At 38.1% G+C, this 144179-nt stretch overlaps 3 protein-coding genes across 12 annotated transcripts in view; 1 reads left to right on the top strand and 2 right to left on the bottom strand.

The window, feature by feature from the left end:
• Positions 1 to 16596, bottom strand: part of IQSEC1 (IQ motif and Sec7 domain ArfGEF 1) — a 247199-nt gene extending 230603 nt beyond the window's left edge. For 3 of the 6 annotated variants that reach the window (XM_015874690.3, XM_085516923.1, XM_085516914.1), the window contains exon 1: positions 15897 to 16466. In XM_015874690.3, the coding sequence (XP_015730176.2) occupies positions 15897 to 16162 (266 nt within the window). In that variant the 5' untranslated portion in view covers positions 16163 to 16466. Of the gene's footprint in view, positions 1 to 15896 lie in introns of all 6 variants that reach the window. The other 3 variants (XM_032447347.2, XM_085516928.1, XM_085516915.1) reach the window with 2 other exon arrangements.
• Positions 16597 to 52338: 35742 nt separating this feature from the next.
• On the bottom strand, positions 52339 to 104366 carry NUP210 (nucleoporin 210). Of its 5 annotated transcripts, none has more exons than XM_015874797.3 (40): positions 104147 to 104366; positions 99324 to 99460; positions 98614 to 98745; positions 96705 to 96801; positions 94642 to 94792; positions 91934 to 92066; positions 90929 to 91087; positions 90409 to 90477; positions 90011 to 90117; positions 88946 to 89086; positions 87605 to 87742; positions 86088 to 86243; positions 83481 to 83679; positions 82149 to 82294; positions 80928 to 81149; positions 79483 to 79656; positions 78284 to 78476; positions 77882 to 77988; positions 76656 to 76760; positions 76410 to 76511; positions 73082 to 73210; positions 72238 to 72365; positions 71438 to 71573; positions 71042 to 71104; positions 70504 to 70683; positions 69904 to 69984; positions 69437 to 69568; positions 69084 to 69242; positions 68137 to 68228; positions 66693 to 66867; positions 62816 to 62991; positions 61240 to 61457; positions 60625 to 60761; positions 59863 to 59986; positions 58737 to 58883; positions 56913 to 57163; positions 56139 to 56358; positions 55525 to 55620; positions 55314 to 55397; positions 52339 to 54273 (listed from the first exon to the last, which is right to left on the bottom strand). In XM_015874797.3, the coding sequence occupies exons 1-40, from the start codon at positions 104305 to 104307 to the stop codon at positions 54173 to 54175; spliced, it is 5658 nt and encodes a 1885-aa protein (XP_015730283.2). In that variant the 5' UTR covers positions 104308 to 104366; the 3' UTR covers positions 52339 to 54172. The 5 variants fall into 5 exon arrangements, with proteins under 5 accessions (XP_015730283.2, XP_085372664.1, XP_085372666.1 ...); XM_085516537.1 differs by having other exon boundaries at positions 54135 to 54273; positions 55284 to 55397; XM_085516536.1 differs by lacking the exon at positions 52339 to 54273 and adding an exon at positions 54947 to 55099.
• A 13722-nt stretch (positions 104367 to 118088) lies between these two features.
• On the top strand, positions 118089 to 137371 carry HDAC11 (histone deacetylase 11). Its single transcript, XM_015874798.2, has 10 exons — positions 118089 to 118181; positions 118828 to 118976; positions 121953 to 122053; positions 124311 to 124427; positions 127162 to 127204; positions 128218 to 128294; positions 129629 to 129691; positions 131779 to 131875; positions 132878 to 133056; positions 135461 to 137371. Coding segments are annotated over exons 1-10 (1071 nt in total). The 5' UTR covers positions 118089 to 118179; the 3' UTR covers positions 135704 to 137371.
• Positions 137372 to 144179: the final 6808 nt, after the last annotated feature.

Here is a 144179-nt window from a genome sequence, read left to right as displayed (position 1 = left end):
TTCATAGGTTGATTCTTCTGGAAGGATTTTCTTTTTTCTCTTAAGATCTTTTTTCATTAATGCCAAAGATCCAACACCAGATGGTTTCAAAAAAAGACACTAACATCATATCTAGGCATTCTGTGCATACCCTTACAAAGTTTGAATTCTGTGAACACTTGACAGATAAATGGCACTTCTCCATCTGAAGCTGCATCAAAACCCTACTAGCTCTATTTACATGCATTCATGATTAATTCCATTACCACCTGAAACTTCAATCTCCAACACACACACTGGAAAACAGGTGCAAAAAGTACACAGCATAGCAAGCACTAAGTCAGAATGTTGGTTGTTTTATTTAAATTATTTCAATTCAAAAAAGTCCAAATAACAGCAAACTTCTTACTATACCTTTTTCTACTACAGCACTACCAGTGTAATTGCGAACTTAAGTTTATCATGTGCTTCAAATGTCCCGTTGTGACAGAATACTTCTGAACTGGGACACAGCTTCATGGCTATCTACAACATTATGCAGCTTCAACTCAGATCAGCCCAACTGTCATATTTCTTGATTTGAATCTGGAAAATCTGATTCTAAGAATATACAGTAGATCATTAGTGTAGCTGAAGCCAGTTTATAGAAAAGTGAAATCACTCTCAAAAAGTGAAAGGGCTGCCTTCATCTCCTTCAGCTTGTAGGGAGTGAGGTGTAAAAGTTTTGGACAGTCCAAAACCAAAAGAAAATCCAACTTATGAAAAAGCATCTGACTAAGATACAAAGAATATTTCAAGCACTAGGGCAAACTGAATCCAGATGTAGCAGTGATGAACAAAACAGGGTACAGCAGAATGCTTACTCAAACACACTGCAGATAGTACATTAAAAGATCTTTTAAAATGAAAATATAGATCTCAACATTAAATCTCACAACGTCTTTTTTACTACCTCCACTTAGAAGCTACGCCATTTCAATTTTATTTGTAAGCCTCTAAAAATATATTTTGAGGGAGGGAAAATTGCTGTTTTTTCAAATGGCAGACGGGAAAAGTCAGTCTCTCTCCACTCCCTATAGTTACTATACTTAGCAACAGCTACATGATCACTGCTGATCAAGTCGGTGTTTTGCAGTGCATGAAGGCAGGATGGAAATAACATTTTTTTCTTCTGTATAGTGAGAAACATCAGATTTAAAATAACGATAAATTTTAAGCTCATTTTAAGAGGTAACAGAAAGACAGACTAATTTCTCCACATTTTCGTCACCCAGCAGTTTCATTCAATGAGCCTCTTCCTGAGCAAGCAGATAAGTTATATTAAGTGCAAAGAGTGGTAAGATGGGAAAAAGAAATGCTCTTTGAAAACAGAGAGGGGGCAGAGGTATTATGAGAGAATGAGGTCTTACTTTTTCATCAGCTTCATTTAGTATTTTGAATACGCAACAGCCACAGAATATTTTCATTGGGTGGAGAAGGACAACAGGAAATCAGTGGCTGTCTTACCATGTTTGCTTGGGTAAGGCAGAATAAAGCATATTGTGTAAATTCCACTGGAACTAGACAGAAAAGGTTTTGTTCGGTTGTTGGATTTGGAGTCTTTTAGTTGTTTTTGTGGTTTTTTGTGATTTTTTTAAAAAATTTATTTATTGATTGAGAAAGTAAGTAGAATTGTTCTAAAGAATAATTAACTTGATTTATGGTTCACTGTTTTTATGCAGGGAAATATCAAATTTTTCATGCTATCAAGGGCAAATTAGTAAATACGACTACATTTTTCAGTCTACATTCTTACTGCAATGACATTTTAATTCAGTTCAAAGTCACCATTATGAAGAATTACGTTGTCAAAATTGCAGAAGATAACCACTTCAAGTGAGAGCTCTTTTCTCAAAGCTACTAAAAGAGCAAACCCAAAAGCAACTACTGTACAATGAAATAATTGTTAATAATTCTGTACTGCGTAATTACCTTTTGATGTTCATAATCCGTTTTACCAATAGAAAAATCTTCAACACTTTGATGCCTGCCAGTGGTCACATCCAGATAAAAATACCTGCAGCTCTCTGGGTTGTGCAACATCAAAGGATTGGATACATGCATTAAGTTTAAACTAAACAGCTGATATCCACACAAAGAAAATCAGAAACAAGTTTGTACAAAATTGCATGCAAGGCCAAGATAACAGAGGGACCCCAGATATAAACTCCTGGGAATTTAGGAAAGCTACAGAAATTCAGAAAGTTACTATTGAGGAGGGAAGCTGCTGTGCTTTTAGAAGGGCTAAATAGAGTAAGCACAGTAGCAAGCTCCTTAGAAGCACTGCTTTCTAATGACAATGCAGCATGAAAAATAAGCTTTCCTCTTTTCTAATGAGGAATTATGCTTCAAAAAAACACAAGGATTTAAAAGAAATAGCCTTCAACTTCCAAATGAGACAGAGGTTGGCCAATAGAAAGCAAAACAAGATAATGATGTCACTTGTTGTCTAAATATAGCAGTCTCAGGAGGGATAATAACATAAACTGATAAATAATTAAGTCTCCTACCTGCTCAGTGTGTGGAGCTGGTATTTTCAAACACTTTTTTTTATAAATGCTGAGGAAAATCAGAAAAGTCTGCTGTCACTATGTATAAATATGCCAAGAATGTTCAACTACTGCATAAATAAGTGTCTAACCCCTCCTCTTATTTTGACAGATAAACACATGGCAGGGTATATGCAAGACAAAAGGCAGCTTGTTCGCCTACTCCATCCTATTTCAGTAAAGATAATTGCAGAACTTCATTAGTGCTTAAGTGTTTATTAGAACTACACTGAACTTACAGAATACTTTCCTCACTGATACACTAAAGACCAGCCTTGGAAAGATCAAACAACAAATACCAGAACTGGTATTTGCTAATCTAAACACGCTAAATCCTAGCATGTTATCAGAACATGCTAGCATAGAAAGAGGGAAAATTTTTCTTCCTTACAGTCACCAAAACAACACACACCAAATCTTTATGTATAAGATATCAAACCTTGCATGAGGGTATTTTATTCCTCATATGGATACCTGAAACATCAGACAATGGCAGTGCTAGGTATGTTGATAAAACATCTCTAGTAGAAGGCCTGATTGATACTTAGCTTCCTGTCACTAGGACACAAGTAGCATAAGAACAGCACAAGTATTTCAAGTGTCTCTGTAGTTAGTCCTCTTTAGTTGGCAAGCTTACATAAGTCAAAAAGAGCTATGTATTTTAGTAAAGTCAGTAAAACTCTTCAATACTATATCTACTTTGGTAGTCTTGTAGCAGGATTGGAATTCCTTGCAAGGTACAACTAAGTGATTCTTTCAGATCTGATTCTCCTGTATTTAACCTTCTGATCTACCTCATGTCTTCTCAGGAAACCAGCTAGACAGGTTACATAAGCATGTAACAAGAAGAAGTCATCCTGCTACCATGATTCCCAGTTTGTTAAAACTATCTGGTTTTTCATACACACTTGTCTTGACTAGTAAGTAGTATTTCCAACATTAAAATATATATATATATATTTTACAAAATATTTTAGCCCAATTCATTCAGCTGTGTCTAGAAAATAACAATAGAATTTATCAACTAGAAAAGAACATTTTCAATTTAAGTGAAAAATTATCACATAGGGTGTCTTAAACCCCAAAGCTGTAGCTAACGTGCACAGCTATTCTTCATTATATTTTCTCAAGTGTACTGGGAGAAGGAGCAACAGTACCTCTGCACATTATGTCTAAACAAGCAAGTAGGAAATTAGTCAAGAGAGGAGAGAACCAGTTATCTGCTTTGACAGCATCACAAGCTTCATAATCCTCAAGGCATTATGGTTTATTTTGGCTATTATCACCACATCCCAGCCATTAGTACTTATTATAACTTAGCTTTCTATGCCAAAGAAGTGAGACTTCTAGCTAGAAATCAAAAGTTTTTCTATGTCCCCCTACATTGTCCTTACTTTTTAGAAGCAGAACCAGCCTGCCCACGGGGAAAAAAAAAATAAAAAAAATTTAATTGGTGATGATAGCATACTATAAGGACATAAATTATTAACATAGATGTCTTGAATGAAACCCATTGCTTAGAAGAAAAGCAGATCCATAATAATTAAGGGATCACTACTAGCAATGATTTATACCTAAATGAGAATTTTATTCAGTTATTTCTCCAACAATAGAAATAACTGTCCAACTAAGCACAAGAAGTAAAAGAAAAATCCTGTACTTAGCTGAGCAGGTGGCAAATCTGAGACATCACATTGGCATTTCAGCTACCACAGAGCATGATAACTTACAAATTGCCTACATGTCTCTAAACGGCCTTTTTAGCTCCTTTCATAAAAGAATTTTGAAAGGAAACTCTCAAGCTTTCACATTTTGCACTGGCAACCAAATCTAACAAAAGAGAAATGAGCTGTTTCATAAAGTTTCCTGGAGTCTGAACCAAACAATGAACTCAGCCACCCAGATGTACATTTCTGGAGTCTAGGTTCAAAAAGTATTTAATATTAACATAGCTACAGTTTAAACTCAGAGGAAACAGATAAGGAGAGAAGACACTCCATTAGGTTAGGTAACTCCTCTGTCCTCTCCACAATCCAGGTTAGCCACCAGAATTATAAAGCATATCAGACCTGTTTTACTTAAGATTTCATACTAAAACAGCAAGCTGTTGAACAGACTCTTTCACACAACGTATCCATTCAGCCAGGATACAAAGTTTTACTCCACCACAACATATGGAGATGGACCAAATCAAAAATCAGAACAAGCTATGAAATTAAATAAAGATTCAGTGACCTCTGGGAATATCAGTTACCTTCGTAAAGTTAATTAAATGCGTCAGTAAGAATATTTAAATATCAAGGTTCATTGCGTAGCTTATCGCAAGTGAAGTATATCTTCAATTAAATAACATTTTCCAAGGGGAAACCTTCATCTAGCCTAAAGAGGCTTAATTTCCTTCACTCACAGCAAGATGACTCATGAAAGAGCTAAAAGTCGTGTCATGCCATATTCTCAATAAAAGCATTTCTAAGGACTCCATTAAAAAAAGAACAAATTCCTTTTAAAGTATGTTTACACAGCAGAAAATTGCTTGAAACAAAAACAGTCTTGAAAGCAAAAATACAACTCCAAAAGACATACTTGTCAGTTAGCAGACAAACCAGTTTGGTACCTGATCTACTAGCACCATTTCCCTTACTCTAAGTAAAATGCTTGAACTCTTTCCTACCAGTTTCTAATAACGCACCTACTTAGACACACTCCGCTCATAGAGGTAAATAAAGTCAAAGTAGCAATAATGTTTTTCATGAACAAATAAACACAAATGTCAAAAGTTTATTCCAGCAAACTCTGGTGATATATCACATGCAGCAAAGGGACGCAACTATACTGCTTTCTACTAAGATACAACCACGCATATAGAGGTATTCATCAAGGAGCAGCTCAGAAGACTACACAGAGAAAAACATCTTACCTTTTTGAATGGTTGATGAAGTCTCCAGCTCTCCTAATAGAAACCACACTCCCTCATCTGCTAACCGTTAAGCAAGAGTGAGGAGGGGTGGGCCCAGAGTCCACATTTTCTAGTCTCCTGGGAGCACTGCTTGCATCTGTGCACCCTGGGTTAGCCACACCTTCTCACCTGGTACTCAGTCACTGGTTCAGTCCATGACCTAGCAACCCCCATGTAACACAACAAGTAAAACTCAGTTCTGGAGTTCTCAGTTCTCTTCCAGGGAGAAAATTTTACTTGACTGTTACATGTTAAAAAAGGTGTTGGTTTTTTGTTTTTTGTTTTCTTTGCTTTCACAGGGGGAAAAGCAGGCAGGCGTCTCTCAGTCCTTTGATTAGGGGCAGTTCTTATCTGGTATGTTTAGATAAATGTAAGACATGGGATGGCTGAGGAAATGCTGGCCCTGACCAGCACATAAAACCTTCTGAGATGAAAGCCTGATACCTATCTTTAAGCAAAAATATCAGCAGCACTTGATCAGTGATAAGTTCTGAGACAGGCCAATTTATACCATTTTAAAGGAATTGACACTTTATTGAAATAGAGAATGTGGAAAAGAAGATATGAAATTTATTCTCCTTTTATGTTATAAGACTTCTTTATTTTCTTTAAGATTTGAGATCTGACTGAAGATACTTCTGCCATTTAGCCTCTTATACAGTCTGCTGCTCAGACCACACTTCAATACAAGGAATTCAACTCAAAAAAATGTTTTCAAGCACATTTGTACTGCCATTTGACTTGATGTATATAATGTTTCAACTCTCAGAGGACAACGTTTCTGCCTTAGGTACAATTAGAGGTTGAAGTGGGACCTCATTAGAGAATACAACATAACTAAGAATTGTTCCATGTTAACATGAGATTTCACATACTGCTTAATACAACACAGATGACTGTACTGTTTGAACACTTGTGTGCAACTGAACTCTGTTCCACTACAACCATCCCCTTTAATCATACCATTGTGAAGATATTTCAGCACAGAACTTGCCTTTTGGAGAACTAAAGTTGCCTTTACTGAATAATAGAAAATCTACATTTAAATCCACCTGTCCCTTTCATTAAGCAGCAGTGACCAGAAAAACTAGAGGATGTCACGTAAGCAATCAGGGAAAACAGCTTAGTTAGTTTGCAAGTATTTCAAATTAGAATATGCAACTGGGTGCATACTGATTCAATACCAGCAGCCAGTAAGTTGGCTAGGCATTCATTTACCATGCAGCATCACCTCAGGAGAAGTAGTTAATGCTTGTTAGAAATATTGTAAAACTTCATCCACCTATTAAAAATAGTATTGCAAATTCTAAACAGAGGTTGACAATATCAAACCATGAAATTTCAGACTCCAAAAATGATTGTTTCAAATGGTAGTGCAAAAACCTAAGTACAGAGTTCAGAAAGTGAGTCAAATCTCACCTTGTTCAATACAATTTCAACATCAATTTCATAATGCATAGACCTTATGTTTCTAAAATTTACAACTAAATTTTAGATATGACCAATAAAACATTATGTTAATGCTGTTAAGTAGGTCTTCCAGGCCAGTACCCTCCATAATTTAGACTGTGTCTCTTTCAGAATGATTATATTGTACTATATAATATAACCAACTTAGTTGTCAGCTAAAGTCCTCTTCTAGCAGAAATCAGTTTTTCAGAGGTGGGCATGACTAGTTCCCTCAGCCTGGGAAAAGAGCTCATTATTTGGTAAGCTCAGGTTTGTAATGGAGCTTGCAGTTTATACACCATACAGCTGTATGTTTCAATACCCCCAAAATTCAAAGCTTCAAACCAAAGTAGTACACACAATCTGCACTTTTTTTTCATCTAATTGAAATCTAGCAAAGTTAAGGTTCAGACAAACCTTAACTCCAAAGTATACCTTAAATTTTTGGAAAAGGACAGGAGCATGGCATCCCACCTTCCTTTCTCCATTGCATTTGTCCAATTATTCAGAATAAAGAACTCTTTGCAGATCTGAACTACAGGTGCTGTCTGGGTCTTTTTTATGTAGCACTACAGTATGTGTGTGTTTCAATCATACTTGTCAGGAAAACATGGCTGCAAATGTTATTGTCATTCAAATAACGCATTAGATTTTAATGAATTGCTGTAGACAGCTATTCAACAGCAGTATTTTTCTTATCCAGCATAGCAGTGAGAACAGCCCAGATTTCTCAGAGCAGTCACTAATATCTGTCGATATGATCATAACAGCACTTTAAAGGTTTGCCTCTGCACTTCAAGACACTAGAATAAAAGACCTGAGAAATTGTTTGTCACATTTGTAAGGCTTTCCAGCAGAGATGCAAAAGTAGTAGAGATGCTACCATTCAAAAGAAGATTCTACACTACACACTTGCATATCCATACATATCCATACATATCCATACATACACTTCCAAAACTAGTGAACATTGAACTATTACCAAGAGCCCAGCAGAGGGAGCACAAGTCACTGAGACTCCGAAATGCTGGGTATTTTAGGATCGGGAGAGGTGTTAGTCCATCCAGAACTGTACAACTTGGGAAACAACTAGAAGAGATGCATTTATAGAATTTGCCATTTGAAGAACTGAGTATTGGGATTCAACATTCTACTGTGAAAACTGTTATATTTTACAGCATTTACCCTGTTTAAGCATTCAGCTACTTTACAGCAGTAGTTTTCCACTACTCTAACTATACAAACAACAATTAAAACCAAATAAGTCAACATCTGGCCATTGAGGAACACGAGATTAAAACAATAATAATGATAATAATAATTTATGCCATAATTTTACACCTAAATCTGAACAAATTATTAAGAGATGACTCTAACGTTGGCATCTTCATTTGTGTAATAACAATCATTATCTGTGCTAAGTTTTGCTAAGGGCAAACAACAGGAAATAAAGAAATACGTATTTTCTCACTTCTGTCCTTAATCACAACACCGTGGTAATGACTGTGAAAAGGCAACAAATTCTTATCTAGATTTCTAGCTTGCACAAACCAACAGTTCTACAACTGCCTGTAATGCAGTAAACTACAACAAATGAGAAATTTCAAAGAAATACTGTTAGAAATCTGCAGAGGAACCCCATAGCAAGAGTTGGTGGTGTAAGCAAGCAGCCCACATCACCTAAAACCTGGCCAGAATGTTTATCAGACACTATTCCTTCAAACCATGCTGCCCTGTTTTATCAAAGCCTGTTCAGACTGTTCAAATATCTAATTCAACAATTCTGCAGAGAAAAATAGTACAATTAGGCAAGGATGCGGGCAGAATGAAATGATGACAACCTCATTCACAGCCTCACTGAGCTAAGATGAAAGAAATAAGCATTGGCAAAAACAGCCTGAAAGTACCCACAGACTGCAAAACATACGCAGAAAAAAAGATAGAATTAACACAGCAGAGAAGGTATGAGTAGGAGTGATAGGATCAAACTAGAATAATGCAAGTGTGGGCTGCACATCAGGAAGTACTTCAGGTCCACGAAATCCACTTACCTAAGCAGCTTCCCATACACCCTCATTGAGTAGCATGAGATGACCTCCTTGCCACCTGCATGTGGAGGACAGGAGCCCTCAGACAAACAGGGTACAAACACAAACAGTTCTCTTGGTATAGGCTGCCTAGTTCATAAACAACTCTTTCCACACCAGGGACTGGAATCCTAGTTGAGCCATAAACTCAGGGGAACTTCAGCGTGTTGCAGTGTTTTGAAGTTCTGCACAATTGTGCTGTTCGGGTGCCCACAAAATTAAATAGTGTCAGAACTGGAAGTGTGGAGGAAGCAGCTACGATGGCTATTCCCAAACGCTCTCATGCTCTTTAAAGAAGTCCTGAAGGAACACACATACTTCTGTAACCATTCTAGGCAGAAACTGTGTAGAGAGGACATGGTCTGACATACAACATTGAATCTTGCACAGCGGTTTCAGTTCAGTACATTGACCTGCACATAAGACCCAGCTCATTTCATTTTTAGACCCAGTAAAACTAAGTTTTTTGAGATGCTATTTTCAAGAAGCATCTAATAATTCACTCCCCCAATCAGCGTGCTGCAAGAAAATACCTTGAAATACCTTGTTCTTTCCTCATAGCTTCTACAATCTGCCAGTGAAAAGCTCTTGCTACAGATACTCCTTTGAGCATTATATATTTTGCTTCAAACAAGCTGCAACTCACACTCTTGCAGAAGACACCTTCCCAGAGGTTTTATGGAGATTTATCTTCCTATGCAAATAACCAGGCCAACAAGACTGCAAAACAGATTCTAAAATGGGTAAGTCAGTCCTTCACATTCTCCCACAAGTGTATTATTTTAAGTGGAAAAGGACGAAGTTTAACATCCCTCACTCAGCAGGAAGTTAAGTTCTTCACAGAAAAGCACTGTTCCTGCTCCCCCATCCTTTGCGTTCTTATGTAACTGCTCAGTGCTTAATCTCCCTAATATCTTTTAAAATATTAAAATCTACTTTGCTGATGAGTAAGAATTACTACACTGGAGATCGAGGTATTTTTTAGGATTCATCCAAAAGCCATTGCCTGCCATTGTAGGATAACAATGCACAGCTCTCAGCTCACCAGCTTTTCAGAAGTTAAAGTAATTCAAGTAATAGGGCCCTTAAGTGCCTCTCTTATACACTTATTGTACCGAGCCATTTTTTGGTAGGAACTAGAAGACCAAGTATTGGGTCTTCCACCTCATGCCTCACTTTAGAAATCCAGAGTAATCAGTATGGTGCTGGTATACATAGTTAGTTGTACATGTACACACAGATACATACGCATGTTTGTATGGCTTGTTTTGGAATCATGAATTCTGGAAGAGTGCGAAGAGCCTCTTGATTTTATTTTATTGTACTTTACCTGCAGTAGTTACAGCAGCTCTCCTTTGCTTGCTGAAAACATAGGATCCATGACCATGCCCAAATATTTTCCACAAATACACATTCAGAAAAGCATTTCTAATTCCTTGGCAATGAATTCTTATAGGAAGAATATCAAAGCTTTAACCAGCATGAAACAAGTTGAAGTTCCAAATACAAGAATACTGAAATTAGAAAGCTCACAAGATGCGTGTCAGCAGGAAAGGAGGGTTCATTAGAAAATATTTTCAGATTCACTGGGAATGGCTTGTTTAGGTCTGATCTGCTTTAAGCAAGACAATTTGCTTCAACTTTTGAAACCATATTTAAACTCAGGACTCAGTAGGTTGTGTTACCTTCTGCTGCCTTTGTCAAAGTAGAATTTGCTCTGTCAATACAGCAGGCATTTCTGCTGTTTTCTCCACACACCATATTTTCACTCTCTCCTCTGATTTCCTAGAATTTTCTTGATACCAGCACACTGTTTTGTCATCACTGTTATTTTTGCTCCCATCCCCCCCCCCACTTTTAACTTGTTTTATTATTCATATGGTACAACACATCTGCAGACAATTTTTTTTTATTGTTCTCACCATTTAGCAGATGTTAAGTAAAAGAATTGGATGATTTTTCTGCAGAAGCAAAATAATTTAGTTGAGTTATGTTAGCAAGTTCTTGTCTTATTACACACCTTCACAGTATCGATTTCCCACTGTCTGCCAGAACAACAAATGCCTGTTTTAAGATATGCTCACTCATCTGCTGGGTACAAATAGCACTGAAGTTGAAACACGTGCTTCAGGAGAAAAGTCACTGCCTTCAGCATCAAAGCCTTATTCTCATAACTTAGTGGTCTGTTCAGTTATATACCAAAGATAAAATGAACAAAATGGTTTTTGATTATTTGAAAGTGTAAGTTTAAGTTCTGCCCAGCCCATCTTACAGCATCCCTGTCTGACATAAGGAGTGATAAAGAATATATAGCATTTAGTCACAGTGAAGTGTTTGTTTTGGATACAGACTGTGCTTTCCACTTAAAAGTAAGATAATTTCATGAGCAAAATAAGCTGAACAGGTAGAAGTGAGATTTCTAGTAATAATTTGCACCTCTACTGTAGGCTTCTTTCAGTGAGACTATCAGTCACAGATCACACTTCCCTCAGCTGATTGAAAAAGAGCTGAACAAAAGTATCTCGTGTACATTTCCTTCTGACAAGAAGGCAGAGAAAGCAAGATCTTGCCCAAACATGAGCACACTTTAACAGATGTCAGATACTTCTACTTTAATTAAGGCAAACAAAAATGAGCTTCCATCCAAAAGCAGCACAAATCCTGAAACATGATTTACGTCATATGAACAGTCTGTCTCAGCAGAGAACATCTCTGGAGGCAAAAAAGTCAGGCTGGTCTCTACACTAATGCAATCTTTGGCTTCCTGCTGAGACTGTGTGCAGGGGTAGCACTCACTGCCAACAGCGACATGCAAAGTCACAAGCTCATTTTATGTAAGCCACAAAGCAGCCTTCACAAAGCGCCACAAAGACAGTGCCACTCACTGTGCACACCTCAGCTCAGACTGAGAGCATCTTCTAAATGCTGGATGCTCTTAATGCTCTGGATTGTGACTATTTCTCCCCAGAGAACAAAGCCAGTTTAAAATTCATTTAAAAATAAATCAGTCAGGACAGGTACAGAATTTAGACTGAGCTGCAAATAACACAACTCTGAGATTGTTCCGCCTTAACAAACAATTCCTCCTATATCTTCTCCCCAAACAAAGAGAGATTTCTCACGGTAAAAGGCAGGAAAGAATTTTAGCAAAAACATCACTCCCCAAGCTGGTAACACGCTGCCTGGTTTGCCCATATTTACATTAGGAGGTGCTTTACTAAAGTTGGTGGATTGAACATTTCTTCCTTACACTGAGTATCTGAATTTTAGAGGATTTTGGTGTTTTATCAAGTATTAAGTGAAATGAACTAATTGCAAGTTAGGCTTATGCAATTTAATTAGTTAAGTATCTACTGTTATATTTAACATGCTGATTCACTACATTTAACAAAGCTTTGCAATCAACTAATTATCCTCAATTATACTTGTAGATTTTAAGGTTGCTTCACACGCAGCAAATTAGCACAAAATTAAGTGAAACACCACCCAAACATTTTTTGGTGCACTGTCCTCCTTACAAGACAGCGAGTGCACCTGCCAACCCACCCCACGCATTTGCCTTCTGCAGCCAGCAACCCACACAACAGAAACATCCTTTCTACCCTGGCTCTTTTTTGGAGGTACAACTGACTATTTTTACTTTCTTTTTTGGACTTTTTTTCCTTGCAGAAATCTATTACTGTTCTCAGTAACAGAACACAAGAATTACTCCTCCATAAGATCAAGGTAAAAAGTTTCTACAAATGTGCCAACTTCTCCAAATTATTTAATCGGCCTTCAGCTCTATTCTTCCTACTGATAAAAATGGGAAGTTTCAGGGCTTGTGAAACATTTCTGTGCTGTTGCAAGTAAGCTGCCATTTGGTAATATGAAGGTCCTGTTTTGACACTGCAGTGTCAGTGAGCAACACCTGCTTTACACAAGTTGAACCCTGCAGACAGGAGTTGAAATGCTTTAGGAAAAACCACTTAAGCCCTAAGGTACAAATTCTATAGATGACTTCCCAGAAGTGTGGATTTCTTTCTAAAAGTACTGATTTTGTGGAGCATTTGGCAAAGAGAATCACAATTTCCTTTACAAAGGGTTCTAGTCGCTCTTGTTTTGAAGCACTGATCACTGACACCACCAGTGCACAAAGCTACCCGGCTGCATTGGGGATGAAGTTGAGTCTGTACATGAGGTAATGAGGAGGACACACAACCTCACATACTGCCTCCCTCCTGACACCACAGATATCCAAAGCAAGCATTATCCACATCTGATACTGAACAGTTACAGAACTTCTGCAAAGAAGGGTTCATTATTCCCCAATTAAACGTATGCAAGGAGCACACAACATTCAACTCTGAAAAAACTGAGATTTTTCCTCCTTGAATGGGAAGCTACAGACTGCCATAACCCTCAGGTTATGTTTTCAGAAAGCAAAAGTAACCACAGGACTGGAAGAAGGCCTTAAAACAGGGACACATTCTATCTTCTGAGTTGGAGATTTCCTTCAGTTTCTGCATCTAGACATTAAACTGACCTGAAGCTGGTTGTTGCACCTGCTCCCAGGTAACTGGAGCCACAGCAGCTACTGCCACAGCTCCAACCTACACAGCTGGGGAGCCCACAGCTGTGATCCCCTGATACAGCGATGATGCATGGTGAGCTGGAGAAGGGGCCAGGCTTGTTCCATATGAAATAAAGAGGTAAGATGACAAATCAGGGGGAAGAAGGGACAGGACTTTTTATGTGACAGAGGCACTGAAAATCTGACTCTCCTGGATGTACACATAGGCCAAAGAGCCCAGGACCAGACACAGTGGGCTGTCTCCCAGCTTCCCCACTAAGCCCCGCAGGGTATGCCTCACAGCAATACATCTCTGCCATAAATATCCCAGATTAATTCTGATCCCAGCATCAAATCCACTTAAGAGACTTAAAAGCCTCCAAGTCCTCAGAGCTGCCTGCCCAAAAAGGGCTCTGCAAATGAGTCTTGGGCTGGTGGAGATGAGATGTTATCAAACAAGGCAAGCCATTTGTACAATTTTAGTAATGTCGTTTGCGAGAGACAAATGGGACCAGATAGCTGAGTTGACATCTTGTACTAACTGCACGGCCACAGGAAATCCTCGATACTGGGAATGAGTTCATGGGGTAGGATTTGTGTAAATACTGTCTGTACGTTTCCATGAATTTATGTTCTGTAAATTTGTACTCCATATGTATTTCCTGGAAATAGCTCTTCCTGCTTATAATGAGGACTGGTTGTTAAACGACAGCGTATGCTCTCTAGCGCGTTTAAGGAGCTATTTGCTTAGCTTGCCTGGGGACAACTCTACAAAAAAGAAGTCTGAAAAGACCACTCCAGCACCGCTAGAACGATCCGCGCTGGGAGCACAGACAGCAGGAAGGGAGCTGGGGGTGGAGTTGCTTCCCTCCCTCTCTATCACGCCCAGGGGGTGAAAGGCATTTGGGAACAGGATCACGCTGAGGGGGCAGTGGGTGACCAGCGACCCTTTCCCCACTTCCTTCCACTCCCCCAGCAGTACAATAAGAAAACATGAGTTCAGGGCACTCGATTTCGGGATTCTACGCAGCGACACTTCCTCCCAAATCAAAACAGGCACACGCGAAGCAAGCAAACCACACACGGGTTTGGGGCAGCTCCTGGACTCTCCGAGAGGCACCTCGGAGAGGCGCTGCGGGACGGCTCAGGCACAACCCCGGCCTGTACCCAAGAGCTTATTTGTAAACACGGGGAACTCGAGTGTACCAGAGCACAAGTAGCTCTTTGTGCTGTATCAGAGCAGTGAAGTGGGCTTTTAATATGATGCATGCTTTTCCCACTCAATTCAAGTAAAACTAAGTCTTAAATTACTTTTCCATCAGTAGAAACGAGGCGAGTAAACGCTGCGACTTCGGCTATTGCTATTCTCGAATTCCTGTTACTTAAGAATCGTGCATAATTAAGCAGCTTTCTGCGCACTATAAAGGAGCCACGATTAATTACAGATTAATGAGTCCGCAAGTAGACGCAAAGGTTTGGAGCAAACGTGTCTCTGAAAGCGGCGAGCCCGCGTTTGGATGAGTCAGTTCACGCTGTGGCGAGCTGCCAGGGTCTGCTGACCCCTTCTCTGGGTCACTTTCGTTAGCGGCGAGAGCGCGGCCGCTGCGCGCTGCCCGGAGCGCTGGGAGGCGCGGCGGCTCCGTGGCCGGCAGGCAGGGAGCTGGCACCGCCCGCACGGGGAGCGCGGGCGGCTCCGGGGGCTCCAGCCCGTAACCCTGGGGGGGCAGCGGCTTCCCGAGGGGCCGCGATGAGGGAACGGCAGGGAACAGGCCCTAGGGAGAAGGGCAGGCTCGTCCCGTTTCTCCCAGCGCCCCGTTAGCGCTGCGAAGGTGCAGTGCCCAGGGGCATCCCTAGAAGCGCGCGGGGCTGCCGGAGCCCCGGCAGCGGAGATAGCCGTAGAGAAAGCTACAGGCGTAGGAGGCAGAGAAACCAGCCTGGGGGAGCCCCAGGAATGCTAACGCAGCTTAGACCCTGGGGAGAAGCTCTCCTCGGAATCCCGATCGGAGCGCCAGTGAAGCGCAGGCATCCAGATGGGAGAGGAGTCGGGGGACCGGGCTGAGGCCGCCCCTGCCTGGCGAGGACCCCCTCCTTCGCGGCGAGCTGCCCGCTGAGCCGAGCCGCCCAGGGCTCCCTCCTAGGCGCACGCTGTAGGGGAGCTGCGCTCTTCTCAGAGCTTGTACGCGGGATGGCCTTAGGAAACCGAAGGCAGGAGACGAACGAGAAGGAAAGCCCCACCAGAGAAACACCCTCCTCGAAAAGGGCACGCAAACCCGGGAGCCGCTTACTTTTCGTGCTTTGCGTTTTCCTGGATGGCGCTCAGCACCCCCGGGTACGCGGGGGGGACGCCCTGCTGGAGCCTGCATGTGGCCAGGTGCCGGTGATGCTCATCCTGGAGACAGGCATTTTCATGGTACAACTTGGCCACTTGCTGCTCTAGCTCGTCTATCCTCCGCTTCTGCTTCTCCAGCAGCTCCTGCTGCGTCTCAATAATCTTGTTCAGCTCCTTCAGGTACTCCGCCGCCTTGCTAGGGTTCTCCGCCGGGCTCTCCATGGCCTCCCCACACCTCTCACCCTCGGAGAAGCAGGTGGGGGGCGCAGGTACCGACCAGCCCGCTCCGCCGGGAACTTAAGCGAGAGGGAAGAAATAAATAACCCGCCGGAAACCAGCCCCCCTGCCAGCTCTGCTCTTCCCCTCCTAGAGCAGTCGCTGCCCAGGCGAGCGTAGGAGCGGCGCGCAGCGGCTCCTAGTCCGAGCCGCCATTGCTGGTGTTCGGCTTTCCGCTACCGAGCGAGGGCAGAGCCGGCGGGGATCGCGGACACCGAGCTGCCGGCGAGAGCCACCGCCGGAGATGCGCGGAGCCCCGCCGCCGCCGCGCTGATGCTGGCGCACGGGCGCTGTCCCGCCCCGCCGGAGCCGCAGCCGGGTCAGCCCGTCGCCTGGCAGCGCCCGCGCCCCCGCGGAGCTCGCAGCCGGGCATGGGAGCCCGCTCGGCGCTGCAGCTCCCCGCCGGCTCCGGTCGCTTTCGAGCCGAAACCCACCGCCCACCCGCGGGGGCCGCCGCTGTCGGGGATGCGCTTTAAGTAGCCGAGCTGCCTCCTGCGGGGGACCGGCGGCTGAGCGACTCCGCGGAGGGGCGCATCCCTGGGCGGCCCGCTGCGCTGGGCGCCGCCACCCGTCCCCGCGTTGTTGGAGCCGATGCCGGAGATCGGTAGGGGAGCGCTCCAGGAACGGTGCGGGCGCAGCCCCACGGGCAGGGGAGCCTTTAGCCCCTTCCACCCTGCTCTACGGGCTCGCTTTGCCTCCTGGGCTCGGGAAGAAGCGCGCTGTGTGGGGGGGCAGGTGGGGTAGGGCGGCCGTGCGGGCAATCCGCTGTGCGAGACCTGATGTAAGAGCAAAGATTTTCCCTGGCACAACTGGGAAACGGCAATGTGTTGCGGAAGTGGCATCGGGGTGTCGACTCCCTCTGAGCCAGGAGCTCTCCAGAACTACGTACGGAGCCACACTCGTGCTAATTGCTGCGCAGCGGAGACTGCTGCCGCTCCGTCAGCAGCCCTGACATCTGAGACCTCTGTCGGTGAGATGCTGCTTCCCGTTAAGGTTGCATCAGGCCAAGAAAAGTTGCTGAGATTGGGGTCCTATATCATCCACACACGTACAGATGGGAACACTTAAGAAAACAGGGAATAGGAAAGGGAAACAGAAGGAGATACTGCAGGAAGAAGATAAGGAGGTGAATAAGTGCTTTTCTCCCCCCTTCCTCTCCTTATCTCCTTAATATTTTTCTTGTTTTCTCTTTTCTCCACCTTTAAAGTTTTCAGGCTTTCCATTAGTATGATTTCCTCACAGCAGTTGTTGCTGCTGTCACAAATGCACTGATACTCTCTTGGAAAGTCAGTCCCTCCCAGCATAGCCAGGATGTGTTGCTCTGGGAGCTGGTGCAGGAGGCTGAAGGAGCGGGGGAACCACAGCAGCCTACTGGGAGGTTGGAGACTGGGCTCTCCCCATCCCTCCTTGGAGGGAGGAGCTGAAGTTCTTGGAATGGAATTCTAGAAGAAGATATTTGTCACAGTCCCTACCCCCACAGCTTGTTGAAGAGGAGAGGATAAGCCCAGGGTTGAGGAGATGCATGCAGCCATTTCCATGTGTGTTCTGCTCTTACAGTAGAAAGAAGTTTTCCTCGGAACTGTTACTTTTGTTCTGGCCATACACGCAACCAAGGCCTGCTGTCTCTATCAACGTGACTGAAGCACAAAGGGCTAATTACACTCCTGCTGGGGACTGCAAATTCACAGAGAAGTCTTTAGCTACTCTTTTAAGAGGCCAAGCTTCTTTTTGATCAATCAAATCAGAATTTTTCATTAGAATTGTTGAATATAGGAGTAATTACTTCTTCAGAATGTAACTGAAGAATGGCCTGCTCTTTCTGGAAGGAAAAGCTTATTATGACATCTTACTGAGGCACCCTGCATCATTTTCTTTGTGCAAACCAGGATGCTTGTCAGATGTAAATAAGAAGAGCAAGGGAACTTATTTTTATATGCAAAATAAAATGCAAAGTAAGACACTCAAAACTGATTAATGTACACAAAAAGCTTAGAAAGCATTTCACAAAAAGGAATGCTGAAGTGAGCAGCAGTAGGTACAACTAGCTTCTCTTTGAAGGACATCTTGGGTAGATAAGCCTGAGTTCGTGGGAATCATGGAACACTGCTGAAGAGGCATGAGCTGGTTCAAGTTATTGCTTTCCTTCTTTTACAGATTTAAAGTAAATACCTCAGTTCCCACATGGCATAATTGTATCTTGTTCAGCGGCTTATAGTGTTGCTAGATGAGCTAACTGAGAAATAATACAAGGGGTGCTCTTAAAGCAATGCCTGCTTTGTTATTTTAGCCCACGATGTCTGAGGTGGATGTTGGTGGCATGGCAGTACAGGTTAAACCTTCCCACCAGCATTCCATCGCATTTTGTTGCCATGTGACAGATGGCAGCAGAGAGCAGTCTGACAAAATGTCATCTGACGTGGAAGTGCCTATGAAGCAAAGAGGCGCAACTGAATCTCACTGTGTGAGAAAAGATGCACCCACGGTCATTCATCAATGTTTCCTAAACATTTATAGGGACCGAACAGCAGATGTTGGCACAGTGAGATGGTAGCTGGTAGATTTCAGCAGTGATCACAGTAGGTTGCCTCTGCTGGTGCAGATATTTGCAAACATTGCATTCAGGCTCTTGGTCATCACTGGCAAAGACGTAGAGCTTATGGTGATGACTATGTTGAAAAACAGTGGTTTTTACCCAATAATCTGCTCTATCAAATAGCATTATGGTACTATTGTCTCTGTGAGCCTCCAAACACATACATGTTTCATCACACTTAATAAATGAGCAAGAAGATTGTAAACTTAGAAAACAGGAGTATTCATAAAATCAATGATATGTTCAATTTCTATCTGTGAGACAGATTAAAAAAACAGATTTAACTTGTTCAGATTTACTCAGAAAACTGATACCAAGCCAATACCATACTTTTTTCAGTAGGATATTATCAAAATAGTGTTTTATTAATTGCTAACACCTTATATTAGACCGTCTAAATTTATAAGGTAAATAATACATGGTTAATTTTTGCCAGAGGAAGTGTCAAGGAAGATTTAAAGGAAATGTTGCTCATTCAGTAAGTAGAATCCTCTTACTGATTTATTATTAGCAATAAATAAATATTCCATCCCACTTCAGAGAATCCTTAAGATGATCATAATTTTAGACAGTCTCAGGTCCTACTGCCTGGTGAAGTGATACCCTGCAGAGTACAATTTGTGAATGTTGGACCATTAGTTCCAGTGTCTGCTCCAAAGTCTGATTCCAGTTCAAAGAGAACCTTACCGGCAGGTTACCTTACAAGGTGCCTGGCTTAATGTTCTCGATATGTCTTAGAACAGGTATGTCTGTTTGCCTATCCACTTTAAAAAAGTCTGGCTCTTATTGACACTTGCTACATGTCTAAATTAGATATTTTGTCAGTTCCAGGCTTATTGTACTGTGTTAAAATTAAGATATGTTGTTATTATTTCAAAAGTCTTTTGGTACGGCTAATAATGTGATCAGTGAACACAAAGCCAGATAACTTAATTTCTTCAAAGTAAGATATTTCCAGCAAAAAGCATTTCAAATATATTTTTCATGTAAAATTAATTAGGCCAGTGTAATACAAAAGACATGGACCCAGAAGTCATGCAGTTATTTGCACTTGATCTTAACTCTCTCTTTGATCTTTCTTAAAAAATTCTATTGGAAACTGCTTGTTTCTTGTTCACTTCTTTTACTGTGTCACTTCCCTCACTCCTTCCTTGTCTTTCCTGTGTTGTATTTGGAAATCTATCATAATGTCAGTGTTTGTAGGGCTATTATACTTTAAATGTAGGTCCAGACCTCATTCCTACTATGCCCCTAACATCTACCCTCTTTTCATTTGTCCTAACACCGCAGGACATATCTATTCCTTATCACGTAACGGCATACTCACCACATAGCCAGAAGTGCTTGTTCATGCTCTGTGGGCTGACAGTGGGAAATCATCTGAGTGATGTGAGAAAAATCAGTGTTGTTTGTAGTCTATTTGCTGCACACTCCAGGTTCCCTAGAGAAAGAAAGCAATAAAAATCACACTGCTGACTTCTACTGTTGTCCCAGTAGGCCAAATGTTTGCTGTGGGACAGCTATCTGACTCTAAGGTATATATATATATATATAAGTGCATCATTAAAGACTTGAAGTCTTTTAGGAACTGTGGTGTTTAGGACTTGTTCTCTTCCTTCCCCTAGTAGGGTGTAACCCACTTTTAAAAATGACATTTTATTATCTGTATATCTGATTTCCAAGCACTAAACTTCTTTACACCTTTCCCTAACATACTTTGCTGGCAATAATCTCCTGAAAATCTGACCAAGTTGCCTTTTAACTGTTCTATAGACAAACTGCGTGTATTGAGACTCACATTTATGCAATTCAACCACTCTTCTAGAAGAACGAACGGTCAATCCAGAAGTATTCTGTACTTTATTCTAGCATACTTCTGGCATTGCCATTTGGAATTTGTACAGCTATGCCATGAAAGCATTTGAACAATTAGTCTGTGTTTCTACCCAGATAAGCCAAGCACGACTAAATGAAAATTAAACTTATTTCATAAATTGGGCAGAAAAAAAAATAAAAATCTATGTACTTAAGTTGAGATTCAAGCCAAATCAGAGCTGGAATGAGGGACACCTTTCATTAAAGAATAATACTTTCAGTTAAAGGATAAACTGTGACTGAAGGAGAAAAAAATACACGGCAGTATCAAATATCTAGTGCCAATAGCAGGTAAGTGCCAGACAAAAATGCTTCACGTTAAAGATGAACATCACAGGCAGATTGGCAGGGACAAAAACCTTAGAAATCAGATTAGGAAGCTGAAAGCTAAAAGAGGAAAACAAATAAACACTCTCTAAATTACAACCCATGAATTCACTGAAAGAAAGAAGAAATGCCAAGTGCTAAGTTGCGATGTCATGAATTTATTGCAACATTTTTCTGTTTCAAGGATATAAAGCCATAAAGTATCATATACAGTACAATATGAATATTTCAATAAAATAGTATAATAAAGTTTTCTTGAAGTCTGCTCTAAATAAGAACTTAACTAACACTTTCTCCTATGGAGGGCTTTTATTTGCTAACTTCTACCTAAAGGAATAATTATCTATGCTACTAAAATTAACTTGACACATAGCTTTCTGTGTTAAAATGTTGCATTCCATTTTGATTATCTACATGTACATTTTAATGTACATTTTTATGTTTCTGTACTTGAATTGTTTCGATTAAATTTTTCTGTTCTTATTACATTTCTCACACTTAATGGTCCTGGAGACTTTCTGAAAATAGAAAAACCTCTGACTAAAATATGAAATAATCAGAAATATTTATTTGTCCCGGGCATTTTCAATTACATGAAAACCCCGGTGATCCTTAGTGTTAGTTCCTTGTTCTCATCTCACATCTTTAGTTGGCACAATAGGCTTTTGCTCTCTTGGATTCTATAAACAGGAACTCAGATAACACTGTAATATTTTTTTGTGTTAGGAAAATGTTTGTCTTCAAAATGATGTTGATAAAATGAAATAAATAAAAATGAGGCAATGTCCCGACTGATCAATATTAAATGGTGTTTTCAGTTTGTGTGTTTTCTATTCTATCTGAATCCATTGGATAAATTTGCAAATAGTTTGTATGTACTCTATATCATCATGTGTATATGATCAAAACTAATGGATAACTCTTGTTTTGGCATTTAGTACACTTTGAAAGCTAAAAAATTCACCCATGATAATTCTTTTAAGTAATATACATCTCTTGCTGCTATTAATATTTCATGATGAAAAACAATCATGCGTTTGCTATACTTCAGATTTCAAATAGATTCCTTTTTTTCTCTATTAAGTACACAGTTAATTTTTGCCGTATGAATGGCAGCAAGAGAAGGGGCACTTTTACTGCAGGGGAAGAGGCATATTACAGTGTTTATTCAGAGTGTACCTTGCCCTCTCTGTCCCCCCTACCACTGATGTAAAGATGACTTAGAGACTGGTGAAGAACCATGTAAAAATACAATATATGTATGTAAAGAAATGGAGAAATATGTTTTCATTTATAAAAAAGGTGTAGAAATCATATTTTAGTTGTATCACTGAGAACAGCTGAGAGGAATTTAAGTTCTTTATTTTTATTTGCAATGACATTTAAAAGTAAATTTGCAAATTCAAACTGGAACCTTTTTCAAAAACTAAAATACATCACAACCCAGATAAGGCAATTTCTATTGCTTTTTATATAGAGCTAACCCTCCAAATGTCTTTGGTAAAGATTCAAAACCAGGAAATGAAAAGCTGAACAATAAAATACTAAGGTCAAACAGGATCAATCTTTTCTTATCCCTTCCCTTTCAGACCGTTGTGGAGCATATAGGAGCAGTGTGAATTGTGTTGATGCTGGACTGTATCATTAGTAACAGTCTGTTATTTACAATTTCAAACTAAAAGGCTCAGAAAGTATTTTATCACTTCATCTTCAAACTGGAGCTGGCCTCTCTCCATATTATGAGTATTTGAACTGTAACTGCATTGAGAAGCCCTACAGCAATGTAGTTAAGCTCTATTGAACTCTATGGTGGTGTAAAGATAAGGGAATTATTTCTGTCAAAGCTAACATGAAAAAAAGAAAAAAAAAATAAAAGAAAGATGCTTCATAGTTGACAAATAGTAGCAAAGAAGCTTTGCTTTTATTATTGCCTTTTTTCTACTCTTGATTTTGGAATGTAGTCTTGTATAAGCAAACAAAGCACAAGCCTTGGGATTCCAGTCTCAAGGGTATTTTGTCCTTTATGGAGTATGTGGCTTTGGCTGTACGTTTTCTGTCAACACTAATAACTAACAATTAAAATGCTTTACTTGAACATAGTGCATCCCCAGTCTTTTAACCTGTCATATAAGCAAGGCTCTCCATATGCTGGTGGGTGTGAACTATTAGTGTAAAGACTTCACTTGGACCAGTCCAACTGAAAGCGTCCATCCTGCTGTCTCTATAAAGGTCTGAGAAAAGGGCAACAATTTCTGTAATATTCTTTCCAGTTTGTATTTAAAAGAGGAAGAGAGTGATGTACTTGCTTTGGAAGGGAAATCTTTCTTATATGAACCATCTCTCAAGAGGAGACTCCATCACAGACCAAAAATCTGTAATTTGGAATGACAAAATATTGTGGCAGTAAAATGTTCAGTGAGTGCTTATGTGGAGGATTACAGACTGGTAAAGAGAACAGTTTTTCTGGGGCAAAGGAACTTCCAAAGTTGACCCTGCCAGTGACAATCTGAAGGCAAAAGTAACTTAATTCAGTCTGAAGTTGAATTGCAATTGTAACAGAAAGGAAAAGTATGAAGTATGAAAACTATGCTTCTCCAAATAATAATAATAATAATAATAATAATAATCATCATCATCATCATCATCATCATCATCATTATGGAGACTTAAATTCTATAAATGCAAAATGAAAAACCAGCCAATTTTTCTTGAAGTGCCTGCTTTTGCATTTGACTTTGTTAAAATTATACTGGTTATTATCTCAAGAGGAGAATAGTAATCTGAATAATCTCTGAGATCTCCATCAAAGGATCTGTTAATCAGATCTTTAGAGATTTCCCACTGGGAAGGTTCTTAGAACACAAGGAGAAACACCACATAAAAAGCAGTTAACGGTACAGATGACAAATGTAGTTTATTCCCAGTCTCTCACGTAGAATTGAAAACTTAAACTTCAGAATATGGAATGGATTAATAGGGAGTTTGTGACAAACTCCTGGGACAAGCCTTTGGGTTTCTCTGAACTCAGATACCCTCTGAAGTAACTTGCTTCATTTTCAAAAGGACAGCAGCTACCCAAAGTTGAATTGCAGTTCTCAGGCTCCTCAGCCACCAGGCTCTGTGAGGTCTGTGAGGAAAGGGCAGGTGCATTGGTTTCACTCTTCAGCAGCCTTGGGGAGATTATGGTTTGGCTGGGTTTTTGGTAGGGAAGTAACAATCTGAATTGTGTCATAAATCTGGTCTGTTTCCCACATGAAAAAGCAAAGATTTCTGTATAAAGCTTTTAAATGCACGGAGCTCTGTACTTCACGGCCCCATTTAACCAAGAACAGTCCTCTCTATCTTGGATACATTCTAACACTCTTACAACCATGTAGGTACAACTGAGAGCGGTCTTTTTTAGCTTCGCAGTTCTTCTGTCTCAATTTCTTTTCTATGTTAGCCTATATATGTACTAAAAGTCCTTAACTTTTAAAGAAGTAGATTCGGAAGCTTTATTTATTATTATTATTTCAGAGAATCCCTGACAGAAAGGGATTTACTTCCATGATATTCAATGTCAAAACTTGAGGTAGACAGACAAAACCTTTGGTCTGCTTGCAGCAACCACGTCTGTAAACTGATTTTTTTCTTCTTTTCATTTTCCTTTTTTTTTTTTTTCTTTTCTTCATTTTTTTTTCTCTCCCCACCCATTTTTACTTCATCCCCCTACATTCATTTCTCCTTCCTCCCCTCCCCATCCTCCCATTTATTTTATTTTTAATTTCTTTAGAAAGATGCTGATGAAATCACTTATCAACCAGATTCCACTTCAGAGCATTTATAGCATCCCATTGGGAACTCAAGGTCACCAAAAGTGTAAATCAGACACTCTGCTTTTCGTCTTACTTCAATTTGTTGCAAAACTATGAAGAATTCTTAACAAGGTTTGTACAAATACTATCAGTTCCTACAAAATCCAAGAGGCAAAGGATCCAGTCCCATGTTATGCAAAATCCTTGCTTATAAACAGTGTTCTGTCTTTAAACTGATTTAATGCTTTGACTTAGAATGCAGTAGATAATGCACTTATTTTCTCAATATAAACCCACTACAAGTGCCATCTGCTGGCAGAACTAAATTAAATCTGCACAAAATATTGTATGGAATTATTAAAGGGTAAACTTTCAGCAGAATGTGAAGGGATATGACTATGCAAATTGCATTAGGAGATATATGTAACTGAGCCCACACTGTGAAGCACAGAGGATACACTTCAGACAAGGTTTTAAAAATTCCCACAAAGGCTGAATAACTTGGAGTTAACATCTGATTTAGTCCATGATAGCCTGCCATACCAGGATGAAAGTCATTGTTGTACTGACATTAGGCTGTAATAATTCCTACCCCATCCCCCACAGAAGAAAAAATAAAATAAAAGGAAAGGAAAGGCAGAAGCTTGTCATGTACCTGAGCTATTAGCTTCCTATCTGGGAATTGTCACTAATGCACTCAGTACCTTATTTTAAATGTCTTTACTTCATTAAAGGGAAATTAGTTCCACATTGAAAAGATCTTTACACCTGTGTATATGATTACTTTTGGAATACATGATTTATTATAGTTACTCTAAATCTTTAGCTTTGCTAGTCTGGTCTCTAATAGATTTCATGCTTGAACTATTATCACTAAGACATTTATGCAAAGGTGAAAATCCTTCAGAAAACTATTTGAGATTCATTCATTCAAGGTAAGTTTATGGAGTCCTTTCTATGGGAAAATTTTCTTCGGGTATTTTGTCCTGTCATAAAAATATTCATTTCTGGAAATACAGTTCTCTACAGTGATGTATATTTTCATCAGGATTGCCCATATGGATCTTAATCACAGGCTCCATGTTCTTTTCTTACTATACAGGGAAATGTTCAGTCTTGGGAAGACAGATGCTGTGTGGCAGCACTGCATCTGTTACAAATTCCATCTGAAAAGGGAGAACTGAATAATAAGATGGATTTTCTTTCTATCCTTGTCTCTAGATGTTCTTAAAGTTGAGAATAATGTTCTTAAAGCTGACTAAGAATCAGCTCAGTGTTAAAGTTTCAGGTTAAAGTTTTCAAATTTTCTTCTTGAATGTCTATGAAAACCTCAGTTGCTACATGCCTGTAGGAATGATCCCTACAGTGTCTAACTTCAGGTCAGTAGTCTATCCCCCACTAGTAAGTCAATCTGACTTTGAAATGAAATAGTCCCATTCCAGCTGCAGTCATCTCAGTCTTTGCCCTGAATATGGGTGAAAGCCAGGCAGCTGGTTCTCTTAAACCACCCATATTTCTAGTGCTGCGTGTCTGAGCACAACTTTTTCTGCTGTTGTGCCATAGCAGAGAGAATCATTCCTCAGTTGCAAGGTTTACCAATGCAGTTTGTCTCTCTCTAGTTGCTGACTACATAAGACCATGCATAGCTTGCCTCCTCTTTTGTTCAGCTGTATGGTGGTCCTCATTCCTATGCAATATTATCTCCTGACTTCACAGACAGTGACACAGTGTCTGCAAAAGCACTTGGTGCTCTGATATCTGGCCCAATGACATGAAAGAGAGTGCCAGAGAAGGGACCTCCAGAATTCGGTGGATAAGTAGGACACAAAACTATTCCTTAGACTCATACTTCCGAGAGTTGAAAACATCCAGAATAGGATTGCTTGTGGACATGTATGAAATAAAGGATAAAATATCTCTGGGAAGGGTCATAAACTCTTTCCAGATAAAGCTTCTTTCTGTTGCTGAGACAACATGAGATGAAGTCATCAATAGATGCCAGCAACAATTGCCCGTTATACTCCTCTGTGAATCACCCTTTAAATGCAGCTCACAGTAACCTGTAATTTTCATATGCAGAATGTCCAATTTGAATGCGGTGATAAACGAGAGGGAGGAGAACACATTCAGTTGAATCATTTGTATACATGAGTGTCAGCAGGTACTGTCAAGCAAAAAGGATGTGAGTCAACTATACAACAGAGCTATGTTTGAAGAGGGTCTTTTGATAGAACACCCAGGACAGAAAACAGCCAGTGGCCTGCACTGCTCTACTCACTGTTGTTTGGTACCACTGACTTAGCCAAACAGGGTGTGCTATTAGAGGGCTGTCAGGCTGGCAACCATCCCCTCAGAGGTCACCATGTAACAGCAGAAAATGCAGTCTGAGTCAGAGAGAGAGGTGACAGATAGAGCTATGATCTGTCACACCCTATCTGCTGTATCTACAGTGCTTTAACAGTCCTAGTGCCTGGCAACAGCTTCAACAACTCAAATCCAAATGCCACCGCTTCTATAGGAAGAGGGTTCATGAGAAGAATGGCATGGAAGCAGATTTGAGCTTGGTTTAAACTGGCTGTGTGCCACCATGGCTCAGAAACTGTGATCCACAAGCCACTGATATAAAACAGAGCCTTTTTCTGCTCAGCCACTGAATGAAAGAAAGTGACAAAGATTTTAAAGGGAAGCATTAAAAAGGTGGAAAAGCAAACACTAATTATGTTAGTAAGATGAAGAAATCTCCAAGAAGGCTCATTGCTGTCTGTCTCTTTGGTGTGGTCAGGCCAGAAAAGTTGGCTAAGCTGTGAGAGAAAAGCAATATCATGAAACAGGAAACTGACAGAGAGCCCTTAAGTGAAGAACTGCAAGATGTCTCCCCGGCTGTCCAAGTGAAAAATAAACATTTTCCAAACAGGATAGGAATAAAATAAAAATACAGTTGGTACCAATTAGCAAAATACTTAAAATGATCCCACATACAGATTCAGAAGTTAAATGAGAAATAAAAATGGGAGAGGGAAAAAAAAACAGACTGGAGGGTAAATTCATCCGTGTAGTTCTCCCTTTCTCATTCTTATTGCTTCTCCTGTTTAGTGGTAATGAAGTAAAGCAATAGCTCATTTGCAATGTTGTACTGATTTTCTAAGTTAAGAAAGTAAAAAAGCTGCAATAGAAACAGGAAGTACAGAATTTGCATTGTGCTAATGAGACTGTCTACAAACAGCAACACAAGCAATAATGTTGAGGGAAGGAGAGAAGCAGGGAGCAGAACCCCCAACCCACAGAAAAGAATAAGATGCAGTTCCTGGGACAACACATGGAAATTTCAGTGTAGTTCCTTGAGATTTTCTGCAGAAAATTTAGCTTTGAACAGGGGAAAACAAGGAGCCTGAGATACGACATTCTAGTGGACCACCGGGGTGCAAACCTGTCTGTCTGGATACAGTTCAGTGCCTGCTCAATGTGTGTTCGTGTCCCATTCTGACACAAGCACACAGATGGAAGTATTGTGTCTATAAAGTGCGCTGTGGAGGTCTTACAGATGATCATTGCTCCTGTGTTTCTTTAGCAGTAACTACTGAAAACATAAGGAAAAGTCTTTTGTGAGCATGTCAAGAGCCTGAGGTTACATGCACCTTAGAGTTCAGGCTAGAACTGAAGCAAATGTGGCACTGACACATGGGCAGCCTAAACCCATTTTGATCACAGAATCACAGAATGACCTGAGCTGGAAGGGACCTCAAGGATCATGAAGCTCCAACCCCTCTGCCTGGCAGAGCCACCAAACTTCCATGTAGATCAGGTTGCCCAGGGTCCCATCCAACCTGGTCTTACCTCCAGGGATGGGGCATCCACAACCTGGGCAGCCTGTTCCGGGATGCCTGAGAACAGGGAACAAAGAGTATGATTCCAGCACCTGAATAAAGGCTTTACAGTTTCTATTGTTTTTCAGCTCTTGCCTACTATTAGGAGGGACACCTCACCAATTAATTCTGAAGTAGTTCCCTGGGAGTACTTTAACCACTGAGCGGAACTGTTGATACAGAGAGTTTAACAACCACATCTGTTTAGACACATCCTGAGCACATTTCAGACTGATTAGAGTCTAAGGGTCCAAGTTACTTTCCATTCAGCTTCCCCTGTTAATCTTCAGCATCTTAGTATACTGCAAATCCCTTTCTCTCTCTCACATACACATAAAAACAAACAAACAAACAACAACAACAAAAAACAACACAAAATCGGTGATCTTTGCTGTAATGAAATAGAGTTTGTTTTTAATTTGACATTGTGATTTTGTAACTTCAGACCCCGAAGCTGTTGAGTCCTAAAGAGTCACGAATCTTGTCATGACGTTCTTCCTTCAAGATATATCTATTTATGTCAGTATTAACATAATTTGTCATTCATCTTTTCAATTCAGGCTGCAGTTGTTGCTCTGTAAGCAGCCACAGCTGCCTTTATAAAGTGCTTTTCAACACTTGGGCCAACTCATAATTTCTCAGTTCTGTATAAATATTTTAAAAACTGACCTTAAACTCCTTCCGCCATCAATACGTGCGGTATGGATGAACTGCTATGTCCGTAACATTTGCAATTGTATGTTAATTTAGCTCTTCATTCTTATTTTTACATTATTTATAAGGAGCTCTTGCACTTTGAAAAAACATGAAAATGTGGCTTCCTGCAGAACAATTCCTTCACCTGCTGCATGCAGTAAACATCTTAAAGTGGGGAACGTACTCTTTCTGTGTGTTAGCAGGGAAACATGCGAGGTTATGAAATTCATTAAATTTTGTGTGAATGAGTAATTGGATATGGCTCACCACTGGCATATGGACTCATAGCAAAAGAACATGTAGCATTGTGCAGCTTCATATGAAGGTAAAAGTATTTCCACCTAAACAGCCTTTTTAGAATTTCATAAAGCAGGAATTATTTAACAGTGTATGTGTTTTTCAGTTGAATTTTTTCATGGGTTCAACTGTGATGGGAAATGCTGATGTCACAGGTTGATACATACTAATACTACTCAGGTAATATGCTTTTCAAAATATAATAAAACACAATGGAAATTTGATACAAAGAAATTATTTTTCAAGAAAGCCTGATAATCTATTTAAACTGAACGCACACCAGCTCATTCATCAGTTCGTAATGCAAACTTCTATTTACAGTGCAGATGGCAGAATTGATACAACGCAAAGCTACGCAGCTACCTCTGTTGCAGCAGCAAGTAAAAACAGTGTAAAGATTATTAATTGTTTGCAGATGAATGCACAATGCAGCATCCGACCCAATTATACATAATATATGTTATTATATGCAAACCGATTCCATTTACTGCCACAGCTGGTAGTGAAAAATTGAAAACTGTGGCCTACCCAGATCAGCACTTCAGGTTTTAGTTAGAAAATCAGTTAATTATACATTGATTTTACCATGCGAGCTTGCTCAAATAGTGCACCTGTGAATTTGGACCCCAAATTCAAAAGCATCTATTGAATATTTGCATCCAGCTTCTGAATCTGAGCTAATCCATTTCTTTCTGGCTCAAATCATGGCAAGGAAATTAATATCTGTTTGCAACAAGCCACGCAGTCATATTGTATCCTGCAAAGTACATTCAGTTACAGAATGACCTAAGGAAGAGAAGATGCCTTGTTACCCTGCAATTAGACAAGAATCACTGTAAATGCATGTAATGGCTGCCCACTGCTTTTGTAAAACAAAATAAAGAGAAGAAAAAGCTGTTTCTTCATAAATGAACAGTGTGCTCTGCTGACTAAGGCAGAAAATGGTGGAGATTCTTTTTCTTTCTTTCTTTTTTCCTAATTTCTACAGGAAAATCTGTGCATACTTACCCAGACAGAAACCCAGACAAACATGTATTTGAATATGAGACTCTAACAAAGAGAATCCCACTTTTGCACTGAATATGTCCTCGCTGTGTGTGGAATCTCTAAAACTTGATTGATTAAAGAATGTGATTTAAAGAATGTGATTTCAGTGTGAGTGTTGAAGTGTTAAAAGAAGCATCTTAGATGCTGCTAAAGCTAAGGGAACAAACTAAAAATATTAAATTGAAGGGACCTTATTTTGGCAAGTGATGATGAAATAGGAAAAAGTGGCAAATTTAAAGCTGTTCTGGTATTTAATTTTTTTTCCCTTTAATCGGATTCAGACATCTATTACACAGAGCTTTAATGGAGTTTATGCCCTTGCAGTGCTAGATGAATCTAGAGAAGAAGAGAAATTTAATCCCATTAAATATTTGTCAGGGATTTAATGCAGCAGATGATACAACAAGTGCTATTGAACTTGGCATTACAATTATCCATTTTTACCAAACACTGATGTCCATGAATTCAAAAAGAATTTCACTTAGGACTCAGTGATTGAACTTCATGTTTCATATTGTTTATCACGGTCAGATGTTAGAGCTACTATTGTTTTCTGAGCTCTTTTGTCTATTAACTGTAAAGTTGGCTTTTATTTTTCCTTATTATAAATGTGTTCACTGAAAATGCTCTAACAGGGCTATTTCTAAAACCTTCATTCCAACAGAAAGATGGCAATTTGACCTACTGATCCTCTATGTTTATCCTATTAAGGAGCAGAACACAATCATCAATCTCTGTATAGTTAATGGACTGCTGCCAAAACCAACTTTCTTTGCTAAGGTAATGACACATCCTGATATCTGCAGTCCATTTCAATCAAAATGTCCAAACTGTTCGTATAAAGAATGCCTGGCTTCCAGGTTGCTTATACACAGTATTTTCTTCTGTTATCCCAACTTACAAGCTTGGCTGAAAAAATGTAATATAAATAAAAGAGTTCTGAGTGCAAAAAATATGGGAAGTTTTACTTTACACCCAAGAACTCAATGTAAAGCATTATGTGGTTTCTTCATGATTTATACATATTAATATGATTTATACATATGATTCCTACTTTTTGTTTATTCTGAGGATTTTTCTCTGCAATTCTGAAACAAAATAGTGAATGGAAAGTATTTCTTTCGAACATCCTGCTGCTCTGTCCTCAGATGTTTAAAGCCTCAGTGTTACCATCCATATCCCTATGGCAATTAAAATGCTGAAAATTTTGATACTTCTTTTGCTGTGGGGCTTTTTACATTTTTCTTCTTTTTTTTTAATACAGTGAGGTGCTCCAGATTAATTTAAATGGAATTACTTTGTTAATTCCTCACCTTTTATTCTCTTTTTTAAATTAGAACTCTTCAGCTGTCAAAGCAAGGAACTGAAAGAGCACTCAGTGACTTTTGGTTCCTAAGCGCGCCCCTAATATATGTACACCGAGTTGCTGAAGTGTGAATACCCTGCTACTTATCTGATAAATATAAACATATAGAAGATGAGTATAACACATACTGGGTAACTCAGTCGTTATATTGAACTTGTGCATAACTAAAAGCTATTTCTGAGAATTGTTAGTGAGTGATGTGTTTTGTAGCCACTCATCAGATCACCCTTTCTGTACAACAATGGAAGGAAGTAAAATAGGGGGAAAAAAAAAAAAAAGAAAAAAAAAAGTAAAAAAAAAAAAAGAAAAAGTAGAGTTATTATGGACTAGAAGTGTTTTAGAAATTCATGCCAGGCTCCATATGGAGATAATTCAGATCCTGACTGCCAAAGCATACGTTTTCCGCTGATAGTCTATCTGTATCCCCCGAAACAGTGAAACTACTCCTATCTGTTAAAAGTGAGCCCAGCTGTTTATCTGTTCTTTCTGTATAGGTTTAGGGCAGCTTTTACAGGATTTCCGGCTGTATTATGAGGAGATGAAATAAAACCAACACAGAAAAACTAACACAGAGTATAACAAAGTATGACATAGGGAAGCCTATGGTTCCTGTTTTTTAAAGAAGGTGGAATTTTGATTTCCTCCCTGTCTTTAGCACCACATTTGAACTGCATAATCTGAAGAGGAAGGATGTTCTGAATCTCAGGATGCCTGCATTCAAGTCTCCTGAGTGATGAGTATATGAATAAAGTGCTTACTTTCTCTCTGGAGAAGGGCACTTGGAAACATAGAAGTTATAGCTAAATAGAGATCATCTGGTGGGGCCAAGTCTTCACAATGTGTCCACAGCTGCAATAATGCCAAACTCTGTCTTGCTCCCTGACACAAAGCAATGATGTTCCTGGATAGCTGTCTCCGGGGAGCTCCACATGTAAAGGGCAATAACACTAAGACTTGATTAGAAATTCTGGAAACGTTCTAGATCTATGGTTGCTGTGTTTATGGGATGCAGCTCTTCTATAATAGCCGATGCATTCTTCACTGTGTATCTTGGCTTTCCCTAGAGGTCACTTAAACTTTTTACTCAGGTGACTGCTATCTGAATTCTATGTGGGACTGATGACAATTGTTCACCATACCCACATTCCAAATTCACTACTTTTCTCCTGTCCTAAAACCTCCTTTTTCATAGCAGGATGAAGTAGAAGCTTTGAATATTTTTCATGGTAAATAGAGTGGAAGAGAATGGGAACATTCCCAATAAACGCCATCATATTTAGGCCATTCTTTAAAAAAATAAAAATTCAACTTTAATCTACACTCCGTGCTGTAGCAGGATCTTTACATGGCTGTAACTAGTATATATTTATATATACATATAGTTTCCTTGCTTCAGTTAAAGTTGTGGATTAACTGCGCAATGAACATTTCTTTATCTTCTCATTGCAAAGGACAGTAATTTACTCAAGAACTGCACATAAGAACTTGTCTTGGAATCTCTAGTGTGAATTCATGGATCATATCATTTTAGAAATCACAGAAGATTTAAGTCTCCATATTCTGATTTTTAATAATATCTCATTTTTCTTCTTGGCCAGGAATTTAGATGATGAGCTAGTATAAAATACCAGTTTTTCTAAGCACATGCCTCTCCCAGGAAGTGCAAGTAAAGCTGCTAGAGAAGACTGGTGAAGAAAAAAGAAACTAACAGCTGTACAGTGGCTGCTATCTTTATTTTTCCTTATTTTTCTTACCATGTGCCTGGGAACCCTGCTCACAAATCAGATGCCATTGTGCATCATGCTGTACAAACAGTACAAAATGAAGGCTTTCTGTCACAGAGGACAATATTAAGCTTAAATAAAACTAAAGAGACAGAATGATGCCTTCTAGAAAGGAATCTGACAGACAACATTATTGCAACATTCAAAATACAGTTAAATAGAGGTACAAACCTTGAAGGGTTAGGAAGTATTCTCAAATTCTTTCTTTTGGTTCAAAAAACAAAAAACCAAACAAAACAAAACTTTCCCACTAATCAGAACTGGGAGATGCACAGAAATCTTCATATTTTGAGATTTTTATTGGTAAGATGAGTCATCATGTCTCTTTTTCTAAAGATTTTTATAATGAATTATGATAGTAGCAAGCACAATCCATCATAAAGGTAATAGCAATACATTAACACGTTAACCAGAGTCATTTGGTAAAAATGCTACAACGGTTTTGCTATCCGTGACTTCAAGGACCAAAATCGTAAATCTCCACTTATACACCCAACAATCACAAAGCATTTATCATAAGCTTTGCATATACAAGAACAGATTTATAATTTTTATCCCAAGGCACAAAAAGAAACAAAAGTACATAACCTTGGCACAACAGAATAAAAGTGACTATGCCCTGTGGAGAACAGGAAACACTGGGAGAGGGTTTAATCAGGATGTGAAGACCTTTGTTTCTCATACCATTAACCTTTGCACGTCTTATGACCTTAGGCAGAAAAAGCCTGTTAAATTAATTTTCATTTAAATTTTAAATCCCTGTATGTACCTGAGTTATTAAATGCAACTCAGTTTCACATTAAGCACTTGAGTAAAAATAATGTTTCAATCAAACACGAATTTTACACCGTTGGCTTCTCAAAAAATCCAAAAAGAAGAGGGAACTTTCCATTTCCTTTAATAACATCCAGGAATATATTCCTCATAGTTTGTCTTGCTCATCAACTGTTCTTTTGCTTTGTGCCTCTTATGCAAGAGTTGCACTTCTATGAATAGATGTCAGAGCAAAAAGTTTGTCTCAAAATAGCCTCTAATATGTACAGGAAGCACGTACATGTTTGGACACTCCTACCACTTAGTCTCTCAAATTAAACGTGAGATTTGTGCCACTTTTACTCATACTGTGGTTCATAACACACTAAATGATCATCCATGGAACGACGGCCTCTGTTTGGATTTTTTTTTTTTTCTTTTTGGACCGTTCTCTTTCTTTCCTTGGTCATTGCCAACTAGCAAGCACAGCCAAAAACTGCCTGTCAGCAACTACCACTAGAACACCTGCTGAGACTCCTTCCATCCTAAATTCTCTTTGAATTCTGCCTACTGTCTATTGTACTGTAGCCAGGCCTCTTCCTTTCTGAGAGGGGAAGGTCTGTGAAACCACTGACGGACACAGAAAAACTTGACACTAAATTCTAGTGACAGAAAGGATTTAACACCATTGTCATGCCCTGATGTGTAGTTCAGATATCTTGCACTCACCATTCTGTCTTTTGTGAGGCAGAACTCTCCCAATACCTCAAAAAGAATGCCAACATTTTGTTCTGTGGAGACAATAACTAGGAATTTGACAGTGCAACTCTGAGCATCACAATGTCTGGATTAATTTGTAGCTCCAGTTGTTATTTATAGCCTTTTTTCTAAAGCAACTCTCCCCTACACTACCCTATCAAAGCTCACGGTCACATCAGTGCAATGCAGACTATCAGCATTGTAACCTCTGCAAAACCTAGATTTGAAGGAACTATTTGAAATCCCTATTTTATACTTTCCATTCTCCAATCCTTTAATAGAGCACTGCATCAAAGCATGAACATCTAAAAAAAAAAAAATCTATAATAGTAATTGTTGAAGAAACAGTTCTCAGTAAAGCTCTGAAAATCTTTTACAGATCCTCAAAGTATTAAGCCTGACTACCTTGTCACAGCTTCCTTAAAGTACCACTAAACCATTTATTTATATAACATATATTTACATCTGCAGTTTGCCAGGTTGAACTAGTATCTGCATGTGCAGCTGTTTGAAAAGAGACTGATGGTTTTTTTCCTAGGAGTATAAAGTAGGCAGGGGCAGATCCTCTGACAGATGGTTTGTTACTTGGCCTACAATAAGAAGTTACTGAATCATTCTCAAGTTGAAAATCTCACTTTAGAGAAAGAAAGGAGCATAAAGATGGCATGTTTTAATTTTTTTTTTCTTTATCTCCTAGTGTACCAGTGTATCCTACATGAACATATGTTTGTTCCCACTGAACGCAAACATAAACTGCAGCCCACCTGAATCTCCTTCTGTCATATTTACAGTCCCATGAGATATCTATAGTGCCACCTGGCTTCTCTGCACCGCAGGTAGTTTTGTTAGGCTTGTGTGAAGCGATTCTTTTCAAGGTAGGCTTGCCCTTGCAGGCCTGCAGCATAGAATGAGTCTCAGGGATTGGAGAAGACAAGCTCCATATCAAGCACTCATATGATCGAGGGTTTAGGACAAGGCATTCTGTTTGTGAAATGCTTTGGATCTTTTAAATAAACATGGCTATTCTGAATGCTTGTGTTCAGAAGCAGGTGTTCAGGATAATCTCCATAACTCCGGCATATTTTTATATACAATACAAAGATGGCTTAAAATAAGCTTAGCCCAGCACTTGAAGAGGAAAAAAAAAAACAAAAAAACAACAAAAACAACAACACAAAAGAAAAACAGGAACTGGCACAATTTCAGATTTCTCTCTTGGCTCTTTACAGTATGAGAGCAGTGTGGCCAGCTGCCAGTTCTCTCAGCACAAAACAACACACAAAAACCCCTGAACTCTTCTTCATTATGGGCAGACATTTTCATCACAGCAAAATTCTCAAGCTGCAAATCAGATGTCGCAGTCACAGATACAAATAAATCAGAGACAATGTTTTTTAAAATGTAGGTCCCTGTTTTGTCCTAATTTTTACAAGTTGTTCCTCGCCTATTCACAACCCCTTTTGGCAAGTGACTGGTAGTTGTTACTGCCTCCTATTTTCAGAAGCAACTTGCAAATGAGCAGCACAAGACAGGAACTATCATTTTAGAAGGACACACAGTAAATTAGGTCAGGAATTTATAGAATCATTTCAAGTGTCCTTGGACCTTCTGATGTTTGTGGGACAGCAGAGCAGGTCAGAAAGGCTATATCCTCATGTTCTCCCAAACACAGCTTTCTCTATATATTCTCCTTTATAATAGGAATCTTTTCTTCAGTTTGTTCTTGAAGATTCAGTTCCTAAAGAACCTGAATATCTCATGGTAAACTTGCTTTATAAAACCTTTCACCAACCTCACATTTGAAGGCAGAAGAATGTAACACTTTTCTCTGTTATTCTATTTCTGCTCACAGTAGTTTGAAAGAATTCTTCCTGACACCATGTTTTCACTGTCATGACCCCGTACTCAATGATACTTGCTTTTTAGATTTGGTTATTCCTAATATTAACAAGTCATATTTGAAAAACTGACCTTTGGCTCACAATCCTTTTTGATGCTTTTGGAAAGTGTATCTTCTTTTGTACACTGTAGGGCTATGTGAAGTTCCACTGAATTTAGGAAGGATGCAAAACAAACATTATGGATGTTTTCTAGTAAGGTTTGTTCCTAGCAAGAACATTAAGCTCACTTTATTAACAAAGTGACTGTGCTGTGAAAAGAAACAGATTATCAGCTAGCAAGAGGTCTACCTTCACTGAAAAAGGTTTAATAGACAAAACAGTTTGCAACAGCTGCATATTTTGGCCCTTGCAAGAAATACTACTTGATCAGCTTCTTTCCTTCTCTTGAAGGAAATCAGTCTCTATGACTGATTCTCACTTGAGATTCAATACTCAGAACAACGTGTTTACCTCCTCTTTTGCTTCTAAAGAAAGCTAAAAATCATGGAAACAAGTAAAAAAGTAAAAAGTCTCTGTGTCTGTGTTGCATTTTAAACCTTTTTAAAGAGCTAAGAGTACAAAAACAGAAGTGTAAAATAAAATGTGCTTTGGTAGTTATCCTCGGCTTGTTAGAGGGGATCTGGAGGGAAACACAACTAGTCTTGTTGTGTCTAGGGATGCAGCCTCAGATTCCATAGTTTAGGAATAGTCTCTCTTCCAAAATAAGAAAAAAAAAAAGAAAAAAGTGCATTTTAAAGTACTATAGAACCCTGCTAGTCTGTCCCGCTCTTTCCCTAGCTCTGATTCCTCCCTAGAGATTAAAAGTTATACTTCTTTCTGAACAGAATATTCAAGTTGACCTGTGAGTCCCTGATGCCTGGGCATTTATTACTTTGTGCCAAGTCTACTCCACAGGCAATGAGTATCAGCTGAGGAATGATTAACAGCTGGTAAGATCCAATGTCCTAAAACTTCACAGTTGTCTGCTCAGTGAATGTGAATCAGCAGTTTTCATTAAGGAAGATTCTACCAGTCAGAATGGATTTCCCATCCTCCTAATATTTTCTGTCTGAACTTCTATATTGAAGAATTCTATTTAAATTCCTTTTGGCTATTTATTTCACAATAGATTGTTTGACTTGCAAAGGAACAGCGTTGTGGCACTATTTTTAAACCAAAGAACACTGACACCTCAAAATGAAACTTAGGAATTGTAAGACACTTCCCCTCCTGAACTATACTAAGGAAATGTCAGGGTAAATACCTGCTAATGCGCATGGAATAGACTACACTTCTATTTAGAGTGACTAAATCTGAATCAGTGAATGCATATTCATTTCTTTCAACAAGAGCTAGGATAGAACTCCAGAAAATTTGTTCAGAAGTACAGGTAATTCAGGCCAATTTGTTAACACCCTGTGCAGAAGCATGTAGAATTATGCATTAGATAGATAATTATTATATAGGGCTTTATATTCAATATCAAAGTGCATATGAAAACAGGAAATCCACTTCCAGCTCACAAAAAGCTACTGAATTCTACATTGCACCATGTACTAGAAGAGAGCTGAAAGAACTGGATAAGTGTTTCCCGGGGTATGAGCCTCATTTCACCAAAACCTCTTCATAAGATTAAATTAAGAAGGAACTTAATTACCTGGTCGATAGCACTGATTGTATCAATTTATACTAAAACCTACCACTCTTCTTCCACCTGCCTAAACCAAGACATATGCAGAGCTGAGGATGCTTCAAGAATTCAGGGAAACCCGAAACATTGTGCAGCATGCCCAGTGAATTCTGACTCACTGCATGCATTACACAGTGTGCTACATGGTAGCAAGCAAGTGCACAGCTTGTGAAACACCTGGGATTCACCCTTCAAACTAGTCCTAATTTTATACCTAGTTTATCCACAATTACAATTTTGGAACACCTTGTAGAAATTCATCATTCTTAAAAAGGAAGATAAAAGCAAATCAAGTAGAAAAAAGAAATAAAATGAAGGCTCTATTATAATAACAATCCCAGATAAATAGAGGAAATGCCACTTAAAATGAAAATTTGATGTAGCAGCACAGTGAAGACCAGGGACTGTCAACATTGGCTTTAAGATTCTGAAGAAGACACAAACCCTTCCTGCAATGTAATTAAAAGATACCACGTAGAGTCTACATGCAATAAGCAACACCTAGCTTTTACAGCACTTAGATATTTGCACTGCAAATACATCTGCAGTCTGAACTTAAAAAAAGAGAGCGTATATTGTTTATCAGAGTAATTCTAAAGTAGAAGAAAAGCAAATACCAACCCATTTCCCTAGCTTTCTAAATACATTGTAATTAGGATGATTTATTCTTTGCGTGCTTACATGGTTAATCTGAACTCTAATCAGGAAGAAGCAAGGGATACTTTCTGCGTACTATGCAAAGCTGATTAACACAAGCACCAGATTTTACTGGCATGAGCCATACCATAGCAATAATGAATGTTTCCTTGCATAGATGATTGTCACCACGTGTTTAAATGGCATTGCATTAAACGTCCACATTATGAGTAACTCACCACAAGCCTAAGGAAAGTCATCACTGAGGGCCTGTACATTTTCAGGTGGAACAACATCAACAAAAAAGCAAAGTTACACTGCAGTTCAACAGCCCCATAGATAACATACTAATTTATTTGTTGTCTTGCTAATGGAATTGAATAAGGGGGGAAAAAATGTATTCCTGTGGATTACCAAAAGGTAGCACCACCTGGAAATAAGATAATCTCACCATATTTCAGATGATGCTTTTAAATAAAGCTGGTTAACACCATTCCTTCCCTGTTTCCAGTGAGTACCCCAGCTATCATCATACAGGAAAACAAGATAGACATGTCAGACACCTTTGCATTACTTGCCTAAGACTGTATAACAACATCCACATCAGTGTGTACATGGATTCAACCTTTTAACTACTATAAAGCACTCTTATACCCCACCCATTTGCCAAATTCAATATTTAGAATGCCACATTTTCTAGAACACAGGCCATGGCCTATATTTCCCATTAACCGCTACAGAAATGTTGTTATTTATGTCTTCATATTATCTTTTTACACAACTATCAAAGGCCTATATAGTAAGATTAAAACCTGAAAGTTTTATCACTGCATAACCATGAGACAGAATTTTACCCTTCATTTAAGGTGACTTTATCTGTGCATGTGCATTTACAGTTTCCACATTGGAGGCAAATAACTTCTGTCAGGGTCCTTTTGAACAGCTCTCCCTACTGCTGGAATTATTTTCAATGTCAACAGAGATGTAACAATTCCAGGTAAGAACTGTTCACAGCGACTATATGGGTAAGTCCTACTTACCCACAGTTTTACTCATACATATCCACAATGTCCTTTTCTGTACGCAGAATGCCATATACAACAGATTTATGTGTGGGAAGGATAACGAGAAATCTAACGTGTCACATGTCACCACGCACGATACATGTGTGCTGCACAATCAGACATCTAGATTTCTGTTCAGGATCTGTCAGCAGAAATTACCTTCAAAGATACAATTTTCGCCTCAGTGGATCAGAACCAAGTGTCCTACAGGCACCCAGGTACTCTCACTGGAACATAATTCTGACATTCAGGCTGATAAATTTATATACTCTTTGGTACCACAGCCTATCTATGAACATAGTATGCAGTTGTTCTGCTTGTAGAGGGTTGTCTAATCAAGCAGCTTCTAGTTATGTTTTTGTAGACAGTTCAAGGAGAATATGAATATCCATTCTTGAATAATGCTATGGGTGTTTGCCATACTTTGGGAAGGAAGTTGCATTTCCATTTAACCTCCATAACCAGATTAACTTCCATGAGAATTTTACCAAAGTAGAGCTAACATGAGATTACTATCCAGTAATAAACACTGTCCTTCTCAGGTGTAAATTCAGAGCCAAATTTCTGTAACCCCTTCTCTTACTTTTCCATACAGTCACCATCGTTCAGGCAAGAAAGATGTGCACTACTGACACCAGACTGCACTTAATGGATATTTAATTCTGCTGACAATGCTGCTGAAGTCTTTATGTTGGTAACATTTCTAGGTTTAAATAAATATTTTAATGTTCTTTTGTTAATGTTTCATCCAAGTAGGAGAAACAAACAAACAAACAAACAAAAAAAAAACCACAAGCAAAACAAGAATCCACACACTTCATCCTTTCTAGATCACTGCAACAATAAAATAATGTTAGGCCAAGGAACTGTTATATAACTGCAGTGCTTTGCAGTGCTTGTTCTGATTTTCTGGGCCATACAGTGGCCCGAAGTAATCTCCATCTGGTAAGCTTCCTCACTCTCTTGACGTATGTGTATACACACACACCCTGAATGCATTGTGGTACAAACAAGATGTGTAATTGAGAGGGAACACTCCTGAAAGAGTCTGCACTAGGACCTTCTAGACAGCATCTTCCCAACCAGAGAAACAGCATTAGAGGCAAACTTCTGCACAGACTCACTTTGCAGATCACTGTTAACTTAACTTGCCCACTGCCTCATTACCGAGCAATAGCACTTCACTATTTACAGACAGAATACACTAAAAATAAGATGAATAAAAACTGCCAATTAAATAAAACATTTCACTGTCTAAATCTAACGGAAAATATTTTAGGTAATGATGTCTATACGAGCTAAATGCTGGGCATTTTAGTGCAAGTCAGGAAGTAGCTCTGCTCCTCTCATTAGTTAGCTGCATTGCTTTATTCTTGTCTAGCTATAATTGCCTGCATTTTTCAAATAGTAAATATTTGTTGTGCTTTGTCCCTGTTGTCCACCAGATAGTAATTTTCTGCAGGATTAAACATCTTAAACTCCTTCAGGAATGTGTGCATCCCAACTAATTATTTCAAAGAGCTCGGTTGTTTGGCTTTGAACATAGCAGGAGGCTTCTGAATTACAGACAAAAATTTTATGCAGTTAAATAATTTCCATACAGATTTCTTCCTCTGCTCAAAGCCCCGATCTAGTAATGTAACAGTAGTATGCTAAAAAGTTGATGAATTTGAGTAGAACAGCCTTAAATGCAACTAATTAACTAGGTCTAATTTTAGTTACATATTTAAGTACTTTGATGAATCAAACATTTTTGTTTTTCTCTGAAAAAAGCTGAAGAACTTTACTGACAGTAAAATATTTCTAAATGAGATGCAAACCAAAACTTCTCTTTCAAAACACTGACTTCCAGTTTCAACTCCAAGAGGTTGGCTTCAGTAATATCAGCTTTTTTTTTTTGTTTGGTTGGTTTTGTTTTTCTTTTGTTTTTGTTATAAAAACAAATTACCACAATGCAAATTCAGCAGCTGCAGGCAAACAATTCACTAGTACTGTGCCAGGAACGCGACAGTGTTTTTGCACATGTAAATCCATATAATGATATATAACCAACAAAACATATCTATGGATTTGCATAGTCATACTGATTAAAAAATATACAGATAAAACGGAATAAAATGTTAACTCAAAATAAATTGTATATGACTATATGTAAAGATAAAGCTGGAGGATGTAGAAGGCCTCACTCCTTCTGTTGGAGTCACAAGTTGATTAACTACTCCAAATACAGCTCTTCTTGTAGTTGCATTGCTCATAAATACAGTACAGATTCCTTGATGTGCCTTAGCAATAGTTTTGAACACTGGAGCTCCAATTCCACTCCCTAGAAAAACACTGGAAAATTGCTACTAAAAATTTTGTGTGGCAGCTAGTGACTGAAAAATACAGGTGCAACATTGCCATGCTAAAATCTCATCTGAACCCAATAGCATTAAGTCAGCTGAAATATATGCTGAATTAAAAACTCGAGCAGTGCATGAATAAGGCAGACAGACAAATTAATTCACATAAATAGGTGGTTGATTAGTCACTTGCAAGAAGCTTTGCAACCTATGCTGCCACTTTGTGAAAGAGCAGGTGACAGGAAAACAGCTAACTATCCTACACTGATGCGTAGTTCTAATTTAGGAATACTCTCAAGAGACTGGAGCAATGTTTGAAGCATGAAAGTTTCGGAATTGTAAACTTCAGTTTTTCCTGGGTTCTCAGGAAACAATTTAGATGTTGCAATAGGCAGCTAAAAGAAAGCTATTTTAGAACTTCCCATCATTCTGGGGATATTGTTTAAAATGCAGTAAAAGATGTAATCCAGTTATAGTGATGTACTGAGACTCAAGAGACTTCAGCTTTCTTCCTTGTTCTACCCTGAATTTGCTTTCTGGATTTGCAGCATCTTGTGCACAGCTTAATTTCCATTCTTTTTACTGAGGGAGAATAATATTCCTCTTCCTCGCAGTGGTATTCTGTGGTGCACTAACAAACCTAAGAAATTGCATTTAGCTAAGGAAGATAAGATTCAATTAATAGCTGTTGAAAATCATGCCGTTTAAAAAAAGAAATCACAGACTGGTTGATCTAGGAGAGAAAACACAAGAGGAAAGTAAGAGAGTGAGAGAAGTAAGCTTTCAGCATGTGAGAGCGATAAAACATAGCAACTCATCTCCAAGGGCTGGACAGTAATAAAATTACCTTAATTTGCTTGCAGGATAGATTTGAGGTTAGATAGCATGTTGAAAAGCAAGAAAATTAGAAATGAGCTCAGGAACAGGTTACCTTGAAACACAGTAACATTTTCATAATTAAATGTTCTCAAGAACAGTTCCCAGAAATGAACTGCTCTCAAGAACATTTCCTCATGTCTCAAGATATTTCCTCTTGCTTCTTTCTAAAAATGAAAAGAGAAATTGCATAGCAATGTAACCACTTTAGAAGGAAGTCATTTTAGAAAAGTTTAGGCAAGTAGGCTGTGTAATTCATACTGGCATCCAGCTTAAACAAACATAACACACACCTTTTTAAAGAAAAGCATTAATCCATCTTGAGTATCTCCTTGTGCGAGAAAACCATGACATCTCTTTCACCGCACTAGGACATGAAGCTGGTACTAAAGGAAAGCATAATTAAGTTTCTGGTCATTTACATAGCAATTATTTATTTATTTTTGTATGCAGAAAGAAACAGTACTGCAATAAATGACTTTAGGCTTTACAGATCTATTAGGAAGTTAATGTGTTATGTTACTCAGTATTTAAATATGCCCTGAAAAGAAAATGCGATGCTTAATAACCTCACTAATACCAATTTACAGAGATCTGAACTTGCCTAATTATGAATGGGTTTAGAGTTATTTAACTTGACGAGCTGATAGATCACAATTTGATGTTTTTCATGTATATGCCTGTGCTAGAAATAAGATTATTTAAAACAACAATTCTTTACTAGCACACAAAGCTTTGTGTTTATTCTTGCTATAATTGATATATTTGTAAAGCCATGTTCACTTGATGAGTACTGACACATAAATTAAATAAACAAATTTAGGGGAAGATACTAATGAAATTGTTACTGTATTTATTACAAATATATGCATGGCTGGAATTAAAACTCTGGAACTTTAAGGAATCAGCTATCTTGGCACATAGCTAGAATATCCTTTTTTGGGTGCATCAGGCCCAGTCATGCCAGCTGGGCAAGGGAAGAGATTGTCCTGCTTGGCTCTGCGCTGGGGCAGCCTCACCTTGAGCACAGGGTGCAGTTGTGCACACAGTATTAGAAGGACATAAAACTATTAGAGAGCTGACTTCCATTTATAAAACTGTACAACTAGACCTTCATGTTTTACATTCTAGTTTCTCAAATCCTGTGAAGCTATTGGTTCACCAACGTCAAAAATTTCAACCTCGAGACCACTGTTTTTAAAAATCCCAAGACTTAAATTTATGTACAAGCTCAGCAGGTGGTACATTTGCAACACGTGAGTCAAGTCATTTACCACAGGGTTTCCTGTCAGCCTGGAACAGCAGTTGTTATTGCTTGCCACTGGGACCACCACAAAGCTCATCATAGTAAGTAATAACTATAATAGTAATAGTATAATAGTAATTATATTTTAAAGTCGAAGAATTGCAGTAAATTTTTTGCTTACACAAGTAACATTAATTACTCACTAGCTTCTACTGACTTCCATTTGTAAAACCATAACTGCCTGAAGACCTGGGGTTGACTGCTGGAGTTGTTTCATTAGAAGAAAGGCTTCACCTTGAAGATCATTTCACAAGAGGAACAGGAAATAAATATTTAAAGGTCCTACTCAGTGGTGGGTTCGATATATATAAACTGATTTATTTTCTTGCTGAAACCAAAGAGACTTTATTCACGATAGCAATCACTAATCATAACAGCAGGATACTGTTCAAAGATAAGCCTACATTCAAAAGCTAGAATAAATTCTGACACTTTCACAATAGTGTACTGAAAAGCCACACTGCTCTATAATTCTGCCTGCTTTGTTGCAGAGCGTGCTTAATGACTTGAAAATGACATTTGACAGATTTCCTGAAAATATGTGTACAGAGTATACTGTCCAACTATATCAAAATAATGATACTTAAACATAATGGGTGAATCAGCGAAAAGGCAACAGCCAAATCAAACGGAAAACTTCCTGTGACAAAATGTTATACTCATTCACTGGTGTCTAAATGACAAGATGTTGGAGAACAAGGTTGCAGAGTATTTGAGTAAGTCTGAGGAACACAAAGCCACCATTCTTGGTCTGTAAGAGTATTATTACCCAAATTAAATGTTACTTGTCATAAAACCCTGAATTTACAGGGTTGGGAGTGAGGTACTTGTATATCATCAGATCAGCTCACAGGTAAAGTCAGAGGGAAAAGTGCTGCTGACAGACATATCAAGAGCAGTGAGGCATACTTGCATATACAAAGATGTTATGGCTATCGCGAATGTACACACAGACCTTGTCAGAGACCAGCCCATTCCTCCTCCTGCTTTCTACAGTGCCAGCCAGTGTACAAATACAGAAATGAGAATCACATCAGGTGATTGGTGGCTAAATAAAGAACAAACATCTGAACGGTGACGCATGCTTCAGCCTGGAAATCTGTAATAAAGGTTGATATAGCACTCCAATATTTTGGTTCTTTAACGAGTTCATCAATTACAGCCATGCTGCTTCTACTGTGCCAGATCCTTAGGAAAGAGAAGTTTGTAAATGACTGTTCTCTCAGAGCAGTCATGGCGAGTGTACAGATATACTGGAGTAGCCATCTGATAAACAAGGGAATTTCATTTAATAAACATCTATTCATGAGAAATGTCAGAGAAAAATCTGCAGATTGAAGAACTCCCATATTCAGAAATGCAGGATAGGTGCTATAATGCATTATTTACCACTGAGGAGCAACACCAATCAAAATGATTGTTTCTGTGTATTAACATCATGGTTTCTTCCACAAATAATTGCTTTTTTTTCCTCCTCTAGCTCAAACTTGTTTTCAGTTACTTGGTTTATTTTGTTTTCCTACTTATTTTGTTCAAGTTCATTCTTTCCCACTTGATATTAGATTTGTTCCTGCTATTATTGCAGATTTTACTATTAATAATGAGCAAACACTCAAAGAAACAATGAAGCCCATTCAATAATGCAGAACAACAGCAAGATGCAAATTACTGACTCAATTCTCTGTTGGTTAAACATGTACCATTCACAGAGCTTTTTTTTTTGTCTCATCGAATCTTCAGTTTTCCTCAACTTACTATATTCCTGTGCATGGTTGCTGTCACAAAGGATATTGCTGCTTTATTCTGCCATGCTGCTCCTTTCCCATTTCTTTTTTTTTTTTCTTTTAGTATTCAAGTATTCACAAACTTAGAAGAGAATTTGACTGCATAGCATTTCTGCCACATAACCAAATTCTATATTCTCTTCTAGGGATGAAGAAGAATTCTACTGATTCCTGTTTTCCTACAGATTCGATGCCCACAGAGAGCTGAAAGCTCTCACTAACACTGGACATTCACACAGATCTGTGTATTGGGGAGTTACCTGTAAGTTAGCAAAGTATAAGCCCACGTTACTAAAAGTACAACTATAAAGTTTCCTTTATGTAAGAATTAACTTTTGCAAAATTCATGAGGACTTAATTATTGTTTAGATGTCCCTTCTATTATCTGATTTGGTAGGAATCAGGGTAAAAATTAAGACATTTAAGTGGGAGCAAAGAGACACAGGAACAGTGCAGCTGAGAACACCTCCTTTCTTTAGAGATGCAGGCTAAAAATATCACTGCTATTATTCTGAAGTTTTCAGCTCCCCCCTACATTCCCCATCTAATTTATCCCCACACCTGGGCAAAGCTCCATCATAAATAGAAACTACCACAAAATACTGAAACTAAACTAATGTTAACAGCTACATTTGGGCTCATGGTGACTTGAATCAAAATCGAGAGGGCAGAGGTGGCTGATTGTCATTCTCTACTGGCAGAAGTCAGATCATAGTATAGAAAATCAAGGCTTCTGAGTATTTCTGTAGTTACAAAGTTGATTCTACTTCCATTAAGGGCAGTTTAATTGGTTCTTACAGGAACAAACGTGAAGTGAAATCAGCCTTTACACCTCATTTATAAAACTTCATAAAAAAAAGCACTCTTAAGGAATAAATTTAATTAAACATTTAAACTCAGTTTTGCTGCAGTCTATTCAATGGATTGTTATCTTGTTATCAACATTTCTTCAGAGGTAATTTCTTTGTTACCTTGAAACATTTTGAAAAATAACTTTTTTAGTGCCTCTTATTTATGACTCACTCATAATAACACAAATGACGCATGCTGTCAAATTACAAGCTATTACTTTACAAAATGAGTTTTTCCCCCTTCCTTTTGGTTAAAATATGACTATTTGCACTATCTTGTTTTTTGGGGGGCAGTTTTTAACTTAGCAGAAAACAGAATTCTGAGAACCTAGGTAAAACATATGCCACAAAACATCTCCCACCTCTTGTCTCTTTCAAAAAGGAACAAATTTGATAAGAATTATTTTAAGCTGTTGATAGAACTTCAGAGGTTGTTTACCAGTAGCTGTATTTCAGTTATTGGACTTTATCCTGACAATTCACTTATTCTCCCTCTTTTTAAAGCCATCACTGGAAGCCATTAACACACACTGGCTTATAAAAAATTAGTTACTATACATGCCACTGTTACAGCCAAAGACTGAAGCCCCATTCAAGCACCATTAGCCATGACTATGGGCCTGCCTCTCTGCTAATGTTACACGCTGCTTCCATACACAAAAATGAAAATAATGTTCTTATACAGCACTTACCTTGAGGAAGTGGGAATAGAATATTCATTGGGTCAGAAAACACTGTGAAGTTTTTTGTTTCCTGATAGCTCAGACAGTTCTTCAGATTTTCTCCTCCCCCACAACTTCATTTTTTGCATGATGAAATCACGGAAAAGTACACAGAAAAGTACCTAAATGGTATCTGTACTACTCTGCATACTGTAATGTTACATTACTCTTTTATTGCAGATATGTTTTACTGATATTCTAAGTCCTGAAAGTCCACCTAACTTCGCTTTCACGTCTCTGATGTCTCCTTATGTTCATAGAGAACACAGTCAATTCTACTGTTTGGTTGTTCTGAAAATGTTTCAGTATTTCTTAGCAATTTTTTTTGTATTCATCTTCAGTGGAAACAAGCAACTCAGAATTCAAGCAAACGTACTATTTTTTCTTCACAGACTTATTTTCCATATTCCATTTCTGCCATGTTCAACCCATTTGACTTTCCTTCATTCATTCTATTTGCCCCAGAAAATCCAAAGTGTTGCTCAATAAGTGCAACTAAAATTTATTGTGCTGCTCCCAACTCCATTCCATACTTGGTCATTACTGGCCAGGTTCCAAAACAGACTCAGTCTGATGACACTGTAGCAGAAGCTGAACAGCTGCTAAATGACATCAGTGATGTGAGCTCAATAGCACATATAAAGAAACTCCAGACCATCTCTGATGAAGTTTGTACCGTTCTTCACAAAGGAAAAGAGACATTAGAAATGTCTCCTAAAACCCCAGGCATTTATTAAGGGTTTGATATCTGGTGCACATAAAGCAGCCTCTCACTACATTATCTACAGGAATATCTGAATTGGGGCAATCTATATTTAGAAATAAGCATCTTAATGTTACTTAGCTTTAAGATTTTATCAATGCTCAAGTGGAAGATGGTTGTTTTACCTCAACAGCAATGGGAGTGGCTCCTAGAAATAACAGTTGTAACATTAAGTGTGCAGGATTGTGGCTACAGCTTCAAATCTTGGCCTTTAATCATGTTACCTTATTTTTACTCAGTAAGAATGTATTCCTTACGATAAATTGAAGAAAAATGAATAAATTTGCCATAACAATAACACATTTTTATATACAAGTCTTTGAAAATACACTTGTTTCTGCTAAATGCAAAAGTAAAAGGTGCAAAATAGTAATTTGAACTATGCAAAATGGAAACAGCACTTTAAACGTGATGTAGTAACTAAGAAGAGAACTTGGATGACTGGGTGAATAATGAACACATACACTATGTCTGTAAATGGAAAACAGCAACCGCATCTTGCAATCCATTTAGCAATTATGGTGAAACAGACCCTTAAGGTTTGAAATAGAGTTTAGTGCACTATACAGAGAAACAAGATACCATGCTGAATTGTGAAGACATAAATTGCAGGAAATGGTTTATTAATACAAAGAGCTCTGGAGCAAGGCACCTGCAGATGTAAACAGAGTAGCTGTGATAAAAATAGCTCTGAAGACAGAGAAGACAAGTGATATGAGGGGAAAATATGGAATATGGCATTAGACTTCCTGTTTAGTAAATTCACAGCTCAAACACAGTGATGATAAATATGAATCGAGGAGAACTTAATTCTGCAAGCTTCAAGAGAAGAATCTATGAAATGATGCACCCAACTGTTGTGCCCAGTTACACCAAGAAGTTTTCCTGTTGAAGTTAACAGCTGAGAATTGAACCCAGATTCACCTGAACTAAAAATAACACTCATGTTTTTGAAGTATGGGTAGGAAACCAATAAAATATAACACAGAATATCTAATGTTGCATAAAGATCTTGAGCCGGATAATTGTTCCTTACGGAGTGACCTTTCCTTCCAGTTTAAATTTGATACAGTTCTTATGAAGTAAAAGTAGATTATCTGTGTCATGGAGAAAGTGTGACTGGCTTTTCAAGCCAGCTAAAACCTTAAACTTGTAACTGAGATAATGAGGAAAGAGCTGAAAAGGAATGGTTTTAACCACATTACAAATGTTACACAGACTAACTTAGCTACATAAAGTTAATATATCAATTAAAGGTCTAGTTGCCTTCCCAAGAAAAACAAACACTTAAAACAAGCAGAATTCATCTGTATTCACATACCTTGCCTGTCAACTGAATGTCACATCAAGGGCTTTTCCACTTACAGCTGATCAATCAGGGAGCTTCTGTACCATTACAGGGTAATGATGAGACACAGCATAACATGGATGGCAAGCAGCAAGTTGCAGAAAGTCACTGGTGAACATCACAACTCCAAAGCCTCTCAGGTAGGCAGCTATAACAAAGCTGTATTGCTGGCAGAGGATCTCTTATCTGGAGACGTCCTGCAAGGAAAGGCCAGGGTGTTTAGGAAAACCAGGGGAACACACATTCTGATCTTTTTGTGATCTTTTGGCACGATCCTTGGACTGTTAATTTAACTACTTTCCTAGTACTTTTTTCCTTCCAAGCACTTGAATGTTTGCCAGCAGCAATACAGCCAGCACTGCCTGCTTTGCTAGCATGGCTTTTCCTTCCCTCCATGCAGATAGCACAACTTGACCAGGATTTCAACTGCTTTCAAACAAAGTGAACTCCTCCTTTTCCCTATACCCCATGAATGTTAATCACTGAGTGCACAACTGTACCTTCCAGATGACTTTTCATATCCACTCCAATTCTTCAACTAACAGGAAAAAAAGTATATAGCAAGGTTCCCAACTAGAACTTCAGAAAAAACAAACAAAAAGAGAAGCATGTAAAAGGACTGAGAGAAGCTTCTGTGTGGCGGCCATTGCTTCTCCTCAGCACAGGCCACGTCCTTGCAGCACCATCTGTTACGGCTGCTGTGATTGGCTGGGAGCTTGCTGTGGCGGAAAGGCGAGGCACAACACCTACAAAATGGCGCCCAGCTGCTGCAAGTGGTTCACTGCTGTTATCTGCATTGGCAGCAACAGGCTCAGAGAACTTGACCTCACCAGATCCCACCCTCTGGGACTGCATGGCAAATCACATTTCATAACGATGTATACCAGGAAACTGCAACTACTTGCCCAAAGAGTCTAAATAAACTGTGGGCATTTACCAAAGTATCTTCACCCCTTGGAGCAACGTGTTTCAGGACATTCAGTACTGAACTGGTGGGCTGAGTGGGAAGTGAAAGGAAGAGGGGGAATAAAAGCTTTCCTGGAGCATCTCTGAAAAGTTCATCACAATAGCATTAAGATGTTCATAGCTCTTTCCTTTCTGAGAGGGATGAGAACTGCTTCCTCAGCCACCAGCACTGACTTCAGTAGGAAATGACACCACTTAACTAAACTAAAAAGCTCTCAACAAGAAATAGTAGATTAAAAAATTCAAACCATGTTTTTTAGAAGATTTAAGATGAGACAACTAGCTTCTACTCACCTTCCTTTTTCATTAAAGGCATATATTCAAAAGCTTTATCTCATTCATTCTCCAGCTACACTGTATAAGCATTTTACCTCTACAGACCATACAACATGCACAATAACACATTAATTGGACTACTCTGTTAATCAGTGCAGTTACCATAATAACACAACAGTAACAGTGTAAGAGCAGCACTTCTTCCAGTGATCCACATTAATGCAAAAGTTGTTTCGATGTTATCTTCTATGATCTATTCCATCATCTCCCCTGATGAAATATGTCGTAAAACAAAACCAATGTGAAAACTTTCACATGAAAAAATGGCTTATCGTTGCACTGGTGGTGTGGAAGGAGAGGTATACTCACAAAGGCTGGGCATGAAACATAGGAGAGGAAGTACAGCTAATAGGATTACATGCTAAATTCTGAGTAGCCACAAAAAGGAAAGTTTGTCAGCAGTATACTGAAGGATTCTTACAAACCTTTATTAAATAATACAGATACAAATGATTATTTACAACCAAATTGTCCATTTTTAGTAGTAGTAGCATGTAAGGCACACTTTTTCCAAAACTAGAAAATAAATTATACAAGACTCAGAATAATGTGTAACAGTGTCACTTCTTCTGTAACATTATATGAAACCAAAAATGTATACCATACACTGTTTGCCATACATTCCTTCAAATCTTTTTTCTGTATAATTCTTCACACTTTGCAGGAGATCACTGTCATTATGGTCCTTAGGGGAGTCTATACACCCAGAATATTATTCACAATTAAAACAGTGATACTACTTACATGTAAACAATCCCTCATCTGTCAGCTATGAAATACTGTTTGCATATTAAAGTTACTGTGATTATGATTATAATTTTGCAAATGAAGACGTCCACCTGAGTTACTATTTTCTGTCCTCAGGGAAGTATCTAAGGACCAAGAAACATAACAAGTCCCATCCAATTAGTTTCAAAATCAATTTGGAAAGAAGTTCAAGTCACCACACCTCACTGCCATCTTGTTTAGAAGGCAAAAATATATATGAACATACAGTGATCAGCTGCCTGATAGAGCAGAATACTTTCTGATGTACTCTGAATTGTGCATTTTAACTCTGTGCGTCCTTGCAGACAGGGAAAAAAAGCTATAATAAACCAATTTAAAAAAAAAAATTTCTTATGCAGCAAAACGTTGCACTGTATTTAAAAGACTTACAAATGTGCTCTTGATAATAGGATATTCAAGTACAAATATTCCTCAGTCTGGTCATATCAGTCACATTTTTCTGTATAGTTTAATTCTGGATGTGACTGTATTATTATGCACACAAACAAAGAGCTAAGCAGATTGAACCAACTGAAAAGGTCACCCATTCTAAGTATGAAATAAGCCACTTACTTTCCAGTGCATCAGGTAACTAGTGGTAACAAGAGGTGGCTCAGTTTTTATTGAGGTACTTCTAGGTGTAAAATAACCAATATAAAACATATTTTTTAATCAGCATCAGGTAAAATAATTGCCTTCAATTAAAACCATTTACTATGAGAAGAAAATCCTCTTAGAAGGCACATGCTTTCACATTCCCAATCCACAAAAGTGCTTACACAGTAACAAGACAGGAAATTGCAGCTGTACCCAGCGGAAGCCACACTTGTAAGACATTAAGTTTCTTTTTTTGATTTTTGGTTAAAAAAGCAAAAAAAAAAAAAACCACCAAAACAAAACAAAAAACCCAAAACACATCAAAATCTATTCACAGTTGTTCCAGCATTCCTGATGTTTAAACAGCAAATTAAGATGATGAATCACATTGTAAGGCTAAACATAAGAATACTCATCAGTGCAGTACGTTCCTGAGTCCAACTCAAAATTAAGTATTTTGAAACACACAATCCTTCATATTTTTGGCTCATATTTAACCTGTTTTTCTATTTCCCTTTTTCAAAATTCTAGTGAAAAGAAAGTCTTTTTGCAAGAGTAAATAAACTTGGGTCGCTGTCACTTAGACAATCTCTAACTGCATGAAGTGCAAGAAAGCAAGCTTAGCATGAACTCTGCTTTTTGCCTATTCATCCTCATCAACTTTGCATAAAGCAGCAGGTAAAATAAATTGCAGAGAACTGAAGTACATAAAAAAATGCAAAGAGCTCTAAATATTAGAAAAAATAAGTTGGTTATTTTCAGGAGATTATGTAAGTTGCATTAAAACAGCAAAAGCTCTGAAATTTATCCTTCAAGGCACTATTTTCCCCACTCCATCTCAGTCCAAGCTCATGCTGAAGAGTGCTGTTATCTCTAACGGGAACCATAATCAGTGCTCCAGAGCGTGGACGATGGAGTTGTTTTCCTGCTTGAGGACTGAGGGCTGAAGGAAAGCACAGGTGATACAGAGAAACCTAAAACAAAGGGGAAAACAAGAAAAACCATCATACTCAGGATTGGTGGAGGAAGTAGGAAAAAAATAACTGCCATCTAACCATCTATTCTGAGTTGAAGAAGCCCTTTAACTTACTGGCTGTTGAAAAGAGATCCCATATGTATCAAAACCTTGTAGGCCTTTCATTAAGAACTTTGATTAAAGAATTAGTGAAGCTTTCTGAGGTGGACACAACACATTTCACTTCAGCAAATAGCTTTCAGGTTGAACTTCCCATATTTAATTTGAAGTGTCAGACATTTTTCAAATAGGACTGTAAGTCTCTAACACCTTTAGCTATGTTTGTAATAATGTGTACATTATTTGCTACTGTTCATCATGGACTTCTGCAATAAACAGACATTATTTATATACCTCTGAAAGAGTTTGATTCTACAATACTGCAATAAGTAAAACAGGAATTAATTACAATATCAAGCAATAAAGGTAAATCCAAGTGCAAGACAAAAAGCAATAAAGTAACAAATTATTTCCTGAGCAACATAATTAAGCCTTCCATAGATCTGTGCTCTTCATCCCCCTAATATCTGCCCTTCCCTGCCTCTTAAAGGAGCCCCAGTTCCCAGAACCTCACAGCTTGTTGATAGAACAAGAAAAGCGGCCATGCTGCAGCTCAGCTGATGTCACACAAACTGACCAACCAGCCAGCTGCTGCCAAGCACATTGTATCAGTAACCGAGACTGCTTTACTTCCCCTTGGATCCTTGTGGATCTCCCCTCTGCCCTCCTGGTGATTTTCATAAATTCTCAGACTTCCAGCACACCCATTTCCAATGCTGCCACATCTGACAGGAGTTTCAAAAGAATTAGTGATGGAGAAGAGGACAGTTGGGGGAACATGGAGGAGAGATCAACAAGAAATTTTCCAGGAACTGGCACAAAGCCTGTTGTCATTTAACTCAGAATAGAGACAATTAGAGACGCATCCCTACATTCAATTCAAACGCAGTACATAGATTAATCAATTACTTCATTTGTAACTGGGTAACATCTGCTTACTGTTATGGCTGTGTTGAGGAGGCGTCCTTGGGGTAAACGCCGGATGAGCGTGCTGTTCTTTTTGTGTGAAAACTGCATGATAGGCTGCAAGACATTGTTAAAAAAACATGACTTAGTACTGACATTTTTCATTTGTATCTCACTACTAAAGCACTGCATGAAGTTATATATATATATAAAAAAAAGTTACAGTGACGTTTTATTCTCTTACCTATGATCATAACAGCTGTCCCTGCTAGTAGTGCAAAAAGCGTGAAGAACATTACTTGATAGGAATCTAGAAAGTGGTGGAATAGACTTGCTCCATCTGTAGAACCAATTAAGAAAGGACAATATTAAGTAACGAGCACACTTTGTCTCTGCAATTTGCTTTAGTAGTTATTTCTTCAGTCTTTTGGCTCCTTCGGTTTGAGTAGTTATCCTAAATAAATTTAATCAACTTAGTGTGATTTCAATACTAATGACTATAACGCACTCTTCAAAATTTACCACTGACAAATTAAGACACTGACATGCAGCGTTCTTTATTCTCCTCAGGCCCAATTTGCTAATCATTTTTGTTCTAAGAGTAAACAGCAGCAAAGCAAATAAATACTGTTGGATACTCTAGCACTGGGACATTTATGCCAACTTCAAGTATTTTGGGCTGGCCCAAAAGGAAAATATATTCTGCTTTGGTTTTAATGAGCAATAGCACAGTGAGCTGTTTGAATGTCAATGATACTGTGAGCTGTCAGTTCAGATTTTAACACACCAGACTGTATCATCTCAAACACTAATGTAATTTATACTTTTATTCTGGCACAAGTCTAGAGATAAACTTACGTCTCACTGGTGCACCGGTTCTGTCAGTCAAATAAATTACTGTCACTGGAATAGTGATAGTCTGGTCAGTCATAGGGCTAGAGACAGTTAGAGTAGTTGATAAGGATCCCTGGCTTGAAACTCTTGGATCAGATAGACTAATGGTGTAGACTATGTAACTAGGTAGCCCATAGGATTTCTCCTTCTCAAATGCCTTCACCGTTGGTGATCCACATTTTACCTGCCAAGGAAAAAATAAATAAATAAATAAAATAAATTAAAAAAAAAATCACATGAGAAAACACAGCACACATCCAAATCCTAGGCCATACTTTAGAAAAATGTTGTACCACAAAACCGAGGGCAACTCACCTCTCAGCAGGAGCTACACTTGATTGTAATATTACACTCATACTTGAATCACTTCACTCCTGTTTTTTAAGGTTGCCCTACTAACTGCTGCTTCTGTGGGTCTCAGCCAAACACATGAAAGCATCTTCTATTGGGTTCGTGAACGGTGGGCAAATAACTACCCCTGCCATGGAGACCAAGCAGATTTCCTACTCCCCAGTCTGTGCTAGTTAACACATCCCAGCTAGCATAAAGGTGAGCCTAACACACTTCTACCTTGAAGCAGAAGTGAAAACTGGGAAGAATGTATTAAAGATGAACATTTCCAAATCAAAAACAATCTTGAGATGGTAAATGTGGCAGAGTCTATTTGGTTAGAAAGTTGCACGTTACAGTTCAAAATCCCTTCTAACAGTGATTAATATTTTCCAGCAATACACTCACCTCCAGGGTATCAAGAATTTCAGTGGCACCAAATATTTTCACATCAGCGCTTGTGTAATGATTACTTAAAAGCATTTCTGTTTGGTCAGTATAAAAGCCAGGATTAAATGGCACCTCAGTGCCAATCTGTTCTCCGGAGAACTGACTGCCTTGGATTGAAGCCGTAACTCTCAGCGCTGTTTTACTCATACTGAGATGCTTCAGTTGCTTGTCAGTAAGCCTGTGCATTGTGATGGAACACGTGTAATGTCCTACAAATACAAAAGAAGTTGGACTGGTAATTGCTCTTTTAGGTGATTTGGGGTTGCTGTTTGTTTGTTTGTTTGTTTGTTTTCCCCCCTCCCTTCATGCAGAATGGGATCTTTGTGACATCTCTGGAGAAGAACTGATAGATTCAAATGGAATCAAGAGTAGGTGGGTGAACTGGACGCAGTGTATCACTCACCCAAGCATCATAGTCCTGGCACTAAAGCAGCATAATTTTTGCCCCAAACTAAACACTGCAATAAGTGCAGCAAAAAAACCCTCCTGCAGCAAGGAAGATTCAAAGCATAACTAACCAAGCTCTGCTTGTTACTTAACAGTTTTATCCTTATTTTCTTCCCCTAACAAAGTACCAGAGGCAGCCACTGTTATGCAATGTGTAGCAGTGTTTTAAACGATGGGTGTAATGACTAACTCAGTGGACAATCTGTCATTTCCATACAATTCATGGTACTGTGGCTCTTCTAAAAATCATCCTGTAGTTATGAATCAAACATTGTAGACAACTTTCACAATATTAATTCTGTTTTAACAGTATCTGGTAATTTTCTCCCTTTTCAAGTCTCAGTTCATGATGCTTTGCAATTATGTAAGAATCCCAGCTTCCATAAAAAAAAAAAACAAAACACCAAACTTACAGCACTTAGGTGGCAAAGAAGCATCAAAGCTCGATAAGTTCTAGACATGTTTAAACTGCAGAATCCAAAGAATTCAAAATGTATCATTTTCAACTGATTTTTCACTTTCAAACTGTTTTTTCCTCATTTTAATTATTAAGGTTAGTTATACTTCAGTAATGACAGTGGCAGCACTTCTAAAAGGTCAGCACCCAGTACAAAAGGTTTTTGACTCTGAACACAATAATTCAGTGAATTTTAATGATCCTCAATATCCAGATGATAAAAGTCATAATTCCTTTTCTTATCGCCGTCTTCTACTGCATTTAAATATATAGCAAAGGTATTGGTGTCTATTAAGAACACACCTACAAACATTTAGCAACAAGCTCTTTATTACTGCAGAGGTTTTCAGTTTTGGAATGTTTGCCACTAGAGTGGTCATTTGAAGCAGCTGAAGAAGGAAGCATTTTGCTTAGTTTAAGAGACCAAGCAAGGATACTTAAACTAAACTTTGTATCACTTAATAAAAATGGGGCCTGTCATTCTTGTCTCAGTTAAACCACATACAAGGTACTTATTTTTATTCTTGAACTACTCAGCTGAAGTACAGTATCACAGATATCTATATTGCTGCCCCTCTCCACTGAGTACTTCTTCAGCATTGTATAAAGCAGAGATTTTCAGCCTTAGAGCAGTAAGTCAGGAACAAACACAAGGAATGGGCTGCCATTGATTTCTAGAGAACATATCATTGTCATTATCAAATGCAGAAAACCCTTGAACTAAACAAGATGAGCATACATTAGGGACTCACTGAAGCTGAGATGCAAGACAACAAAGCTCAGAGGCTTCAGCAGAAAATCTGTTAGGGCATTTAGAATACACTGCAGCAGAATTCAAAGTGTCTGCCTACAGCACATGGCATCTTCTTTTATCTTACCTGAAACTGCATCAAATCCAGGTTCTGCTGTAAATATATCACGTGCTGGAAAGTCAAATGCATCACTGTCAAATTTTAGATGACAACTGATAATGGATTGTGGTTGTAATTCAGCAATGGCTTCAATCTGAGCAGGCAAACATTCCCCTAAGGGAAAGGAAAAAAATAAAAGTAACTGCAGGGCTCCCCCATAAAAGCAAAAGCATAGTTTGAAATAGCAAGTTATTCTCCTGCCTCCCACAAAAGAACTGCTGTCTTTTTTTCCAGCTAGTTTCACAAAATTATGATAACCTTAAAACATATTTCACCTAATCTAAATAGAGTAAATGAAAAGTTCACATTTATATATATGTGTGTGTGTGTGTGTGTGTGTGTATAACATATATATATAAAACATACATACATACATATAAAACATATGAATTCATACACATGTGATAGGAGTAATTTGGTTACAGGAAAGAATGAAGTAGAGTTAACTTTCAGCTCAGACGTGCCTGCTGGATAACTTATGTGATCATGCAGTCTTGATTTATATTTCAGTTTCTGGCAAGATGTTTGTAAGTGGGATAATAATTTACGTAAGATACAATAAAATACTGCTCAGTGAGTGTTAAGTGTTGAGGGAATGACAGAAGGAAACTACGATCAAGCAAAATACAGCTTATTCATTAAGCACGTGAGAACATGATACATTCTCTTATTTACTACAGAGTTTTAATTGATGAAAGTATTCATTAAAAAATTAAAAACATTAAAGCAGTTGTCAACCTTACTGAGCATGCTTAACTTCCTGAGAAGGCAAATGCAATTAAATGTAGAAGCTAGTATTCAGCTGATTGGCTCTTAACTATTTTTTTAATATGATCAAAACCAACCCTTCCATTATCTACTTATTGCGTTAGTCGTGAGATTGTAACAGGCTCAGAACATGGCCCTGTGCTTCCCAAAGCTCCTGGGAGTCTGGATATGCACTACAGATCAATGGAGAAATTTCTACACCAGCTTCACAAACCCTTCAAAAACACATCTATCATGAATATACAAACATATTTTGCAATAAATAGTCAGTGTGTATACATACATACATATGTGTATATATATATATTGTTTTCCTCAAACATACCTTGCAAATTTTTATTTCTTTCCCCAATCAAAACTATTACTTTCGAGGCTGCAACTCCTTGTACGCTGGTTTTCACTCCACTTATGTGCATTGCTGTAGTCCTCTGAGGTGTGTTAATCGATACCTGAATAAAGGATGAAGTACGTTTGTAACAAAAAGTGTATTAATAAACAAAATGAATTATCAGCAGAAAAAACTGAGGCAAAATGTGATTGGATTGATTGCTTATGTTAGGATGATGCAGTGAATTGCATCAAAAGTACAACTGCAATGTAGAAAAAAAAACCCAAACACTTAAATAGTTCCGATCAATGGTAATTTGTAACATAGTACAGTACTTAAAACTTCCTGACGACATTTCTGCCCAAGCTTACTTAAAAACTTGTTTAGCATCTGGAAACACCGTAGCCAAGCAATCAAAAGTACAGTATAGGAACAGTATGAGCACAAACCATGAACCATCAATGTCAGATTATACTAACACAGGTGATTAAAAAAGGAAGAACAAGGTAACTTTTGACATATCAAATGTTCCTGCCTTGTGGTTAGAAAGCACACCTAAGCATTTCTAAGGTTTTCTCCTTCAAAATCATTTAGATTTCTATATTTATTTTTCATTTACCTAGATAAACTATATAACTTATAAACTGTATAGATATATATAGTGTACTTATTGCTAAATATAATTAAAATCCCATTGGACGTATTTTTACTGAAGCAAACAAACTCCAACAGTTCTGGTAGGATTTATACCTTACCTACCTCTCTATATGTTTTAAGTAATCCAGGAATCTCATAATAGACAGTGGCAACACCAGAATCCCTTGCAACAGCTACACCAGTCTTGGAGTCAATTTGAACAACACTATTTGAAGAAGAGCTCCATATGCCTGGCAGGCCTGTAAAGACACACCATTTGTACACTGCATAACAAAGAGTGAAATGCCCCAGTGACATAAGTGGTGTCTTTATGCGTACAGCCATTGTATAGGCAGCATTGATTGCCACCCATGCACACAGGCTGACTTGCAGTTACCCAGACAAAAGCCTGTTAATACTAAGAATAAAAACAGAAAGTGAAGTGATACCATCACAGTAATTTCTTTGCACGACTCCCATTAAAAAATCAAACAGCCTTTCAAGCCAAGAGAATGGAAAACTCTGAAGTCTGATGCTCACGAATTCCATATGAGCAACATATTGCATGGTACAATTAAAATTAGAAGAGCTGATCAAAGCTATTTTTATCATTAACAAGAACAGTGACATTTGATTCTGAGAAAACATTATAAATTATGCATCTAGTTTTCCCGAGAAAGAGTCAGACTGATGTCAGTTATATTGCTGCACAAACAGAATGACTGACACGCCACTTACCTTCTTGGTTTATGAGCAAAGTACTCAAGCAGAGGACATCACCTACAACCACATCAGTGAGTTCAGGAAAAATGGCATGTTGCACAGGAAGGGGGATGTAGTCTGCAATTCCACTGTGTTCTGCATCCCAGACTTTAAGCAAGGTCAAGCCTACGTTTACAGTCCGGATCACAAATGTGTTGTTTGTGGCTCCTTTCCCAATCTGTACAAAGTCATCTCTACACACACACAAACACACACACAAAAAAGAAGTGTGCCTCTTTTAAGACAAGTTTGCTAATGTCTTCATTTCTACAATAGATAGCATGCACAAACACTGTTTTCAGATGCTGGATATCTGGTTTTCTCTGATTGTTACCTTCTATCAAACAGTGACAAAATAAGGAAAATGAATGTGATTTAGGTGTTGCTGAGGTAAATTTCAGTTCCTATATGGTTAGGCTGAAGAACTACTGAGGTTATAACGCTGTATGGAAACTCTCCCTGAATTGTAAGAAAAGCAGAGTTTTAAAAATTAGGTTGTTTCTTTTCTTTTTTCTCAGGGAGCTAATAAGGAAATATGCCAGCAAGATGCAGCTTTCCAACCATGTCTTTACCAAGTTAAATTGAAATTGATTACAAGTTCTGATATTTCCTAACATGCAGCACTCCCAAATGCACTAACAAAGCACGTAAGCATACACAGCACGAAGACTGGCAGCACCACAGAGACAGCAGTCAAAGTCTTGAGAGAAATAGAGCTGGGTCACTGGAGTGCTGCATCTGAGGTTAACGAGCGATGCTTCCGTGTTTGGGGCTAATTACCAGCCCTGTGCCAATGCAGCTCTGGCATGTCCAGCTTGGAAGCTATAGTATTGTTATCTCATGGACCTCTGTAAGCTTCAGAAACTGCAAATCATTTAGGTAGAAGGACAGAAAATCTTGAATTCAACTTCTTTCCCCTCCCTGACCACAACCCCATTGTTTTGAATCAAGATCTGAGTTGTAACCAGGATGTGTGCAAAGCACAATATGCGTGTTATGGAATTAATGATTGTTTACTAATGACCGAAGAGGGTTGTTTTGGGATATTTATTAGTTTTTGAGGCAAAAAGCAGAAGTTTGTGTGAGGCTTGGCTTTGCCATACAAAGACTGTACAAGCTTATCTGAAGAGACAGCCCAGAAAATCTTATATAAGATATGAGACAGTGTAGCATGGCTCTAGAAGAAAAGGAGAGGCAAGATGAAGCAAATGTTAATAAAATCAATTGTTTATATAGGCTGCTAATGTATGCAATCAGATGATTGAGTCACTTAGAGCAGAAATGTATCCCAGGAGGCCCCACTAGGGATCATTTTTATCTGAGCAACTTTCCATTTGCTAGAGAATATCGATTATATGAACTGGAACTCCTTTTTCCACACTGTCTCTGAAGACCTCAGAGAGGAAACTCTTTCTTTTCTGATCCCAGTCCAAGTTATATCTTCAACTGGTATCTTTAGAGCAATTTTTGTTCCTTGCCTACATGCATTGGCCTACATGCATTCAGCATTGTGTGTTCTCTGTAATTACATCCTGCAGCAGATACCACCTACCTGTTCGTTGCAAAGTTGAGCACAGAGTTATGTGAATGGAAAGTATCTCCAGAATTATCATGAAAATGGACTGTGAACATCAGTGTCACACCCAGGGGTAGAGCCAGTAATGCCTCTTTGTTTTGTGTACGCAGAATAGGACTCATGGAGATTCTTAGGTATGAGATGGGGTAGACCTGTAAAACATCACAAGTTAAAAAAAATTACTTTTTTTTTTTTTTTTAATGCCTCTATAAAAAACAGTTATCTAAAAACATCCTTGCTATGCAAAGCCTCCTATAAAAATCACTACCTGTATGTTCAACCATATGACAGTACTGAGACACGTAGCTTTTATTACTCATACATATATTTCACATTGGGAACTGAAGAAGGGAATACTGAAGCAGACCTCAGAAAACACATTGCTATAACATAAGAAAAAACTGTTAAGCCTTCCTTGGCATGCATGAGAACAAGCTTTCGCAAGACTTCTCTCCAAGTAGTTCTCCAATAATTCATCCCTTGGTTACTAGAACAGGAGTAACCTGCGGTGTTTGTGAGAGTAAGGGGATGAAACGATGGCTGCTTGCCCAAATCCCTTGTGCCAGGTGAGACAACTGAGATGATGTGGGCAGATTCTAATAGCCTTGGCTCTGCCAGGAAGAAGGTTTGCTCAGAGAACACAGGAGCTATAACTGTAAAGCTGCTTCCTGGTAATCCCGGTTAAATAACATCAGAGACTACGCACCGCTGCCCCTCAACCAGGACTGCTGTGGTCCAACACTGCTATCCAACACAGGCTGATAGGAGTATAAGAGATGAGAGCAGTCAGGGCTAGCATTTGACAAATCCTAGCTGGTCAGCAGGCTGCATTTTGCTGCCTCTCCTCAACCAAGACAGAAGTTAAGGACTTGTATTCTAAATTCTTTGGAGAAATCTGACAGAACATCCCCACATGCACCCCCCCCTGCATTTTTGTACTATCACTCCTCTGAAGGAAGTATATCTCCAGATAAACACCTTACAACCTTTTATTCATTTAATGCATTGCTATTCTTGATTAACTTAGCTGAGTTAACTAACAAAAATACACAATGAAAGAGAGAAAATCACCTATTCTTTATGTTACAGCTTTTGGAAAATAAGTAATGGAAGGAAAGAGAAAGCCAAAATCCTCCCCCCCCCCAAAAAAAAAAAAAAAAATTATATATATATATAGCTACTTTAAATGAAGCCCTCAAGCTTATCTTGTAGGAAATTCCCTTTATTCCAAACTAAGAGGCTCAAGCTAAAACGTACAACTCTGCAATTTGAAAATGTACATGTCAAAACTTAAAAGGGAAAGAACAAATTTGGCCTCAAGCAAACAGCATCTTTGGTGCATTTGGAAAAAAAAAAAAAAAGTGGCTAAAATATCAGTATATGCAACTGTCTACTCCACAAACCAATATATTAAGTTAAAATATCAGTGCACAGTCAGCTGCCCAACTAGAGCTGAAGCAATGAGCTAACAAAAATGCTATTTCCCTGACAGATTTTCAGTCTGGCTTTACTTTGAGATTTCAGAAACTGGCCCATGAGGGACAACTTCTAAATTTAATATTGATGAAAACAGCTATTTACTGTTAAAACATCTAAGTTTTTAAAGTACTTGCTATTTAAATATAAATACATATATTCAACTGAGCACTACCAGTAAAGCTTCCATGCTAAGGTTTTGTATACTATCACTCTTTACTTCCACTGTCCTCCATGACTTATATAAGCTTGCTTTTGAGTGAAGTGGAATGTCTAAGCATTAAGTGATGCTGCTACAGCAGCTTGGTTCTTAATTGCAGTCAGTTGTAAACAGACAAAACAAGAACTTACAGTAAGAAAGGACAGAATGAAGGAGAAAACTCTGCCTTACAATGACACAACAAGATTCACACTCATCTGCTGCTCTGTCACAAGTTTTTATATGTGACCTTCAGCAAAACCACTCAAACCACACAAGTCCTTCATATATAAGTAGATGGCAACAGTAATTTCTGAACTTAGAGGTTTTTTTTTGGTGGTAAAAAATGCTATTTCCATAAAACTAGTATGGTCCTAATAAGTACAGAAAAGCAAATCTGTTATACAGGACGCTGAACAGAGATGGTTTTTACTAGAAAGATTTTGAAGACTTAAAACCATACTGCACTGGCTGCAAATCTGCAATAACATAACTTCATATGGAAAGAATGCACAAAGGGAGAATTTATCTTCAGCGCCTCCGTATGCTGACTAAATGTCATTTGAGCCATCTCCCAAGTCATTAGATGTCTTTCACTGGCTAGATCCAGCCGTGAAGGGAGGAAACAAGGTCATCTGTTACAGAGCTATATGAATTTATTCCCTACCACCTAGCAGCAGGAGTAGCATTAGTGAAACCAAGCCATCATTTCTTCTTTCATTCTCTTCCCAGGATGAAAAATCTATGTGCTATTCTACAGACAAATCTGAACACTGTGGTAAAAGAAGATTAATAATAAAAAACACAATCAAGCCATTTCCCAGTGATTATGATAAGTAACTCACAAATAATTTAAAGTCAGCACTTTGATTGTGTTTCCCTTTTAGCTGGGACATACTAGAAACATGCTGACAGAGTATAAAGTGATATGAGGAAGTAGAGCAGTGGGTATCTCAAGGCTCACGCTGCCAGATGAACAAAGTTCTTGTGACAAGGACTTTCAAACAGAAATAAAGGATCACAGAACTGCAGAGGTTGGAAGGGACTTAAGAGATCAGGGAGTTCAACCCCCCTGTTACAGCAGGTGCCTCACAGTAAGTCACACAGGTAGGTATCCAGATAGGCATTCATTGAATAACCCCACAGGAGACTCCCCAACATCTCTAGGCAGCCTGTTCCAGTGCTCCGTCATCCTTACCATAAAGAAGTTCTTCAGCATTTAAGAATGGAACTTCCTATGTTCAAGTTTTAGGCCATTGCTCCTTGTCCTATTGCTATGCAGCACAGAGAAGACTCTGGCCTCCTCCATTTGTCCCCCACCTCCCTTTAGATATTTATTAACATTTTTTAGATCCTCCCTCAGTCTTCATTTTCTCAGGATAAACAGACCTAGGCTACTCATTCTTTCAATATGTTCCCTAAAGGACTTAAGTGCCCCATCAGTAAGATGCAGCGTACTTAGCCTAACAATATTCAGTTTAAGAGATGAAGTTTAGGGTAAGAAAGACGTTTAATTTGCCTGAAACTAAAATGCTGAAGTTTTGCTATCTGTATTGCCCCAAGGCACTCATATTTCAGGGCAATCTGGACACGCTCCTTGCCAGCTCACCAAACACAGGGAACATCAGCTAACTTGTAACATCTGATGGGGTATGTCTTCTCATGCAGAGACTCTCAGTGTGTAAAATTTGAATTGCTGGGAAGCAGCAGAAAAAGCCATGTTTTGGATCTGTACAGCTACATCCGATGTCCAGAAAATCTAGGTATTCCATGTTTTGTAAGACATGCCGTATTCATAACCATCACCCAGATATCTACCTTTTTTGTGTCATACCAAATGCACGCTTATGACAGTAGCATTTTTTCTTTTAAAAAAATCTTCTATAGTGATCAACCTTCCAAGATAAATGTATGTATTTTTAAAGACAAACCTTTAAAGGCATATCGACGCAAAGGCCTTCTTGTAACCTATACTGTATTTAAGAATTTGTTGGGATTCAATCTTTACTTATCTAGCTTGTAAACTCTTTTCAGAGCCCACAGCTGACTATTAGTTTCTCTTCTTTATATTTTTCAGAATTGAAATCTAAAGTATACAGTTTACTGACTCTGCTGCAGTAACAAAAATTGTAATAGAAAACTAAATCAGTTTGACTCTAGCCAAGAGAAAAATAGTACCTTAACGGCAGCTACAATGGTCTGATTAATCCCAAATGATTCTTGTGAAATTACTTCAATTGTTGATGAACCTATTAAAGACCCAGAGTTCAGGAAACCTCTCTCATCAATTTTTACAACAGGCACTTTATCTGGACCATCCAGGACACGGTAACTCAGTGAAGCCACTCGATCCCTTAAGGAGAAGAAAATACAAATTAATCAAACTTTCAAGGACGCAAAAGAGAAAACAACAAGAAAAACAGAGAACTTCCACGAGTAAGCAAAACCCCAAATTACAGCAATATGTGACACAAACCTAAGGCAGTCCTAATTGATACCCACTTTTCCATATCTTTGCAATAAGAGCTGAGAATACTGAGATCTAATCAAAGAGAGAAAACTTCCAGCTCTAATTCAAGCTCAGCTGGTCGAAGACTCATCTGGGTTTAGGAATGTAATCTAATTGCTGTCCACTGCCATGCAGTATTATTGTCACTCCTGATGCAAACATGATTCCAAATAGTATTGGCCAGGGCTGCTGCATGCAGCTCCAGTGGTCATCTTCTGCAAACAATATTCAGAGGCAGGGTCAATGCTGGTATTAGAGATAAAGTCAGGGACATGATTACGGAGATCTCATCAGCTTTCAGGACACGGTTTTGACAACAAGGTTAATTTCTGAAATAACTCCACATGGTATTTGCATATCAGTAAGTGAGCATATACAAAAGCTCAGTGGTTGGCACTGAGGCATTGGCTGCTTTTGAGTATAACATCACAAGTTCTGAAACGCTGTAATAATTATGTTCATTTTACTCCCAAGCTCCTCCATTGTGATAGAAATGCTCTGTCCTAGGAAGGACAGCATTCAAACTGTATTTCGGTTGCCCTTTTCTTAGCAAAAATGCAACTCTATTTGATTGCAGAATTTAGACGTAGAGACTGTAACAGTAGATAATAAAGATAACCAGGAAAAATTTAAGAACTGCTGTCTAGCAACTTAATCATGAATTAATAAGAAAATTGCTTCAAAAAGTAACCAAATAATAAGCCCGAAACGAGCCTGAAAATGAACTATAAAAATGGCATCTCATTTGAAAATGACATTTTCATCTCAAAAATCCAATCACAGCCTGAGTGCAAGAAATACATAAAACTATTTTCCATAAAGCCTTGATTGCCCATAAAAACTCTAGTGGAAGAACGCTACTGCTTCCTGGCTCAGCATCTTTTACAATAAGCATCTAGAAGTCCCAAATACTGAACAAAATCAAACTACAATCTAGTGAGTACAAGATTTGACAAGAGTATAGAAATATTTCCTTCATCATCAGATAAGTTGTGTATTACATGGATGCAATGCAGTACCTTCTTTAATAGATTGAAAGAGCAGAAGTGATTTTGAACAGAACTGCTAGTTTTGATAAACTGATAGATCAGAGTATGAAAAATGGTCTTTTACCTGTTTGTCTGAAGTTTAATAAAGGAATTTGGTGACATTAAGATCTGTTCTGTTTCTACATCTGGAGTGACTAGATGAAGTTTTTCAAATACCTGGAAAATAAAAAGCACTTTAGCCTACTGCTGTGCACAGCAAGTCATTAGTTCCATTTATTTCATCTTCAGAACAACAAAAATACAACACAAAAACTCAACAACCTCTATAGCCTTACACATAGCATGAATATTTGAGAATGGGATACGCAGTGTCTTCTGCATATTATTCTGAAGAGCATTCATTTCTATGGTCCTATTGACACTATCAAAAGCAGTGTGAACAATGAAGTATATCTGTCAAGTGAAGCAGCGTCTGACGCTCCACATTCACCCAGACTACTTGAGACTACCATAAGCTGATCCCAATGCGATGCCCACAGAGGTACAAGGCCTCCTCAAACACATCCTCCAGCTTCTCTAAAGCAATCCACTTCACATACTCAAACTGCTCTTCAAAGCATCTTAAATGGGAACAACCAGGAGATTCATTGCAGGAAATGATTCCTGATTCAAATTAACATTCTCTCACAGACATACAAGTAAACACTATACACAAACATTACGAACATGCAGAGAGAGAGACCACAGAACCAAACATTTCGTACAACTCTAATAACACCACTTAAGTGCAAAACCCAAATCATCTCAATATCAGGTGTTCAACTCTAGAAACCAACTTGTGAATTTCATTCAGGCAATTCAGGTCAGTACGTAGCAGTTCAGTGCAGAAATGTGCCAGAGGTTGGGGAACTTGTAGTTTTCCAAATAGAGGCAAAGTGTAAAACAACAGTAAGGGCTCAACGATAAAACAAAGTCAAAACTACATCTCTGTATTTCAGATTCCTGGCTTCAAATACAGACTTCATTTCAGCTCTGAAATACACATTAGAGACTTCTATTACATGATCATACCTGAATTTGGATTTCATCAGACAGTTCTCTTGCCATGTTGTAAAACTGATTGGCTGCAGGGTCAAGGACTTTTACAACAACTTTCAGGCCTGTTCTTCCCTTTACTTTGCCATAAACATCCATTGCAAAGTTATATTTTGCAGGAAGCTGAAAAGACGCCTTGGACAGGAGAAAGTGATTAAAATTTTACTCATGGAAAGAGTTGATGTTGATACAGAGGAAGGATCACACCCAGTACAGACAACGGCCCTTTGTTTCAAGCAGCGATATTTTCTCAGTCCCCATTGTGTAGCAGTTTCCTTTCCCCAAGATACACATACATTCAACTGTGGACAGATGCATGCACACATTACCTCACTGTGTCTTGTCTTTATGTCCAGAGTATCCCTCTTTGTGACAGACCAGTGGAACGTTAATCCTGGTACTGCATTGCCAAATGAAAAAGGAGTCTGACTACTGGTGATGCCCATCACATAAACTGGCATCTAGAAACAGAGAAACCACTTTGTTAGGTAATTTTAAGATGATAATTAAACCTGCACAGAGAAAACCATTAAGCTTAAAATTAATTGATCAAGATATGGTACTTCTTATAAAGAAAATTTCTTGGCTATATATACATTGCAAGCATGTACCACACAGAAAATTTGAACAACCACCATCTTGAAAGAAGTACGTTCTGATTCTCTCATTTGCTACCTGATCTACAAAACACAAGCCACTCAAAGCTTTGGTGATATACAGATGGTGTAATCACAAACAGTCACAACCTGCAGGTCAAATTTTTAAGGCAATACAAACTAATCATAAAGCAACTGACCTGTGTTCCAGTTTTCATACGTGTGATTGGCGCTCGAATTCTAACAGCTGTCAATTGCACTACTTCAACTTCCACTTTGTCCTAAAAAGGAAGCAAGGCATTTTAAGCATTTATTATACATAAACTTGCTGGTTTGTTATTATCTAATCACCTTTGCCATTTGAGCTTAAGAGACAACAGATTCCTTAGGAAGCAGCTACCTTCTGACATCTACTAACAAGATGCAGCTAAAATATAAGGTAATGCAGGGAAGGACAGCATTCTGCTGTTTTAGAAAGGTTTCTTTAAATGAGTTTTTCAAGTCCACGCATATAAAACATACCACTGATAACACCTCCTTGGGATATTGGTAGAACTTAGATTTGAAGTACAGGAAGACTTAGCCCTTAGCTAACTGTTCAAGGTATCCCTTGTGTCAGCAAATGCATAAGTTCTTGCTCCAGGTAGTAAGAAACAGTAGTTTCCTTAGGGAGATGAAAACTCAATAAAAAACAGAAGATAACAAAACTAATGTAAAAAGACCATTTGCCCCTTTTCAACCAAACTAATGAGTTACACACTTTTCCAGCCACGAACAGCGTCAGAAAACAAATAAATCACCTGGGACACAACAACAAGCTTCCCCGTCTCCGCATCAACAGCTTGCACCACTCCTGTTACTGTCCCATTCCCTATTGCCAGTCCTCTGATGAGCCCAGTGCTGTTCACTGATGCAATCTTCTCATCAGTGATGGAGAAAATGATGTTGGATTGAGGTTGAGGGCCTCCTTCTGAAGTGATCTAGAAATAAAAACACAAGCCAACAAAATTCATTCATCAGATATTCAGATAAACATCACTATCCCTCTATGCTTCATTTCATGCTGGTGATAGATTTACTAACACCCTCTTGGGATCCAACACTAAAAGAGCTCACACTCTCAACACAAACAAAACTCAACACAAAACTTTCAATCCAGTAATACAATCAAGTGGGTGGCAGCTCACAAATAAAACTGTTTTCTGCTTGGGAACAACACTCAATGTAACGCAATGTACATTGCAAAATTAAATGGCTACTCCTGGTTAAATAAATGGTAAACATTTATTTTAAAATAAAAATGACAAAGGAAAGAAAATACACTAGAAGAAGCTTTACCTGAATCACAGCTCCAATAATTAGGGTCACTTGCCTTGGCAGTAATCTAAATGGTGGAAAGACCTCAAAAAGGGAAAGAAAAAAAATAAATGAAATAATGAATACACATGTTCATGCTATTTTGATCAAATTATTTCACAAAACATTATATATCCACTAGTGTAAAACTGTCTTTCTATTTGCTTAATTGCAGTAAATTGAGCATGCAGAAACTAAACTCTTCACTTGCAATAGAAAAGCACCAAAATCAGAAACAGACTAGAAAGTAATTTCTGGGCAGAATAGATTATTCTGGCAAAATAATCATTATCAATCAGTATCAATGACAACACTCCCGTGCTTACATAGGTTTTGTCTTGTTTTTATAACAGACATATTTAATCTAAAATTATTTACTTCAATCTGTTGTGGAGCAGAATTGATTCTTTGTCCTCTTTTGTCAGCAACAGATGCAGTAAGACTAGTCTGACCTATGGCTATCCCATGCACCAGGAAAGCAGCAGTATGGTCATCAAGGGCTTCACCAAGTGGGCTGTAGCAAAGAAATATTAAAATAGAGAAGTTCACTGAATAAATTACATGAATAACAAATGCAAGGGACTTATTTACTACATACCAGATTTATCATAAGAATTATGATGTGATTACATGTTAGGCAAAATTATGCATCATCTACAACTGTCACAGTTACAAGAAACAGCTCTTTATAGCCTGTATTTCTTTTTAAAATGAAATACTTGAAATGAAACAAGATCATTAGATGGAAAGGCCAAAACTGTCAGGGGACCCACTAACAATTTGACAGGTATAGACAATAGTGGCACAGGCTTCAAAAACATACTTTGATGCTCTTTAACGGAGTGAGATGGATGCAGCCATACAGTGCTGCACAATGGATACACAAACACACACCTCCCCATACTAAGTGGAAAGCTTGTTTTACTAATTTGAACATCAAAATTCAACTGTCCAAGAAAACTTTTATTCGTGATTTTTATCATTGTGTTGTAAGCTTGAAAAGGAGCTCCCAGGCAATGAGGATTTAACCCACCTGTTCATAACAAACATTATCAAAATACCAATAAGTAACTGTATGCTACTGGACATCCAAGACAGTATCGTTATTAATTTTCAGCTTATTCTTCCTGTAAACATTTGCAGATTAATAGGGAAAAAAAGAACAACCATGAACTTACACAAGTGAAACAATCTGGGATGCTGCTCTTAGTTTTAGATCCATGACAGCAAAGTATTTAGCCAGAAAAGGTTTCTTAGAGTCATCCAGAACTCTGATGAAAGCCTTAACTGTTTTTCCAATCTCCACCTGAAATACAGGCAAATCCAGTCATTCCTCATTCTAACTACTTTAAAAATAATTCTTATTTATAGGCATACATGTTCTTTTCTTTCATATTACGCTTTTAATAGAGCATTAGAGACAAGACCCAAAGGTCAGATTCCTGCTGATTTTAAAGAATAATTCCTGTCAGCTATGCTTACTGTCAAATTAAATAAATGAATTCAGGTCTTTCAGTTGGCAAGGATGTAATTAAAACATCCAGAAATATCAGCACTTATTTTGTATAAGACCCACAGAAGCTGGCAAGGAAAGTGAGGTGGACATTTTTTCTTGGTGTTCATTTTCAAAAACTGACATACAGAAAATGATCTTGGGGCAAAATATACTCCTAAAAGAACAGCTCTCATGCATTTCAAACAACAGGAAATGTAAATTAGCGTGTTCATATAAATGATGAATTAACATTGATGTCTAAAGGCAAAAAGTTGAGATTGTAGTTGCACTGAATATGAAGCAGGAGATGCAAGATATTCTGAAAGGCTTATAAAATAATAAATTTGGAGGGAGAAGTAGGTACAGCAAGGTAAAACTATTTCTCTAAGCTCATACAGTTGTAGTAGAAGACTACACCAGCCACCACACTGTATTATCTTGTACACTTCTTAACTTTATGCTCATGACCTGCACAAAGAATCACAGCAATCAGGATCAGCTTTTAGCACTGCTTCAAAGATACTAACCTTGTCAACCACTCGGACATACAGTTCCTGTATATCAGAGACATAAACTTCAGCTTTGGCTGGTTCAGGAAAAGCCAAACACAAATCATGAACCATTACAGTCACTGACCCTGGAAGCAGAGGATGCACCTACAACCAAAAGAAAATTCTGTTATAGCAGTTCTTATTTTCATTAGCCTGCCTTTTATAGAACAAATTTATCTCCCTTTTAGGGCAGAATCAATTTGATGCAAAACTCTCCAAGCCTTCAACACAGAATCTTCAGCTAAAGAACTAAAACATATTTAACCAGTATCAAACTACTGAGCTAGTATAAATGCGCTCTGGGCAGCAATTGAATTAAAGAATTTTCATCTAGAAACATGTCTGGCATCCTGTTATTGTCCTTCCGCCATCAGAAGAACAACACAACAAATCAATCAATGCAACTTTCATCCTAAAGAACTGAGAAACAAAATGATTTGAAAAAGACTCAGGGTTAGAGACTATCCTTGTACAGCACTAATACTGCATCCTAAGAGACTCATTCAGACTCTAGGTTTTCGGGGTTTTTTAATTTTAAGACTACTAGAAAGTGAGGTTCTCTCTCCGTATCTTACAAATCAATCTCAGTTTGCACTTCACAAAGCCTATCTTGCCAGAACCATTCCCTTACTTAAGCTCAGAAGCTTTGTTCTGAGGTTACCATACACACATCAGTTCAAGCACTGCTTAAAGCACAACCTCCCTATGAGAGAGAGGTAACTGAAAAAGTACTGAGAATTTAAACATTGCATAAAACACAGAAGAATAAGTTTATCTCATCTACTTTTCCACATCAGTATGACAGGAAGACTTCTGAAAATACTCCCATATTAAACCAGAGCCAAAATACTTTGATAATATATTTCACACTCTCAAACAATGAAAAAAATCCCCCTTATTATCACTTCACACCTAATTTATCTGGTGAAGTACAAATTTATTTGCTATTGATAAATTTATGAACAATTCTTTCAAATAATCTGCACCATTTTCATTTCTTGTCTAATGAATTCTACAATCCAAGTAGACAGTTTTATTGTTGTTCACTTTACAACGCATCTCATATCCTGGGCTGAGGTTAAGTCAAGCATAACTGTATTTTAATTGCATCTTCTAGCACAGAAGTTCATAAAAAACAAAACAGGGAGATCAGAATGTAACTAATAGATATTACAAAATCAGAATGACACACTGTGATAACAAATCACCCTGAACTGGACAGAAGGCTGGCATTAATTTGAAGGGTTCAGAAGCATTGCCCTACAGCACATACTGGAATCAGTATCACTGTAGATATGATTTACCTTTTCAGATAGCAGTCCTAGATAATTCTGTCCTATAATTATCCTTTCTGAGTTTATGCAATCAGGAATGTCTAATTGCAATATTGCAATGGGTAAAGAACAATTTGATACTGCTTTTCATCTTGTAAACACGAAGCATATATATATATATATATATATATATATATATATATATATATATATATAACACTAATATACCAAAACAATTTCCCATAGCTGCAACTATTAGTGCAAAGATTCCTGTCTGAGTCTTGGCTGTGGCAGATCCATACCCTAGATTCATCCACCACCTTCCTAAGCCATAAGGACTTGAAAATGACCAATAATGAGGAAGGTGCAGAACTGGAGAATAATGAGAACTGGAATAACAAAGGACTTCGTATGTTCTGTATCATCATTCTGCTGCTTCTAAACACAGCATGGTATGCTTACATCACACACTCCAGCAACTACTTTTAATGAGACCAGGATACTGAATTCTGTAAAACAAATGTATAACTAAAATGCAGTGTGTAACTTGAGTCTATAGTTCATGCTACCCTAGCCCATTATTCTTCTCTTAGATCTCTTTTTGAGCATTGTTTATGAAACTATCTGACACAGGAAAAGTTCATGTCAGATAATTGTCAAACATATATATGTACAGGGATGACATCTGTATGTAGGTTGCTTCAAAAGCAACACCTGTTATTTATTTCAATGGAAGCTGCAACAGACACAAGAGCACAGCAACATGATTTCACACAGCACACTCCCAGCTACTAAAACCCTATTCTTCAAACATTAAAGTTTACACAAGCTTGATTGATAGATTCTAATCGCACTTCCACAACAATGGATCTCGATTTCTTTCAGTTTCCAGTATTACTTTGAAATATTTGAGGTCAAACTCATATTAAGGCGAATTTTTTGTGAGTATGTGTCAGTTTGGATTCTCCCAGATATCTCACTACTCCTTACATAAGGCAGTAAAACAGAAAAGGCAGTTAATTAGTTCTTCGAAACTGCCAGACACACACTATCTGTATCACAAATCAAATTCATTTTACCAGAGCAGCAAGATGTGACAAGAGAAGCATATTACACTTCATACAAACATGTAGTTCAACTGGAACTGATAAGGAGCTCAAGTAGTATGTATATATATGTATATACACACACACAAACTATATATACACAAACTTGAAGGAGGGAAGATTTAGGTTGGATGTTAGGGGAAAGTTCTTTACTAGAAGAGTAGTTAGGTCCTGGAACAGGCTGCCCAGTGAGGTTGTGGATGCCCCGTCCTTGGAGGTGTTCAAGGCCAGGTTGGACGGGGCCCTGGGCAACCTGATCTAGTAAAGGTGTATGTTTGGTGGCCCTGCCAGGCAGGGGGGTTGGAACTACATGATCCTTGAGGTCCCTTCCAACCCGGGTAATTCTGTGATTCTGTGAAACTATTACGTACTATGTATACACACAGAGCTCATAAAGCCACAATAGTACTGAATCATAACCATTATTTTATATACTTATGGAAAACAAGTATAGCTGAACTGGTCAGAGAGATGTGAAAGATTGTGTAAGTTACCAGTGTCTATCGTGCAGTTGTTCTTACTGTTGGGATAAAAGCTAACTCTGTGATCACATATTTTTGTTCATGCCATACACAGGTCTTCCTTCTGCACCACTGTAGTATTTTACTGAAGTTAATCACATTTTCTCCTTAAGAAAAATTGGATACATTTAAAAAAAAAGAAATCAAACCCCAGCTTATTTGCCTCAAGTGACATCTCTACTGAAAGAAAAAGATCATGTCAATATAAAAAGAATGAAACCAATATACTTGTGCAAGCATCAGACAGACATGGTTAGCTTTGTAGAAGATCTGTAATCCTGTTCAATTCCTGTAATCTCTTTATTATCGGTTAGAGGTTATTCCTTCCAGTATCAAAAAGGACATGGAAAAGATATTTTCATCAGATATTCAGACTGCCAAAAAGAAATGTTATTTCACTCACCAAAGCAATACCTTGAGTTTCCTCAAGGGCCACGCTGACAACATTTGCAACACTTGTATTGATGAAAAAATATCCTGAACCTTCTTTGATAAAGAGTTCTGCCTGCAAAAAAAATGAAAATAAAAAAAAATAGAGAAGCACCCAAAATAAGGTTGTGCATCTTCCCAGCACTGTGCTAAAACTTACAGATCATAATGCTTGATGTTTTCCTCCCTCAATTAAATAAGCAGTAGAGTAACTCCTTACTTGAATGTCAGGATGATTGTAAATGGAGACTTCAGTAGGGCTGACTCTTACATCTTCCACTAATATCAGTTCAATAGTGGCAGACACTGGTAGTAGAGATTCATACTGAAAGAAACAATTCCATTTACCATGTATTAAAGCAAACATTAAAGATTAAAAAACAATGCAAGTATCTTGTACATGAGAGACAGGATGCTTAAAGCAGATGAACAAAGAGCCGGATCTGGAAAATTTTCTGTTAATAGAATGCCCAACAGATCAGGTAATTTTTTCAGCTGCTAACTTTCCTCTCAGCTAGAAGATTTCTTCTACATCTCAACTCATTTATAGGACATGCTGTCAAATTCTGCATCTTTGACTATGCCAACAAATGAAGGCCTATGCATTCTAGACATTGCAGGATCAATTAACCATGTCTGACATAAACTGATAGAATATTAACTCAGAGGCACGCTGTAAGTTCATAGAGGACAATCAAGTACAAAGAAATAACATCTTCTTCTATTTAAACATCATTTTGGGATTCTTTCTAGCAAGCAACCAAAATGAATTCTCTCATATATAAGTACATAAACACTGGACCAGATGCAAATCCAATCATTCATTCATAACAACATTAGCTTAGAAAAGGAAAATGCTTTTTAGAGGAAGTTAGTATTGTGTACCCATTTCACCTTATTAGTACAATTGTTTCCTTGATGTAGAAAGGATGTTATCTTCCCCTAATGAGATGATGACTGTTCCACTTAAACAGGGAATGGTGATTAAGACATCTTAATATACCATCTATTAGATTTTTGAGTTTTTCTAAGAAAAAGCATGGATTTGAGCTTTGAGAGCAGAATATAGCAGACTGCCTCTAATACATCTGAAAAACCAGCAGTCATCTAATTTACACAAACACTACATAAGCCCACAGCAACAGTACAGAAGTAGAAAGTACAGAAAATTTCAAAATGACTGAACCTTTACTGTAACTTCTTAAGAGAAAAGACACGAAATCAAGTATCTCAGGTGGGAAAGTATGATCCCTATAGAACAGAATGGAGAGGAAAAAAAACCCCAAAAATAATCAAGAACGTTATGAGATCTAGTGCTATTAGTCTGTCTTCAGAGCTATTTACGGAGCCGTCCTATTTTCATATGACTATGCACTGAGGAAATAAATGGACAGAAACACTACGTTAAACACTGTGGGGAAATAGTGACAAAAACATTCTGAGTACCGGTGTTTTCACTTTAGCCGCCTTGAGATGAGACTGTTGGTATCCTGTTGCAGTTGCAGAGATAGCAGTAGTTCCAGACTTGTGATGAACCAGAATAGTTTGTAAGCCTGGAACCAAACGGAAAGTGAAAGAAATCTAATTATGAGGGAAGAAATATACAAAGTGTAAACTGTTAGTCTCTTCCACTGCCATTCCAAAAGACAAGGAATTTCTTCACTAATGTCACACTTGGACTTGTTTGCTGGTTTTTGTTAATTAAAGCACACTTAAAAATGCATGTTCAGAAAAAGCTGAAATATTATTTCAGATTACATTAATCATTTATATCAAGATAACATTGCCATATAGATTTAATCCTGGCCTGCTTCAAATAATGAAATGCTCACTTAAACTAATTTGTACCATGCATTTTCCTTTGACCACTTCCATCATCCTTCAGGGTTAGTTCCATTGGCATATCAGGCTCAATATTAGCTAAAGATGATTTTGTAGATTCCCAGACAACACTAAGAGAACTGAAGTTGTCAAATTTACTGCCATGCTGGTCATAAGCAGCCAAATCCAATACTGGATTGCGATAATTTGAAACAGGAACCTGGAAAAGAACAAATATTTTCATCTGAAAAGATGCAAGAGGATTTTTAATCACTAAAAGAAAACAAAACAAATATACTTTGAGCCTCATTAAATTTATTACGTCACTTGGTACATGATGTATGTTCACTAAAATGAATCATCACTGCTAAGTCTTTAAGCTGTACTACAACTATAAAGGTATTTTTTGTATATTTTTTTTCAAATAAAACCAAACTACACCTCTCAAATTTATATTGCCTTTGGAATTCAAAAGAATGAGAAATGTTGCCATTAGTCAGAAGACAGAGATTCTAGTTGTTTATCTTGTGAAATGGGTTCGCAATAGCAGCACTCTGAAGTAGTTCAACTCCTGACATACAGAGAGCTAGAAAAACAAGTAAACATCTCTACTACGTAGAACAAACAACAAAATGATTCATCAGCTTTATATTCACTGCAGTTTCACCAAACTAGGATGACTTGCATGTACACTTAGCAATATGAATATGATGAAACAGTTTACATGGCAGAGAAATGACAGCATCGTTTGGACACAGGAGAAAAAATGTCATGCTTGATAACCTATGCACGTTGTCCATGTACTGCAACCTGAATTTTCAAAGCTAAATAATACTCCTGATGCCATCAAACAATATACACTGCACATGCTATATAGATATTTTCATATCAGTGTTTGCCCCTCTACTAACAGAGCACCCAAAAAAATACTTGTAGTAACACATGCATCATAAAACCTGCCTCTACATACTCAATAGAATATTCAGATTAGAATGAAATAATACAATAAAAAAGATAGATAATCATCTGGTAGAAACATGCATACCCCTATCCATTTCTGTTGTTGTTATAAAGTTCAACCCGTTTTCCTTCCCTCATTCCCATTCTGCTGAGCCCACATTTTCAGACAGGTCAGAAAGGCTTCTCGCAGCAATTCCTTTGTGAGAAGCCATTATCCATATGCTTCTGCATATACTCCTATTTTCTGATACTTTTCTCAGACTTACCACTTGCTTGTTTTGTTGCAGCAAAGGACAGGAGTGATCGAGCTGAGGACTTCCGTAAATAGGAGTCAAAGCAAGTCGTGAAGGGACAGCACAGATAAATTTCACAACAGCAGGCTCAACTGCTGGAAAAGGGTTGGTCATAGTGGGGTGGTTTCCAACTGTTAAAGCAATAACCTACAAAATAACGAAGACAGATATGTGAAGAGAGAGAAGACAAGCACTAGGTTCAGGCATATTCTATTTCATGTATGTTGGTTATACTCTGGTATCAGAACAAGCAAGGAAAATGTGATCCTTCTGGATTTGCAGTACCAATGAAGATACAATAAGATGCAAAAGCATGCACACATTTCAAGAAGAATTCAATATCATAATCAATACATTGTTCCTGGAAACATTTCCTAGGAATTAATATTCACTACTGCTGTACTTGATGCAGAAAAATCTTACATAACTTAAAAACCCAACCAACTGGGTTGTTTTCTTTTCTTGTTGATGTGGGACTACAACAGCAAAAAGATGGTATGTATGGCCAGTTAAATAAAAAGTATTTGGGGAATATTTTACATGCCCTCTTTAGCTCTCAGAAACACAAGCTGTAAGCACAGAGAAGGCTATCCCAGCAGGCTGATGCAGCTCAGGTTACCTGTCTTATCCACCTCTGTGCTAACACTGACCAAAGTCATACAGATGTGATCTCTTCTGGACAACACTGAGGACTGACAACCAATGCAGCCAGTATCACAGGCAACAAAATGTTTGTACCTTTCTGAATTTGCACGTACCAAAATAGCTACGCTTTACACACTGTGTGCTGAGGACAACATTTAGTCAGTTCGGCAGCCACACTGAAATGCTTAGGTCTTGCAAAATTACAGGAGGAAAAAAAAATGGAATCAAACCCAAATGCTTTATAAACTGGCCAATGTAAGCAAAGCAGATCAAATTACTTCTGCACAATGGAGAAAAGACCAGGTGCAACATGACTGTATCCATTCTCATGACTGCTATTGGTCTGAATAAACAGAATTACACTGGCAGGTAACCAGGTTCATGTGAGCAGGTCAGACTGAACAGTCAATCTACTGTCTTCTGCTATGCTCCTGTTTATGTGAACTGAAATAATCTGTGGTAATTAGGATCTACCTGTTCGAAAGCATTCTAAAACATAAGGTTACTGTAACTTGGCTTTATACTACAATAAACTCATTATAAACCACTTTATAATATAACATTATGAAATACTCTATAACCTGTATCAGCATCACAATGAACAAAACACAAACCATGTACTTACGTGAGTTTTTTTTACTGGCTTTTTATAAAAACTACAACTACACAGTATTTCAAAGCCGTATTGTATCATAAATCTGCTTGAAGCCTGTTCTCAGCTGCTTTAGCTCCACGTCTGATGAAGGATGATGCAAACACCTTCTAGTACTTACTTGCTCTCCCAGGCTTCTGCAGGATACTTGAACCCAATGCTGGATGTTATTTCGAGGTGTAGGAGGTGCAAATAAAGACAGACCAATACTTTCTGGATCTTCAGCCGTGATGTTCCTAAAGAACTTTGAAGGCTCTTGGACCCATGGCCTTGGTCCTCCCTCAAATAAGATATCTTTAGAGGAACCCAAAGTCACTAAAGCAACAGATGGAGGATCAATAGTCTGGAATGAATGAAAGTTCAAGATTAATGATTCTTTTGTTGAATATTTCAATTGTTCTCTGCAAAAGAAACATTTCTAGTCAAAGTGCTATGTTTACTTGTCATTTTGATTAAGCTATGATTTTTCTATGCAATGGGTAGTAAACCTGATTATTTAAGAACCAAGTTGCACCAAAACAATCAGTGATCACCTACTTGAACTTTCTGCAGTCAGATTCTATTCAATGAAGTTGATGGATGCAGAGAGGTTATCTACATTCTAATCTTAGGTCTTTCATGAAGAGCTAAAACAAGGGTAAGACCCTGAATATACTTCTCTGAGCACAGAGATAATCCTTATTTTTTTTTAGATAGATGGTACTTGAACAAATGAAGCAGTGTCAAGTTGCACTCTTCCAAAACCTCTTCCCAGCTGACAATGCTCTCTTTAGCAGAGTTATGTGCATATTTTTCTACAGAACTTTTACTTCAAACCTCTACAATAAATTTCAGATTAATTTGTATCACCAGGACAGTCTGCGCTGTTTATCATCACAGAAATTAACTTCATGTGTTAATACACAATACTCATTTCTAGTTTGTATTCCATAACCTCATAACTAACAAAGAATGGTTCAATTCTTCCCACAGCTGCCTTTAGAAATAAAGAGAGCAGAGGCATGGGAAGAGCTGACAAATGTATCTCTTCTCTCCCATTTACACCCTGGCTGTATTTGCAATGCGAAGGCAAAAGCCCAACAGAAAACTAAGATTCAGACTTAATTGTCTGCCTGCTGTCTGACTCCTGATTATTTTACCCCGGCTTTTTACACTATAAATTCTTTTATGATACATATGATCATGAGATGATGATGATTCAAAACAAACCATATGATTTTTTCCTGCTAATCAACCATTCACCACTTCTGTTTTTTGTTAAATGTACTACTTACATAACATCAAGTTGTAGTTCATCATTTAAAGGTATGGGTTGATTTAGAAACAAATAAATCAGACTTACCTTTAATGGAAGATAAGCAGCAATGGTGATGCTAGCACTGAGGTGGACGTGAGCGTGAGTGTAACTAACTACAAGAGTTGTGTATCCTTGAGTTTCAGCTTTCACTCTGACTCCACTACAGAAATCAGCAGTTGGCTTAAGTCTTCCTATCAAGCAAATTAAAAACACAAATATACATTTGGAGAAAAACACCTGGACACTTTAACCTTAGCTCTATGTGGTTTTTCTAAGCAAAAGCATTTCTACCAGAAGTGAACTAGAGATGAGTTTTCTGTCTGAATTAGAAAAATGCTCACTGCTGTCTTCCATCTCAAACTTACTTATTTATCCATTGTCCAAAGAAGGTAATGAGACATTCCTCTGGTGTAAACTAATGTAACTTTCTATTACAGCAGTACTTTGACTCTGCTGTTTTAAGATGAGCCTGGTGTTTAAGCACAAACAAGCTTTCCAAGCTTTCCTGCACAAAACATGATGTCTATAGATCCAGTTTTCTCTAGCTGAGATAAAGTTACTTTCACACTTACTCAGAGAACACTTCTGAGCGTGGGGGTCATTTTTCCCCTTTTTTGACAAACAGAACAATGTGCAGTACAACAGCACACCATGCACTCATATTTAAAATAGCTGCCTCTCAGACAGATGGTACAACAGACACTGGTTTTACTGGGCTGGTGGCACAGGAAAGAGCTTCCATAAAAGAGATACTTGCAAAAATCTGATGGTATATCTGAATTACGTACTGAATTAAGCAGTTGCAGGAACAATTATGTTGCTCAATGCCCAATTAGCCCAGAAATACTAGTAGCACTCTCTGAAAATAACAAGTATATTCTCTATATATACTGCACTTTTTTTTAAAGTAATGAGCTTAACAAACAGCTCTGGCAAAATTTATCAGCTGATCTACTTGGTTCTTTGCAAGCAAACAAAAGCGCCTTTATAGAGCAGAAAGCACTCCTGAACAAACAGGGCACAACAATGTTTAATTTCATCATCGTGGCAAATCTTCTCATGTATCTCAAACACCATCAGCTTTGTTACAGAAGCATATTAAAAATTCTGCATCAGTGCAGAGATAACAGACAGCACACTCCCTAATAAATCAGTTGCCGAAATGATCTCAGACTCTCTCGATGTCAAAAAATATCAAAGAGAAGCTCTATATAAGAATAAAAACATTTTCCAAACAAAACTGTGTATCTACTCTGATCCACACCTCCTAGTTGAAGTATGTATCTAGGAACACGCAGCAGCTGAAACACTTATTTAAAAGAGATACAGAAACATCTGAATTTAACTTAACAAAACAGGGAAAGAGGGTTAAATCACCTTGAAGTGGTCGGAAAACACCACGATTTTCTACTTCCACAACTAGATCAAAGTGCGAACAGTCGCTTAGTGGGACTATCTCGCCTGTTTCAATGTTGGTTAGACCATTAATCCTCAGAGGCAGCTCCAACACTTGGCCAACACGTGCCTCAACTTGACATGGTATGAACTCCATCCCACTAGGTTCAGTTACATACACCTGAACAGGAAAGAAACAGGAGAGAGACATATGAAATCCACAAAAAGGCATAAGATGAAACAAGATTCCAACACGTTCTCCTTATTTTAACTCTTGTAGACATCTTCTAACCACTGAATTCCCACTGATGGGAACTAAAGGCCCATTCTTCCAAAAGAATATTTGCTTTTTCATTTCCATGCATTTCTAAACTAGAAATTAGAAAATAAATTTCTAAACATTTCTAAAGGTCTCTAGGGCTTTAAGTTCCCTCTACTAAGGGCAGGAATCTAAAATAAGTAACTGGATTTCTAATGCCTAACCATACAATGTTCTGCTTCTGCAAGTAATCCTTATGTCAGAGATACTTTCAAAATCAAAAGGATTTTGAACTTCCTAAACTAAGACTGGCAGAAACTGATCCTCATGCTCATATCTGATGCTGATGAACCAGTCTTAACTATGTTGTTATTCTGATTTGCTAGTTCTTCCATTAATGTTAGAGAATACATCATTGATTGACTGCATGTTTCATAACAATCACTATGATCAAAGTGTTCCATTCACAATGCCTTAGCCCCCTAACCAACTGTGAACAGCTTGAAAGATGGAAAACTGCATCAGATGGTAAAACTGTAACCTTTGCAGAACACAGCTAAATATTCCTAAAATTTGCTTGCTGAAATTGGTAAATACAATTCTTCCAAGTAAATTCTATGAAGAATGTAATTCCTAGCACAAGGACAAAGGCATTCAAAAATAACCTATTCATGTTATGCAATACACTGCTCTGAAAGCTCACATAGAAGTATTTTTTTCATGTCTCTCTGACTTTGACTTACGCTTGAGGATAAGAAGTTGCAGCTGAAAACCCTGATTCCTGCATTTCTTGCTGATAACTGTCACACTGCTAACAAACTGCACTGCTGAAGCCTGGGTTGCACAGGGAGCAAGCTTGTAAGAATAAGTTTTAAAGACCAGAGTCATTATTTTAAGCATGAAGTACAATCCCTACTAGAAATCCACCTTTTAGAATTGACATGATTAATCCAAGCAAATTTGCCTAGTAACAACAAAAACAGCACTGGTAGCTGTAGTAGTTCCGGGTAAAACTTAGATAGAAATACATTTCCTAAAACATGCATATTAAGAAAAAATACCTGCCTAAATACCATTCTTTTCATTATGGGACAAATTTGGCAGTCCTGACCAAAAACATTAAACACTGTCTGAAAGAAGCTCTGATAAAAGAGAAGCACAACATAACAGTTACAGCAGTGCTGCACACAGGAACACACTACAGCTATGAAGCATTTAGTATGGCCAATATTTAATGCGATCAGTTTGTTCCCACCAGTTGCTAAATGATGCACACGTATCCTGGAAGGAAAGTGCACTGCATCAGGGCTTGCAAGATGTGCTTCCTAAATGAACTGCTGCGCTCCATCACAAACAAAGATGGCACATTTGTAAAGCCTTGGCCAGATGGAGGTTGTTTGCTGGCCTCAACGGTGTCCACTTGGCATAAACAAACCTATTTCACTTATGACTGCACAGTTAGACAAAGTGCCTCTGGATCCCCGATGAATCTCACACACTCAGAACACTAACTCTTAGTTTCACAGAGGTCAGGAACAAAGTTCCTCTTTTCAGTCCAATTTCCATTCCAATGCTTAGATCTTTGCAAAAGGTAAACATTTAAAGCACAAATTAAAATGCCTGAATGTATGAAGGTAGCATCGCAGTACTTCACAGCAGTAATTATCAAACACAGTGGTAATTTTAGCTTTTATATTGCCATTTTAAGTGTCTGACAGCTCTAAACAGCTAGATGGGAGTAAGCATTGACAAAGTTTCATTACTGAAAATGACTTGTATCCAAAGGACACACTGAAATATTTCCCAAGTGTTATTTCTCAGTAACAAACTAGAGAAAAAAGTTATTTAAAATCAGAGATTTAGAATAATGGGTAGCAAGAGCAGCTTCTTCACCTATCCCTGAACACACAAGTAGATGACATATACCATCCTTGTATTTTCCTTACATCATACCCTTATCACACCTGATTAGCATTTTGTCATGGTGTTACACCCAGAGATAGCAAAATCCATCTCAGAATGGGCATTTTTCATTCTTATTCTCTCCTACGCATCTCAAAGATTATTTTTTCTTGGCCAGTTTTGGTAGCTGTGATCTGTGTTATTATGTGGTGTTGCAAAGCATTCCAGCTGCTTTTCCAGGCATGAATTTCCTTGCAAACCTTGATGATACCCATCCTGATGATACCCATCATCAGGACTTCCTACACCAACAGACTCCAGTTAAGTCAACCTCTTATCCTGCAAAATGCATTTTTTGTTTGGCTTGTCTGCTTAGATTGCTTTCCAAAAGCTGTATTCAAGAGCAACAAGCAAAAATAAAGTTGTACCTTCATTTCTCCATAATGCAATGGATTCTGAACGTCAATTGCCTGAATAATACTGATGCCAATATCACTTCCAGTTGTCATTACTCCTTTGACTGTCACTGTAGCAACTGCCTGGTTAGAGCAGGTCCAGCTGAAATTTCCACTTCCACCATGAGCCTAGAAAACAAAGAGAAAATCTGGCTTTCAAGACTTTGACTGTGCAGCAGGAGAAGCCAGGAACATGCTGAACAACAATGCTATTGCTCAAGATATAAGTGAAATAACACCTCAGAACTTACAAATAAGCACCATCAAGTACAAGATGAAAATACTACTACTCTTATCCAATTTACCTCTGCTTTCTTAGCACACAGCCTGTGTGCTCACCAGCATGGCTAACCCAAATATCTCTCTCAGCTGCAGAAATCTGATGCTGTCAGCCCTCAGTAACTGATCCTGCTTGGACTCAGCACATCATTTCACAAGCTGCCACACCAGAGGCCTGGCAAGTGAGATTACTGTCCTCCTCAATACACCACTATTTTCCTGCTGCTGACAGCCGAAGTGCCAACCAACAATTCAAGATCTCAGAGCTGCTAACCTGATACATTGTACTGACTAGCTTCTGCCAATAGGAACTGTTAAGTGATCTAAAGGGAAGAGAAAAGAAGAGGGGTAATGGAACAATGAGGAAAAAAGCTTCCTTTGCTCTAACCCATTTCATAAATAAATGAACTTGAAATAAATGAATCGAAACAAGAAGATTAAACCTGGCTTAAAAGTAAGGTGTGGAAACCATATCTAATTTGGAACAGCCTGGCTAATAGCTTCCACCTGGAAGAAGGGGAAAGTCCTTTTCCCTTTTCCTTTCCATGAGCACATACCCAACCTCATTACAAAAAGAGCCTGACAAAAACTATCGAGTAGAAGGCAAAAGCTAATCTACAAGCTGGAACAACAGTCAAGCTGCACGGTACTGTAAACAACCATGAGTACAGTTGAATGCAGACTGAAAAAGCATTCTCAGTTCTGGTAAATACAAACCAATTCAAATGTTGGGAGGGAAAAGAAAGATCTTTTAAAATGGAAAACATCACAGGAAAGTAAGACTATTGACACAGCTTATTTGAATTACATGAACTAGTGCTCTCCAGTCAGATACTTGATTATATATAGATACGGTGAGAAGAGAATTGTAAAGGAGATAGAAAACAGAAAAAGCACATTTGCTTTCACCCAACTGGGCTCTAGTACAAGTTATAACGTATTGAAAATGTATATTTGTACTAAGAATTTTTAACACACTCTACTGGCGTGGTTGGGTATAACATGAATGAAGCAAAACTGATCCCACAAAATAAAATGCAGATGAGAAGAATGTTCAATCAAATGCCAACAGAATTCTACCAAATAAAATATTGGATACCACTGTTCATGAAGGATCCAAAGTCAGTTCTACATAAGTAGTTACAGTGACAACAGGCCTCACTGCATCTGCTTCGGCAGTGTCTCCTGGATTTGGATGTTCTTTGGCATACCTGTATGGTATACTGGTAGACTCCTGCTTTTGGCTGCCAAGGAAATGTCAAAATGCTGGGTGAAAGAACTATTGGAACATAAATTTCAACTTCTTGCTGGTTTCTCACTGGAACTGGTAATGTATGAACACCTCCATCCTACAAAAAAAGGAACAGCACAAAATCACAAATGACATCATAGCACATCCTATGAATAACCTTCAGTTTTGTCATTTAAAACATCTCAGACAGAAAGGAATGCAATTGTTAAGGATTCTTCATGAACAGCTTCTGTGAGCAGTCAGTCAGTTCATTCCAGTGATGTGATGAGTAATATTACTATGAAGATTCAGATGTCCACACTCACTTAAAGGCAAAGTGCAATAAGAAACACACTTGTACTACTCCTGCTTTTTGAGGCATCATCTAGAAAACTAATCTGTTAAACCCATAATTTCATTTACTTCTTGCTCACTCCTCTCTGCAAAGATGAAGAAGAATCTCAGTCTAAGCTACCCAGCCCATCTTGAATCTCAGCCCATCCTGAAATACTGGCCATTGTAACTTCATAACTTCGCTATAACTGTGACCCTTTTAACGTCCTTGCACAACATACTGTTTCTGGCTGGAATACTTAATGAAAATTTTAGAAGCACTTACTGGACCACTCTGACACAGTAGATGAGCACGGCCCATCATACACAAGGACCAACCAAGTCCTACTCAATGATAAAGATTTCAGAGCAAATGGGTTGAAGTGTTCAGTCTTTCCAAGTTTCAAGCAAAAGCAAATCGCTTCCACACCACATGCCCTAAGTTAGCCATACATTTAGCAGACTGCACAACTAGCAGAAAGTTAATGAGTATTAATTTGAGGAAATTTTTAGGCTAATGTGTTGGTCAGATTTTCATTCCAGAGTTTAACATCACTTACCAAATGAGAGAAAACTTCCCAAATGTAACTGAATGAAGAACAAGGCCAGGGTTTGACACTGATGATGTAAAATTCACTCAGAGAATGTGAGAAGACCTTTGCAACTACACAAGGATATGGCATGTGCCCACGTAAAGTATCTGCCATGAAAAAATACATCAGTGCTGAGCACTGCTAGTGTAACAGGAGTTTGCCATGCATTCAGTAAGAAAATCCCACAGTCTTTATTCAAGCAAATCCTGTTGACAGTTTTCCTAAGTGAGGACTTTAGAATTTGAAATTTAATCTGTTTAAATAACAATGGCTTTCACCCATGAAATTCTTAGCTTTTCTTCCACTAGGTCTGCCGTCTTCTAAGTCTCTACTGTGCAAGTAAATAATTTTTAAGCCTACTGGAAACAGCAGTACAGTTTTTTGTAGAGACATACCTGATCTACCACTGATGTCAATGCAGCGTCAATAACGGTCTGACCCTTCTTTATTGCTTTCACATAATGATATGATCCATTCAGAGAGGACTTCAGGACCTCGAAATACTCTTCAGACAGCTTTGTATTAATTCGAATATTCTAAAATCATAAGATTAAATAAATATTGCCATGTGAAATTAGCATTAATGCTGCACAGAGAGCAATAAACATAACACATAAACATAATGAGAAAAATCACTTAGTAACACAGTTTGAAGAAGCTCATATGGAACTAAGAACTTTTCCATAGGAAAATGAGGCTACACCTTTCAGACACAGCACTAACCCCACAGAAAATAATTACTTTTTATGATAATGACAAAATGTAAGTAGCAATATTTAGCACTAAAAATTCATATTTAAAAATAATTTCTTAATATTGCCATGAAAATCAGACCTCCATCTGAAGAAGCACATTAAGTACAGACTAACAATCACAGAAACTCAATATTCTGATCACTTATTTATTTTGCTTGTTAATGAACTATTTCAGTATTTTTGTTATAGTTTTTAAGGAGTGCCATATATTTGGTACCTAATACCTACAATTTATCTCCTTGACTACCTAAACAATGAATGCTAGCCAGTCGTCAAAGCTTTTCCCATAATCAATTGCAAGGAAACTGCAAGTTCCTCAAGAGTGCTATAAGCCTATCTTACATCTTTTCCATTAAGAATAGGAAAGATTGTCTCTGCAAGGGAGGAAATCATTTCGGGCTGTAATCAAGTACAGCATTAGTACCGCTCTCCACAAATTTAATTTCCAGTGCACAGCCTATATTACGTATTTGAAGCACATTTCTTCCAGTTTTTCTACACTACTTAAACTCTAATGGTCACTTTCACATGAATCACTCGGTACACTTCAATTAAAAAAAAAAAGAGAGAGAGAGAGAGAGAAAAGAAAGGAAAAGCAAGAAACAAAAAGATTTGAAAGTCAAAGTTCTGTGTGACGAAGATGCTTAGAAAGTTTTAAAGAGAGGATTTAGGAAACACTCAGAAGTATATCAACATCCCACTTACATCAGACAAATACACCTTATTGCTTGATTTATCATACACTTCAATTGTAATTTCATAAAATCTGCCCGTTTCTAGGACCCATCTGTCACCTGGATGAACTGCAAAGCCTACAAAACAGGAGATATTGAACAGCACAGACTTTATGTACTGAATACAAACACTAGAATTCCAGTTGCCCACATTTTAAGATGTCCCTTAATTGTTTGAAGCTGCTTATTACAGATGAAAGAAAAACATTTTCTGTTGAATCCATTTCACACAGAGCTTATTTAATGAATAAAAACACTTTTCTAAGATAAAGTCAGACAAGAAACAAAAGGGTGCATATACAGAGAAAAACAATGGAGGAACAAAAGCAAATTATATTAAGCAATCAGGAAAATGGTGCCAGTACCAACCTAAATAACCAGGATTTACAACATAGATAGTGCTGTTTGGTAGCCTGGAAACACCCTGCATGCGAATACCTGAAATCTCAGTAAAGGAATACAAAAGTTCCAACAACGTCAAGTCAAGATCAGCATCATCCTGTGGTTCCTTGTACCTCTTGGGAGATTTAGAGCTACTTCTACACTAACAACAAACATTACCCAATCCACCCAGAAAAGACAGTGAGCATTTTAGAGACTGCACTAGAGAATCTAAAGTCCCATCACGTTCCCACACTGACTGAGGAGAACAGCCATGATTTCATTATCTTTTTGCAGCCTAATTTCTTAGAAAATTTTAAGGATTTAGGCTGCTCTTTTAAGACGGAATTCACAGCTGTTCTGCTCTCTATGGCTCCACCAGGTGTTCCTGATTTTCAAGGCTACTGGTACACACGCACATCATTTTATCTCTCTGTGCTACAAAGAGAACAAAGTTTGTCCCCTGTCACAAAGACCTGGATGGAAAAGCATAACCTCGGAAGGATACTCTTGTGTCCAAGTATGAGATTAGTTTGTCCCTGTTGCATTGCAGTTACAATGGATGTTTCCTGGTCCAACCTGGCAACTGGCCAGGATGGGTCTCCCTCAGGACCAAGCACGTTGTTCTGGAGCTGCAGCTCATACTGATCAGATGGCATCATTAATTCTGGACATAAAACAAGACAACATGTGAAACAATAAAAGCAAATATGTCAGTGTTTGGATGCTGATAATTATCGCTGATTAATTTTTAATTGATGTCTAAAGCACGCATTAAATTAGTATTTTTAATGGCTTGTAGAAATAGTGCTTCTGTGATCAACACATGCAAACACATAAAAACTGAGCTGCCTGCCTCATTTGCATTTATTTGAAGTCTAATTTCCAACTAGTATCACCCTACTGCTCAGACCTAACATCTAATTCTTTCCCAGCTTCAAAAGTGGTGACATTATTATTTTTAACAAGTTACTGATAATTTCTGCTGCTTCATCCCATGCTACAAGCTGATGACAGGCCTAGTAAAATACTTCATATCTAGCTGTTAGAGTTTTCTTTGTTTAAAGTAAGTTATTAACAGCACAGGCTCCTTCTAACAATGGATGCAATTACGAACTTCCACACCTGTAAGTGCAGGTAAAGCCAGTTGACTGCTGCTGCAAATTCAGATGTCAAGAAAACAATCTCCATAAGCAAAGGCACTAACCTATGTTCAGTTTAACTAAGAAAGTCAGACACAATTTCTTTGTCAATGTGGAATCAGAATTACAGCACTAACTCTTCAGTTGCCCTCAGCTTTGTGTCCTCAACAAACCTATGAGAGTACAGCTTTTAAAGGTGTAATTAATTTCTGTGAGAGAAATTCTAAATGGCTGCATCACTGGGGCTTAGAAAAACAACGTTAAATATTAGCAAAGCTATCTACCCCTATTTAAAAAATTTCCTTGCAGTGAAAAATCCATACCTAATCTCAAAGAAAAGAAAGAATGAAAGAAATAAAAACAGAGCAAACCTGTAATCTTCCCTTGTCTTATTTTCTGAACTTTGTACTTTATTGATGTTCCTACTAGAAGATAAACATCATATGCTGGATTTAAAAGGATGTTTTCCAGAATAAGCAATCTGACTTCTGCCGGAGGTACATGCTATTGATTGAGAGGGAAAAAAAAAAAAAAGAAAAATTAAATCAGTTCATCCATATGAAACATACCAGGCTGCAGTAACTTAAAACTCATAAATTCAAAGCACTGCTTTCTTTAATTAGCTCTTTATTATCATCATCTTAATATCTGCAGGGACAGAAGACAATGAATTGTACATAGACCCACTTTGTGTGTCAACTGCAAAAAATAAGTTAATGAAAAATAGACAAGAAAGCTTATTCAAATCTATGCAAGCCCTTAAAAGTAAATGAATTAATAATTTAACATGTAAATGACAAGAGAAAGATATCTAGGAGAGTGGGATGGAGGGGAGGGAGGGATGTATTTTTCTTGTTAAAGAAAGGGAAAATTGTTAAAGCACTGAAAGAAAAGCTGACTTTGGCTACTCAATTATTTTAGTGATGAAAATCCACAACATTAAGTGAACACAAACTGGAAACCCAATTGCTTCATGCCAGGAGGATGGCAGAGCATTCCCATTCCTCACATGCACCAGGGATCATCCTTGAGCCCCAGACAAGTACCTGCAGAGTAATGCCTGACCACTCCCTGCTTGGCAGAAGCCAGCAGTGTTGATATCTTCCCAGTATCTGCATTGACACTGCTGTGAAAACTTATCCTACGTGGCATTAAGCAGCTGCTTCAGCACTACTGTGTTAGCTGTATTCATCTACTGCTACAGTTTTAAGCACAAGTTTTCAAGTTAGTCTTTTTTTTTTTTCCCCTCTAACTCCTGGTTCAGCATCAGGAGCTGGTTGATAACTTAGAACAATGCACCATTAAGAAGCTATGGGTCTCAGAAGTATTTATAAACATTAATGCACCATGTCCTGCACTTCAGATATTCACTATCACTACTCATTTTCAAAGAGAGAAATGGAGACAGAGGAGGAATCAACTGGACATGGTTCAAAAAGGAAAGTGAAATGAAAGTCTTCTGGACACATTCCAGAAACAATTTCTTTTACTTTATTCTCTTCTTACTGCCAGTCTCCACAGCAACTAAAAGAGGGAAACAATTCCCATCTACTCATGGTTCGGTAATGTTATGCAAAGTGGAAGGAAAACAAGTCTATGTTGGACATCATTTTGGTTTAGTTTTTGGGAGGATACAGAAATACTTGGGACAGATGCACAGCAGCACAGATACTATTCAGACACTGAAATTTACTTTCCCTACTGTAAAAAAAAAGCTGCCTCCATAGAACACTATTTATAATTTCATCACATAGACTGAATCAAATTCACTGGTTTACTACATTAGAAGTATGACAGACAACTGTATAAATTCTACTGCAGTTCTTTGAGGGATACTCCCTGAAAACATGCAGTCTGACAGCAGTGAAAGGTTTAAATGAACCACCAGCCACAAGCAAAGAACCATAAATGCAAGTAATGGTATTCCAATTACACTTACTGTATCAGCTCAAATCTCATTCAGAAAAACGTAAGGGAAAAACCAACCAAGCTACAAGCATTCATGAAAGAGTATTAATAAGGAGTTCGTCTCTAATACTGCATAATTTTAGGGCAAGTACATTCAGCTGACTTACTTATCAAGGGCAGCAATGGAACATAGAACATTTTCATAGAACAATTTTTATAGGTATGGGCTAAGTAACTCCAGCTTAAACAGAATCATTAAACATGCACATGTAATGTAACACAAAAACCTCCGAATCAGACTGCAGATATGAGACAGACTTCAGAAAAAAAGCACAGTGTTTTATACAAAGATTTCTTAAGGTTGCTAACAGCAAAATGCCAAGTATTCCTGTTAAAATTAACAGGCAACTGAGATGGTTTTACTTTGTTGCTAAGGAAAGACAACTCTGCTACCAGAGTTAAATGAAAAACTGTCACACTATTACAAAGAAAGAACTATCGTGCTTCTATAACTGCTGGGAAAGCTGCCAGCACAGCGGTTGAGCTCTCCTGTAGCACGGATATCTCGATTCCAAAGCCCTTCCTTAGAAACCAAGATCTAACAAGGTAGAATAAAATACAAACCAAGAAGTTGCATAACAGGCATCACATGCACAACGGGAAATAAATGTATATCCAAGACAGCAATTCTCACTCCAGTTATTTATTAATTCAGAAAAGACCTAAAAAGTTCTCGTTTAAACAAACAAAAAAAAACCCCTAATAAAACAGAAAGACATAAAAGGCCAATGTACTACTGGATGTACTACCATAAGCATGATTCTTATTGGATATGTAAGACAAATGACTGTCAGGAGTAATAAAATCTCATAGAAGCATTTGAATAGTGCTCCTCAGCCACAGGGCCTTTGTCAGTCAGAGTCAGGTTTAGGAACAATTTCTGGCACTTGTGCTGGGTAAGACAGCTAAACCAAGGTAATTGCATCGAGCTCCAATAAAACGAGCACCTTCTGTGACATGGACTACAAAATCAGCCCAGGAAGACTGAGATGCAGCACTGATATCCACAACAGCATCAGATGTTACTGGAATCAATATAGCAGTGTGCTTCTGTAACAGAGAGCTGTAAGACTAAATTAAAGAATTAGAATGATGCATGCAAGTTACTTACCTTATAGACACTCTCCTGTATTCTTGCTTTTAATTTAGAACTCCCTGTTTTCATTCCAGACACCAAAATTGTATCTCCCTGCTTGGCAACTTTTTCCATCTCTGATATGTAAGAGGGTGGGATATAAGTTGATTCTAAGAACTTGAGTATACTGGAAAGCAAAAAGTGAGCATAAAAATTAACCAGTCTTTATAAGCCTGTACAGAAACACCACCATCTATTCCCACCTATTTCCATGTTTTTTGCAAATTTAAGATGCCTGTCTGGGACCAGATATCCAAATTTTACTTATTCTTGAACATATCTGCAGCTAATTTGCATGACTGATAAAATATTGTTTGAAGCTTGTTTGCCAGCTTTCTAAAGGTATCAGAAAGCTGCACATTTTCTGTAACGATTCCCCAGTTTTTACAGTAGGTGTGGACTGCAAAAAAACTCTGCATTGCTGTGGAACAGCAGATGTGAAAGACCCTACAGCTTATGTTCATAAAAGCAATAGCTTAACAAACCAGAACGCAACTTTGACTTGTATAAAGAAGCTTGGATTAATTTAATAAATTAAGAAGAAAATAAAATAAAATAAAATAAAATAAAATAAAATAAAATAAAATAAAATAAAATAAAATAAAATAAAATAAAATAAAATAAAATAAATAAAATAAAATAAAATCCAGTCTTAGCTGATTTCTCCACATTTTATGTAAATGTATATATATTATCTTGTAAATAAGCCAGATTTGTCAAAGGAAGATATAACTTCCCACGTTAACTTATGTCCCTCACAATCTACAAACATTTTGTTGGAACCTGTTTGTGAAGTAACTGAATTCTCTATTGCTTGAGTTTGAACTTATTTAATCTTACAAGTACGTTAGAGAAGATTTGAATAATGCTGAAGGACTCTATAAACTGCTCTGTGAGAAAAATCTGTGTCTCACGCATATAGAGCCTGGTCAAATTCAACAACATATGAGAGGCGCTTTTACTTCACATAAGTGTTCTTAGTAAAGTCCAAGTTCCCCATAGTATTTAAGACAATGAATACGAGCACATCATTAGACAACGGGATCCCAGCATGCTGACTGTTTTATTTCCATTCTGTTGGTGTCAGTGTAAAGATAAAACTCTCAGACTACAACAAGAAAATGAGCAGTCCCCAATTTAAGTTATCTTAATGGAGTCTGACATTTCTGTTTGGAGCCATTTTAGTTCCATTACTCTAAGCTGAAAACTGGAAAAATAAAACCAACACTATTAAAGGACAGAACGCATAAATAAAAAGTCAAAAACAAAACAAGGCATGAAGTGATCTGGCAAGAAACATAGGAGCAAAGAAAATCATACAGCTCAACCTCTATTCCTGCTCCTGCCACAGGTGAGCTCTCTGACTTCTGAGCAAAAACTCTACCTCCTTTAAATGGACAGACCAGCAATTCCCAACTACATAAGAACACTGGAAAACACTAAACTCATTAATGAGTTGGGAAGGGAGAAAAAAAGAAAAGCACTTCTAAATTCCAATCAATCTATTTTCAGAGCCAGTACTGGTAATGAACCAAGCACCATGACTTCGTTATCAGTTGAGCGCTTTCTACTCATTGCCTTGACAGATAGAATTCAGTTATTTCACTGGCCTTAAGAGCCATACCAAGTATACGAGCAGCCTCCTGGTCCTTTCTCATTTAAAGGTTAGTTACTTTGAAAGCTATTTCAGCATTAGAACTGGGTGTTGGCTGACACGTGAAGCAACCTGAGTTGAGAGAGCCCCTTTCTGGATGTTTTTCGCACAATACTAGTTCTTGAGTTACTAGAATAGAGAAACCTGGACTGCTCATTAGCACTATCAGTTGTTAAACTAAATAGAGCTGAAAGTGCCCAGGCTGTTGAGTAGATAGTTAAAACAAACAACAAAAACACATATACACATACCTCAACCAACATTTGAGCATTATCTTAGGTGCCCACAGGGTAAACTAGAAATGGAGAAATATTTACATAGCAACTTACAGTACAGGAGATTTACCTTTTCTTTTTTAATTTGAGAACAACATAAATCAACTTACCGCAGTGCGTTGTGGGAATCTGAGAAGCCATCAGCCTCTGTGTCTTTTACAATCGTCCAGTCAAACACTAACCCTGCCAATGTGCTGAAAGTGTTTCCTACAAAGCAAACAATTAGATTAAAACAAAACTACCAACACCCATAGAGCCTTCCTGGAACAAAACTTTTCTTTCCAAAGTGATTCTCTCTTATCCCCAAGAAGAACACTATCAGTAACTACAGAATTTATAATCTATTCTGCTTTACTGATGTGCAAATTCAAGATCATTATGTTTATCACAGAAGCTGAACAATGGAGGATAGGTGGAGACAGCTGCACCTAAGATACCCTCGGCACCAAACTTGACTAAAACAAACCCAGCACCTTTCATTTAAAAATATAAATCTGAGACACATTCTGGGGAACATGAGATCACAGCACTGATGTACTACACTTTCTACATACATTGCTGAATTTTTTGAACACCTTTTTTCTAGAAAGCTCAACTAAAAGACTGAAAAATAGTAATATTAGAAAGGAGCAAATTGGAATAAACTGGCTGAAAGCAAGGATATTTCATGATTACAGTTAAGTATGGATTGAGATTATTCAGATTATAAAATCTGAAGGATTTTATAATTTCGGTGTGGGTCTTGCTGTGAATTGCAGTTCATTGGGACAAATGAATTTACTGTATTTTAAAGGCTGTTTTCAATTGTGTTCTCCCAGGTGCAAACCAAGTATTTTTGATTAAAAGAAACTGATTTTCAAAGCTTTGAGTGTTCTCCAATCTCTGAATCTTAGACTGGGATGTTTAGTCCTAAAGCTTGTAACAAACAGCTTCTTTCAGTCACTCAAATTAAAGGCTCATTCTGGTTGCTAAACTTCTGCTCCTGCTCAAACTCTAACTCAGATGGTGTCCAAGGGAAATCTGTCCATCAAGCATGCTTGAGTGGTTACAGAAATATCAAACCAATGATCTGATATTACACATAATATAAAAAGAAATTTACTTCTCACTACCTCATATTGCCACACATAGCCTGGTAACATTGGTTTTACAAATAAACTGATGCACGATGGGCTCATTAACTACCCTAAATGAACAACTCAAGCTTTTAGAGCTGTTTATATCCTATCATTTCCTTCCCACTAGCTGTCCTAAATATCATTTAGTTTGCAAGAGTGTTCATGCATGTCTGAAAACAGACTGTAGAAAAAAGCTTCTTTTTCTTTTAAACCAGTAGCACGGTTCTTTCTGACGGAACAGACAGAACGAAAAGCAGAAGTTTCATGCTCTTAATAAATATATATTTAATCCACATACACTGATGTTTATGAGCCTAAACCACACTTCCTAATAACGAGTCCTTCTGTAATGATTAAGGGATTGGTGAATGGTCCTTAACATCATCTCTGAACATCCTGATAGATGTTTGGTTAGACTCAAAATGTTCCTACACAAAATTCGTTAGATTATCACATTTGAAAGGAAAAAAGAGAAGAAGAAAGTAAGTAAAACTAGCTTCCTCGTAATCCTCAGCCTATAGCTAAATCCTAACATGACATTTCAACAGAACAAGTACTGCAACTTCTTACATTATATTCTTACTCCTGACCTGAAGGTACAGTTGCTAACAGCTGACATCTTTATTTTACTGGCTTTAAATACTGATTTTCAAAACTGCTCCTAGCACTGGCTTGAATTGTCATGAGCAAGTAAGGAAAAAAGGCAGGGAAAAGACATTAGAAATCAAGTAGCATTTGATTTCGCTATTCAGATAGCTGAGTATATAGGTTTTATACCTAAACAAAATCAATAGATTACTGAATATTAATATCCAGAGCACTCCTGTTAGATTACTCAGCATGGCTCTTAATATTCAATATATCAGACAATTAAGTGTTTCAGCAATAATAGATTGCTTACCTTCTGAATCTAAAGCTTGAATTTTTAGCTCTAGAGGTGAGTCTTCAAGATAGAGCTCTCTTGTTGTGGATACGATTTGTATGCCATGAATTATATCAACTATAGCATCACAACGAAGAACCTGTCCAGTCACTTCAAGAGAAATCACACAAAATCAGTAGCACTGGACGTGCTCATCATCCAAACAACATCAGTAACAAGACAAAACACACTTCAAATTTAAGCTGATGGTGCAAGACGCTGGCATGGAAGGAAGTTAAATTAGGTCATGACCTTGGCTAAGAAACATTCGGTCAAATGGTGATTCTGGCTAAACAAGAGAAGCAGTTCCCTCCTTCACAGTTCCCTTCCTCACTGAGAAAAAATATTAGACTTTTTTCATCTCCAACTACACTAACAATAACAGACATTTTCTCTGAATATATATTAAGTGTTTGTACAGCACAATTGCCAGTCACAGATCACAACCTAAAGAACTTAATGGCTGCTACCCAGAGACCGTAAAATTCTATGTCACTGTGATTTAGTGACTGAAAGATAATAATTCAACCATTTGTTTTTGCATATCTATCATTCTAAAAACTAAGCATGTACATTGTCTGACGGACATAAAGGCAATTTCCAGCCTTCTAAAGGACAAACTGTTTTCAACTATCACCTCCATTTATTATTATTTTTTAATTAATTACTTAACAAAAGTTAGAACTTACTTGTATCTTCAGCAAAGATGATACTTGTCAGACGTGTGGGCTGGGAGGACCGTGCCTGCACAACAGCTTTCTGCGAACACTGGCGCTCACCCTGATCTGCAGGTTCTATGCTTGCGACCTCTGGCCTGGTAGAGGACCTACAAGATTACAGAGTTGTATTAGTAGTATTTAAACTACAGCTATAAAGTAATCAGATGGCTAATTGGAGGCACACAGGTTCATTAGACACCATAAAGCATTATCATATGCTTATCTTGGGCAAGATTCATTAATTCAATCTATTATTAATTCATAATATCGGTGTGCCTCCACAAAGTTTTGCTTGCAGAAAGACCAGCCTTAAAGGATTTTAAAACAACAACCAAAACTGAATTGTCAAAATGTTTTATTTGTTAGATTTGAGATGCTTAAACAATGCACGCAAATATAAACATGTTTTTATACTGGCTTAACACTGGCTCTAAAATAATACAGTGTTTGTATATTACCAGCACATTTACATCTGCTATAAAGTTACTTCTTTCAAAATCACCAATTTTCCTGATACTCTGTAGCTTCCTAAGCAAGCAAGAAACAGCTTGCCAACATTTAGCAAGTTCCTTAACAAGATTAGTATTCACAACCAGGCAACCTTTTCTTCAGAAGGCTTTATAAGCTGAGCTTGCAGATCTGACTTAATGAGCATTCAGGCAGTCTAAAATAAGCATGTACCTACGGAATTGACTTTTATTATTAAGTTCTTCACACTGTTTAATATTCTCTGCCATGAGAATTTTTGATTAATTGGAGATTTGGCTTTTTTACAGTCTGAAATTGATTGTTTACAACACAACAGGGGTTTCAATGTATTTTCTATTTGTTCTTTTAACATATCATTAAGTAACGTAGTACATAACTACAGTTAGCACTAATAGTAGCATTATAGAACTAAACTGAATGACAGAATAATTTTCACATTAGAAAAAGGAAGAAATAAACTAATAGTTTGAATTAAATTTTGGCTGTAAACTTAGATAAAGTCTAGAATTCTAAAGAAAAGTCCAAGCTTTTATGGCTGGATATGGGATAACTCTTGGCTGACACTACATTTTTAATTTTATTACTGACAGGATGCCTGCTTATCTGATGCAGCTACCTGAACTGGGTAGGTGACACTGGGCCTACCGAGATTTACATCACAAAGCAATCTGCATGATGTCTGGTTTGTTTGTTTGGCTTTTTTTTTTTATACATCAAAACTACAAAATATTTGTTGATCCCTCTATATCATTTGTCAACATCAAAAAGCAAAAAAAACAAACCACTTTCTCAGACCCTGTCTGAGTCAGGGTCAAGCACAGAAAGGATAAGTCAAAATCAAATAGGCTATATATTATAATGGCATTACTCTGCTGCAGGATACAGAGGGCTCGCACTTGTGTCCTAGACAGACAAGTAACTTCTACTTTAAAATGACACCAAAGAGTGCAAATTATATCATCTTCCACTTACAGCAGGTCTTCAGCAGCACGTCAGTGTGATATATATTGAAAGCTAGGCTTGTCAGGGGTCAAAATTAGATCCTGAGAAGCAAGCAATGGGAAGCATGTCTGGCACTAGCTCTCAATTTCATATCAGCCTCTAAGAGAAAGAGCAAGGCAGGGAGGAGGGGGTACTAGAAAGGAGGAGGAGGTGGAAAAAAGCTGAGAGAAGTGCCAATATTTATTTCCTCATGAATAAAATCCTACTTACAGGGAAACTGACTGAAGTTGCAATGCAACAGCCAGCCCCCTAGCTCATTTCCATTTCACTCATAAGCTTTTCTCCCTTGGACACAGAACTGAGTGGCAAGATGACATCCATGGATCTATCCAGCTTCATTCCTGTATTTTTATTTACTGTTTTGTGATATCATATATGAATACTTCAAGGATTACATTTAATCTCCTTATCAGCTAGTTTAAAGATAAAGCAAACATTATTTCCCTACATCCAACAATACACTACTAATTTGTATTGCTTCCACATATTACGTTGCTTTGTCAGCTCTTTGGACCAAATGTAGCTGATTAAATGAGCAAAAATCCACCTTTGCAGAAAGGTACCATAACTGAATTGATTATCTCAGAATATTCAGGTATGGAGGCAGATTCACAAGCAGAGAAAGCAGACAGTAGAAGTTTTAAAGAGTTTCATAGGGCTGGAGTGACCAATACATTAGGTGCCTTCTGTTCATTTTGAATGCCAGTAGTGTTAGACACTGCTGGCATAAAATGAACATGAGGCAGAACAGCACGCAGACAACTGTAGTTGTCCGATCAAAAGTATATTCCTAGAGAACTGAGAGAACTAGGTAGAGTTGCCTGAAATCTCAAGGATTTGTAGCTATCCAGTGGGAGATTATCTCTATTGCTCATATCATCAATGGTGCAGAGCCACAGCAGCACAGCCTGCCTCTGTACCCAACCTCAGGCTGATCCTGAGCTGCTTCTACATCCACAGGAGCTGCCAGTGGAGCTGAGAAAGCACCCACTGAAGAGTGGGCACCCCCCAGAGGAGAGGGAGCGCTCTGCCAATACTCGACTGTATCCCTACTAGGGTGAAATGCAGTGCAGGTGGAAACCAAAGGAAGGAGTAAGAATAGCAGGCAGTAACAATCTCTACATAATGAGTATTTTTATAGCAAGGGAAGTGATAGTCAGAGTCTCGCACTAGAATTTTTCAGTTAGAAACTAAGACAAGGCTTTTGTAGACTCCTGCTAACACAGGTATCCAGGAAACAACAGCAGTGACGGAAAAGCAGAATATCTTTAGATTGTCAGCAGCAAAACAAGGTTACAGACTTGGTCAGCAGCCCTGCTGTGTTATTACAGAATGCTGCAAGCCATCAGATATATCTCATGGACTGATAAGACTAATTTACAAACCAATAACAGAAATGCAAGATAAGGAGTCAGAGAACGAGCTTTGCCAGCCATCTATTGCAACAGCAGCTTTGCACACAGGCTTCGGTTTCTCAGAATGTACCACCCATGACAGCCCAAACAGCACCGAGCCACTGCATCTCAACCAACACTCTGCCACCAGGGCAGCAGCTTTGATTCTGCCACCAGCAGCTTCAGTAGCCCATACAAAACCTTTCAAGAGAAATCAACTCACCATCATTACGCTGGCAACAAGCGTTACAAGGCCATTATCATCTTTGCATAGCTGTAACCTTTCCATAAGGAAACTGACCATAAAAAGAAGAAAAGAACATAAAGGCAACCCAAAGACCTGAAAGCACAAGCAGCTTAAAATAAAAAAAAATCAAAAAGCATCCAAGGAATTTTCAGGCATCACAATGGTCATTTTATTCATTTTGAAAACCAGCTTTCAGAGGTAAACGTGGACAGATAAGCTCCAAAGGGAAACTGGAAGAAATTAAGTCACCAAATGTCATGGACAAGAAATTGGGCATGGATCCTGGATGCTTGACATGACTAATGTGGTGCTTCAAATACTCAAATGATAACTTTGGGAGACAGATGCTGATAACATGAGGGCAACATTAATTTGCTACCTCCCACCCTACAATCACCTGCATTAGGCAACCTCAGTGCCTTCCTCAGACACACCAACAGCCCCAAACGTGCAATTCCTGCTCTCGCACATGGAAGCCTAACACTTATTTTACAGATAGTCATTACTTATGAGCTCATTATCATTTGGTACTTCCAAATTTCTGCAGTTAATGGCCTCTCTCCATTAGCAGCCACTACCAACAGCCTTTTCAAGAAAGCGCAGGAAACTTGTCAGCAAGTCAACATAGACTTGCCCCTGCAAAGTCTGTATCTCTTTCTAACACCCTACAGCTCAAGGCCCATTAAGGCAAGGATGCAGAAAGAGAGATGCAGATGCAGTCTAGCAAACACGCTCATAGCATGACAAGCATTGCTGCTTCTGCTCAGTCCCACACACAGCTACTGCTTCCTTCTGACGGTTTTGCAAGCACATGTTGAGTTTTACCACCCACATCCTGCCAGCCCCTGCAAAGCAGAAGTGAGCAAATACACATTCACAGCCCCAGTACAGAAAACGATGGCATCCTGTATGAAGCTGGTACGGGTTCCTTAATTCTCAACCAGAATTCATCTCTAAAGACATACAGAGGATGGAAACTGATGAAACTTATGGCAAACTGACAGTGTAACGTGCTCCGAAATGCCTATGGATCACACCCTAGAGTCTTACCCTTCCTTAGACCTTAGTGTGATGTACAGATGCTCACATACTTCTGACAGGGACTGGCACATGCACGAAGGGCAGCAGCCAGCTCAGCATAAGCCTGTAAGGGACTCAGTTACTCAGTTACCTCCAGAGACTACAGAAAGGAAAAAGCAGCCCATGTAAGTAAATTACATCACCACATGCAGCTGGATCTAACTTGCTCCCAGCCAACTTCGGATGCTTCAATAACTGAGCCTCCTTCAACACCTGAGTTGCCATAGACCTAAACTGCAGAACTACACAATGATGGGAAGGGTAGTAACACGAATAAACTGATACAGTGAAAACAGACCCAAAACAACGTGTTTCAGAACTGCTCTGTTCAGTCCCTCGTTCACCTTGGTAACCAAACCCCGGACACTCGTTACACAGCGAGGAAGGGGCATTTCTGTAGCGGTTACTCCGAAGCAACGTGAGGCCGCGTGGCCGGGCGGCCTGACAGCACAGCGGCTCCTACAGCGGCACCGGGAGGTCGGGGAGAGCGCTCCCCCCCTGGGAGGAGGGAGGGAACGAGGGAACGGCGCAGGTGCAGCCGGGAGAAGCGGCGGACAAAGAGCGGCGGCACCTGCACTCACCATCGGTAGCAGCCCTCGCTGGCTTCCAACGTGAAGTTGACGCGGGTGCTGCGGGTGAAAGGCAGCAGCACTTTGGGGATGTTGAGCTTGGAGGAGGAGGAGGCGGCGAGGCGGTGGAGAAGGAGCAGGAGGAGCAACGCCCGGGGTGCGGGGGGAGCCATGCTCCGCCACAGGGAGCGACGCCGCTGGGGGAGGGAAAGGGCGGCAGTGCGCTGCGGGAGGAGGGACGTCAGCGGCGGGGCAGGGCGGGACGGCAACCCGGGGGGGCGGAGGGGTGAAGAGAGGAGAGGGGCCGGGCCTGCCCTGCCCTGGTGGAGCTCGATAAGAGGCTCGTCGAGCTCTTTGGCGCCCAGGCAGCTCTCCTCAAAGCATGGAGGTTTGTAGCAAGTTGGTTACTATAGGCTTTACCGGTTAAAAACGCAACCTGAATCCTTCCCCCCTCCCCGCAGTCCAAAACCACCGCAGGAGATGTGTGTCGCCTTTCAACTTTTACATTATGTATCATTATATATTACACTGTCACTGTGCTGGTTGTGCTACTTACAGTGTTGCTAAACAGTGTTTCTGTAACAAAAGCATCAGTTTGTTATATCTTTCAAATACATCCTGTATCCTTTCTGTGTGGTTCAAGTAAGACTTATTTTCCTGTGCTCATCATAGGTAAAGAAGTGGTGTGCAGACCAAAGTGCAGAAAGAGGTTAAGGAAGCCAGAAAGGGAACTCTGTGGGACGTGAACTCTGCAAGCCAGGTGAATGCAGTGGTGATTGTGGTCTGAGCAGCTTGGAGCCCCTCCAAGGAGCACAGTAAGTAGGTGGATTTCATTAGCTGGCCTTATGTTGGCTTGACCTTTGCCTGTAGTGCTCAGAAGTGTGGTAGGACAACATGGGAAGCAAAAATGAGAGAGGGATATAGCTGACATGTTGCCTACTTACAATTTACATTGTCAAGTTCACTGGTTCTCATCTATTCTAAGCAAGTAAACGTACACAGGACTTTCTATTTACTTGGGAGTATACTTTTTTTCCAGTATTTATTCAGCTACAGTGTGTTAGTTATCAGACTATTCCTTGTTCTGTCCTAGGAACTGTGTTGTGCTGGACAGTTCACTTCTGACTGCTGCTTCTGTTTGTATATTCTCATTTTCTGAATGCACATAATGAAATGCCATGACTTTAGAGAAGGGTTGAACAGCTGCAATGTAAGTCATTGGGAACTGGGCCCAGAAATATTTACAGTATTAAAAGTTCTGGCAAATCAAGGCACGACACGCTAAATTGCTTCCCCAAAAACAGACACTTCTTTGTGTACTCTGTCACACAGTTTGTAACCTTCTTTCATAGTTGTGTTCTGGAGAGAAGTTCAGAAAAGATTTGGATATTAGGGAAGGATGGGATGAAATATCCCATGATCAAATCAATACCTTACATTTACAGTCAGTTGCAGTGTGATTACGGCAGAGTAATATTAGACAACAAGAACAGTAAAGATATATTTATAAAGTGAGATGTTTATACATTGATATGTGTGTAAAAGTAAGCCTGATGAGGAGCAAAAATGGGAATTCTTCAGTCGCAAAGAATGCAGTTATTGAACGATAATGGGAAGTTCTTTAATGAGCTGCTTAGATGTGAGAAGGATAAAGGCAAACAATAAATGGTTATTCAGAGCTGAGACTGAGTAGAACAGTGATTTAAAGAAATGTGAGAGGCAATCAAAATACACTAAGTAACAAAACACCAGGTGCTGATGCAGCTTTTTCACTTGTCTTCTCATAGAATTGCCTCTGCTCTTCCCCTGCCTCAGATCTCAAGGGTATACAATACAAGTCCTGTTTTAGCAGTACAACTGCTTGCAGGGCTTATGTTTGGGAAGGTTGAACCAACTTACTGTGGATACTAGGCATGTATCCATATGCGTTCCTGGATTGAGGCCTGAACATCTGCCAAATTCTGACCAAAGGAAACATCAGCTTCAGAAGAAAGAGCTTACTTAACAAACAAACATAACAACAACCAAAAAGTAGCCACAGAGCTCCTGCCTTTCAGGCATTTCATATTTTAAAATGTCTGAATAATTTTAAATCTTCAAAAGTAGTTCTAAACAAAACAAACAAGATGAACAATTACAACTCAAAAGGTTAAATTCCAGCCAATTAACACCATGAGTCCTAGAAGATTCTATTGAAGTATACTTCTTCAAGCTTAGTATTACTGATAGAGCAGTTTCAACTGTATCCTATACGGATGCATCTATATGTGTTAATAGTATAGGGCTCTGCGTTGTATGAGCAGATAAATGCATTGTGTACAGTCCAACTGCATGGACAGTTTGATGGAACTGGAAAAATCAGAGTTCACACAGTAGATCAATGGAAAAAAAAAAAAAGAAAGAAATCTGCACCATTGCCCTTATAGACCTTTCAAATAAATTAAAGTGTGAAGAGAGGCACCCAAGTAATTGTACTTGTGTGGTTAATGAAAAGACTGTTCTTTTAAGGATGTGGATTCCGTGGTTGAGAATCCAAGGAAGGCACACCAAGCTGAGAAGGAAATGAGAAGGGCAGGTTAATAGAGTTGGAGAAAGAAAGAGGTCTGTTAGTAGTACATTTGTGTGGAAATATCAGAACCTTTTTTTTCCCTAGTGTTCTTTGTTTAAGGAGAATAAAATTATATCCCGCAAAAGAGCTGGGGAAGATGGTCAATTTCCTTCTTATCAGGCCACATCTGATAACACTTGAGCTGCCCTCATTGTGTCTATTTTACTCATCTATGCTCTCAAAGTACAGTGCTTTATGTGTATTTCCTGGCTGACTATTTCTATAGCTTTCATGCTTTGCTTTCTTCCTGCTTAGTTTGCTGTTTGGTTCCATCCTCTTATCTGCAGACCCCTGTAAAATATCTCCATCAAAGAAGCACCAGCCATGAAAGTGAAGTCATCCTATATGTGAAAATGTACTTAAACAGTCAAGAGAAGAAAAATAGATTGTAACATGCATCCCTTGTTATGACAAGAGTGTTGGGAATTATTAGTTTGTAGATCACTGTATTTGAGTGTTTGGTTATAACCATCCATTATTTCAAAACTATATGAAAGATCTTACCAATGTGCAAACATTACACAGCTGCTAAGCCTGACTGGCAGAACTCTCACTGAGCACACATCAGTCCTGCTGTTAGAGGTGCGTGGCTTAGGTCCTGCCTCTGTTAGGTCTCTGATCTGCTGCTACAGAGATTGAACTGCAAGAGAGTGCATTGCATTTCATTACTTTAAAATAGATATCATAGACACAGAGAATATAAAGCAACATTCATTTTTCAATTATTTCTTTATTGCTTTCTCTACTAGTAGAGTTATCATGTTCAATTTACTGTATTAGACTTTTTGTGTCTTCATACGCATATTGAAGATTTTATGAGCACACTCAGCCTTAAAACTATTCTCCACAAAACTAATGATGGATTTATAGCAACTATAAAACTGAACACTTTGGTTATGTCTGCCAGTGTTTTCTTTCCAAGCTGCATCATGAGAAGATGTTTGGCCAAAGGAAGGTATAAATTCTGGAAATTACTAAAATCAAGGCAGCCAGTTAATGGTAATAAGGAAAGAGTGTTAAGTTGCTGCGAAGTTGATTTCTTCCAAATTATTTGGAAGGGATCACTTTTGTTTAGAGACATCAGTTAAATCACAGCCAAATCTGTCATTCATTGCTTTATCTGGTCTGCCCTGGATGCCATGGGTAGGTTCTAAATATGCACCAGGTAAGCATGATGGAGTCTCAGAAGAGAAATGTAGCTCTTTATAAATCTCTATTCCTATTGTATAAACCCATTTGATATGCAAGACTTTCCCAGATAGTATACAGCACCAAGAGCTTACTCAATTATTCAGGATGTGTCTGATAACACTGAGATTATGGAACAGTAACATCAGATAAAAATAAACGTTTTTAAACATCAGAGTTTATCTACCTTTCTAATGTAAATTTATGGTTATTAAAGAAGCCTATTTATAGCTCTTTTCAAAGTGTTACATAATAGTGGTTTTTTTCAGTGTGCCTTTATACAGAGCTTGGAATCACATTAATGAGCTATTCACTGAACAACTGAATGAATGCATGAGTGATGAGAATTCACAAGAAATAGATGAGTAACAAACAAACAAACATCCCAACCTTTGTTTCCCCTTAAATACATCAGGGAAATTTAGGAAATCACAGAAGTCTTACTTGAAAACAATTAGTCAAATGTATAAATAGGCTTATGAATATGCTTAATGACTTAGGTAATGGCAATGAGGAAAATGAATTATGATCTTTTCAAGGTTACTTCGTTTCATATTATGGTATGTACACCTCAGAAATGTTAAATGGGCAATCAAGTACAATCGTTCTACATCTTTCTAAATGTTAACACTGTTCTGAATTGTTTTCTTATTTTCTACACTTTAAACACCAACATGGGACAATTTATTATGCTCCAGCATCTCTTCTATCTTCCAGCAGAAGTCTTTTGAGCAGAAGTCTTTTGACTTTGCTTATCCTAGCACTGGTAATACCTTATCGAAATGCCTCTCAAACACTAACATGTATAGGGAACAAATCTATTCTGGGAAGCAATGTTTGACCACACTTATGGTGAAGAAATTTTTCCTTTTGTCCAATCTGACAGCCTCTAGACACCTAGGACATGACTTCCAGCCCTTTCATCGCCTTTGTTGCCCTCCTCTCAATGTATTGATGTATCTTAAAATCCTTTTTATATTGTTGACCCACAACTGCACACAATGTTCAAAGTGAGGCCACACCTCTAGAAGGCTTCTGTACCTACCTACTCAGCAAGGTACCTCTGTATTTTTCCATGCATGCAGTATATAACATGCATTTCAAATGTAAAATTAGAATTTACTTTCCATTCTAAGATCACATAAGTACCAAAAAAAATCAGGGACTCCTGCTGACCTTGAAGAAACATAACACAATTTCTGCTATTTCAGTAATGAGTTCTTCCAAAGAAGATTTAACTTACTGCAGTGCAGCAATAGTAGAACATACAGGAGGTGCTGCAGTACACACCAGAATACAATGTTATGTATGTATTAAAATCTACCATACAGATTTAAGTATGAAGATCAACTGCACCATCTTGTTCAAATTAGCTCTTAAGATACAGACTGTCCTTCCTGAATCTCTGGCTGTACGATATACCCAAGTAAGTTTTGGGGTTGCAAGCATATTTCTGCCAAAGTACTTCTAACAAATTTGCAGGTTGTTTTTAATGTTTTTTATCCCCCTCCCTCTTCCTCAGGTTAGAAGCAGAACTCATTCTGATTTCCTATCGCAGCACCATTCTTACGTGGAGAATTTAATTCATTAGCCTGTCAGTTTTCAATTCAGCAGGAGGTTAATATTAGTATGTCCCAAGGATCTGTGTTATAGTTAGTACTTAATATATTCATTAATTATCTGGAAAGGCAGAAATGAAGGGTAGAAGAAAAAAAATGAGGTCAGCAGGATTTGCAGATGACAAAATTGTTTAACGTAAGTCTTTATAAGAGGAGGCTTTGAGGAGCTTCATGGAAACAGAAGTAGACAAATTGGCAGCATAATGCTTGATGACAGTCAGACATTGACAAATGTAGCCTAGTGCACATAAGAATGAAAATTCTGAACTGCTTGTATGCGTGGTTCTGTTCTAACTTATCACACTAATTCCAAAAGGCAAAAGGAACATCCAGCACAGTATAGAAATTCTTCCCAGTGCTCAGTAGCAGTCAAAATCTCCATAAAATGAAATGTGATATGGGGGGGGGGGGGGAAGCATAAAAATGATACAATATGATAATTGGGAAGTCCATCTTGAAGTCTGTTTTGTTTCCAATGCAAGAAGCTTGAAACCCTTCATTATAACACATGCTGGGTAAAGCTGGAATCTGAAGAGTGTTTCTCTTCCTTTGCTTCTATTTAATCAAGCATAGTGCCATTTAGTGATATTCTCTTGAACAGATTTCTGTTGCTCTATGAAGATCTGATCTCTACAAGATCTCATCTGTTCACTTTTATTCCTATGTGATTACCCTGCACACCATCATTCTTCCATTTTATTTCTCCTAACTGGCTGGCATCTCGGTGATGCTGTTTTTTAAGTTCTCTCTGAATGTTCTCTCTTTGGACCCCAGTGACACATTTGCTTTATCCTTTTTTCCCCCCGACTTGCTATTTTTATTGGCTTTGATTCCTTCTGAGGAAGTTTTCACTATCTCAGACCAGCTCTTTACATAACAAGTGTATTAACAAGAGGATAAAGGGATGGGAACTTATGAGTTTATTAGCATTACACATGTTTAGGTTAGTTATGATATGAGCAACAGTAATTCTATGAGACCAGATGCTTTTGTGTTTTGAACTCCATGGAACACTTGTTCTTGCTTCTCTCTTGTAAAAAAAGTGGATGAACTAGGATGAAACAGACAAATACTAACTTATCTTACCACTATGGTGTTACACTTAAAACTTGTAAAACCCTAAGACCCTTGGAGAGTCCCAGCTAAGAGCCCCAGAAATGCCATGCCATCTTAAACTCTGTAGCTTGTAGTTCCTATTTGTGATTTCTACTCTTCTTCTTCTTTTTTTTTTTTTTTTTTTAAATGCATCACTGTTCTAAATTAGTTACAAGGATAGGAAGTTTAGCTTTTGTGAAATTACCGATAGGTTCCCAGTAGTACGTTGTATAAAGGCCTAGGTTTTTAGTTAATTTTAAGTTAATGAAAGAATGATTTTTCATTTCATGAAGATGATGCCCAGGAAGGCTGTGGATGCCCCATCCCTGGAGGCATTGAAGCCCAGGCTGGATGTGGCTCTCAGCAGCCCGGTCTGCTGGTTGGCAACCCTACACATAGCAGGGGGGGGTGAAACTGGATGATCATTGTGGTTCTTCTCAACTCAAGCCGTTCTGTGATCATCTTTGCCCATAACTGACTGTTTAAATTGGTAATATTCAGACTCAAAGCTGTTATTTGAGTAAAGAAAGATTTGTTATTATGAGAATATTTGAACTGTTTGGTTCTAAATAATTAGTAGGACAGGACAGCAGAGAAAGGTACTAAATTATTCACTAACATTTGGCTAAATTGGAATGAAGTGACCCTTTCAAATTGAAAAACACTTGGTAAAAAACAGACAAGAGAGAAGATTTTTCTGTATAAATAATGAAGGACGTTTTTTTTAATTTAGAATTCAAATAAGTAAATAAACAACCCAATGCTTCCTTAGCTTTGTCAAACTATGTACTTTGTTTTACTGAGTTCTGAATACATTTGACCCTCAAGGAATTTCCTTTCAGATCTGATCTTGCATCTGCTTAGTTTTAAGGATTGTAATGCAAATCTACTGAGAAAAATTACACTGGAAGCCCCATAACCATTTTTTTTTCCTTCCAATTTATATCCGAGTTTCATTTTACAATGAACTAAGGAGATTAGTTATGCTGCAGAACTATGTGCTTGTGCAAGTACTATATTTGCAAAAATAACATACGCTTCATAATTCAAATATTAAGCAATATCTCAGTCTCTTAACTGTGCCCTTTTCTTAATCCTATATCTTCTTGTAAAGGACATAATTTAATTAAAAGCAACTAAACAGAGCTCAAAATATTCCTTCAGTGCAATAACCATCTGTAACGGAACTAAATATTTTATTGACTTCCTAAATTCTTTTTATAAAATTGCATCATTATAATCACAGGCAATTTGCCCCTCAGCAGATTTATGCATGCATTTATTTTGTGCCCTGTGAGCTCTGTGAATTGTTATACTTAAATTACATATTTTGCTTTAAATTGATCCAGAGATGTGAAATAAATGTACCTGAAAAGTGAAAATAGAGTCTGGAATTCATGACTGATCGCATTTGCTATAGCAAAACGTTGGCATTTTGCATATAGTGACCTGAGTCTTACTACAGAGTGCACTCTGTTCCACTGGTACTGGGTTGGTACACATTCAGACTAAGGTTAGGGATAAAAAAGCAAACAAAAAGACCCCAAGTTTTTCCCCTTAAAAAGACAAGAAAGGCATCTTTTGAACCAGATAGACCTACTTTTGTTTCAGATGGGAATATGTAAGGAATTACAAAGCAAAGCAGAAGTTTTAAACATTTTCAGTGCTCAAATGAAAAATTAGAAAATAAAGTCAGTTTTCTTAACACGTTAGAGACTATCAGAGACAAAACGTCATGCCCCAAAACAGCTTATCTGACCCACAGGCCTACTTCAGCCTAGTGCCCTGAAATTATATCTGGCTATTGACAATAGCTGGTTATGTGTTTGCATGTGTTATACATTTCAATTTTGTGGCAACTTGTTACCCTTTTGCCTAATAAAGAAGCAAATCCTTGCTGTACTAGCTTACATCAATAATAAATTAATTGCATTTCAGTTACATTATTACAAATAGATCACAGATCATTTAATAGCGCAGTCAAATGGACAGATTCACTTTGCAAACAACTGAAACTTAGCTATTGGTATTATGTAATCATTTGGGTTTTGGGATTTATTTTGGGAATCATTTGGGATTCATGACCCAACAGCTTATATATCTGATACTGAAAAGCAGAAGTTGTCCAAAGCTTTGTCTCTACATTAAGCTGATCTTCACACCCACCCCCCCCTCCACCTCCATCCCTCTGGCTATGTCTTCCTTCCTTATTTATCTAAACAGTAGGGAAATGTGGCTGTCTAATAATTAACAAGGCGGGTAAACAGTTCAGTGTTCCACGGCAGACAACCAGGAAGTAGGATCCTTTTCTAGACAGGTCAAATTAGCATCTATTGTGCCAGAATTAGAAAGGGATAAACAGTATTTATCTTTGACTACATCACAACTAGTCAATTGGCTCTTCATGTGCTCCAGGAATAGGAAAGATGAAGCACTGACCAACACAAAGCATATCACAATTCAGGCATCAATGTGAGTAAAAATTATGTAGAGTTTATTTCATGCTGAGAACAACTCGATCTTCTCTTTCTGAAATTAGATATTCTCTGGGGAGATTTCTAATTATCTATAACTTGAAACATCTGCCAGCTCACCTCAAGTCCAAAATGTGCTATGAGGTTTTATGGTCATCTCAGGTCTTCGGTATCATGATGATGGTTGGAGCAGTTATAGTGGAGTAAAACCCATCAGCAATGACATGCTTTGCCTCTGCCCATCAGGTTACGTGCATTTGAAGACACAAAGAAGGTACATCCTCATAGGCTTACATGTCTTGACAGTTTAAATGAATCAGATGTACTGCAACTCTACAGCTATGCTTACAGGGAAGATAGTTTCTAATCTGGATAAATTCCACAGTGAGGTTAACCTGTTCAAGAGGAAAAAAAAACAAACAGCAATGAATTTTGCTTTCTCCCTCCTGTTTCATTGTGCATACATTCAAATAAACCAATAGCTTACCAGAAGACAGGCTGTTACAAAACATACAGACAAGTTCAAATAAAAATATGCTAGAAATTAAAAAAAAAAAAACCAAAAAAAACACAACAGCTACACACAGAAAACATATGAATTAAGACTGAGTGGGAAGAAGAAATGGAAACCTGCAGCGCATGGTGGGTCAGGGAGCTGAACTGCCTCAGCCATTGTCTTGCTTTGCTTTTCTGGTGGTGAAGGAAGTAAGAAAAGTTGCCACCGCCGCCCCCTGCTGCTACATTTAATCACCACGTGCCGCAAATCAAGATGGTATAAGCTGCAATTAATGCCGTCCTAATATAAGAATGGGTGTAATCACAGTAGCTAAATGAGAAGGCTGCTAATTGCTGGTCATTGACATGCTTCAACAGATGAGCAGCCTATTAGTGTCAGAAATGAGGGAGGTTTGTTACTATTATGTTATGTGATCAGCACGTCTTTGTCAAAATAACTTCCTGCAGAATAAAAGTAAGAAATGAGTTGCTCCCTACTCAGTAAGAAAAATTTTGTTGAGATAGTTAAAAAAACATGGATTTGTTTCACATCAGTTATGATAATTAGTCAGATGGTGTGGAAAACAGAAGAGGATTGTCTTTACTCTGAATTTCTCTTTCTCTTTGTGAATGCTATGAAGGATCCCTCACTTTGACGCTTTCCAAAAAGCAAGTGTTGCTTAAATGAGGACTGGAGCAGGATGAGCTAAGTCTGTATTTGTCCCCAAGATGCTTCTATTATCACTTTATATACGTGAGTAATACATATATATAAAACCCCAGAATCATGCCCTACATGCAGAGCTAATGTGGGTGCTCCTCTGGTTCTTTATCTTCTTGCTAGTAGGGCTTATCTTTGCTTCAAAGATTTCTGGCTTCCTTTAGGAGTTAAGCTGTTGCAGAGCCTTGTCTGCTTGCTCTAATTTCTGTGAGCAGTATATCCAGTTCTGGATCAATACCAGTGAATTTCACTTTATAAAAATGTTACTTGAAGACTGAAAAAGGGAATTTAAGAATCCTGTTGGGAAGTCTTATAAAGATTGTTATCAGTGTGACAGGAATGTTCTTCACCTTTTTAAAATTAAAGTGAATATCCCTACCGTTCACCTGTATTTACCGCTTTGCTTTTGAAACACTTTGTGTAACAGTTTGGTTCTCTCTTTCAATGACCACAGTTTAGCTGGATGGCGCGTTGTGGGACAATTGGCTCAAAAGCTGCTTTGCCTTATTCAAATATGTTTTAACATTCCTATGTTCTTAGGATCATTGCATCATAAACACTCAGCAACTGAAACATCTGTTTTCTCCTACCAGTCTTAATGTGCTGGACTATATTAGCTACATATTTATTAAAACAAGTCCTTCGAAATGTAGATAGTAATTTATGACGCCTAATACGGTTTGAGTCTGATTATATGTTAATTAATCTTTAAGTCACACAGTGATATTAAAAACGTTCAGTCTACTTATGGCAAGACATTCTTATCCAAACGTGTAAACTTTTCTTGGTGCCTGTGGGAGACTTTATTTTAAGGCCTTTGGCTCTGAAATAGAATTTCTGAATGGGCTGGAGCTAATAAAACCTTTAAAGCCTGGAACAAGGCTGAGGTATCTAGTGAGGCTGTTGTGTGCTCTTTCTTAGCTCTGTTGTTCCTTTGCTTTCGTTGTTTGTGCTCAAACAAATGTTGACGTTGAAATTCCTACAGGATATCTCATGGCATTACTCCATTGCAATTTATGAATCTAAAGCTAGCACAGAAGTAAGAAAATATTGAAGTGGTTAATGGATTTGGAAATTGTAGGGGGACTATTATGTCACGGCTGAACTGGTGATAGAGCACTTGGTGAAGGGGGAAAAAAATATCAACTAAATGTGCTTAGTTGAATGTGTTAATTATTATTCAGAGACAATAGACAGTGCATTATTAACTTCATCATGTTTCTCTTCCATGTATCTGCTCACCCTGCTAAGTAGTTTGCTGCACCTCTCAAGGGGCCTATGATTTCTTCTTTGAAAACATTTGTTGCTTTAGAAAGCATCTCATTGTACTCAATACAGCTTTCTTTATTTTGGTACTGATTTGTCAATGTTTACACTGCATGGAAGTGACTTAAGCCTCAGGCTTCTTTCAGTGGTTCGTTTAAGGCTCTAAGCTGAGCCACTCCCGTGAATTTGAAAATGCAATTTAAGGCCTTCTTGGAATAAATCTTTGCTGGGATTTGTATCATCTGAATTCTATTGAGATAGTCTGTCTCTCTCATCATGGAGATATGATTCTGAAGGCACAAAGTGGTTTCTAGTGGTATCATACTCTATTGTTTTAAAACCAGAGTATTTCAGTTAGGTGTAATTCAGCAAGGGAGAAGGACTTATACTAGTAACAGCAAAGATAAGAATGTGAGAAGAATAACAGTGTCTTTAAGGAGCTTTCAGGCCTTGCATTTCCAGCTGTTTGGTACCACAGTGAGGAAAGAGAATGGTATCAGTTTATGAGCTATAAAAAGCACAGGTCTTTTTCTGCTCTGCTGGATTATACAAATCAATAATTCCACATTTTTTTTGCACACTGTGGAAGTAAATGTCTGATCTCAGTCATGTCATCGCGTGGCAGATCAAAGCCCTTGGGATCAAAGGGATTAAAGAAGCACAGGTTCTCAAAATACTGTTTTCCAGTTGGAAAACATTAGATGAGTTTCTACAGAAATTTTAATTAATAAATTTCTATTAAAAAAAAACAAAACAAAACAAAATTCCCAGTAAGTAACAGGATAGTTTGAGGTTACAAAAACACTATAAGGTGAAGTAATTTGCAAGTGACCCAAAGGATTAATCATGTGCAGATTATGGAGAACTGAATCTATAGACCCAATTCTCATATTAACGTGGATTTGCTGACACTCTTGTCTCTAAATTCATTGTTTTTTAATCTGGAAAAAAATCCTTATGTTTCACCATTTATCAAATATTAGTCATTTCAGCAAAATGAAACACTGTAAATAAAGTCAATTTCTATTTTGTGTGAGGTTGAGAAACTGATGTACAGCTTTTGCCATCACTTCAAAAATAAGCTCGTTTGCCAATTTCCCTCATTCTCCTGAATATGAAACAAATTACATGAGCAGATGTAATAAACATACAGTTACAGGTGGCCTGACCAGGCAGTCTCTTTCCTACAGGACTCTATTCAGACACATCTTTCTATTTGCCAAAATAAGGCTCTGCTAGTAAATTAGACTCCAGCACCATTCTTCAAATGAATCTGTGCGGGTAGATCCCTTCAAAGAGGCCAAATCACACCAACAGCCTGAAAAGAGTTTCTGAGAAGGCCAGGGTTGTTATCTGGAGGGGGGGAAAAATCAATCTGAAGCCATATTATATAGTATTTCCCTTTGCAAAGGAATCTTCCCCTCCCAAAGGTGTTTTTTATGGTTTTCAACATGAAATGAATGATTTCCTGGATGATAAAGAGCAAACTAAATAGGCCAACCTTGGGAGTTTATAAGTTGCTGGTTATTTGTTATAACAATGATATGTCTGTGCTTTCGAGTATGCAGCAATTAATAAAGTCCCTTAGCACAGAGCACCACTGTTATCCATAATATTGTCAAAACTGTTGAAGTTCTACCTTGTTGCTATAGAAGTAGAACTGAAAAGGGGCAAAACTTTCCCTTTGACTTGGAAAAATAGAGCTATCAGTCTGAAAATAACATGGATACACTGTACAAGCTGGGCTGTAATTAATTTTCTTACTTTTATATGAGCGCTAAATGGCAGAATGCACCTGAAGAGCAATTTACCATACCGACAAATGAGGAAGCCTGTCTGCAAATGTGATTTTTTAATTTAAGTTCAGGAGTTAGTTTAAATGAAAATGAAATAACATACTTGGAACTAATGAATCAAACAACACTAGGACTCTAATTAAGCATCCAGCATTAGATGGTTAGAAACAAAGATTAAAGGTGGGGATGCTTGAACTAACACTGAGGCACATGCACAAAGGGCTGGAACAAAAAGCTTAATTAAAAGATAATGTCAAAGGGATGGGATGTTTTGTTGGGATAATGGGCTCCTGCTGCACTATTAATGACATCCAGGAATCCATCAAAATGAAGGCCAGCCTAAACTGGCATATTTAGAACGGTGAGATATTTATCTGCAGCTTTCACAAAGGGGCGGTGCGCCTCCTCAGTGCTTCTGTGCCTTGTGTGCACAGCTACTATATATTGCTGCTATAGATGGGCAGTTTCTCGTGATGGTGCTATTGATTTAGCTGTACAGTTGCATAAGAAATGCTGTTTGTGGACGTTCAAGCAGGGTTTTTCAAGTACTCTCGGTGCCTTTTGCCTTAGAGCTCAGCTCCCTCCTGGGCAGTGCCAGCCCAACATGTGAGCTTCCATCTCTCGCCGTCCCGACAACACGAATCCACCCACCTCCCCGCCCGCCTGGGCCCGGCCCCTCCGTGTCTCCGCCCGCGGCGGGCGGGCCTTGGGGCTGGCGGTGCCTGGCCGCGGGGCGACCCTTCCCCTGCGCGGCTTCACGGCTCGCCCCAGCCCGGCGTGGGGATGTGAGTATGGCCGGGGGCTGCGGGTGGGCCGAGCCCGGTGCTGTGGCGGTGGCTGTGCCGGCAGCGGGCCGCAATGAGGGTTGCGCCGCGCTCAGGCCCGGTGGAGGCCTGCTCGGCTGCGGGGCCCGGCGGTGGGTGGGTGTAGGGTGCCGGGAGCCCTGGCACTGCAGAGCCTGGGTGTGAGCGTCGTGTCCCAGTCGGGGTTACCTCTGGGCTTGGCCTGACTGGCCAGAAGTGTTTGCACATGAGCCTGGAAACACCTCTATTCAAAGTTATGTTCTAAGGCAGGGCTTAGTGATCATGGAAGACTATGAGAAGCAAATGTTTCCATTAATTCATGTCTGCAGTAAAGTACATGTGCATAATGCACTCACAGTACATTCCTTAGTCCTTTCTTTCTTTTCCTTCTTGCTAATTATTTTAAGAGTTTTGACTGTGCTGCTGGGAACTGAGTTCTGTATAAAGGACTGTGATGCAACAAACAGGTGCTCCTATCTGTAACTAAGGGGATTGGGACGCTCGGGAGCTGTTCCTGATGTAAAGCTGTGATTGCTAAGGACTTGTAGCTTGGGAATCCAGTGAAAATTATTCAGGTGCCTAAGCAATTGACTAAAAATGGTAATTAGTTTGGCTTTTGCTTTTCAAGGCCTCACAGAACCGAGTTATATGAAGGTGTTCCACCAACTTGCTGGCCTATCGTGTATTCTCCAGACTATAACATCACGTTCATGGGACTGGAGAAACTACACCCGTTTGATGCAGGGAAATGGGGAAAAGTGATCAACTTCTTGAAAGGTAAAACAAATAAAAACACCCCACCACGTAGACCAACATTCGAATGAACCAATGTTATTAATGCTAGTAATTAATTACATCATTACTGCTCCTTGTATAGACTTAAATTATGCACTTTAATCATTGGAGTGCTTTAATATGTTTAAGTATGTGTAGACTTAAATCCAAAGAAGTTAAATTGATGGCAGAATTTGTTTGGTGGGTTGAATGCTGTATTGTACTTTGTTGAAGATGTTGCACATTAAACAGATGAAATCGTTGGAGCAAGCATCCTACACCAGGGCACTGTAATACAAAGGTTTATTTCACAGTCCTTTGGAAATGTAGGTTCTTGCTCGCTCCACTGAACAAAGCCCAGTTTTGTCTCAGTCATGGTGTCTGTGCAGAGTGAAACTCATGAAATGTGATTGAAAATTCAAGCTCATTATACAACTTACTCTTCCCAGCGGCGTGAATAATACTAGTCAGAGTAACCAGCTTGGTGGACTCCATTCTGGCCTAGAACTTCTACAGGGCTCAATAAAAAGGATTAAGGAGAAACATGAGCATAGCAATGTGTTAGACAATCTTAAAATATTTCTGGGCTTTGGGATTTGAAGACAAGCATGAACTGTGCAGAATTTCATTGTTTGACCTTTACGAGAAAGATGCATGTAGAATGAGAAAAATTTCTACCGCTAAAGTGAGCACCCGAGTCTTGACTTGAATCACAGCCTGAGTCAGGTGCCGTATGTGCATAGTTCAGTGCTGTGTTTTGACTCCAGCAGAGTTATGATGATTCTTGCCTTTTCTTGCAGTGTACGTACACATGTATGAGAACATTTCCATTAAGTTTCCTCTTGAAGACAGATGCTGTTTGCAATTCCAGTTTCTTCTTTCTTTTTGAGGACTAAGCCTGGATCCAAAATGAAATGCAGACTTCAGTTTTCTGACCAAAATTGCAAATCCTTCCTGTGTTAGCTTCAAGCTTTCAGTTTGGCTTGCAAAACCTGCCGTGCAGTTTGATAGTACCATGGTACCACGAACACTTTTCTCTAGCCAATGTATTAGAGCATGTCTGACTTGGGAAACCACTGCTGTTGATGACTGCCTTGTTGTGGGCCGTAATGTATTTTACTCATGAGACTGCAGGTAGTCTACTGGTAAATGGCACTTTTCAGCGTGTATCAGCGCAGCCTATCTCAATCTTCCTCAACCTCATGATACTATTTAGATAATATCTCAGGGGAAGCTTTGAAACCCCTCTTGTGGCAAGAACTTTGTGTTGATGCTCATTATTACTTCTTAAATAAATCTGAAAATGTAGACAAATACCTCAAGGAAATACAAGTGTGAGGACTAAGATTAGGATCAGAGCCTTTAAAGCCTTTATCTAAAATGTGAGTTTTCTCATCAAATTGGAGGGGGAGAAAAAATGACAAAAAACCCCCAAAACACTTGCCAAAACAAAGGCTGTCCAAGAGTCAGGCCTGTGCAGCTCATGTGGGTCTAGGGACTAATTCAGCTGATGATCTTTCTCAGTAAAATGTTGCCCTTCCTACTTTAGGCTCCCTTGTATTCATTTAACTGAGGTTAAATGACTTCCAACACCATTTATTAGCAATGTTTTCGATCTGACCTCTGATGATCTTTACTATCAGAACCTTTGCCTCTCTGCTCCTGCCCCATGTAGCCTTTTTTTTCCAGTTCTGTGTGAAATTTCTACTCTTCACACTTGTCTTTCACGAAAAACTAGTTTTCCCAAACATTTAACCCTCATTTCACTGTAAAAGAGAAAAGCCACGGGGTACCTTATGACGTTCCCGGTTTTCTATAGCTCTATAGCAACTCCTGATCTGTGCTGTTTCCTATTATCTTCTAGAAAAGTCACCAATGAAAATCCTCATATGCTTACTTTCTCCTTCAAGAATGAAGCTGTTAGTGTGTTGGCTTTATGTCTGATGTGAGTGAATGAAATGCTGCTCAAGTGCAGTCCAGGGAACTGTAAGCTTGCCAAAATAAATATTGTTGCAGGTGCTGTGCTTGTTTAACACTAAGAACAAAATCTTTTCCATTTGAGTTGTTCCCTCCCGCCAAGTTTAAAATTGAAGAAAAGGTCCAGTCTTGGAAATCTGCAGCCCTGCAGCAGTTAAATATTAAAACTTGTCTGGGAAGATCAGCATTGATGCTTGGTATTTGTTATTTGTAGTGATCCTATGCAAAGCAATGTTGTTTTCCTGCACTACTTGGCTTTTTTAGTCAGTGTAGGCTGGAACTAAACTTTCTGGCAAGTATACCCAGATGCAAACATTCGCATTGTTCACATCCAGAAATCCTGGAGTAAGTTACAAAACATCACTCCTGTAAAAACAGTTTTAAAATGAACTATCTCTTGCTCTCTAAGGGAAAGAATTAATAGCTGTTCATTGGTATTTCTTGGAATTAAATGAAGGTAAGGATGTGACAGAAATATCACAATTAACAGTAAGTGCTCATGTCCATAAACATCCAAGAAATTGAGTTGGTTTTGGTCTTGATTTTGTGTGTGTGTGTGTGTGCACCATTCTACTTTAGAGCATTTGATACTATTATCAACTGTAGAATATTTAAAATCACATTGCAGGAGTATTTGATGGTATGAACACTGAGACTTCCCAAGCATATCAAGTCTTAGACTATAATGAACCTTGTAAGTTTTCTTGCCTGTCCATCATCTGTTGCTACTTATTTATTCTTTCAGTTGAAACGCGAGGTTACCATGAACACACTGTGAAAACTAGCTGGAAAACAATAATAGATAAGTTCTAATTTAAGAACTTATATGTGTAGAGAGTATGTATTTGGAAAACTTATAAACACTGAGTAAGCAACAATGATTTCAGTGATTCCCATTGCAGATGTAGGAATTAAGCTCACAGTAGTTTATTTGACCAGGTGGAGTATGGGAATGCTCTATGGTATACAGTGACAATTATAATTTTTCTCCTGTTGTTTCAGAAGAAAAACTAATTGGAGATGACTTGATTGTGCAAGCACGGGAGGCTACTGATGAAGACCTTTTGGTTGTTCACACACGGCGCTACCTTAATAAATTAAAGGTGCTGTACTTAAAGTAATGTGCTTTTTGAACAAAGTGCCTAGAATTAGTGCCAAGCACAACAGATATCCCACTTGATTTAATATAGAATCAACTTTTACAGAGTAGTGACAAGTGTTGAATTTAGCGTTGTCATTGTGAATACTGAGAGAGAATAGTGAAAATATTAGGCAAGCCAAAGTGTAGGAGAGGGATGGGAGAGAGTCTCTACCATCTTACGTAGGCATGTTTCAGTAAAGTTTAATGAATCTTCTGATACGGGTGAGCCATCTTCTTCCCTCCTGTTATAGTACCTTTCTATCATGCTGATCCTTCTGTCGTTACACTTATAGTGAGCCATGTTGATCATGTTGATCTGTTCAATTGCTACCAAAATAATCTTACATTTTGTAATCCAGAATAAGTTACTTTGAGTCATATTTGCCCTTCTACAGTGTAAAATCACTTATATTGTTATTTCTGAGTTGATGTTTTTTTTCTGTGTAAAGAATCTATGATTTGTCTGACTTTTTTTGCTTTTATTTCTTTGCTGTGTTCACTTAGGCCTCTTCATTCATAGCTATGAAGTTGTAATTTCATACATCATTAGATTTGATCTTATTGCTGCTGTTCTCGATATTGAGCTTTTAATTCTACTGAGCCACCCACCTCTTTTTACTGAGTCACCTCTTTGGAGCAGAGTGTAATGTGCGTAGCTCAGTTTGAAATACAATCATATTTTTAGTAGGATGTCTTCACTGAAAATTGGCTGATAACTTGTTTCCTGGTGTTCAAATCCAATACTGTCTTATACATTCAGATGTTCTTAATTGTTTCTCTTTTGTTCTCCTTTATTTGAGACCATAGTTCCTACAACTGTAGCAATTAGAAGGTTTGGCAGCTTGCCTTTCTTGGGAGTAGCACCTTGATACCATAATGTTTTACCAGTGCAGTATCTTAAACCAGCAGAGGTTGGTTTTAGTTGTATTTGTCCAGGATGAACAACATAAAGTAACTATTTTAGCTTTATCATCCAAGTAATTTCCATGCTAATTTTTAGTGCTTGAATAGTTATTGCCACACATTCAAATAACTTGGAATTTTCTTTATCTCTCTTAGGAATGGAAGTTTTTAGAGCAAATACTACAATTAGTGAATAATAATGAATGTGTTTGTATGTTTACTTATAGTAATATTCAAATGAATTAAGAAAACAGTGCCTGTGAACATGATGATAATGCCTCTGCCTCCCCAAAACCAAAGCACAAATAGTTCTCACCAGTTAAAATGGTAACTATGAAGTCACAGTAACTTTATTGGATACCAGAATACCCTGAGGTTGGCATTCAGTTGTTTTTCATCTAAATTGGCCAATTGTGTATCCTGTCATTTGCTGACCAGCAGCTATCCTGCAGAATGTGATCTGTTTATATTTATTAATGTTAACAAAAACAGGATCTATTTGAAATATTTGGACAGGGTTCGAAACTTCCAGTTCTCAGTACTTGAATGTCTTAGTGCTGATTGAAAAGATACAAACTTACCTGTGACTTTGGCTGTGAAATGTATTTAGAAGTTTTATCACTGGTAGCAATGTCACTAGTTCTCCTAATTAATCCTTTTATTGTTTTGTTTTTTCCATTGGAAACATTTACATATTGCAGATATTTGTTCTAACCTTCAAGTGACATTCTAGCTGATATGACTTGAAACGTGTTTTAGAAGTGTGTAATGTGCTAAACAAACTTTAATTGATTCTCCGTGCAAAAATTTGCACTGCGTGCACCAAAGTATTTGAACATCTTAGCCAAAGTTGTTTGGATTTGGGTTTCTTTTCTGTCCTTTCTCCTTGGTATATTCCATTGAATTGACGTGAGAAATATTGTAGAGCTGAACAATTTATTAACTGTAGGTCGCTATTAATTCTGTTGGAAGACATTTGGGGATTGTTTCCCCCAACCCCAGGCACACAGATTTATTTTTCTTAAGTACTGCCTGGCTGAAAAATTCTTGACTTAGTGCCATTTGATATTAAAGTATGGTGAAAAACAATGGGGGTGTTTAATTGATATTTATAATTGTTAACAGTGTAATAGGAAGAAACTATTTGGAGGTTGCCGATAGACGCTGTTGTGGTCACCTTCATCTGGAAAAAAAAACCCTCTTAAAATCTTACTTAGGCCTTATGGGTTCCTTTTCAGTGAATAGCAATTTATGAGAGATCTAAAGGACGTCATTAAGACAGGTTATGTTAATTACAATGTTTTTTCTCCGCATAGTGGTCATTCGTTGTGGCTACAATCACAGAAATCCCACCAGTCCTCTTTCTTCCCAACTTCCTTGTTCAGAGAAAAGTTTTGAAACCTCTGCGAACCCAGACGGGAGGAACGATCATGGTAAGGTGCTCTTGGTTTGCTTTTATCGTACCTATACAACCTGGTTAGTTGTAACGCCTTTTGTAACTTAAAGCCTCGAGCCCCAAAGTCCTGTTAAGCAAAGCAAGTTAGTGTACAGTCCTAAACGCAAGCAGCATCTAGCACTTAGCAAATGAAGGTATGAAGGATGAACCTGATTTTTATTGTCTGTAATTTGCAGAAGCAAAGGATGTAGTAAGGGGCAGCCTGTGCAGGGAATGAGAGAGATGACAGGAATTATGGCAAGTGCAAAAACTGTGTTCAAATATAAGTAATTTCTAGGAATGGGTTGTTGTGAAATTGATAGTACAGAAGATACTTCAAAGCACATATTTACCAAGGGGCTGTAGTTTAGTTACTGTTGGTATTAAGTGTTCATACCTTAAAAATGAGCATGGAGATGTGGGTTTTTTTAATACTTTGTGTCTAATTTGAATAATGAAGGTTAGTTTATTTGTTCAATTGTATATGCTGCATAAGCAGCTCAGCTGAACTGAAGTGAGATACAGCCTGTTTTACCTTGGCAGGATTGTTTTCTGATCAGTTATATGAGTGCTCCGAGAAGGAGAGATGTGCAAGTCACCATACATCTAATTTTGCTTGACAAACTTCCATTGGAGATGTTGAAGATGTAGAAAGAAAACAGTTATTAGCTGTAGCCAGGGATGCCTTGAGGAAAAGATGCCTTTATGTTTGTGAACCACTAACTAATGGGACCCTATTTTTCCTTTGTTCATTCCCTGTCTTGGATAAGGTGATAACAGTACCAGTCTTTTCATGGGTAACTGTCACAGTTATGTAAATGGAAAAAAATACTGTCTGAAATCCTTAGTGTTATGATACACCTGGATCTTTGCTACATTTTAGCTTCTCTTTCTGAAGGAAGCTGCTAGAGTGGATGCGTGTGAAAAGAACAGAAGCAGATATTGCTTCTTTTATATCCATTTGAAGCCAGTTATTGAAGAACATTGTTCTGCGGGTTGGCAAACCTCTCAGTATGTTTATATCAGATATAAGCGTATGATTTATTGCAACCACTAGATATTTAAGGTGAGCAAGACTGGGAAGCCGTAATACAGTGATAAAGAAACATTATTTTCAGAAATAGCCTACTAGGTAGCTTCCCATTTCTGTCAACAGTAATATAGGTACGTAGCAATTTAACTGCACACTGGAATCGTGATTTCCTATTTTTAAACATGTGCCTTCACAAATGCATGAAGAATTCCTTAAGGATATATTAAAAAAAAAGAGAGATCTTCTCTGAATGCTGAATAAAAGATGGTGCTGTGCCTTTATCAAAGTGTAGAATGTTGGGGTCTGACCTGAGAAAGTGATGGGAGAGAACCCAAAACCTTGGTGAAGCAGTTTTCCAAGTACATGATGGGGCTTGTGAGAGACATACATGGGGCAGTATGATGTGTGAGTCCTGTTATTTTTCTATGTGAAATGATTGTAGAAAACCAGTTAGGATCAGATAAAAGCAGAGTGAAATAAATGGCTTTTCTGTTGTTTTTGTATTTTTAATGGTAGAACAACTCAGTGTCTTGATCAGAAATAAATGGCTTTTTCTTTCAGTAATTTGTTAAATGTGTATCCTGTCTAACTGCTGGATCTGTAAAAGTAACTGGAAGCTTTAATGTTGTATACTTTCTTATATTTCAAAGCTTAATGGTCATGCTGTGAATTACACAAGAATTTGCATCACAGTTGCCAAAAATATGTTTATTTATTGACTAACATTGTGTAGCAGCATAATTTATATGGGAAAACAAAATTATTTTAACTTAAATGTCAAAGGATGAAATCACAAAGTTAAATGTTAAGCATCTATCTGTACTTCAAGAAGTGTTGTATCAGCAGTAACCAGAATTGTGTATAGTAAAATATCTTATCCTGGCTGTTTGCATGTATATAGGAATGCTGTCAGTAGGGAATAAACCTTCTCTAGGCAGCACCAAGTGGGCTTTTGTATAATGATGAACACGTTCTTGAGCAATCTGTGTTTGTGATTCCTAGGTGCACTTGATGCCAAGGAGTGTAACAAAATGTTAGGACTGGTATTACTTTTCTGTAACCCCCCTTTTTTTTTCCCAATTAATTTTATCCCCATGTATTGTTTCTCTGTCAGTACTTTTCATTTCCTTGATGTCATTTGAGTTCATAGGGGAGTAAAAGGCACAGATTTCATTTTGTATCAGAAGGCAAAAATTGGTCAAGTTTTATATGGGGCATGTAAAACAGGGAACTTAATGCTTGGCATTTTCCTGTTCCCACCCACAACTGAAGCTATGTTGTTAATCATTATTTTCAGAATTTCAAGCTGAAGTTCCTCTTATTGCATGAGAAGGAAGAATATTGGAAGATTTCTGCTCACTTTTCATTCCTACCAATACTTGCACCTTCAGTTTATCATTTGTCTGCTAGGGGTCAGTGTTCATCTCCACAAAGCCCAGTTAGTTCCAAATCTGCTCAACTGCAGGGGAGTAAAATACAGATGTGAAATTAAATATTTTTTTCCAACTAATTTTACTGCATATCGTTTTGTATGGCTTGTGATGAGAGATCTGATTCAGAGTGAGTTCCATTGGTAAAGCATCTGACAATGCAGTGGGTGCATTAGAATGCTAAGAGCCACGTTTGGGGTGGGAGCACACAGCGAGTGCTCAGTGGTTTCCTCATTCATTTGTTATGTTCTTATTGTCATTTCCTCTAGGCAGGAAAACTTGCTATTGATAGAGGCTGGGCAATCAATGTAGGTGAGTACAAAGGGAAATTTGTAGTAAATGATACTTAATAATGTGTTTTTAAAGTCATTATTTTCATTCAGTATGATGTATATTCTGCTTATAATAAAGTGACTGGATTGTGTTTAACTGAAAGAAACTTTAAACAGAAAAAAAAGAGGATTAAGTACTGGATTTGTTCTCATAGCCACTATCATCCATGTTGCAGTTTTATAACGAAATAAAATGTTTGCTGATAGGAAGAAGATAACCGGGTAAAGATACGATATTTATACACAGTGTGTGGATTGTAGAAGTGAGAACGAAATGAGGAAAAAGGTGATCAGAGTATATGGGAATATTTCAGTAAAATATTCCTTTAAATTATGCATAAGTTTGAATAGATCTTGTTAGCTGTGCTGTATGCATATAACACCAGACCAAGGGATTGGTTGACATGCTGTACAGTTGACTTTACCAGTTGGTCTATTTTTGGCTGTGCAGTTCTTTCTGAAAAAGGCTTAAGTGAAGAAATGGTGAAGAATATAAATCTGCACCCTTACTCATGTCAAAATAGTGATGCAAAAACAGTAAGCTATTGAACCAACGGTTTGTCATTGACCCAATGTTCAGCATGTAAAAGACTTTCAGTGTATCAGGCAAATGCAGAGGACGTGCTAATTGACTTCATTAGAATTTGCTGCCTGGAGATACATGATCCAAGTGCACTTCTGGGAGGACGTGAACTTTCAAAACAATGTGCTTTGTCACATAGGTACCACATCATGTCTGTCCTTCTCTGCTGCTGGTGTAGTTGCTAGATGACCATTGTTTTCAAACTGTTCATCTGCTGGTCCTTTACATGATGGCCTGTTTCATACAGGAACCCCATGAGATGTTTAGAATTGCTCGGTGAGGGATCAGTGGCTCTAGATGAGATATTTCATAAAGGGGGAAAAAAATGCCTGCTATAACCGAACTCTTAGTAAAGACTATGGGAGTTCCCTGGTATCTAGCTTTTTACCCATCAAAATTTTTATGTTTAGGGGGTGGTTTTCATCATTGTTCAAGTGATAAAGGTGGTGGATTTTGTGCGTATGCTGATATCACACTGGCTATTAAGGTAAGAAATACTATTTTGAGAGTATTTTCTACTGTTTGTGCAAATAGAAGAATGTTCCAGAAATTCATGAGTACTAATTTTATCACAGTGAGAAAAAATGAAACATCTAGAGATAAGTAGGAACAGGAATATGATGCAGTATTTAATGTTACAAAGCACAGTGCATAAGCAGCTATTAAGTGGAAGGAAAGAGATACGGGGTCAGAGTTATGAATGGAAATACAAACTGGTACAATTGCATTAATAACATATTCCTGCAGGTTGAAAAAAAGCAAGCTAAAGCAGACTGTCTTGTAGTATCTGCATTGATACTTAGCCCAGTCTCGCAATTGAACCTGCAAATTCCATGTGAGTTTTGGTGCTTATAATGGAGATTTACACAGAGAAGGAAATCTTATCTTCAAATCAAGCTGCTCTATGCAGTCCTCAGAGTGGTTCAAATTCATGAATAAAAATGTGAATGTGTCCAAAAGAATCACTGAATTTGAATGAATGCATGTGCTATTTAGCTGTTGAAAGGCTGAAGCAGGAGCTTTCTGCAATTAGAGCTTATTTTTATCAAGTGCCCTGTGGTGTATTTGTATACTAGAATATTTATAAAATATCAGTGATAATCAAAACATAAGTCCTAATGATTGCAGCACACCAAATGACAGAACACCCTAATTTCTGTATACTGTAATTTGCAGAAAGCAATCCACAGTGTTCTGATTTCTCTATCGTTAAAATACAGATCGAGAAATTATAGCGGGTAGCAGTTGATACAAAACCTTTACATTTTTTATGACATCTATATTAAAATAGTAATTTGGCAAAGTCGTAAGATCAAAAGAATGAAGAAAGCATGTTTTTTATTTGCAGACATGGAATAACAGATGAATTCTCTTAGTAGTTTTATAGAGCTGGATGCCATCAGTGGAGTAGTTCTGCCTTCCTGCTGTTAAGCCTCGCCTGTGCTATCATTTGTGTCTCAGGAAATGAGCTCCTCACCATTTCAGGGTCTATGCATCTCTTGCTTCACCCTGTCCTAACACATGAACACATGGTCATTGCTGTTGCTGTCTCTGACAGCACCAGTGCCACAATCAGCTTTATAATCCCTAGCTGAACCAGTCCCATGCCTGGTTGGAGTGGGATGCAGAGACTTGCTTCCAGTGCATAGGTTTTTATTATATAGTTACAGTATTTGAAATCACTTAGCCCTTTATTTGGTGAATGAGATTACATGCATGACGTTAAAACTGAAACAATAATACACTGTGCAAGCTTCAAGCCTTCAGTTTATCTATCACCTAACTTCATAGCTGACTCTCTTTGTTTGTTTACCTCTCCAGTTCTTATTTGAAAGAGTACCAGGGGTGTCTAAAGCCACAATTATTGATCTGGATGCTCACCAGGTGAGTAACTTTGCTGTATTTAGTATTGTTTTGTTAGAACTACAAGCGTGTGATGCAGACCACCTTTTTAGTCGTGGTAACATGAAATATTAACTCATGGGATCCAAAGTTAATCATGGGGGGTAAAACTGATAACATTTTAGTTGTTTTATTACTTTATGTTCCAATGGGCTGTTAAGCCAGTTCAATAAAATTAAACTGAGTTGCAGCTCCATCATGTGGCTAGATATAAAAATAGTTTTCAATTGCTACTGATCTGTAGCATAACAGTCTGAAGAGCAGTTTGGGTTCCCAGAAGAAAGAAAAATCACTTATAAGGAAACGACAATTGGTTCAGCTGCCTGGTCATTGCAGCAGCCTTCTCAGGAGGTGAATTTGACCTTCAGTGTTGGAATGGAAAGATTGTCTTCAAGCTAGTGATGTAAATAATGCATCTCTCTTCCCTGGTAGACTGAGAGCAAATCTTGTCCTTAGGAGGATTTCCAAAATAAATCCCAAAAGGAAGGAAATAGTATTTTTAGAAAAGCAGCTAATGTGCTGAAATTACATCCAATCTAAAGCATTGAAGATTTTTGTGAATAAACCACTGCAGAGAGGAAGTCTGATGGCTGCAGAAGTGTTCCGTCTTCTCTCAGTTCTCTTTTCTGCAAGTTAAGGCGTCCTAAAATAGCCAAAAAACAAAGGCATATCTTATGCAGCAAAAAGATGCTTCAAGTTTCCCATTCTGTCTGGGTACTTCCATCAAATAGATGCCTCAGGTTTTGTCATTTTTTTGTTTGTTTCTTCAGTGTTAAATTTTTGTTCTTTCTTTTTAAAAGATTTCTTGGAATGCATTTGTGTATTTGGCTGTCATGCCTATGACCTCAGCCAACATGCTAAATTGCCCCTTTCTGTAATTGTTTCTTTCCTTGGGAAATAGGAGGTGTGTGGAGTTCTAGCTCAGCAGGTGCTTCTTAAGCGTGCATTCTCATCCTGTGAGTGTCCCAGTTCTTGGCATGTTTGAGTTTTACTGTTTATAAGAAAATGGTTTACCCAGAGGCTCTTGTGTTCCTAGATTTATATCAGTAACAGTTTCTTTGTGGACCAAGTGTGCTGAAGAAGTAAGTAGGCGTTGCCTAAAGAAATAAGTATTGTAGTATCCTATTCCCCTTATTGCTTGTATTGACTAGCTTTAGCCCATTGTTTCTGTGTGTGTTTTTCTTGTGTTGTTTCCAGTGGAGGAAGTCATAACAGAAATATAGCTTAAGTACTTGCTGGGAAAGATTACAAAATGAACATAAATGTCTGAAGTATTGAGAATATATCTGGAATTCTGTTTCTGTGGTTTAAATGAAATCACTCATGAATATATTGAGAGTGAGGGAATGGATCCTCTATGATGCACTGATTTAGATGAAATCATCTCGGGGATTACTGTGAAAGGATAATTGTACTAGTTGAAAAAAGTCTACATGAGAGACAAAAGAATGCTATTCAGAGATGGGGGAAGGAGGAAGTACTCAGAATCTGTTTTCTTTTGAGAATCTACCTTTTCACCTGACACGACTTAGTAGGGAATTTGTGGTGTTAAACAGTAGAATGTTGAACTATTACATTGCTTATTTAGTGTTTGTAATGTTTCCAGTGACTGCTTATATCTATCACCAAGACTTGAGTTATCAGGAAAACTGCAGCCTGTTATTTTATCCTTATACAAGGCTGTAAGTATCCTTGCAGCAGAATTCTATTCTGAGCACTGGAATTTATCTTTCCAGTTGTATAAAAATGTATCTGTTCTGCAGTCTTGGCCACAGTTGTATTTGTGATGCTGCTAAAAGCAATTATCTTCTAATTTTCACTTCATATTTCACATACAAGAGAATACCTTCACAGAGATAGTAGGATGTTGATTTTGATAATACCTGCGGTCTTCGGGCTCATGCTGTCAAAGCCCACAAGATTCTATACCTGAAAATAGCCTTCAAGACCATAAATAAGGGATGTCGTGGGAGTTTTGAATAGTCTTTGTAGTCTTGATTATGTTAGAATATGCATATTATGGTTCTGTGTGAGTGTGCTAGAAAGAACTAACTCTAAATTTCCTTCAGGGAAATGGCCATGAGAGGGACTTCATGAATGATCAGAGAGTGTATATCATGGATGCATACAATAGATATATTTATCCAGGAGATGGATTTGCTAAACGTAAGTATAATTGAGGTTCATGTTCTGAATGTGAAAGAATGACTATTATTTAGTAACTTTTTCACTTACTGATAAGTTTTCTTGCAACAGTGTTATCTTTTCTTTCCTTCATGTAGAACGTAATACTTTCAATGGTTTTTCTGTGTGTCAGAATAGTGTTTTGCCTTGCTTTGAGAATGAAGTGCCTTCCTTCATTTCTACACTGAATGTAAGATGTGGGATTGGGTAGACTGGGCAGTGGGAGAAGCATAAACATACATTTATTTCACTGATGTTAAACAAGGAAAGCATTAAAAAAAAGTACTCAGCACTCACTAGGCAATAAGTATCATCATGTGTTGGATTACTCATGCACACTGTGATTAGTTCAGATTTAGAGTTAAGTATAACTGCCTGAAAGCAAACAAAACTAGAATTTATAAGCTTCTGTTTCTTTCTACTGCCTCCCCAACTCCCCCTTTCTATTTTTAATGCCTTATTGTGAGTATTTAAAATAATTTGATTTAAATTAAGAATAGATGTTTGCTCCTACAGGGTAAGAACATTAAATTGAAGATGCTTGGGGCAAAGCTGTATCTTGTTATACATAAAGCAATTCGCATGAATTCATGATATCTTGCTGTTAAATTTCTAATGTTGAGATAAAAGTAAAACATGTTAATTTCTTAGTAATGTTTATATTGTGGATTTCTTTTTCTCTGCAGAAGCAATTTGGTGTTCTCTTTTCATTATGTTTTATTTAGGTTCCTACTTAAATTTATTCTTTTTATGATTTCTTTGCTGATCTCTGAATGGTCCTGTAGATAAGTTGTTTTTCATCAATGTTTTGCAATTGTGATTTAGAGAGACTTTTTTTTCCTTCTGCTTTGAATTCTGTCTTCAGTGGAATTTTTTTCAAGGTCGCTGTGCTTACATTTGATACAAAAACAAGTATTTGAAAAATGTTCTTTAACTGAAGCAAATGCACTGCATTTACTTTGTTCAATAACACAAACATTTCAGGTGCCATAAAACGGAAGGTGGAGTTGGAGTGGGGTACAGAGGACACAGAATACCTTCAGAAGGTACATACTCATGTGGAAGGAGCATTAAATGAATTAAAACCTGACATTATTGTTTATAACGCTGGAACTGATATTCTGGATGGCGATCCATTGGGAGGACTTGCTATTTCACCTCAGGTTTGTATAACACTAAAATACGTTGAGACTTTCACTATTCACCAAATACTGGGGTTGGTGCTAAGAGTGAGTCGCTTGTGGTAGTTTGTTAGATGAAAGTAAGGCATGTACTTCACAGTAAACCTAAACATTCTTCTGTTGTATATGTATGCATCCATTGCTCACCATATGTTTTTTTATACATCAGTTCTTGATTCAGTTTCTTCATGTGCCTGTTTAAGTATCATTCACTTTCTCTCTAAAATATACCCATACTGAACATACAGATAGTGTTCAGGCAGATGTATATATCACACTGCACCTAGATTGTTTTTTCCCTGTATGGTCATTCTCTTGCATCTGGTTCTTTCTATTTCCTTTGCCCCTGATACTCATGCAATCCATTTAACATTTTTGTCATTTGTGCTTGGTATGCATCTTAGCACTTAATTTCCTCTGTAGCACTTCTGTCTGTTTTAAATGTCTCTTTTGATGTCCCCATGTCTAGCAGTCTTGTGCAACCTATTTGTTATTTTTAACAAATGAAGAGTTTGTGGGTTTTTTTTTCACAGTTTCCCTATTCTTTTTTATATAACGATCACATCCTTTTTCAGCTCAGTTTAGCTTTTCCCCCTGGCTTAGTTTAGATTTAAGTTTTCATTTGTCCTGTGTAGCTGCATAGAGGTCTTCACCTTCTCAATATCATAACAGATATGCTTTTCTCAAAATATGAAATTCTATAGCTCTCACGTTTCCTCTTCTTTTTTAATGATGCTTTCCCTGACAGTTCCTCAGTTCTTTGTCCCGTTTTTCACATTTGATTCTCTTTCATTGTCTACCAGTTTGATACAGGCTTTCTTGAACTCATGGAATCCCTTCAAATGAAGCAAGCCCTCAGTCTGTTCTGTTTTTCAGTACTTTAGTTCTCAGTCTTCCACAAAACTAGTTTCTTGTTAGTTTGTTTCCTTTCTGATTCAGCTCCTCATTCTTATTGTCTCCATCACCAGGTGGTCTATTCTTGCTCTCCGATTGCCTCCAGATACCTTAGTGAGCCTGGGGCAGAAGGATTTAGGAACTCGTTGGTATTTCCAGGTTTTCCTTTGACTGTGTGAAAGTTCCTCTGACAAAGGGAAGGAGCTTTGGGAGGAAACTGCCGCCAAGTGATAAATGAAAAACACTTTGACATGCCCTTTAAATTTTTTCTCTGCCATATGTTCTTTGTCAAGAACAGTGAGTTGTTGTACCTGTTGGTTGCTGTTTATATGAAATGTCACTAAAATAATCATTTCACCTTCCCTCCATCTTCGCAAGAAGAGGTGAAAGGCAATGTGTGCCATTTCTTTGTGTGACCGCTCTTTCAGACATGTGATGGAGAACATTTTCTGAACTGAGGGCAGGGTTTCTTTTCTCTCTGATCTTGTTGGCTTAGGAATGATTAATATGTTTCACCAAGTTTGAAATCCTAGCCTAGTGGAACTGCCAAAACTGAAGACATTGAGCATGGATAGTTCATCTCTTCAAGGCTAAACAATCCAGTTGTCAGTTGTGGATGCTGTTTCTGTTTTAAAGTCTTGCTGCGGTGTTAGTTGTATTCAAAATGTGCCTCCGCACTATAGCCAGAAAATGTGATGCATAGCAGGTCTCTCTCTTAGCTTTGTTCATAAATTGCAAGTGTAGTAGGCTGTCATCTTCAGTTCTTATGTTCTTTTCTGGTACCATGCAGATGCTGGGAGTAAACCCATGTCTTTTTCTCAGAGCACCCAGTAGAGATTTTGGAGGATTTGCTGAGGCAGTTCTGCTCCCATGAGCAGTGACTGCTCCCAGTTCTCCTTCAGGACAGCATTTTCTGCATCCACTGCTTGCTCCCCAGACATGTACAGCACGTTCTGTAACTCTGTTACTTGCTCTTAGGATCTGTTCCCAATATATTTCTTTAGTTTTCTATGTCTTGGTTTTCATTTGTTAGTGCTTGTGCCCATTATTATTTTACTGGGCTGTGTCAAACTAACTAAATTATGGTTTTGCAAAATATTTTTCAGCTACACTTTTGAATTTTCCATTAGTTTGTGGATGTGTTTTTGTAACTTCCTAATATCTCATGGGCAAGAATTCTTATAAGAATTTATAGTAGGCAACTTCTGTCTGTTGGATCCTCTAAAATTAAGACAAAGTTTTAGGATTTGCTGTTTTTGTTGTGTTTCTGTCTTTTGTGGGTTTTTTTTGTTTTTTTTTTTTTTAAAGGCTTACAAGTGTAATGTCTCTAACAGAGGCTTTTAAAGTAATTTGATGTTCCTGATATAAAATATAAGGCTGAATTACTTGTTAAGCATCTCATACTTCAAATCCATAAGCCAGCGACTAGGTCTGTTAGAATTAAAATACCATATTGTATCACTTGTTTTTTGTAACTGTTGTAACCATACAGGGAATCGTGAAGAGAGATGAAGTTGTGTTCAGGGCTGCCAGAAGCCGTGGAATCCCAATCTTGATGGTAACGTCTGGAGGCTACCAGAAGAGGACTGCCCGGATTATTGCTGATTCTATCCTCAATTTGCACAACCTGGGGCTTATTGACAAGGAGCTAGCAACCAGTGCAGCTGAAAATCCCAAAGTAGAACAGATGATTAGGGACTCTGTAACAGACTTAACCAATTTATCACTGCAGTGATGGTTAATAAGTTTTTTCCTTAGATTCAGAAGTTTAGGAGCAGGAAGTTTCCACATTATCAGAGTTAATATAAGAAATTCACAAAGGACTCAACTTGCCTGTAAAAATAACCTAGTACAGACAACAGACGGTTGCGGATTCTGTGTTTAACTTCTGAAGCTGTCTTGAGCAAAGGCAATAAATCCTTTTAAGCTAATTGAGATGTACTCAAGAGTACCTTATTTCAGTTTATATTGTTACTGTAGAAAGCTTTAATTGCTTCCTATTGTTATAGATTGTCCACTATGTTGAAAGAACTATATGGTTGGACTGTTCGAGGCCTGTTTGGTGGTATGGTTCAGACAGTGGCTGGAGTAATCTGCACTAAACTTATCGGTATTGTTCTTAGATACTGTTCTTAGATACTGCATTCTATTTATTGCTTTTTTAAAAGGTTGTTATAACAGTTCTGTGTGGTCTTCTACTGTCGATTTAACACTCAAGTGCAATAATATGGAGAATAGCCCAGTTGCTTGGCTTTTGAGCCATAGCCTATTAGAATGAACATTTGTTAGTATATATTTTATTCCTATTTACAACAGTGACGTAGATCCTGCTTTTGAATACACTGAAAATAGAATATGAATTGACTTTGGCTTAGTATGCCAATGGGCAGTAAGGGATCAGCAGTAAGTGTGGCTTTTGCCTCTCTTGAAATGAGGCCTGCATTGAAAGGCAGTAGTTCCTATGCATTGTAGTTTGTTTACTCTGACTTCCTATAAAATTAAACTTAATTGCAGTGTTCTGAGAACTATTACAGAAAATGTCATGTAGAAATAGAAATACTTTTTATCACCAGCTTGTCATATGTAAGCCTTGAAGAGTAAATTTCAGTATTTTTTTCCAGCCAGTGCTGTTTTTCACTTGCTTGAAGATTACTGGTAGTCATAGCTACAGTCATAGTTGGTAACCACATTGTTCATATTTAGAAATAAAATACTTCTACATTAAGCTAATGTAATAGCCTATATAGGAGGTTCTAGGAGGTACTATGGTATGAGAACAAAATAGTGCATTCAGAATGCAAATTTTTGGTGCATTGACTGTAATGTTTGTTTTTGTTGGTTTATTATGCATTAATTACTGTTTGTAGCACTGGGTCTTAAATGTACTAAACTGTATATTTGGCAAGAGCTTTCTTAACTTCAATGTATTCACTGATGTCATGTTCAGGTTTGAGACTTTCTGTGAAGGGACCCTGATGTTTTCCATCTAGTGGAACTGGTGTATAAGCTATTTAAGGAATGTTTCATTCTAATTAGAATACTTACCTCAGTAATGTCATTTTTAAGTTTATGGTGTTTATTAATTGTTGGAATTTGCACAATTGCTATAAATAGCTGCTTTAAACCAGATTTGGCATATTGCACTAAGCTTGATTTGCAACACGGTTGTTAAAAGGCACTTTTAAATTTCTTACTTTTAGGTGGTCAGAGTACGACTAATGTTGAGATTTATTTTTTCTATACAGTCTGTGTTACTGGAAGATGTTGGTATTCTTTCATATAATTTTTATAGAATTATAAAGGAAATTTCTATGAACTAAAACACTGTAACGGTACATACTGTTTGTGTTAACTTGTTTATTTTACTTTGACTCAGTAAAGATTAAAATAACGTTGAATAATACTGACTGATGTTGCTTTTCACTTATTTTGTCTGTAAACATTTTGGATCAAACACCATTAAAAATGTGCTTTTATTGGTAGTTAAAATGTAGCTGAAACTGTAACCGGTCTCAAGGATGAACAGTACAGTGTTTGTCAACAGCAGAGGACTTCTCTAGCCATTAACACGTTGGCCTCTCAAGTGAAGTTGTGAAGTTGGAGTTTCTATGTCCATAAATGTTATAAGAATCATAAGGTCATCATAAGGTGTTAAAGTTGCTTTTTAATTCCATATTGCATTCTAGAAGTGACGAAACTTTTCAGTTGAATTTAGACTTAGTACCATATGATTAATACAAAATCTCGATACCAGTAGGCACGGTGCACCAAATAATTTGTTGTGGAAACATCTGCAGGTACCTCAACCATCACAGTTCTTAGCTTCTGAGGAAGTGTTTGTGGAACATGAACTAAGTGAGGCTGCTGGAAAGCTGGATAGTAGCAGCTGATGCTGGGAGAAGATGTGGGACTTCTTTTAGTCTGGGGTTTTCTTTTTGCTCGGTTTTCTTGCAATGCATTTTTGACTATAAATCTTCCTGTAATAGGGAGGAATATTTCAGAACTGCTGCCTTAATGTATAACAAAATACTTATCCTGAAGAAGGCTGCTCATCTTTCCTAATGAGATGTCAGTTTTGACTCAGATTCTTTAATTAAGAATAGACTTTTCTGATAGCTTATAGAATGAAGGATTTTTTTTTTTCAGTCAGCCACGTGTGAAATGTGTTGAAAAACCTGAGGGGTTGATGCTGTTGCCTCTTATCTAACATTTGGCATGGTGAGTTTCACCCCCATCCCCTCACCTCTCTGTTTTACAGTCAATATATAGTGTAGAAGTTGGCAATAAAAGCACTGTGCATTATGTTAAGGCTCACAATGACTGCATTTTGGATATAGATGGTAATATCAATCTCTTTCGACCTGAATGTGAGTGTATTTTTTGTTTGGATTTTTGGTTTCTTTTTTTTGAATACCCTGGATTCTGAAGTTGTAGACTTTTGTCATAAATACAAGGAAGAATTTGAGAAATGCTGTTGTCAGCTATAATAATGCTATGGAGTTAAAGAAAATGAATTGGTAGTCAGCTTATTGTGTGCAGGGCAGTTTCATTGTATAATGAATAATAGCTGTTTGGGCACACAGGTTCCCTACTCCTTGCTGATCTTCACAGCTTGAAGAACCCAATGGTTCTGAAACCTGACCTTCCCCTGCTACTGGAGGAAGCTGCACATCAGTATCTCAGCCCTCTCTTATGCATACAATGCTTACAATTCTTTTCAGTGCTGGCTGCATACTTTCTGGTGGGCTGTAAAGTGACTCATTTCTTGTACTTCACAAAATATGCTACATAATTGTGTCCTACATACAGCACAGTCACTTTGGGGAGGGCGCTTTGATAAATCCCAATGTAAATAAGTTGATAATCTTGGAAATAGTGATAAGACAAATTAACTGGATTGACAATATTGAACAGGAGGTCACTGTGGTGGGACTATGGCTCTGTTTTATTTACCTGCTGCAGTTCTGACTTTCCCAACATCTGAGACCAAACTTCTGCCCAGGGATGGAATCAACGCAAAACTTCTGAGGAAAGTGTCAGTGCTGTGATGAGGTTCTCCTTGTTTTATCAGTCCTGAAGTGTTGTGTTTGACCAGCACCATGGTCTGTGGCACACATTTCCTTTCCTTTTCCTCCCTTCAGGATGAACGTTGCAGGTAATTAAATACGTTGTCAGATATAGAGCTAGTTACGCATCTCATTAATCAGATCCAGACTTCTGCGTCTTGCAGTTGAATGTAACTTCCTTTGAGTTTGACTGGAACAGATTATCTTTATTTTGGAAATCCATGTCTGAGTTATATAAAAATGGGGGAAACAAATCTGAGGCCAGCATAGAAGGATGCTGCTTATCTATACAGCATCTTCAAGTTAGTCCTTAGTAGAGTTGTAACAGATGTGATGCTTTGTAAGAGAGGAAAGATGTCTCTTTTCTTTCAACTTTTGACATCCTAAGAAAAATTACTATTAGTCCTGTTAGCCAAATGTAACTTGTCGTTTTGTCTTTGCTTTTGCCCTTGTATTTACTTAAGCACAGAAGAGATTAAGAAGGATTTAAGGTAATTGCAGAGAAGAGACAAGGAAACTGAAAATTTCCTGAGTAAAAAGCCACAGTGTGCTTTCTTTACACATGATGTTACACTGAGAGCTGTTTTTTGTGTGAATCAGGTAGAATTTTTGTTGTTATCAGATATCAGTATATTTTATTTCACTTTTTTACATCTTCCATGGTTTCTCTTTGCATTCTTTACTAGTCTTTCCTGAGACTACCACCCATCAACGTTGTAGCTGAGAACATTCAACTACATTTCACAGAGGTAAACATAAAGGCTAAGTAGAATTTGGGTTTAACTGTCTTGGTCCTTAGTAAGTGGCTGCTGGTCACTTACTGAATGGATTCTCAGCAGCAGATAGTATGCAGATATGCTCGGTATATGTGCCTGAGTAAGTGGCATGAATGCACAGTGACTTCTGTTGATAATGCTTTCTGTTTCTGGTTAAGCAGCTTGGTAGGGAAATAGATGTTTACTTCTTGAATAGAAATCATTCATTATAGCTTGTTCAGCAATTGAAAGAGGATTCCATTTTAACTTGATTCCTTTGAGAAGCAAAACAAGTTGACAAACATCAGAAGTAAATGGAGATGTTCTTCCTATGGTACTTCCAAAAACTAGAACGTCTTGGAGTACCACTGTAAATTAGATTAGTTAGTCTTTGCCAAGACTGCATTCTGTGATAATCAGAGAAGTGCAGATTGATGGAAAGCAGAGAGAAAAAGGAATAGCTGCAGGTGACATGATGCAACTGCTATAATCATTCTCAAGTTGATATGATAATGCTATGGGCTTAGTGGAAAAAATGGTATAAAATGCAGCCCTGCTCATTGCTTGTAGGCATAAAAAGTGGGCACAGGCGGGATGGTAACATCTCTGAACACTGGGCATCTGATTCTGGTCTCTGGTTTCCTACTGTAATGTCGGAATACCTTGCAATTGACACTGCAATAGAGAAATCATTATGGTTATTAATAACCATTCAGATAGTACTGTAAGAAATAGTGAACTGTCTGAATTAGCAAGTAAGATACTGTATTTGATTTGCAAAAAGAGCCTTACTGTGTGGATATTCTTGATGTACAGAGGAAGAGGTAACACAAATGATCATTGTAAGCCTTTTCATTTTGGAGCTTGTTGTTTAGAATGTGCAAATTGCTTTCTTTCTACGCTGTTTGCCCAAATGAACAGCATACACAAGCAGGAATGTGCGAGGCAAGAGTGTAGCCTTCCATGGCAGCATGCTGATTGAATTAAAGAATTTCATGAAGTGTGGCAGCAGGAGTGCTGATGAACTGCAGACATGTTTTTAGAGCTGGCTGTATTTGCTTGAGAATAATATTAAAGAACTCAAAAAGTTCACCTTATTTTGACCTTGGAAAAGTAAACGTGACTATATGAAGGTTAACAGACTATAGTGGTTATGTTCTCAACAGTATAGTTGCACTAATTCTATCTTATTTGCAAAGACCCGAGGTTTTTGATGTAATGGGTCTACATTGAGAAATAAAGCTGAGTCAGCAAATGAATACAATGAGCTGCATTGAAAACAATTGCCATCTGTGGGGTTTTTTTGTATCCTTTCCTGTTAAAACTGGAAGGCTGATTTTTCCAAATGCTACAACAGAAATTAGGCATTCCTGCGTTTTAATGTGGCTGCTTTTATGTTGTTCACAACTGCACATGCTGTCTCCCTTTCATACTCTAAAGCTTCCTCAGATTATTTGCTGAAATGAAATATTTTCAGGATACAGGCAAGACTGAGCTTTTATTCTTCCTTAGGGGTAAGCAGTCATTACTTAGGCCTTACTTAATGTTGTCTTAAGTAACTACGTATGTTGTACTTCTATTTGAATGATTTGTTACTAAGGTCAAATTTACCAAGGGAAAAAAGGAGAGGGATGGCAAGGGATAACAGTTATTGCTTGATGAAAAAGAAAAGAAGTAAAGGGGGTGGGGGAAAAAAGCTTGTAAGCTTTAATTCACACAATCTCTTTCCAGATAAGGACAAGGAAAACTTCAGCACCTACAAAGCATTGGCAAGGTCAGTGCTTAGAAAGTTGGCCCTGATTTATTGTGCATTTCTACAACAAGGGCAGTGTTTGGAGGGTTGGATTTGATTTAGTTTTTATCACTGAAGTACTGCCAGGAGAGGAAAAATAAAACTACCGTGCTGTGGATGAGCTGAAATCAATAGTGGTCACACACAAGAGGTATAGTTCTCGTATTTTTAGTTTGTTTTTATTTTGAGGCATGCTCAAAGACCTTGAGATTTTACAGGGCATGGAAAATATAGCAGTAAAATACCATCTTTGAGGTGCAGTGAGTCGATGAGGGTCTGCTTGCTTCCACACTGGACAACAAAATGTATGTACACCTTCAGTCTACTTAGTGTAATCACAGCATGTTAGAAGCCTGTGTTCTGGAGGTGCATGGCATCCTGCTGGTGACCTACAGTATGGTTGATGGAGGGCACTTGAAAATGTTAGTATGCTTTTTTGTTTGTTTTTTGAGCTTTAGCAATGGCTTAAAGAGTGTACAGGGACTCATAGGTTTACTTTAGTTTGCAAATTCACTGTGGGGAGAATAATACCTTTGCTCACTCTTGAGCAGCAACTCAAAAGCTAAAGCTATCTGAAGGCAAAAGTGAGCAGTGCTTTAGGGCACAGGCATAGAGAAGACCCAGAGCCCATCAGAGAATGGCAGCTAGTGAAGGTCATTTTAGAATTGAAGTTGATTGTTCTGATGCTTAGAAATGTTCTGGGTTGTTTTTTTGTTGTTGTTTATCATCTTTCCTTTCCCTTGTTGGCAGCAGCTCAGGTTCACCAAACTGGACTCCTCGTGTATCTGATACTTATGGCTCTGGTTGCATTTCATCTTTCTTCATCTGCTGTAACTGTTTTGCAGTTAACTGCTTGAGTTGGAAGGTTCCCTTACTGGCCATCTAGACCAACTCCCTTGCAATCAGTGGGGACACCTACAGCTCCATCAGATGCTCAGTTGTCTCCAGGAAAGAGGCAACCACTGCCTCTCTGGGCAACCTGTGTCAGTGCCTCATTGCCCTTACTGTAAAAATCTTCCTTATATCCAATCTAAATTTCCTTTAGTTTGAAACCATTTCTCCTTGTCCTGCCACAGGAGACCCTGCTAAGGAGTCTTTGCTATTGGTCTGTGTGTGCATATAATTATTTGGCACTGTGTGGTGACTGTTCAGCCAGTTTTTACTGCAAACAAGGATTGTATTTTGTCACCAAGGTGATTTCCTTCACAGCAGTCCCAGGTCCAGCTTATGTCCATAAATCACTGATGTGTAACCAAACCACTGAATTTAGGGAAAAATACAGGCTTTTTTTTCCCCCAGATTTCAAGAGCTCTCCTTGTTTCTGATGAGTTCCAGGACCCGTGTCTGAAAATGATGGCCATCACTCACTCTCTGATTTTATCTTTGTGACAATATTTGATAGGGATAGGGCTCCAAATTAAGCATGGGATGGCTTGTGCTGTGGCTAATTATCTTTTCCATTTGTTACCTAGTAGAATTTTGTAACGCTGGGATTTGAAGTTTGTCAGTTTTCACTATCTTTCTTCCTAAACTTGGACATTTCTGCCAAGGCCAACAGTGAAACGAGCACATTAAAATAATAAATCTCCAGTGAACAGACTGAGTTATTTACTTTGGATGAACATGACTACATGTAAAACTGGGGAGTGTTCTGGGTTGATTGGTTACTGGAGGTGGGAGTGCTTTAAGAGTCGAATGCTTTTACAACAAGCTTTAGTTGTGGGAACATTTGAGTCTGAAACGTGAAAGAATGCAGACCTTTCAAAATATGGTATGTGAGAAAAATGTAAGATTTAGTGTTTCCATTTCCATAGAGGAAATAGCGGTACTTTGTTTCAACCAACTGATACGTTTCCTTCAGTCATATGATGAGGGAAATAAATACCCTCTAATTTTTGTCATAGCAGTAAAGAGAAAAGTTTAGGTATCTAAAAAATAACCTGCTATATAGAAGGATGCATCTGGGTACTTCTTAGAGTTCTATGTGTAGGACTGAAAATTGATAGAACTAAGACGGGCTTTTGTATGTCTTGAGAAAAGCTGCACGAGATGTTAAAACTTTGTAGGGAGGAAGCAAGCTGAATTTGTAGGTTACTGAGCTACCTGGTGCTTAAGATGGCTGAATCTTTGTGTACTGCTCAAGAGTGGGATGTACAGTGCTGATTTCCTCAGAAATGGAAATAGGTGTTTGAGAATTGAAAGAAGATTCATACTTGTTGTGACCGTCTGGAATGAACGTGGCTGACTTCTGGCGGCTTTCTCTCATGGCATTGCATAAGGGAAGGCTCAGTTCAGTTTGAGTTTGAGAGACTTAATTATGTGATGTTGAAGCAGTTGTACTATTTGCAGTGACACAATTTAGAACCTGCTTCCACAAAATTATACATCAGTGGGATGATCATTGCAATTAGAATCAAGAATGTCCTCTTATGTGTTGTGGCATAGTCAGAATTCAATTTGATGGAGTCTGACAGAGGCGTGTGGCCTTGAATTAGTACCCTTCCATAACAAATATGTTGTAGGCTTTTTAAACATGCAGAAAAATATGAGGTGTATAATTGGAATTTAAACCTTTATTGCATTTATAAATAAGCATTC

Source organism: Coturnix japonica, chromosome 15 (genome assembly GCF_054131305.1).
Source record: "Coturnix japonica strain WE chromosome 15, WE-NBRP24, whole genome shotgun sequence".
Lineage (NCBI taxonomy): Eukaryota > Metazoa > Chordata > Aves > Galliformes > Phasianidae > Coturnix > Coturnix japonica.
This window is presented reverse-complemented; position numbering and strand designations above follow the sequence as displayed.

Bases quoted from the DNA above. Each gene is read 5' to 3' on its own strand.
- NUP210 (XM_015874797.3), bottom strand. From the start codon at position 104,307: ATGGCTCCCCCCGCACCCCGGGCGTTGCTCCTCCTGCTCCTTCTCCAC. The intron at 71,574-72,237 runs GTAAGTTCATGG...TCTTTGCTACAG, and splicing joins TCCCAGATTGTTTCACTTGT to CCCACTTGGTGAAGCCCTTG. The intron at 69,569-69,903 runs GTCAGTTGCTTT...CTCTGTTTCTAG, and splicing joins GTATGAAAACTGGAACACAG to ATGCCAGTTTATGTGATGGG.
- HDAC11 (XM_015874798.2), top strand. The intron at 127,205-128,217 runs GTGAGTACAAAG...TTTTATGTTTAG, and splicing joins AGGCTGGGCAATCAATGTAG to GGGGTGGTTTTCATCATTGT. The intron at 133,057-135,460 runs GTTTGTATAACA...GTAACCATACAG, and splicing joins GACTTGCTATTTCACCTCAG to GGAATCGTGAAGAGAGATGA.